Below are 144,179 nucleotides of genomic sequence, written 5' to 3'. Positions count from 1 at the left end.
GCTTGGCTAATGAGCAGGTTGATGGTAGTGATGACCAGGGTGGACTCAAGACCAGAGACCCTTTCTCAACTTTCCTGGGTCCCATGAGGCTCAGTGTTCTAGTAATATCTTAACAGAGAGGTGGGGATCCCTCCCTCTGCAGTCCCCACCCCTCACCTCCACCACATGACTGAGATTGGATTTCCCGTGTAACCTGCTGTCATAATGTCTGTAAATTGCTTTAAAACAATTTAGCACAGACAGTATGCATTAGTTTTATTCTCAACACTAGGGGCAGTTAGCTAGCATTTAAAATATCTGAACCAGAATATAAACTCTACAATAGTTTGTTAGCATTTGAAAGACTCTAATTAGAAACCCACACTCCCATGGTCTTTGTCTCAGAACACTAGAGGCTTGTTAATTGGCAAAATGGATGTTGGAAAGGATTATTCATTGGAGAAGTGAATGGTGAACAGGATGTATGGACCAGCTAGAAATCTGTATTGACACACCTGCCCTTGCACAAACAAGGACTGAGGATCACGTGAACCCAATAGTCTGTACCTATACCCTTCAATATGGCACTGGTCCTGTAATGCTTATTGGAGAGCACGCAGAAGTTTAGCTGACTCCAGCTATACAATACTATCACATCCACCTTTGGTGAAACTTTCTAACAAGATACTTTGAAAGATCTGAAAAATCCCAAATCTGGGATTTCATCCTGCAAAATAATTTCATGACTGTTTTTGTACCTGCTTGGTAATAAATGTATGTGTGGCAGAATCTAGCCTGAAACTCACATTAATTGTAAAAAGAGGGTGTGGTTATGGCTGTCACCTACCTCAACTATTGAAGACTGAGATAGCTACCAATAAGAACCAGCGAGTGTGAATATCCACATTGGCTTAGGTCATTTCACCATGGCTGCCAATCCTCGTGGATGGGTGATGAGTCCAATTTCATTTGATCTTAAAAATTAAAAGAGCATGAGGCCTTGTTCTATAGAGGCAGGGAACAATGCATAACTATTACACACTTATTCCATCAATACTGCCAATGCCAACATTTGGAGGCTCTCTTTTATAACCACTATTAGTGAAAGTCAGTCTTCCTAATTGTTACACCTGGCATGTTAGAACCACACTTTGTTGGAATTGTGTGTCTGTAGTCTCAGCAAAAGAAGCTGAGGTCCCTGCCCAGAAGGGATGGGAGAGAAGTCTCACAAAGCTTCTACTGTGTTTTATTTGGTTTCCATATTTTGCCTTGAAATATTGTCCATTCATTTCTATTCAACCAACAAATAGGAAGCATCTATTATGGGTTAGCCCTCTATTAGACCATGTAAAGATTACCAATATGAATTAAATGTAAATCCTGAAACAACTGATTTTATAATTTGGTGAGAAAGAAAGAAATATGTGCAAACGTCAGTCAATAATGCAAACATTAGTCAATAATACAAACTAGAATATGATGATTTAAAAATAGAGGGATAGAGGCATCTGGGTGACTCAGTCGGTTAAGTGTCAGACTCCTGATTTCAGCTCAGGTCACGATCTCAGAGTCGTGAGATCGAGCCCAGCTCAGCATTGGGCATGGAGCCTGCTTAAGATTCTCTCTCTCCCTGTCCCTCTGTTCCTCCCCTCCCTGTGCTCTCTCGCACTCTTTCTCTCTAATAAAAAAAAAAGAGAGAGAGAGGGATAAATACCAGGCAGGGTGCTCTGACTGCAGGAATAATCAGGCTTCAGAGAAGAGGATGAGGTGAGTCTTAAAGAATGAAAAGGGATTTGATAGGGAATGAGGAAGTTGTTTTGTGTCAGTGGAAAGTCCCAGAGATAGGAAAGTCCTAAATTGTGCAGGGAAGAGTAGGCAGAAGGACAGAGCAGCAGGCAAGACCGAAAAGGAATGTGGAACCAAATCTTCACCATATCTGGTGTGCAGTTTGCACCTGGCACTGAGGCATTCTGCCACGTGGGCTGCTGGGGAATGGGATCCCGCCTCTGCCCGTTCATCAGCCATGCGGCAGCCATCTGCAGGAAGGGGTGTCTTTTCTTTCTTTGATTTTGATTTTGATTATTATCAGTTTTACAGAGCATAAAGTATTTCACCATGCGAGTGGTTAAAACAAAATGGATAATTAGGTATACAAAAGCCCTTGGATGCCTCTGAGCTAAATAAAAGTGCAGTGCACAGAATTTCTGGAGGTCAGTACTGTGATGTGTATCAGAAGTCTTTAAAATGGTTCTTAGGGCTATCTTTTCTAATTTGCACAGAGACCCCCTACTGGTTAGTGGGACCTCTCTCTTGATAGTCTTGAATGTCCCCCCCCCCCCACCCCCAGGAAGTCTGGGCTTTGTTCTTTTTTTTTTTTTTTTTAAGATTTTATTCATTTATTTGACAGAGAGAGCAGCGAGAGAGGGAACACAAGCAAGGGGAGTGGGAGAGGGAGAAGCAGGCTTCCCGCCAAGCAGGGAGCCTGACGTGGGGCTCGATCCCAGGACCCTAGGATCATGATCTGAGCCGAAGGCAGACGCCCAACAGCTGAGCCACCCAGGTGCCCCTACTTCAGTGGTTTTTAGTAAATTCACTATGTTGTACAGCTATCAGCACTTTCTAATTCCAGAACATTTTCATCACCCCAAAAAGAGGCCCTGTACCACTTGGCAATTACTCCCCATTCTCCCCTTCCCCCAGGCTCTGGCAACCACTCATCCACGTCTTGTCTCTATGGATTTACCTCTTCTGGACACTTCACATCAACGGAGCCATACGATATGCAGCCTTCTGGCTCCTTTCACTTAGCACGACCGGTGTTTTCAAGGTTCATCCGTACTGTAGCCTGTGTCAGGACTTCGTTCCTTGGTTCAGCTACAGAGATGGGCTTTACAAAGTGGGTTCTAGACGGACAAGTAAAAGTCTTTCCCTTTGAAGATTTTTCTTAGAGTTAGCATTGGTGTATCTCACCTAGGGAACGTGCAGCTCTCTTCTAGAAGGCAATTTTGTTGTGCACCACCAAATGGACCCGATTTTCTCCCTCTCTATACACACCCTCTTTCCTCTGTTCACCTTCAGAAGTTCCATACTCAGACTCAGCCGGGATGTTAATCACCACCTTGTCCAGTCTTGAGCAAGAATGTAACTCAGAGGTGCAATCAGGCAAGTGGCTGTCTCGTAATTAATTCCTTTGCTGAAATATAAGACGCCACAGAGGAGAAATTCTGTTCGACGTTTCTGCTCTTGGCAACTGAACATAGCCCAAGATTACTAAGCCCACTCTTCTTAGGGACAGTTCACTTGTTCACCGAGCAGCACACCCTGCCATATACCCAGCTCAGCTAAGCCAGATCCATTTAAGCTACAGTGAAATATAATTCACTGTGCCGTTTCAGAGCTCGGCAGGAGGGTTGAGGGGGCGGGTGGGGTGGAGAGGATGGGCTGCCGTTGCTCTTTTGTAGCAGGAAGCTGCTGTGCTTTCCTTGTATTATAAAATAATCTCCCAAACACGAAGGTTCTGTAACCGGGAAAGCAGTGGTCCCATTGGAGCCATGATAGATGTTATTTATTATCCATCACAGTCTAGAAGAGGATGATGACTTTCTTTTTTAAAGTCCAAATCTCTTTTGACAGGTTATGTTGGACCTTCCAAGTGTCTGCATTTTGCCATTTTCTTTTTTTATATTTGTTACTTTCTAAAAATTCCTTTGCTAGCTGATTTTCCAAGTTCTTCCTTGGAATAGATTAAATGCTCAGAAACGAGGAGGGGTTTTTTTTTCCTCATCCAAGTTCATGGATAATTTGGCATGTTTTCTTAGAGAGTTTAGATAGAATTTAATGGTGAGGTTGGAATGTCTGAGATAGGGAAGAAGCAGATGAGCTGATGGTAGTCACTGCTTGAGAGCAGACACAACGATAGGGAGAGTTCTGCATCATCTTTCTCTAACACATGAAGTTCTACTGGTTATTCTTTGATGAACTGGACTAAGAAAAGCATGTCATGTGGCATTATTCGGCTCCAAGAACTCATTGTCAGGAGATCAACAAGGCATGAGCCCTCCAGGCCAGCCACTCTGCCGGCACATGTTTGGCTGACTCTTCAATGTGCCTTTCCTAGTCTCTCTTACCTATCACAGTTGTTAACCACTCAGTTTCTCAGCCTCCTCTGCACCTAGGAAAGGCCATGTGAAATAGTTACACACAGAGGAAGCTTTTGCTTTTCCGATGAGAGGAGTAAATGTTGCCACTGTGACCCGCTTCTCCCTTTCTTCCTCTGAAAGTGGTGTGACGCCTGGAGCTACAGCAGCCTTTTTGGGCAGTCATCTTGCTCTGATAAGGAAAGGTCAAGAGAATCGCTGAGATGTTAGCCCTGATAGCACATCATTGAGCTGATGAATCAACACTGCCTTCTTCTAGCCTTCAAACTGATTAAGAACTCTAAACCCCTATTTGTTGAAGTCCCTTTTAGCATGATTTTCCCTACTGGAATGCACTGCTAATATCAACAATTCATGGAAAGAATGTTATTACATACCTGTCTTCTGCCTTACTAATGCTTAAGAGCAAACATTCCTTTTACCTTAATATTCAGTATTTCCCTTTTTCTCTGTCCTGTGTATTTCAGTATTGTCTAAAGCCTGTGTTTATTATTTTATTTCCTTTCATTTATTTTCACAGAAACTTAACAGAGGTGTAAATTTTAAATTGGGGGAGGGGGAATGGGAAGATTTACAAAATCCATTTTGAAAGACATATATTCATGGGTGAGTTTCATTTTCACAATCTAACATGTGTTGCTCCATTGAGACACACGTGTTTTCTGGGGCAATTGCAACCCACACGCAGTCGAGCTGGTTGGTGTGGGAGAAGGACAAAGGGAAACTGTGACTGTGGGTCTAAGTGCAAAGCTGTCTGACCATAGGTCTATTTGTGCATGAAGACAATTCTTTTAGAAACCCATAACCTTTTGCAACCTCAAATGCCAAAAGCAGAGTGTGAAATAACCAGTGTAGAAAAAAATGGGGCTTTCGATTGATCTTCACTATAGTAATAGGCTTTGAAATTGTGAAGACATTTATATTTTTTAGAAGAAAAAAATCTTGGGGCGCCTGGGTAGAGCTGTCATTAAGCGTCTGCCTTCGGCTCAGGGCGTGATCCCGGCGTTCTGGGATTGAGTCCCACATCGGGCTCCTCCGCTGGGAGCCTGCTTCTTCCTCTCCTACTCCCCTGCTCTGTTGCCTCTCTTGCTGGTTGTCTCTCTGTCACATAAATAAATAAAATCTTTTAAAAAAATAAAGAAGAAGAAGAAGGAAAAAATCTCTACTTTTAATCATTTTCAAATTCATCCCTTGCATGATTGCCTGTGGTCTGTTTAGGAGAGTCCGGGTGGCTCACATATTGTTTTGTCTGTTAAGGATATTGTCCATTGAATCATGGGGTTTCCTGTGTATTAGGACTCTTAGGGAAAATCTTCAGTCTGATCATAGAACCAAGAATATTTAGAGCTAAGCAATGGGTTTGTTTTTATTCTATGAATATTATAGTTGATTTAATTGTCATTGAGCTGCTGATTTTTGTTTTATTGGGTGCTTTTAAAATAAAAGTTAAGGGGTGCCTGGGTGGCTCAGTCAGTGAAGCATCTGCCTCCGGCACAGGTCATGATTCCAGGGTCTTGGGATCCAGCCCCACATGGGGCTCCCTGCTCAGCCATGGGGGGAGGGGGTCTGCTTCTCCCTCTCCCTCTGCCTGCCGTTTCCCCTGCTTGTGTTCCTCTCTCTGTCAAATAAATAAATAAAGTCTTAAAAAAAAAAAAACTAGTTTTCCAAAAAGGTATGCAAATCTCGCAGCTTTAGTTCCTATTAGCAAAGAATGAGCTAATTAGGTCAGATTTTCATGTAACAGCCAAGAATGACTCCGGCCAATAATGTTCCCAATCCCTCCACTGGATGTTTCCCAAACGGACTCAGGATATGCAGCATTAACTAACATTATGTGAATTTCCACATTATTGCTATCACCAACTTTGAGGATTCTCACTATAATCACAGTAAATAGAGATTAACAGGCATTGTAATTAAGAGAACAAACAATTCCCAAAATGTATCATTGCTTCCACCTCACGATTGAAGTCTAGTTTTCACTCGGGTTGAGTCTGAAGTGCGCGTTCCTGATCAGCGCAGAGTTCTCCTCTACCCCGGTCTCCTTCCCCCTGATAACTCCACTGCCTTGACTCTGTAGCTTCCCCAATTGCCCTGCTGCTCAGCCATCAAGCCTGCAGAAGAGGAAAGATCATGAGGAGGGAGGTTGAGGGGCCAGACCACTCATATTTCACTCGCCAAAAGTCGGCCCCGGGAACACACCTAAGTGCCAGGGCAGCTGCGGGAGGCGATGTAGCTCTGTAGCCAGAAAGAAGAGCGAACAGGGTAGATGAAGCCCCAGCCAGTCTCTGCCACAATGAAAATGATGATAAAGTCAAAGGCACGGAGAGTTTTATAACCTGAAGAGGGATGGAAAATTCAATTAACTCTAATCACTTGGTGAGAAGATAGGCTACACCCCAAGGGGGACTGTAGAATTCTATCTACCCAAATCATGCGTTAAAAAGCGAAAGAGGCTATGATAAAAATAAGATAAGGGTGAAATTTGAAAGACACTCTGGGGACACATGGGCACATTCTTTCTCTGGTGACACAGCAAACAGAACCAATCCAACTATAAAAAGCAGCTCAGTGTGTTAACCCGTTGGTCAGGGAGAATTCTCCTGGAAGAAATTCCCAGTTTCATGTATCTTGCTGATAATCAGTACTGTAGTTCCAAAGCACTCCAGCCTGCCCGGGGTGCCTCCCCGCTCCCTTTGGCTGGTGAAAGTGACTTTGCTCCTCTCAAGAAGATGCAGAGAAAGTGCGCCCAAGGTGAAGCCAATCGAACTCACAGTATGATTACTCTTGTGTTAAGTTTAAGGAGTGAGTTTTGTGACCATTGCAATCATCAGTTTGTGTCTGTTATTTAAGGGGTTTGAGATGTTTAAGAGAATCTAACAAATTCGCCTTGTGGTTTTATTTTCAAATGATAAATTGGTACTCGATTTGTGATTTTTGTCCATTTGAAAGTTGGAAAATAACTGAATATGTTTGTGAAAAGTATGTGTTGAAGGGAACCCCAATTTACCACACATATAAATTAGTTTTATAAGATTCATAAAAGTTAATTGGGATGTGGGAAGATTTTACTTGCTAGGTTTGTGTTGCTCTTGGGCATATGAATTAGAAAATCAAATATATTAAGTTTGTAAGGGTAGTCGAAAATATTTCAGGAAACTTAATTACATGGCCAATTGTTTGAGGAAGCTTAATCTTTTTAAATTTATAAGCTCATTGAATACTAATCAACTAAAAAGCAATTGTTTTTCCATAAAAATGTCTATATTTACTAATAGAATAAATTTATAAACTTGTAGATTGTATTTATGGGCTAAGTATGAAGACAAGGTAAACTGAAATGTCCAACTTTAACAGCCTGAATATTAACTAATTACAGTAGATATAAGTAGTTCATTTTGCTCACAAATCTCTCACAAATACTCAACCAATAGGAGTAAGGAAGAGGAGAGATAGAGAGTGGTAGGCATTTGATCAAATGCAGGACCAAAAACACTTAAACAAATTCATTTCTTCCAAAGTGTGGTATGAGGCTAGAAATTAGTCCATGGTATCTTCAGAAAAAAAAAAAAGCCAAAATATAATCTTTACACATCACAGTACTACACCTTGGAAATCAAAAAGTTACATTATATACACATTAAATTTTCACAAAGTCAGCTACATGAGCTTGGTTATGACAAAAGAAGTTAATTTTGTTTCAGTCCCTAAGGTCTCCTAAAGATGACAGGAATTTTCAAGAGCAATGTTGCCTTACAGATTGACTCTAGAGAAGTCAGGCATGATTCTGCCCAAATGACCACCTGACCTGAGCCTCCCTGCTGGCTGGTGCTGCCTTTTGCCCACAAAAGGGAGGTGGTTCAGCTGAGCCTCCCCAGGGAGCACTAGAGAGGCTGAGGTGGGGGAAATAGGGAGGAAGCTGGGAGGGTCTACAGAATTGAAGGCTGAGCTGTGTTGAGGCTCCGGTGGGGAGCCAGTGGGATTGACAGGTAGAATAGGGGCCACTGTAGGAATTCCCACCAGAGCAGGGCAAGAGAGAGCAGGGGCAGGTCCTGGCCCCAAGAAATGGGTCTGACCAGCATTCCAGATGGGCACCAGGGCCATGTGTTGACAAAGTAACTCTGGCAGCAAATAAGAGGACAAGGGAGGGTCTTGTGGCGGTGGCCACAACTGTAATGGAAATATCTGGCCACTTGGTGCTGAGACATAGAGCAGAGCAGAGACTAAATATATCCAACACTCCCAACAGCCAAGGGGCAGGAGAAGGGGTAGGAGAGGCCTGTGGGGGGGGGGGGGAAGGGAGGCTCTTAAAGAACACATGAAATAGACACTTGGTGTCCTGATTCCTTAACATCTGTATAATAATTATCTTACCTGAACCAGGTGAGGCAGGAAGGGAGCTGCATATGTGAAGCTCTGGGTGGGTGGGCATGAGAGCATGGTGTTGTGCAAAGCTGCAGGTGGATGGTGTGGGAAAGAAAGAGGCAAGAAATGGAGCTGCATGAACCGCATCCTGGGTCTCTAACCTCTACCTGACAGTAATGCCCCCTGTGATAACAAAACATGTCTGCAGACATGGCCCAATGCCCCGCCGGGGACCAAAATCACCTGGGTCTAAGAACCATTGCTCTAGGATGTCAGCTCCGCCATGCAAACGAACTTTTTCCTTCTGCATCTCCAGCACCCACAAGTGGCACCGGTAAGAATTTGTTGAATGAATGAATGGCTTGTAGGTAGTATCACAGCAGTGGAAAAGTAGTGACGATATGACAATAAAATTTCAAAACCTTCCTGGATTAAAACAGGTGAAAACTGATTGATAGAAGAAAGAGTCAAAAGAGAGTTATCCAGTAAAGAAAGAAGTAATGGTTATACATAAAATGGGATATTACTCAGCCTTAAAAAAGAAAGCAATCCGGTCATATGTGACAACAGGATGGACCTTGAGGACATATGCTAAGTGAAACGAACCAGTCACAGAAGGACAAATATGCATGATTCCACTTACATGAGATGTCTAACATAGTCATACAGAAGCAGAGAGTAGAATGGTTGTAAGTGTTGGCGGAAGGGGGGGAAGGGGAGTTGCTCTCCAACAGTTGTAATGAAGTTGTAGTTATGCTAGATGAATAAATTCTATAGATCTCTTGTGCAACATAGTGTTTACAGTTAACAATCCTGTGTGGTACACTTCAAAGTTTGTTAGGACGGTTAGGTCTCGGGGCACCTGATTGGCTCAGTCGTTTGCACTTCTGACTCTTGATCCAGGCTCAGGTGTTGATCTCACTGTTGTGAGCTCGAGCCCCCACGCTGGGCTCTGCGCTGGGTATGAAGCCTACTTAAAAAAAAAAAAAGAGGAGGGTAGATCTCATATTAAGTGTTCTTGTCACAATTTAAGAAAGAGAAAGAATGGTTTATACTTAAATTTAAAATTGTTTTTCTAGTTGGCACATTGGTTTATCTCCTCATGTTAATAATGAATATGTGTTTACCATTTTAAGTATATTTCTAATCCATTTAAATACAGGTGTGTTACTTCTCTGGAATTGTTAACATTCCCATCGGAACCCCACTTCTGTTTTAACCAGAGTCCATTATATTACTTAGGTGAGCCAACTACTAAGCATCTAGTGATAGCAACAAGACACAGAAGTCATTGGGGGGAAAAGGAGAGCACAAAGCACTTTTCACCTTTCCCCTCCAAATACCAGGATGCAATAGCAGTATCTCAAAGGAAAATCTGGTTGAGTTTGTGGAGTGGGTATGGTTTGGGCGGATCCTGGGAGGCCAAGCCAAGGCATTGTTTTAAGGTTTGGAGCATGAGAGAGCCCTGAGTCCCATGTTGAGCACAGTAGCATCAGACGATTCTTCAGGCATTGGTGGGCAAGGCAGACAGGGGAGGGGAGAGATGCCTCCAATGGGCTACGATGCCCAGTGAACAAAGGGAGTTGGCCGTTGGAGCTCAGAGCCAAAGGAATGCGGTGTGGAAATGACTGTGAAGTTGTACTTGAGTTGAGGGAGGTTGGAGCTTCTTTACGGCTCATGCCATTGCCTTAGAATTCGCCAAATTTAAGATTGTAATGATGATCATGGGTTTATTTTCCTTTTCAAAAGAACTCTGGGAAAGGGTTACTAAGACAGGGTCACCAAGACCTGGACAAACCAACACTGTCACCGCTTTGGATGGCCTTGGCCACAAGGTCAAATCCAGTGTTATTTGAAAGGTGAAGTGATTATTTTGTCTCAAGGGAAATCAGCTTTACTATAAGATCTAGGATGAAATCATCATTTTAAAAATTATTTTTATTAAGATCTGGAGAATAATTTTTAGCTATTATGAAATTACAACCTCTTAACCTTGCCTTTTTTTTTTTTTTTTAACAACATTATGGCAAGGAAAGGCAGTGAAGCCCCAATATCCTTTTTTTTTATCTCCTCAACAGAAACCTTGGTTTTTCAGCTGGGAATATGGATTCCTAGACAGCACACCTTATTTCCTAGCTTCCCTTGCTAGATGTCACCCTGTTGCTAAGTTCTGACTAAGGATATGGGGACAGAAGTATCATGCGGAGTATCAAGAGTTTGCCCCTTAAAGACACCCAATGTCTACTCTTTGCCCTCTCTTTCCTTTGACCCTTCCTCCATCCTGCTGCTAGGACCCAGATCTGGCCAGCCTGGGCCATGAGGAGGCCAGCCACCCCTAGGAATGGCAGAGCAGGGAGCCAAACGGGCCTGGGGACTTGAGGACTTCACGGAGCTGTCAAACCAGCCCAGCCTGCCTAGCTGACCTTCACATGAGACAGATACAGTCTCATATTTTGTGTGAGTCTTTCTTTGGAGGGTTTTGCGGTCGAAGCTAATCCTCAGCAATATAAAAAATAAAATCCTGTTCTGCTCTCATGTACCTATTAAACATATTTTTCAATTTCTCTCATTCATTTTTTCTTCCCCACAATTTGTCCCACACGTCACTTATAAATGTCCTCTTAAAGAAATTTCCAGCCTTCTCTTCCACCCGTCCCTCTGCTTGGCTTGAATGGCCCCTGCTCTCCTGAAATGTTTATCCCCATCTCTGCCTGTCTCCGTTCCCTGTATCATTCAAGGGCCATCTCAGATATCACCTTTCCCAAGCAGATCTTCCTCCTTCCCTTCAACAGAATGGGATCCCTCTCTCTCTGCTGCATCCAGAGCACTGTGCAGCTCTCTCCCCTGACAATTATACTCTGTGATGCCTTTTCCTTATCGTGTCCTTTTATCCCCATGCTAGACAGCAAGTACTGTGAAAACAGAAGCTGTGTTCATTCATCTGGGTGATCTCTATTGCCCTTAGCATAACTCTTGTATAGGGCAGATGCTTAATAGTTATTTGTGAAATTGAATGTCCAAGGCTTCTTGGCATAGAGAGAAACCAATACGATTCATTGCTGATCCATTTGCTTTAGATTTTATTTTTCAGTCTCTCCTATCTTCTAGTTCTTCTTGAAACAGAGCCCTTTGCAGTGGGGAGAATAATTAGATACAGTCTTGCGTAATTTGTTGTTATCACCTAATAAATTGTAGCCCTCTGGTATCAAGAACCATGTTTTGAATGCATTTTCTATTTCCTTTTTTGTCACCTCCCCCACCCCGCCTAATGGCTCTGAGCTCAGTGTCACACTCACCGAATAATTTAAGATATTTGTTGAATTAATGAATAAATGAAGTCAAGTTACTTCTTCCTTGACGTTGATCACATTTTCTTTTCCCCAACCTCATTTTCTCTTTTCCATTTTCAGGGCCTGCCACTCTCTCTGACATTCCCAGCTTTCTTCTCAGTTGCCCAAGCATTATTCTTCAGGGATCATTCCCAGCTCTTCCCAGAGGTCCCAGACGTCCGCTAACCAGAGAGGAAATAATATAGCCTCTCTCTTTTTTTTTTTTTAACAAATTAGATTGTTTTATTTATTTATTTTTTTAAAGATTTTTTATTTATTTATTCGACAGAGATAGAGACAGCCAGCGAGAGAGGGAACACAAGCAGGGGAAGTGGGAGAGGAAGAAGCAGGCTCATAGCAGAGGAGCCTGATGTGGGGCTCGATCCCAGAACGCCGGGATCACGCCCTGAGCCGAAGGCAGACGCTTAACCGCTGTGCCACCCAGGCGCCCCTAATATAGCCTCTCTTTAGTCTCCATATAATGAAAAGGTGGTGCAGTACCAAAGGGCTCAAAGTGCCAAAATTTTTTAAAGGCCATGATCATAACTTAGACAAGGTTTTGAGATAACTACGTAGATATGTTTAAATAAAAAACTGCAGTCGTCCAACAAGTATGATGCTATGTGGTCAACACTCCAAGATAAATAATGTTTTCACAGCCAATCAAGATCTGTTCTTGTTTGGTTTTGTATGAGTACATCCTACTGCTTTCCAAATTGGAATTAAAGTAGATTAAGATCTGTTCATTTTCTGATTTGAGGCTTACAGGATATCCCCAGGGAACACGGGGTTGGGAATTATGCCCAGGACAGCACCATCAACAGAAAGGTCTATCGCCAATAGAGTCCCTATGGGTACTCACAAGTAGAAGGATTTCTTTCCTAAAGGCCACACTGTTTTCTAACAGCTTTCTGCATCTACTCTCCCTGGGATCTCTCTTGGATGGTGTCCTCTATGATTAACACATACTCAGTGGGTAGGCATCCCCAGAAGTACATAATCTCATTACTTAAACTACTTTGTACAGTTTAAATTTTATAGCCAATACTAGATTTACTTCTTAATCCCATTCTTCCAGATCAACCAAGAGTCCTTTGGCTCATGGATTCTGTCGCGGAAGACATTATGGTCATACTATCTGGGCGTGTGGGTTAAGTCCGCACATTCAAGCCAAACTTCACTCTGTATGATCTTGGGTATTTTAAGTAGTGATCCTTCCCTGGTATCCTGCTCCATAAATTTCCCAAAACTCACTTGCCCCTTTTTTGAACACAGGCTTCTAGTCAGCGGCTCTAATCTATGTTTCCTCTTCTGTTTAGACAGGTCCTAAAGACCATTACCCGAAGTCATTCAACCTGCATCAAATCACAGTGCTGTCAACTCTCCTCATTTCCAAAGGTCTGTTTAGTTTAACAAATGTTTATTGAAAACCTATCTCATGCCAAGCTTTATGCTAGGCTGTGGGGATATAAAGATTAAAGCATGGTTCCTGCTCTGCAGAGGAGGGGCTTATAGTTTCCCCCTTTCCTTTTCATGTATTTTACACTCCTCCAACCATCAGCCCACATGAATAGAATGTTTTCTGGGAATTGCCACATTTTTCAGGGATGGGAGCTATACCTCATGTCCCTAGAAGTCAAGCAGGCAAAGGACATTCAGATGAATGTCCATCAGGGAAGAGAAAATATTTCTGTCATCCCCCCTTTCCTTACTCTGACAATCTTGTGTCAGAAATGGCCTAATTTGACTTTTCCTGTAGACTGCAGGAGAGATTTGGGAGAGAGGGACACTCGTTGCTTTGAAACAAAATGAAACTTGGATCTGGGGTAATTGAACCACTTACTGGTTGACTCCTATTATTGTACCCTAACAGGATGGTCTAGGTTTCTTGCGTGAAAATCTGATAAGTAAAGAAGTTCCACCATCAGGAATGAAGAGTGGTAGAGTAAAGTATACCAGCCATCCCAAGGAAATCTGGGAAGGGAGGATGGCAAGGAAACTATGAAAATACAAATCTATGAAAGGTTGTGTTTCCTTTGCTTTAACTCCTCCCCTCTCCCCTTCCCTGATGGGCTTTGCTCCTTATCTTTGACCTGGAGGAAGTGTCTGTAATGCTTCTCTGGAGAGGGGAAATTCCACCCAGGAGTCTGTGTTACTATTTCTCTAGCCAGGCCATCTCCACATGAGGTCCCCCCTCCCCTGGAGGCTCTCACTAAAGGGGTCATCTTTCTGGTTAATCTTCTGTTATCAGCACCCACTAGGTCATATGTCTTCCTGTTAACTTAAATTTTGGACTTTATTATGCTATAAAAATGTGTCTCTTCTTTCTGATTTTGAGTTACATCACAAAACCTTCTTCTATGAACTTAACCTTGAGTGGCACCATGACTGATCCCTTCTTCCTGGCCTCCCCTGATCAACTACATAAGCATGTGGGTGCGGATGGGAGCATCCAGTACAGCCCCCTCAAATGAAAACTGACAGGAATGGGTGAAAGTCAGGAAAAATTACTCCTGGAGATTTGAAGTTTTGTTACCTCCCGTGTGTGTGTGTGTGTGTGTGTGTGACTCTGTTTCCACTGAGCAGTAAAAAAAAGTCCTTAAAAACCCAAGGTAGATTGTGTACTTGTCTCAGGAACAGTAGGGGCTGAAACAGGGATGGGATTCAGAGCTTCTGTGCTACCTCAAAATCTGTCTAGGCCAAGAGAGGGCTCAAGGTGAAGAGTCACTGGGAGCCTGGAAAGAAGAGATAAGCAGGAGAAATCCTGGGGACTTGTGTCATCAGTAAGAATGGAAGAGCTGAGAACGGACCCTGCCTGGGACTGAGAAGTGGGGGGTTTTTACCTGAAGAAAGGCCCAGCTCCCCAATATTTCTGTGGCTTGGTAGCTGGTCTTTGACATTTCTGTACATTTGTAGATGAAATGAATGAGAGTCCAGGCACTCTAAACAAAGACTTCAAGACTTTGGGGCTTCTTCCTGGGAGTACCACTTTGTTCCATGCCAGAAGTCCAAGATTCAAGTGCTGGCTCCGGCGACCGCTGGCTGTGTGATCATGAATCCATCTCTTATACTCTCTGGGTCCTTGGTTTCTTCATCTGTGAGAGGGACAATGATACTACCTGCCTACCTCTCAGTCAGCAGATACCTGACATGTGTCTTTACACCCCAGGTACCAAGCTAGATGTGGGGAGGCAGTGAGGGAGACAAATATGGTCCCTGCTCTCTTGTAGCTTACGTTCTACTTTGAAATTGGTTGTGAACAAGTAACTATAGGTGTGATGGTGTCACAGTGGAAAAGCACCCAGACTTATGGGCATGTTCACCAGGTACCTAACCTAGACCGGAAGCTCAGGGAAGGCTTCCTTGATCAGGCCACACTTGTGCTGAGTAGAAGTTAGATCAATGATGTGGGAAAGTGAGAGCTGACATGATAAAGGAACAGCAAGAGAAAGACTGAGGAGGGAAGAAGGTAGCATGTTGAACAACAATAACAAAAAAAGGGCAGGGTGACAGGGAGTGCAAAGCCACGTGGGGAAGGTGGAACAGACTGTGCTCAGCCTCACGGGCTGCAGCAGATTAATTCTAAGGGAGACAAAATGAATAATAAAGTGTTAACATCTCTTGGGCCAGATGCCATGGTCATCACTTTCCATGCATCATCCCATTTATTTCTCCCAATTGCCACAAGGTCACATAATTATTAAATAGGGGAGCCAGAACACAAATTCAGGCAGCCTGCCCCAGCCCCCTCATGCTATAAATGTGCTTTATATAAAAATTCTGTGCAGACTCAAAGGCAGCCTGCCACTGTCACATATGGACACTTAAGACCCAGAAGGAATCATTTCTCCCCAAATCTCTTTTGGATATTTCTATTTTTGTAGGAGGTGTTTCCCAAGGCCACAGAGAATGTGAAAAATGAAATCAGCTTCTTTTTAAAGAAACTCATGAGGAACAAATGACTCTTGGTCAGGCTGTTCCTCTCTCTGGTCAACATCCTGGCAGGAAACTTCCAATGCTGCCTGCAGCAAACACAAGAGACTTGAGAAGGAAGGAGTGTTTTCCCTTGCCTGTAATTTGGTTTCCTGTTTTGCTTTCCATAATTTGCATAGATTCTTTTTTAATGCTTTTAGGAAAAGTGTGTTTTTTAAAATCTTTTCCATGAGACAAGATTTATATCGGTGAGTGATTAGCCTCAGGAATCGCACAGGATTGGCTTGAGTCGCCTGGATATAGACTCTGCTGCCTCCTCTCTGGAGTCTGTTCAGTGCCCCTCCTCCCACTCACCTAGAAATATCCACTCCTTCCTTTGTAGTCTCACTCTGGCCCCATGTTCTTCTCGTTGGCAAGCTCCTTTGCTTATATGGCCGTTACTCCGCTAGACCATCAGCTCCTTGGAGGCAGGAACTGTCTGACTCATCGGTCCATCCCCATGCTTACTCACATGGTGCCTGGTACATGCTGGCCATTCAGTTGAGGTTTACAGACTGAATGAGCGAACAATGATATCAGCACCAACTGAGTACCTACTTTGTGATAAGCACTATGTCAGTAGTTTCTATGCATCATCTCATTACATTCTTGGAAGCCTGATAGGCAGTGACTCTCTTATTCCCCATCTTTCAGATAAGGAAACTCGGGCTAGGGGGCTAAGTACATCACACAGGTAGTAAACAACTGAGCCAGGAGTCTGTATCAAGTGTTCTTTCCTGTTTTCCTCTTTGCCTCTTTCCTTAAAGTGGCAGGTAGAAGAAATCTGCAGCTCGGAGGGCTTGTTGATCCTTACAGGTACTGGCCAGTTTTTAAGTGCCGTCTCTTAGTTGGCATGGTAAGGCTTGCTTTGGGGCCGCTCCAGCAGGGTGAGGTTATGGGAAAATAACTGCCCCCGTGTTGTGCATCTTTCCCACCAGCATAGAGTGGGGGGAGGAAGGAAGCCATGGGTTGGCTAGGCTGCAGTTCAAATCCTGGTTTTGTCACGTTCCAGCTATGGGATTCTGACAAGGTGTTCATCAGCTCTGTATCTCTTATAGGGGGACAATCACCCCTACTGCACGGGAGAGAGAAGACTAAGCCAGAAATTTCAAGTACACAGGGAGTACTTTATAAAGGGCGACTGTTTCTCATGTGAAGATGCCCAAGAGGGGCAGCCCTGCCCAACCCCACCCTCTAGCTTTAACAGACACAGGGCAGCAGACAAAGCTCTGTCCCTCTACCAGGAGCACTGTTCCCTTCACCATCCAGATGACACAATCCTCCCCATCACACCTTGCCTTCTCTCCTTTCACCCTGCCGAATGGATTGTTGCTGTTTGTTATTGGTTGTTGGTTGGTTGGCAGGGATTAGGGTCATCTTGAACTCTTGGCATGGCCAAGGATCAACAAACTGGAACCTGTAGGCTAAATTTGTCTCTCCCTGTTTCTATATGGCCCACAAAATAAGTCTGGTTTTTACATTGTTAAATGGTTGAAAAAAAATTTTTTTTAAAGGTTACTATTTCATGACAAATGAAAATCATATAAAATTCAAACTTTGTTGACCATAAATAGTTTTATTGGAGGACAGCCAAAAAAAAAAAAAAAAAAGGAAGACGATCCTGCTCACTCATTTACATATTATCTACAGCTGCTTTCCTGCGACAAGACAGAGCTGAGGAGTCACAACAAAGGCTGTATGGTCTCCACAGCCTAAAATATTTCCCATCTGGCCCTTTACAGGAAAAGTTCGCCAGTCCCTGGTATAAGCAAATAACGGCGGAAGATTCCTCACTCAGAAATACCCAAGCAAACCTCTTCCCCTGCCACTTCCGTTGCCCATCCCCAGATAGTCTCAGGCCAGAAGTTCTATTGGATTCAGAAATGGCAAATATTCCCTGAGAACTTGACAAGTGCACACCATGCTTCACACTTTTATTTTATTTGACTCAATTACACCTTAGCACAGAGGAGGGAGGAAGGAGAAGGTGGAAGTAGATGAGGAGGAGAAAAAAAAGAGCAAGAGAAAAGAAGAAAGGAGGCAGTGAGAAGGATACTCAAAGTCGTAAATAGATTTGTCCCAAACAAACAAATCCATTAAAAGTCAGGAAAAGATTCAATGGAAATGTATATGTTTCCCTGTTTTCTCCACAAATGACACAATCATACCATGTCTGCTTCAAGAAAGCATAACAGTTCTGACAAGATGGCAATGAGAGCTGATGACACTAGTTAGAGAAGATGACTGTTAACCAAGCAACTGTTGTTGACACAATTTAGTATTTACTCAGCTTAGAAACTGACCAGTTGACAGAGATGAGCTCAAAACTCTTGGCAGAATTTGGCGGTAGCAAACAAGCTGAGGAGCCAGAACTATCTAGAAGAAGTCACCGGATCTCTGGAAAAGAAACAGCACTTTTAGCACTGAAATCTTAACATTGGAAGACTGTAATAATTAACACGGAAAGTGCTGGGGAGAAAAAAGACATGGGCATTATTTTTAAAAATTAAAAAGCTAGCACATTCACTTGATTCACATAAGTCTTATTTTATTGATAGAAGGAAAAGCCCTGGTGACAGTAAATACCAGAGAAGACCTGGTTTTATCCTTGGTGCCTGGGGAGCTCAGAGCGAGATTTCTGAGCTCAGGAATAGGGATTGTTAAAATACCAGAATAAGCCTAGCAAAGCATTTCTCCACTTTAACACAAAGACCAGAGATCAAGAGCACAAGTGTTTGCCAAAGTCAAGTCCCACAGGGCTTTGTTTTTTCTGAGTGTGCACTTGATACAGAGGGAGAGATTTAATCTGAACAGGACTCACAGAGGGATGTGAAAAGCTGAAAAATCTCATTTCCTCACCTCCAAGGCATTTAGTAGTAACAAAAGAAGATAAAAAAGAGAAAGCAGAAAAGCAAAAAGCAAAGCGGTATGAGCAAAAAGAATAGGAAAACCCTGGCCATGCTGTCTGGACTCTGGTGCTTTTAAGCATTGGCCTGTGCTCCTGGCTTGCCCAACTCCAGCGGTCCACATTCCCAGTTTGGGGGAGTTAGTGCACAAGTTTGTGCCAAACTGTAAAAGGAACCCCCCTAATTCATTGCCATAAATTAAATAGCAAGAGGGATAAGGGAAAAATTAAGTAATTCCAGCCAGTGTACCTCAAAACAGTCAAGGTCATGAAAAGTAAGACTGGTTTGAGAAACTGTCACAGTCAAGAGGAGCCTAAGAAGATGCAATGACTAAACGTAACAGCACAGAGGATCATAGCGGAAGGAGGGGAATACTGAATGGGAAGTCATCAGAGAGGGAGACAAACCAGGAGAGACTCTTAAGTCTAGGAAACAAACCTAGGGCTGCTGGAGGGGAAGGGGGTGGCGGGATGGGGTAATTGGGTGATGGGCATTAAGGAGGGCACGTGATGTGAGGAGCACTGGGTGTTCCATGGAACTGATGAATTACTGAACTCTACATCTGAAGTTAATGATGTACTATATGTTGGCTAATTGAATTTAAATTTTTAAAAAATGTAATGTGGTACCTGGATGGGATCCTGAAACAGAAAAAGGATATTAGGTAAAAAATATAGAAACTTGAAGAGTATGGACTTGGATTAATAGTAATATGCCAATATTGACTTATTAACTGTGAAAAATACACAATACTTTTGTATCTCCCAAAATTCTCAGTGGTCTCACTACAAGAAGTGCTTAGGGAGTAAACTATCCCCTTGATCCTGCAATGGCCTAAGTCAGTGTTTTCCAAAGGGAAATTCTCTGTGAGATTCAATAGGTGTTATTTAAAAAGAGGGGGAGAGGAATGTGTGGGTGGCTCAGTCAGTTCAGTGTCTGGTTTTGGCTCAGGTCATGATCCCAGGGTCCCAGGATTGAGCCCCACATTGGGCTCCTTGCTCAGTGGGGAGCCTGCTTCTCCCTCTACCTGCCGCTCCCTCTGCTTGTACTCTCTCTCTCTTCTGACAAATACATAAATAAAATCTTAAAAAGAAAGAAAGAAGGAAAAAGAAAGAAGAAAGAAAGAAAGAAAGGAAGGAAGGAAGGAAGGAAGGAAGGAAGGAAGGAAGGAAGGAAGGAAGGAAGGAAGGAAGAAAGAAAGGGCACACATTTAAACAAAAAAGGAGAGGGAGAGAAAAAAAGAGAGGGTGGCCTTTGGTTAAACAAATTTCAGAAAAGCTGGATTATTCACATTTCTCTACTGTGGGACCTTGTAGAGCCTTTCTTTTGCACATGCACAGTGCAACTATCCAGAAAGGAGATGTAGAATGCAGCATTTCCCAAACTCAGTTGACTATGAAACTTTTATTATAGAACACCTCTTGGGATTAGCTTCCTCCTGAAGGTACTTTGGAAAACATTAATTTGTGCAACCTAAAAAGAGGACTGAAATAGCTGACAACAGCTAAAGGAAGGGCCTGATAAAGTCAAGTGAGAAGAAACACAATAGAAGCTATCCAATTAGCCATTGCTGATTTTTAAATGGTTGCTTCAGGGATCTCAAAAGCAAGAAATTCTGCCAAACTAATTGCTGAAAAATTCTCATTTTATGCCCAAGGCCTTAAACAAGAGCTTAATGGACTGTGTATCTTGTTAAAAGTAACTGGATGAGGAAACTATTAACATTAGGCTCAGTTGATTTCCTTTGTTGCTAAACAAAAGGCGTCTGTATCTCAGCCCTTTGAAGAGTTACACAGATTTGCGTGAACAATGAATATGTGGTCGATATTAGTTAATGCAAGATGAATAAATACTCCCTATTCTGGGGAACAAAGACAAATCAGTTTGCAAATAACTGCAGCACCCAAATGTATCTTGGACAGCTGGAAGATTGAAAACTCGTATGTGAAACATTGTACATTTTATCCCTTTAGATGGGCAAGTTTGTCAAGTCCAAACTGCATTCTAATTTAATCAGTTTGGGCTGTTGTATCTCATCAACGGAGATTAAAATAATAACAGGCTCAAACTATTCAGGGTTTTCTTGCAAATTTGTTTCAAAATGTAACAGAGGATAAGGGAGAAGACTTGAATCTTGACAACACAGCTTTGTTATGGCATACATTAGTAGCATTTTTATCAACCTCTGACTGTTTTTAGCACAATCCTTGAGGAATTGGAAAAATCTTGCTTGAGATGCATTTAAAGTAGCAGAAAAAGAATTGTTGAGGAAAGAGAAGACCTGAGACAGCAGAATAGACTAAGGAATCAGACTTGAGTAGAAAGAGCACAGGCTTTTTGAAGGGTTAACAGATGTGGGTTTGAATCCGAGAAAAATCCCTTCAAAGTTGAGTAACCTTGGGCAAGTCACTTTGAGAATCTTAGCTTCCTCATCAGTAAAACATGAACAAGAATATCACCTTTGCAAGGTGGTGTCACAAAAATAGGGCTCACAAACTGTCTTTTGCAGCACTAGACACTTACTATACTCTCAGCAAATGATTATTCTAATAAGAAAGTGCCATCATTAATCTCCAACAGTGAAGAGTTTAGCAAGGATGCAAGCAAATGAGGGAATATCAATGCAAAACCACTGGAAGCCAGGTTTATAGGAGATGGAGGAAGGAAAAAAATGTTAGGCCAACTAAAAGTGAATGCTGTATGGAAAGAACAACTTTATTTGCATCAGCAGAGTTTTTTGGATGGCAGGCAAGACTAATAAACTTCTAGCCTGTTGGCATAACTGAACTCAATCACAGTCATTCTGCTTAAGTCAAGTTCATAAAATGGGCTACCCTGTACTTCTCAGATCAAAGTCTTCTAAAACTAAATGTCCTGAACTCAAACAGGAAAACGATTAGATTCTCAAAAATGATACAATGAAAGTGAAGCAAGGAAATGTTTACCAAAGTACATTCTGACTGTTATTCAGAGGAAAAGAAATTGTGAAATTATATATTTTAGGAACTGTTAGGTTAACGTTAAACCAATTTCTAGGCTTCTTTAAAAAAGTAAGGCATATACATGGATAAAAATTTGGACAGTGGAAAAGAGCACAGAATGCAAAGTAAGATTTCTTCTCACTTCACCTTCTGTTCCCCAATTCTTCACAGAATCAAGAATTGGTACTAGTTTCTTATGTATCTTTCTAGAGCCATTGTATATATTTATAAGCCTCTTTTATTTAAAGATTTACTTGTTTATTTTAGAGAGAGCGAGCAAGACAGAGGGATAGAGGGAGAGGGAGAAGCAGACTCCCCCCTGAGCAGGGAGCCCGACTCAGGGCTCGATCCCAGGATTCTGTGGTCACAACCTGAGCTGAAACCAAGGGTCGAACACTTAACCAACTGCACCACCCAGGCACCCCTATGTCTCTTATTTAATCAAGCTATAGGTAGCTATAGGTAAATAACTTACACGAATGATAGCAAATTACACCCCCTTCTGCATCATCCTTTGTTCACTTAAATACAACTTAGGGGAAATATTAGTTCATTTAGATCAGTAGTGGTCAACCAGGGGTGATATCTGGAGACATTTTGCTCTGGGTGCTCCTGGCAACTAGAGTTCCGGGATGCCGCTGAACATCGTGCGCGCACAGGACAGCCTCCCACAATGATGGGTTATCTAGCCCCAAACAGCAACGGCGCCGCCATTGAGAAATGGGTTTAGATCTCTCTCACTTTTTTAATGGCCACATACTCTTCTACTGTATGGATGAGTCATAATTTAGGTAACCTGTGCAATGTTGGGGGCATTCAGGTTATTTCAAGTCTTCTACTGGGAGAAGAAAGAAAGCTTAAAGGAATAGTCTTGCACAAATGTGGAAGCCTATCTATAAAATAACATTCTATAAATAGAATGGAAGGGTCAAGGTGTGTATTTTTTAAAATATTTTATTCTACTTCTTTAAGTAATGTCTACACCCAATGTGGGGCTTGAAATCCCAACCCCGAGATCAAGAGTTGCTTGCTGCACTGACTGAGCCAGCCAGGTGCCCCTGTGTGTGCATTTTTATCATAAATATTGTCAGTTGTCCTCCAAAGCTGATAACGCAGTTTATGCCGCCATCACCCACACATGCAAATTCCTGTTTCTTCATATCCTATCTAAAGCAGTGTAGTCACGTAATTTTTTATATTTGCCGATCTAATTGGTTAAAATAGTGTGTTTAAATTTGTGCTTACTTATTATAAGTGAAGTTGAGCTTTTTTTCATACATCTAAATTCCATTAATTATTTTTGTAAACTATCTGACTGAAGTTTTACCTAACGCCAAACTTCTTAGAGCCTTTCATATGTTCTTCTATATTATTATGAGTCTTCAAGAGATAACATTCAGCATTTCCCAGTTTCGTATCCTCATTGCTGTATTTCCTTTGTAGATCATTTTCAGTAAATATGGTTTTGTGAAACATTCTTTGAGAATCCGGAAACATGAGACACCAGGATAACATTGACTTGTGGAAGAATTTTGTAAACATTCTGAGGAATGTGTAACAAGACTTATCAATTATTTGATGGCCTTTTTAGCACATAGGCTCATAGTTAGAAGGAAGATCAGTCAAATTTGAGTTCCCTGGACCCTAATCACTTTTCCACCAAGTAGAAAAGTCTTACAGACAGAAACCTAACTGACTGAAACCCACCCAACTCAAACGAAGTTCAGCAAAACAAAACAAGACGCCAAAAACCTCATTTGCTCACATAAATAAACTTGGGGAAGGTCTGCGAGTCAGCTGTGCCTTACGTATAAGTGGTACCAAGAACTCGAACTCTGTGAGGCTCTCCTCTGCTTGTGCTCTCTTGCTCACTCACTTCCCCTGCTTCTCTCTTCAGTCTTGGCCTCTCAGATGGCCGCCTTGCTGCTCCTGCACCTTGTATTTCACTACTTCACCACCGAGACTGAAACCCTTGCTCTTGGTCCCCAGGTTCGAAAGTACGGGGGAGCCCTGGATCCCTGCCCACCCCTGTGCCATGCAGTGGTGCCAGGGCCAGTAACCGTGAGGAGACCAGGCGTCCCCTGGTACCGCATCGTGGCAGTAGGGGAAGGAGCTTTGCCCAGAAAGAGGACAAAGGAAGTTTCTCTTTCACCAATACATGACAAAATGCCCTGCATGTTAACAAAAGAGACTAAAAACATCCTTGGAGAATAAGTGACACTTGGCAAATAAATTTAGAAGAATTTAACATTCGGTGTCCTTGTGCAGTTTATACAGATTTGCCAATGTGAAAAACAGCATCAGACACTGGAAAGGGGCTATTAATTGACAAGATTTGGACAGGTGAAGAGACAAATATCAAAGGGATGGCCAGCAGTGGCCCTGGGGCAGAAGGTAGATTCATAAACCCTGCCAAATATTAAAAAAAAACCCATACTCTTCTTCATATTCAAAAGGCTAGAATGGTAGAATGGTACCCAGCAGGAAAAACTGTAGTATTCAGCACCAGTGCGAATGTATGGAACATTTGCAAATTATATTAGTTTTCTATTTGCTGCTAAAAAACTGGGAAATACTGAATGCTATCTCTGGAGAGTTATAATAGATGAACATATTAAAGGCTCACACAGACTTGCTGGCTTCAACAATGCAAATGTATTACCTTACAGCCCTGAAGCTCAGCCATCCAAAATGGGTCTCCCTGGGCTAAAATCAAGGTGTTGGCTGGGCTGGGTTCCCTTGTAGAAGTTCTAGAGGGAGAATCCCTTTCCCTGCCCTTTCCGGTTTCTAGAGGCTGCCCACGTTCCTTGGCTCTGGTCCCCTTCCTCCATCTACAAAGCCAGTAATGGTAGGCTCTGCCTTTCTCACATCCCATCACACTGACTCACTTCTGTTGTCACATTTCTCTCTCTGACCCTCTCCTCTCGTGCCTCCCTCTTCCACTTTTAAGGACACTTGTGATTACATTGGGTCCACGTGGATAATCCAGAAGAATTTTTCTGTGTTGAGGTTGACAGATTAGCAAACTTAATTCCTTTACTCTACAATCTACTCCCCCTTTGCCAGGTAAAATGCCATGTTCCAGGTTCCCAAGGGTCAGGAAGTGGACATATTTGAGGAGGCATGATTCTGCCTACTGTACAAATTAAGACCTGAAAACAAGGTTTTCTCGTGAGTCGCCAGAAGGACAGTTGGCATTTGAAATACTGAATATCAATGATATTAGGTACTCCAAATGTATAAAGCAATGTCTAAAGTTCAAATATTTCCATTCCACGGACATGGAAAGGTAAGTCTCTCTGTAGGCTAACCCCTAACTTAGAGGCAAGAAATTTCATGAAAAGAATTGGGTGAACATTGTTCAAACTAGCTATTTTTGAATCATTCAGGAAGTTGTTCACATTGCTTAATTTGTATTTTATCCTCCCAGCAATGGTACAAATCATATACAGTATTACCACAAAAAAATCCCATAGAACTGATGTATTCCATATTCACAACATAAAACCAGAGGGCAAAAATTCTTTTTTTTTAAAGATTTTATTTATTTGAGAGAGAGAGAGCATGAGCAGGGGGAGGGGCAAAAGGAGAGAGAGAAGCAGACTCCGCTTTGAGCAGGGGTCCTGATGTGGGGCTCGATGCCAGGATGCTGACATCATGAGCTGAGCCAAAGGCAGTTTCTTAACCAACTGAGCCACCCAGGTGCCCCCAAAGGGCAAAAATTCTTGTAAAGCATATTAAAATTAGTACAAGATTATCCTTTCCTTAACTAACAGGGAAGCTTTCTTCACAGTACTCCTGAGATTATCCCCTCCTTCCTTGAAGGCAATGCTTAGGCTTAAAGCTACCCAAATAGATAGATAATGGTGATAGAGTTTCCTGCGGATATATCATGAAATGAGGGGAAAAGGGTGAATTTTATGTTTTGTGAAATGTGGTATGAATTATATCTCACTAAAAATGTTACTAAAAATAAAGTTCAGAGAATCATACATGGTGGATCTGTCACAATTAAATAAAACAAAGCCCTTCAATAATAGTTTACGATAATTGAATATTTACTAAGGACCAGACTTTTTCTAAGTATTTCGTATGTATTAACTCATTTGATCCTCACAATCACCCTCTAAGGCAACTACTCTTATCTGCACAAATACACTGATTTATCCAAGAACCCCAATAGTGAACCGCAATAGTGAACAGCAGAGCTGGGATCTGAACTCAAGTCATCTAACTCCAGAACTGCTCTTTCTACCCCACACTATTCATTCCCTTAACCACTGCACTATGCCCTACTGCGTCCTCGAATACATGGGAGTCCATTTATCTAGAAACCCAATTTACGTACTACTAGATATTCTAAGCAAAGAACCATGATGGGAAAGTAGCTTAATATTGCACTCTAAATAGTTGTATGTTTTGGCAGAACTAAACAATATAATTAGCCTACTTTCAAAGCCTGGTTTGACAAAATATGAGAGGTTATAAAATAGAACAAGTCATCATAGATTAACACCCCCTCCCACCCAAGTTCAACAGGCATTTGTTATCCTGTTGTATGCTCTAGAATTTTATCAATAAGAAAAAAAATGCAGAGAATTGTTATTATATTATACATCCCACAAACACTTCCTTGAGTAGTATAAACAAAGAAACTTGACATCAAGATGAAATATAAATATCTTCAATATCCACTTTGATATGTAATTGCCATTAGAATTCCTGTGTCATGAAAAAAAAAATGTACCTTTTTCCTTTGTTTCTGTTTCCACTAAGCTAATCTGGTGGGGGAAAATTGAAATATATATGAGAAGTTAGGAAAGATTTCAATGGCATTTATTTTTGTCTCCACAAACAAAAGGCAATATCTATCTGTTAAACAGGACACAAAGGGTAAGGGAGTAACAGTCCATGCTTTGTAGTGAGCTGAAATTTCTTTGCTCTTTTGTTTTAAAATTAGGCTCTTGGGGGTTTTGTTTGACTGACATTCAAAAACAAGTATTTTGTGCCTTATTAACTGCATAATCTTTTCAGAAAACGATGGTTCCACTTACTCTGAAAGTTTCCTGTATACAAGGTCAGAGCCTCATCTGTCTCACTCTATGCCAGGGTTTTTGTAGGATACCAGCCCTGGGAAGTGGGGTAAAACCGGCATCAGAAGAGCCAGGCGAGGGCTCCTGGGTGGCTCAGTCAGTCTGCTTTCGGCTCAGGTCATGATCTCAAGGTCCCGGGATCTAGCTCCCCGTCAGGCTCCCTGCTCAGTGGAGGGCCGGCTTCTCTCCCTCCCTCTGGCCCTCCCTCCTGCTTGTGCTCTCTTGTGCTCTCTCTCTCCCTCCCTCTCTTAAATAAATAAATACAAATCTTAAAAAGAAAAAAAAAGGAGAAGAAAAGGAAGAGCCAGGCAAATTGGCTTGGAGGTGTGCTGGAATTAAAATTCTAACTGCAAACACCAGCAGTTACAGTTTTAGCCCTGAGCAAGGTGTGTGCTCATAAGCTTCCCTCAAAGATGTGAAAAAGAAGAAAATGTGGCAACTAGCTGGTTACTGATCTTTCAGATCGCTCACTTACCATGGCTCACTTACCAGAACGTCAGGCTTTATCTCCACCAAACCGCCTTCCTACGTGTGTTCTACACTCCACCACCCTGCGCCTTGGTCCCAGCTGCCCAGGACCCTGGAGAAAATCTCCCCAACATACACACACATACACATTCTACACTTTTTCTTCTTGAACTCTCCACTGAAGTCATTTCATTTGAGAATATTTTCATTAGCTATCATGCATTCATTCAGTAATTTTATTCAACTAACATCTACTCATTTAGAACCAAAACTATGGGCCAAACACTGCCAAAACAACCCTTAAATGACTATTTATTCGGGGCAATTTTGCAATTATGATAGTGATTGTGTCTATTTATATGGTAACTCTGTCCTGTTGCTTGATGAGGACCTGCCTGTTCTTTGTACCCTTAAGCACTCTGGACTCCAGCATCATTGGCACTTACTGGACTCTGTACTTCCTACTTAGTCTCCCAAGAGACTGCCCAGAGCAGCTATTCACACCATGCCTCGCAGTAAGAGAAAGTGAATGCACTTTACAACACATGTCTGAGCCACACTAATCCAACTGACTTTTGACCCATCCCCCACCCTCCTCACCAAAACAAACGTGGAATAATTATCCCCAAGAAGTAACCACATAACCCAATCAACTTTGGCCAAAACAGGAACCCTGAAGCCCAGAATCTGAGCCCTTTGCCTAAAAGACTCTCATTACCTGTAAGTTGAAACATGTCAGAATACAGAGAACAAGGACACGGGATTTGAATCCCACAGATCAGCTGTGACATCCCCGGGCGAGCCACAGCTTCGTGGACGTTCAGCGTCCTCGTGTGTAAGATGGAAATGTTGGTGCCTGCCTTCCGAGGCTTCTGGGAAGGAGGAAATAGGAACTGTACGAGAGGAGGCTGTGAAAACTGCATGGGCTTGCAAAAAAAAAAAAAAAAAAAAAAAAAAAGCATTGACAAGCCTCTCTTGCCTTTCTCTGGCTCACTTACTGCCTTCCAAAGACCCCCAGTGCCTTCCTAATAAACCCAATTTTGCCTCAATGACTCAGACCTTTAATCTTTGCCTTTTGGCACTAGAATTTCAAATCAAACTTAACAAAAGAAAATCTTCACGGACTTTCTCCGAAATCAGTCATGCCTCAACCCCCTTGTGATCTGGCTTCCGTTCTCAGGAATATAATGAAGCTGTAGCCCTAAAGTTCACCTATGAGTTCAATTTGCCAAGTCTAAGAACTTTTTTCCTTATCAGTCGACTGGTCACTTGATGCTCTTGATCATTTTTTTCCCTCCACTCCTGAGACATAGCAACAGTGTGGTTTTTCTCTCACCTCTTCCCAGCACTCTTTGTCTGCATTTCTCTTTCCTTCTACCTCCTAATGGCTGCCATATCTAACGTCCTGACCTCCATCCTCCTCTTTGGCTCCCTACTCTTGCCTCATGGATCCACCCACCCTCAGGACTTTAGCGACCATTTTCTAAGCAAAGGACCCTCATTTGTAGCTTCAACCCCATCTCTCCTTCAGGCTTGCTGGTTGCTCCCACGTGACAAAAGCTTGACCATGTCATGTCTGCAATAAAATTCATTATTTCTCCCCTAAACTGGTTCTTCTTTCTGCTTTCTCTCTCCCTCACCTGCCGTATGTGGTTAATCACCCAATTCTGGTAGTTCTTCCTTCAAAATACCTTGTCCAAGTCCCAGTCATTTCATGGAGAGTGATGGCAACAGACCTCTTTCCATCTTGCATGCCTAGGGGGCTCTCCTTTTTGACAAAAGGGAGAGTTTTGATTTGTAGTTTAATTACACAAGAGCTTTTAAATATATGAAAATTGTTTCTAGGCAACAAATTTCTGCTAAGCATTTTTTATACATTATCTTAGGAGGAATGTTTGAGTTTATCATTCTCATTTGGCAGTAAAAAGATATAGGAAAAGATTACATAATAGGTGTTTCTCAGATCAACAGACTGGGGACAAGATGATTTCTCCCCAAAATATTAGTGGAATAGGTTTTCCAATTTTGTAAACCTGTGCTCAATTCAAACTGACCCCTGCCTCAAAGTGAGGCTCCACACATCCAGGTCTTAAAGGTGAGGTCTGTTTAACTCTTAAGTGTATAGGGACCCTGTACCTCCCCAACAGTCCATACCCAGCCCCCTACCCTCCCCCACACACCCCTATATTCCTGTCCAGCGAACATGCCAACCCCAGTGAAGCTTTCCTTTTTTTCCTGCCATGCACAAACCGCTGGTCTTCTCTGCTCATTGACAGACCACCTTCCTGGTGTTCTGCCGCCAAACCTCTGCTTTCTGCCCCAGTGAGAAGAAATATGCCTGTAGCTCCTAGTAGAACTTAGGACACCCCCAAAGAGTCCATGAGGTTTTGATACTGTCATTTTGCATCTGTCTTTTGATGCTTGTCCATATTTTAACATTTGCCTCTCTCGATTAGCCCTAAAAGGTAAATCATATGACTTTCAGCCTCTTTTTATTACTAAATACTGTGTCCAATAGATGATGTAATGCCACCTCTATGCCCCCCATCCCTGAATCTCAGGATGCCACCCCATTCTTCATGGGAAGTCCAGGCCCCCCACCACCACCCTGCCTGAATTGAGGTGAGGCTTCTCACAATCATGCTATCTGGTCCTGTGCACCCTGCTTCACTTCTCTTGAAGGGGATGATTTGGCCCCCCAAATCAACTCCAGTACTCTACCATCTGCTGCTCCCTTCTCTCCTTCCAGCTGCTTCCTCTGTTCCCCCCAGAGGGTCTTTCCAAAGCTCAAAGGACAAATTCAGCCCGATGACGTTGACCCTCTCTTTCAGAGTCTCTCATTATAGTCACACTTCACCTAAACTTACACAAAAAATCGTGGCAAAAAATGTCATGGTACTACAATGCATTCATTCTTGGGAGCTGACTCCATTGAATTAACTGAACGTGCCTGTCTCTCTGTGATGTATATTCTTAGACTATTGGTCCCTCATAGTCAACTTTGTGCTAGTCTTGTATTAAAAATTGCAGGCAGAGCTGCCAGAAGACCAACAGCAACATTGAGATGTAATTTACCAGCCAGCAACAAAGGGACTCATAGGGAAGGAAAACGAGAGGCCTATGGATAGACCTGCCCCCACATCAAGAAAAGCCTGAGTCAGAACAGACCATCCCAGGAGTGTTAACTAGGGCATTGACAGGACCAGTCTCCTTCCATGCTAATTCACAGAGATGTTTATGCCCCCGTCACCATTTGAAACATTCATTTATTTCTTTGGGCTTTGAGGTCTACGACCTAGTTTTCAGTTTACCTTTTCCACCTGGCATACAGCCTACACATTCAAAAGGGCAGAGCAATTCCATTTTATTTGAGGCAGAAAGGTCTTTCAGGACCACTCCTCAGAGTCAGCGGAAAGATTTCTTCTCTCTTCCTCTTTCATCTTTTCCCCATCACTCCCCACACAGCCTCTAGCACCCACTCACTGGCATAGAATCCTCCTATCAGCTCTTCATCCTCAAACATTATTAAATGGGGTTTGTACGAAATTAAAAGTGAAATAGCATGAGAGGAAGTACACGTTAAGTCTTACCAGTCATTTGCATTTTGTTGAAACTTAGTTGATTGTATCTCTTTCCTACTTTCCACAGAGCAAGTTTTAAGAAAGGAAATAGAGCAAATGGGCTGTGGACACTGAGGAGGTATAAAGGTCATGGAAAAATGTAGAGTCCAGTTGCCTATATCACAATCTGGCTAAAAGCAGGGTCATGGGTATCTCTCTTTTCAGTTCTATCATATCCCCTCAGTCCCATGTGATATTGAAGAGACAACTCTGCACCTCCATCACTATCTAAGAAATGAGAGGAAGAAAGAATAAATGGATTGCAAGTGGGAAGATAATACATGCCATAGGAGATCAAGCCAATGGTTTGGGGCAAGATGCTATTCCTTGAGTTTGGCCTTATTTTATTATTAGTCAATAACCAATGCCAGTTCGTGTCTTCAACTGATCTTTGTTGGAGTTACAGGAACCAACTGATGCACAACAAAACATAGTGACTTCTGGAGGGAGATGGGGAAGGAGGAAGTAACCCCGTGGCCATCATCTTGGACCTTGAGTTTGTGTTGTGATGGAACCTTAAACCAGGGATCCCTGACATGTGAATAGAGAAACAATCTCATTTCAAGAATGCAAGCAGTTTTCAATTTCATAAGCAAGGAGAGCTAAAGGACCAGTCAGGACCAGCTACATCATTTGTAGAGCCCAGTGCAAAATGAAAATGCAGGACCATTGTTCATAAAGTCGTGAGGATGCCAGCAGAGCATTGAGACAAATACCCCTTCTAAGCATGGGACCCCAAGGAGCTACACAGGTTGCAGGCCCATGAGAGTGGCTATGGGGCCATTTAATCATTCATATGTGGAGCACAGACACTCTTCAAATGTGGACATGACTGAGGCATGACTCCAAGGAGCTGAAGTGCTCTGTTGAAGAATATGACTTTCATGAAGGCAGGAATGTGGGCTGTTTGGTTACCACCATGTCACCAGAGGGCGGAGCAAGTGCTCAATCAATATTTGTTGGCGAGCAAATGAATAAATGAACATGAAATGCTTTGTACGCAACAGACAACTGCATCATTACAGACTTTACTTCTGTTTGCTTCCATGTTTTCTGTGTAGGAAACTGACCTGTAAGTGCAGGTAAACCATTGCCTGTGCTTCTGGAAACATGAATATTCCTTAGGAAACATTCACTCAAGAAAACTTAGGAGTGTTTGAGAGAATCTGAGCACAGATGGTACCTGGAGTTGAGAAGACCGAGCGTAGCCCCAGCTGGGAGCAAGCCCTTCTTGTCGCTAATGAAAGGAGCCCAGAGCCATTCATTCACCTCAACTATTGGACGCATTGGGAGCATGTCTTGGAACATTAGTAATAAGCTATGTGCTTAAGACCAAGGGCACCAAAGTCAGACTAGCTTCATTATTCTCTGCTCCTGGACCTTGAACAAGTTACTTAGCCTTTCCATGCCTCAGTGTGCTCATCTATAAAAGGGAGGGATAACATAGTATCTACCTCACCAGGCTCAAATGAATTATATGTGCCAAGCACTTAGAATAGTGTCTAGAACAGAGTAAATGCTATGCAAGTATTTGTTGCTTCTTATAATGCTCTTTGGAAGACCCCATGGTCTGAGACAACCTTTAAGCACCTTCCCGGACAGTAAACATTGATGATGGGAATAGGAACAGAAGAGGAGGAACAGGCTCAAGGCTACCAACAAGCAAGTATGTGAGCACTTTTGTCCCCTCATCCCTTACCTTAGCAATTGCTGGAAACAACCAGGGAAGAAGAGTTCTTTATGTCATGGGGAGGGGAGAAGGCAGACAATAAGGACGGAAATTCAGGGCACCAGAGCTCTCATGTGATTTGACTTGTAAATTGAGGCTGGAAACAGAGGGGCACGGTGGGAGTCCACATACCTTGATAGTTATGAGCAGGGGTCCTGGGGTTAGACTGTCTGGGTTCAAGTCCTGGCTCACCCATGGGTTCAAAGCTAATTTAGTGGTGCACCTAGAACCCAGCCCTTGGGACACCTGGGTGGCTCAATTGGTTAAGCATCTGCCTTCAGCTCAGGTCATGATCTCAGGGTCCTGGGATTGAATCCCTGCATCAGCCTTCTTACTCAGCAGGGAGCCTGCTTCACCCTCTGCCTATCGCTCCCCCTGCTTGTGCCCCCTCTCTCTCTCTCTCTCTGACAAATAAAGAAATAAAATTAAAAAAAAAAAAAAAAGAACCCAGCCCTGAGTGATAAGCCTTCCTCTACAAGGCGAACGTTGAACTGGAATTGGTATTCTAAGTTTTTCTACGTTCTCACAGAAGACAAATCCTGTGTTTGGGTAACCAAAACGACTACTGACCCAACTGGCCACTATGTGCGAATCGCAAGGCTCAGGCTGGACTCGACTTCCAATTCACCCCCTTTGCCAGGAACCCTTGTCAGGGTTTAAGCTTAACACATATATTCAAAACACAGTTAACCAAATCAGTTACTATTTTAGTGTAAAGAAAACAACAACTTGGAAGAAAATTGTCATTTAACTAAAAAATAACAAAGTCCATGAATTTTACATATATTTTTGCAACTAGTCAAGACCAAGGAGACTGAATCTTGGAGGCTCTGGCCAGTCATACTTTCTTAAGAGAGTTAGGATCCTAGCAGAAAACAAAATATATTATCGTTCTTAGAAGGAAATGTTAAGAAATGCTCTGCCAAACAGAGATTGGAATTGAAAGACAGTGGTCACTCTCACCAATCATATATGAAGTTTAAAAGAATAGTAAAATAACAATTTTCACATGAAATCTTTAAGCAAAAAAAAAAAAACCCATAAAAGTAATTTGAGACAGTTGTACAGTAAATTATCTCTGTGGTTTTAAAATGGAAAAAATAGATATATTAAAATATCTCCTATATGTAATTTAGATACAATTTACAATTTAGATGCAGGTTACAATTAAATCAGTAGTAAGAGATGTGAAATCTTTGCATTTGGAAAGCAGAAATGATTTAAAATTTACACAAGTACCACCAATTGTATATATATTCCTGATACATTCTCCGGGTTCCTGTCAAGAATCTTCCCAAGACAGGGGTTTCTTTCCCTGCAGTATGGATAGGTGAGCGCTGGACTGGGTCAGATACAGGGGTTTAGACTGCATTCAGCCACCAACCAGCTGGACCTGCTGGAATGATCTTCCTCTCATTCTCCTCTGGCAAGCCCCTGCTCATTTTTCGAGACTCAGCCCAAACGCCAGCTCCCCTGGGAAGCCTTCACAGACTCCCCCAGAGAATCTTTGAATTCTCACACATTTTGCTCATACGTCTTCTATAGTTTTTTAGCGGTTTCATAATTTTACTTGTTTCCCTAGCACCTAGTACAATACTTGACTAAATGAATGATTAAATTAATGAACAAGCAGTGTGCCTAGCCAATTCATATAACATCTCTGGTACTGCATTTTCTTTGTCTGTAAAAGGAAGACATCAGGCTATTTCTCAAGGTCCCACCTGGTTCAAATGCTCCTTATAAATACATATTCAGTTACCAATGTTCTGCCCAGCCTTTTCCAGGGGTAGGGCAGACAGAGTTGCCTCTGGGGTTCTGCCCTATCCCCTTTGTACCCTCTCCATTCATCTGATTCCCCCACATATCCTGACTGTGACTTTTCCACAGACCCTTGCACTCAACTACTTGTCAATAGTGTCAAGGTTAAGACATAGAGCCTGGAGACAGACTGAGTTCAAACACTAGCGCTAGCACTAACTAGCTGTGTGACTTTGAGAATGTTAGTCAACCTCTGGATTCCCTAATTTTAAAATAGGGATGATAGTAACAATGATTCTACTTCCTGGTATGTCTAACACAGGCTCTGACCACTCAGAACGGATCCAGTCTTAAACAACCTGCATGGCTATACTGAGCACAGGCTGCCTCCCCCACCCCCGTCGCCTTCCAGTGTTGCAGCCATTGACTGTTATTTTTGAGAAGAGATCACATAAGGGCTTAATAAAAGATGCCCCCTCCCTAGAAACTTTAAATAAGGCCTCGGGAGTGGAACAGTTCAGATAGTTGAAGTCCAGTCCCAAAAAGGCTCACCATAAGACGGGTTTCCAAGCTCAATTGATTTTACTTTGGCAATGAATGACCAAGCTTTGGAACCACTCCTCCTGGTCTGTGAACAGCATAGATGTCTACTTATTATCAGAAAATAATATTACATGGTTTCTCTAGGCTTATAATTCTCCTATCATATGTGTAACTTAAGAAACAGTTATTTTTAATAACAGTATTTAATGTTAGAATAACACTTCATACATTTTCCTGTAAATTACTGCATAAGATTCTCACAAGCCCCAGGTGAGGTGGGTAGGGCAATATTATCTATCCCATTAAAAGAGTAATCACTAATTTGCTGTATCTGGGAGCATCTAACACATATGATTTTGGGCAGTTCTTTGGAAACTTACATAAATACTGATGAACTGGTAGTAGTCTCTGGGAAAGTGAGAGAGTAACTCAGATTTTCTTCATCAATTTCCTGGAATCTAATTGGAAATTGTGGATGATGTAAGAGTCTAAGGATAATAACTTATATAAAATGGATCTATAGCTTAGACATTGCTGCTGTCACAGATAATATATTACTTCACTCACTCCAAGAATATAAGGTAAGTGACTTTTGTATTTACAGAGCCAAGTAGAAATAGAAGCATACCAACCACATAGGTTAGTTACAGAATAACGGAGTAGAATCCCTCTGAACTACAAAGCTATCAGGAGCTCCGTAGACCATCTCTCCCATGTGGAGATGAGCATGGTGTTTGGTCACAAATGACAATCGTATTTGACTTGACAGAATACATGGTGCGGAAAGAATAATCTTCACCCAGCAGTTCACAATTGTAGTCCCAATCCTCTCTCACTGTTCATTAAATTAATACACCCTTGACTTTGAAGAGAATGCTTAACAATAATTAAAGCTGATGCCTTAAAAAATGTATGTTTGTGTTATTGGATATATGGACTAGATATTAATATGTAATAGCTGGATGGTCTGTCTTCAATTCTAGGCAAGTATTTGTTTGCTGGTAATCCTATTTGGTAAGTCCAGAGGAAAGGAAATGTGTCAACTCATCACTAAATGCAATTCCTGGGAAGCTTCCTTATTCCTGAGAGCAAGTGAGGTAAGCAATCTTTGTTTATTGAACAGATTGATGGAGTAACATTTTGGGAAAATTATAGGAGTAAGCAGATGGGAAATGGGCAAAAAGCCACATGGGTAAGAAAAATCATGAGTTTTCACCGCAAAACTATAAAATATGAAGGAAAATTCTTTGGGGAACCCCATGGGTCACTTGATTCAACAACAGTGATTTATTTTCCATTCAGCAAGGGATCTAAACTTTGAGAGTACAGGGTGTTTTATGACATATGGCTCTCAGCACCAGCTGTGACAGAAAAAAAAGAGCTGTTGATAGAATAATTCTGACTAAGATAATGAGATCCTTAGCTGGCTGCATCTAATAGCCTCACAGGAAATTTCAGGATGGAAGTCGGCCAACAAGCCCATCTTCATTTGCCCTGTCCTTTGAGTTGGCACAAACAGTAGACACTTATTTATTTCTCTGAAAAATTAATTCCTTTTTTAAAAAAACGTAATGGAGTCCTTTCACATGATAGTCCAGCCTATATTTCAAACCAGATAAAAGCTTCAAAATAACTTTCTATCTTGCTGGCTTATTCCATCTCATCCTTGGCCTCATTATGTCATCCTGGGTGTTATGTCGTGACTACTGAAGGTGGAGAGACTGGTCATACTAGAGCCATTTGAGATGGGAGTGCAGGAGAGAAATGGCGCACAAGAGCTCCCTCTCCACGTAGAGAAGGGTCTCATACAGCAGGCTAAGGGTAAGCCATACAAGCCACACATGCTTCTAATTAGGAGTGCTATAGATTGAATCTTTGTGCCCCTCCCCGCAATTTCGTATGCTAAAATTCTAACCCCCAACATAATGATATCAGAAGGTGGCGCCTTTGGAAAGTGATTAGGTCATGTGGTCCAGGTCCTCATGAATGGGATTAGTGCCCTTATAAAAGAAGCCAAGAAAGCTCCCTTGCCCCTTCTGCCATATGTGGTTATGGGGTCAGCGGGCACTCAATCTGCTGGCACTCTGATCTTGGACTTCCAGCCTCCAAAACTTTGAGAAGTAAGTGTCTGTTGTTCATACGCCATCCAGTTTATAGTATTTTTGTGATAGCAGCCCAAATGGACAAAGACAAGGAATATGGCATAATCAGATCTGTGCTTCAAAAAAAATCCCTCTGGTGACAATATGGAGGACAGATTGGAAGAGAAAGATGATGGACTTTGTTGTATCACTTGGAAAATTCTGTAGAAGGGCTGAGGGGAGAAATGCTGAGAACCTGAATTAAGACAGAGGCCCTGGGGATAGAGAGAAAAAAACAAATCAGCACACTTAGTCATCAGGTCCTGTTCATTTTCTCTCTGAAATCTCTCCACCAATTTAATCAAATGTCCCAGTAATGTCCTTTATAGCATTTTGTTCTCCTGCAGTAGGAGATGCAGTTCAGGATCACGAATTGTGTTGGGTTGTTATGTCTCTTTAGTCACTTTTAATCTGGAACAGTTCATCAGCTTTTCATTGTCTTTCATGACATTGACATTATTTTAAAAGTACAGGTCAGTTCTTTTATAGACTGCTTCTTAATTTGGGTTTGTCTGATGTTTTCTCATGATTAGATTCAGGTTATGCATTTCCAGCTGGAATACCACATAAGCAATGTCGTGTCCTTCACAGGGTCCCATCTGGAGGCCACATGATGTCTGGCTGCTCCTCACTGCTTATGTTCATCTTGATCACCCGGTCTGGTTTCTCCACTGTGTAGCTACTATTTCCCCCTTTGTGGCCAGTAAGCAATCTGTGGGGAAATACTGCAAGGCCATCTGAATGTTCTGCTCTTCAGGGGCGCCTGGGTGGCTCAGTCATTAAGCGTCTGCCTTCAGCGCAGGGCGTGATCCCGGAGTCCTGGGATCTAGCCCCACATCGGGCTCCCTGTTGGGAGCCTGCTTCTTCCTCCTCCTTCCCCACTCCCCTTGCTTGTGTTCCCTCTCTCGCTGGCTGTCTCTCTCTCTCTGGCTGTCTCTTTCTCTCTGTCAAATAAATAAATAAAATCTTTCAAAAAAAATGTTCTGCCCTTCAGCAAACTTTCTTCCCCAGACTGAACATTCTCTGATGATGCTTGTCCAGATTATAAAGTGGTGATTTTTACAGTACCTCCATTTTTAGCTGGACATATTACTGCCAGAAATAAGGGGCCCTCTATCCCTGTCTAGTTGTAATTTTGTGACTAAATTCTCATTGTAGCATTCTGTGGGATTTCCAAGAAGTGTCCTTAAAAGCACAGGGGTGAGGGGCAGGTGCTCATCTTCACCCCCACTTCCTGCAGCCTCTAGGTTGAAGGTCTGTCTGTCAGTTTAGACCACCTTGGACCCTGCAAATGAAATCCTCAAATAAAGGATACCAGAGCAGAAAGATAGAAACTTGTGTCCCTGTTGACACCATGAAGCTTCTGCACCAGCCTTAGACTGCCTATGTTCAGACTTGCACCTTGTTTAAGTCACTATTTTGGGGGTCTCTGTTATAGATGAACAAAAATTTCTAGCTAGATACATACATAGTAGTTGAATCCTTAAGAAAGTATGGGCAGCTTCCTAAGAAGAACATGATGTAAGAAGAGAGAAGACCCTAGGGGCACCTGGGTGGCTCAGTCGGTTAAGCGTCTGACCCTTGATCTCAGCTCGGTCTTGATCTCAGGGTCCTGAGTTCAGGCCCCACATGGAACCTACTAAAAAAGAAGAAAGGGAAGAAGAGAGAAGACCCTAAGAGATTAGGGCCTTGAGGAATACTGAAAATTACTGGGTAGAAGAGTAGGCATTGTAGAAGTCTATGAAAAATCAAACATCAGGACAGAGGGGTGCCTCCAAAATCAAGGAAAGAAAGAGTTTGCAGGGAGAATGGAATGAACAGTTCAAATATCATAAGAACATCAAATAAAGTAAGAACTGAAGAGCCTCTGATGAACTGACCATAGGAAGTCTTTGGTCACCTACCAAAAATGGAATTTTACTAAAATGGAGGGGGGAAACCTAGACTGTAGGAAGATGAAATATGGACATTATGTTTAGTTGACTCTTCTGTAAAGCTTGCTAGAAAAGAAAAGGAATAGGACCAGGCTGTAACTAACCCTCAAACTAATACCCTGAAGACAAAGGCAAATCGTCTTGATCGCCCTGGTCCCAGCAGTTCATGCACACGTGGCACATAATAAGCAGTAAATAAATATTAGCCAAGTGCAAATTACACAGAAAAAGTCTCTTCCCTCAGAGATCACTGAGAGTAGGATGCATGGTGAAGGGTTTTTTGTTTTTTGGTTTTCTTTAGGATACATATGTTTTCAGGTTTATTATATTAGGCATACAGCTCTATGAGTTTTGACAAACATACACAGTCAGTCATATTAACCACAATAAATTTTAAAAGTTCCCTTGCATCTCCTTTCTCTTCTTGCCAGTTTTTGGCAACCACTAATCTAATTTCTATCTCCTTAAACTGACATTTTCAGAATATCATGTAATGGAATCAAACAGGAGCCTTTTGTGTCTGGATTATTTCAGTTAGTATAATGCTTTTGAGACTCATCTATGTTTTTGCATGTATTAGTAGTTTATTTCCCACATTCTCACCAACACTGGTTATCTCTTATCTTTTTGATGATCTCCAGTCTAACATATCATTGTGGTTTTGATTTACCTTTTCCTGATGAACAGTAATGTAGAGCACCTTTTCATGTACCCACAGGCCATTTGTGTGTCCTCTTTGGAAAATTATCCATCTGGTTCCTCTGCCCATTTTTTAATTGTTTTATATTTTGGTTTGTTGTTGTTTTCTTGTTGTTTATGTTGTTTGTTATTGAGTTGTATGAGTTCTTTATATATATTTGTGATATTAACCCCATATCAGATAAATGATTTGAAAATATTTTTCCCATTCAGTAGGTTGCCTTTTCATTTTGTTAATTATTTCTTTTGCTGTGCAGAAGATTTTTAGTTTGATGTAGTGTCATTTGTTAATTTTTGCTTCTGTTGCTTGTGCAAATTTTGGCGTCCTATCCAAAAAATCATTGCCAAGACCAATGTCAAGGAGCTGTTCCCCTATGTTTTCTTCTAGAAGTTTTATGGTTTCGGGTTTTATGTTTTAGTCTTTAATCCATATTGAGTTAATTTTTGTGAGTTGTGTATGAAAGAAATTTCATTTCTCTGAATATGATTATTCAGTTTTCCCAACACAATTTATTGTAAAGACTATCCTTTTCCCATTGAGTATTTTTTACTCCCTTGTTAAATATTAGTTGACTGAATACGCACAAGTTTATTTCTGGGCTCTCGGTTCTGTTCCATTGATCTATGAGTCTATTCTTCTACCAGTACTCTTTTGATTACTACAGGTTTATAATACACTTTGAAATCAGGAAGTATAATGCCTTCAGCTTTATTTTTCTTTCTCGAGATTGCCTTGGGGTTCAGGGTCTTTTGTGGTTTCATACAAATTTTAGGATTGTTTTTAATATTTCTGTGGAATATGCCATTTGAATTTTGATAAGGATTGCACTGCATCTACAGATGGTTTTGGGTAGTATGGACATTTTAGCAATATTAATTCTTCACACCCATGGACATGAGATAACTTTCCATTTATTTGTGGCTTCTTCCATTTCTTTCATCAAAGTCTTACAGTTTTCAGTATATATATCTTTCACCACTTTGGTTAAATTTATTTCCAAGTGATTCATTGTTTTGATGCAATTGTAAATGGGATTGTTTTATTTCTTTTCAGATATTTCATTGTTAGTATATAGAAGTGCAACTGGTTTTTGTATGTTCATTTTGTATCCTGCAACTTTACTGAATTCATTGATTAGTTATAACAGTTTTTTGGTGGAGTCTTTAGAATTTTCTATATATGAGATATCATCTACAAACAAGACAGTTGTACTTTTTCCTTTCTAATCTGGATGCCTTTTATTTCTTTTTCTTGCCTGATTGCTCTGGTTAATACTATGTTAAATAGGAGTGGTGACAAAAGTGGGCACCCTTTGTCTTGTTGCTGAGCTTAAAGGAAAAGCTTCCAATCTTTCCCTGTTGAGTATCATGTTAACTGTGGGCTTGTCATATATGGCCTTTATTATGTTGAGGTATGTTCCTTCCACACCCAATCTGTTGAGAGTTTTTATTGTGAAAGGATGATGTATTTTGTCAAATGTTTTATCTACAACTGCTGAGATGATCATATTTTTATCTTTCATTCTACTGATGTGGTATATCATATTTATTGGCTTGCATATTTTTGAACCATCCTGGTAGTGTCTGTCCTATCATGCTTCTAGAAAAGTACTTTAATAGGACAAAAACCTACAGTCATGAAAAGGACCTCAGATACAGTTCCTAGCCCTCAGGAGAGGCTATACCTTAGTCGCTTATTATGTACATAACTCCAGTCATCTTTCAGTGGTTTCCAGGAGGAAGAATTTTCAAAGATGGATAAGAAAACTGCCTGCTTTTAAGGAGCTTACAGTCTAGAGAGGAAACAAATTCCTTATCACAATATACAGCATATTATAGGACTTAAAGTTATACATAGGGACAGTGAAGAAAGCAACTGATTCCAGCTTGACATACTACTCATCAGAAGATATAGGGTTTGAGTTGACCCTTGGCAGGTAATTGGAATTTCACCCAGAGAAAGGACATTCTAGACTAAGAAAACAGGAAGCAGAAAAAGTCAAGATTCAGAAGTCATCAAGTACAGGATTTATTCTTGAAACATCTCTGTTTTCATGTGGCAGTAGAATAGGGTTTTAGAGGCAGGGGTGTGAGGCAATAGGGCTGCAGAGTTCGGCGGAGGGGGCTCATTGTGGAAGGCTGAATCAAACGATAAGGAAGATGGACACTTTGTTCTGTATACACCAGGGAGCTATCGCAGGTTCTGAAGAGGCAACTAAATAATAAATCAGTTTTGAGAGGATTTGACCAGAGACCATGTGTTGAGGGAAGAGTTTAGAGACAGGCATTAGTTAGAAGATTTTGCCATGCTGATGGCTGAAGAGTATGAACATCAATATGGGCAGTGGTAGTAGGAAGGGAAAGAAGAGGATGAACACAAGAGCCATTTCACAGGGCGGTGAAGGGAAAGTGTCCTGAAAATATTACTACCATAAGATTGCTGTCTTTGCAAAATATTACCCATAAAGCAGCCTTTGCAGACATAAGCCACAGAGTAATTCCTCCTGCTATTGGTGTGACTTTCCCCAATGCCAATCAGAGTAGCCTTTGCTAACTATGGTCACAACAGTCCATGATCATCAGAAGTCACTATTCCTTAAAATATCCATCTAATAACTACCATTTATTAAGTGCCTACTGTGTGTCAGTCACTGCACTAGTGTTTCATGTATTTTTCCTGCAGATATTTACATCAATCCAATAAGGAATAATTTTCTCATTTGTCAGGTGTGGAAAATGAAGCCCATTGAAGGGAAATAAATTGCCGGGTGTCTCTCAAGACTTCCCAAGTCCAAGGCACTTAGCCTGATGGAGATTAAGATAAAAATAACCCAAATCCTTTGAACCTTTACTAAGACATTTGCCTTTTTCAGAATACTTAAAATTCTACTATCTTTTCCCTTACTTAAAAAATATCCTCCTTCTACCTAATCTCTTGTTTTTTTTAATTAATATACATCCAAATACATTGCAAATACTCCTGAATAAATAATTTCAGCATTAGACCTTTCACTTGATTTCCTTGACTTCATTCCAGTCATATATTAGACGATGCCCCTAAATTGCCTCCACATGCCAAACCTGGATCCTTTGCATCTCAGATTCATTGTTTCAATGATTATTTGTGGTCAGTGGGGGGAGTTGGCTGGTAGACTACAGGTCAGTTTCAAACATACTGCCATTTTTCTCTGCCTCACAGTGTTTGGACAATTATTTGAATCATTTATTATATTTTGCCTTTATTTTATTTAAAGAGTGTAAACTATAAAATAGAAGTGTTACTAATAGGAATAAAAAGCATTGGTCCTGCAAACTTAAGAGAACTGTGACTGTCAGAAAGGAACAAATCTTCAGGTTCCCCAAATGCTTTTTAGACTTCAACTGGTTAATTTTTATTCGGTTGTGATGGAAAAACACAAAAATACAAAATCGAGAATATGAGTAAAATGCTAGAACCACATTATCAAAGATTATATCTAAGAAGTTGTATATATAACTATGAATATAAATTTTATGTCTCTCTATAGATAGAGACACAGATATAGATATAGATACACACGATTTCTATTTATACTCTGGGATAAAATCCTCCCTTCAAACATATAATTCTATTGTTTAGCTTTTACACATTTAATTTTAATTCACATTTCCACAAACTCGTGTGTGAAAAGGAGACTATTTACCTCTCTTTACATTCAAAGCTTTCCAATGCTGTGGTCTTATTTAAATAACCTCTCACTTCTTCCTAACATCTACCTTAATTCTTTTGGTCTAAACAGAAATCTAATGCTGCTGTTTCTCTACATTTTTCTCTCACTTTTCCTCTCTGTTCTGCACTGCAGCCCTTAGCCCTTCAGCTNTTTCCCTCAGCTATCCCTGCTTTCTTCTCTCTTAAAGTGTTGCCTAAGTGTCTAGATTATGTTTCTCCCTCAAGTGATCCTAAATGTTTCCAAGCAAAGAGATTAGGAATATAGTCACACAAAGAAGGAGTGATTTGAAAAATAAATAAATAAATAAATAAATAAATAAATAAATAACAACTCATGTGTTGGCAGGTGTCCCCTGTGTTTCTTAGTATTTTATTACCTGTGGGTTATTTCTTGCTTATACTCTGTAAACCATGAGAACTATTAAAATTCCTTTGCTTGGCACAGTCCTGAGAATCCTGTTATAAGCAGCAAATGTGATATTAACAAACAAAATTTAGGGAATTGTGACTACAGAGGACCTAAATTCCAATCTCATGTGTGCCCTTTGTATAATAATAAACATAGCAAAATCTTGTGAGCAATAGAGAGGAAAACAAATCTAAATTCATGGCAAGTCTGAATTAGAGGCTTTAAAAAGCTGCATTGTTTTACTACTTTTGTATACCAAGAATAATTTGAATGGCTAAGGCTGTGGAGGGTTTTCTAAGTTAGAAGCCCTATTTGCCTACTTCAGTGATAATAACCCTTTGGGTAGTTAATAGGATCTATTTACATATGAATAGCAAATGCACTTATCTCCTTAAAAACATTTCTTCTTTTGAATAGACTAACATCCTAACCACCACAAACACACAATCACAGCTTCATCTAGGGGACTGGTTTGCTCCTTTTTGATAGCATTGACAGTTACTCTTTGCAAGAATGGTTTTGTTAGAGATTTGCATTTTATTTAATCTCCATAATTAGTGTTATATCCCTGACAAAGTTAGAAAGAGTTAGAAAGGGATACACAGATATTACAATTAAAATCATATGTGTGAGGGCGCCTGGGTGGTTCAGTCGGTTAAGCATCTGCCTTCTGGTCAGGTCATGATTTCAGGGTCCTGGGATCAAGCCCCACGTCCGACTCCTTGCTCAGCAGGAAGCCTACTTCTCCCTCTCCCCACTGCTCCTGCTCTCTCTCTGAAATAAATAAAATCTTAAAAAAATACTTTAAAAAAAGCTTAAAAAAAAATAGTATGTGTGATTTCAACTGTGAGGGACCGGTGTAACATTATTTTAGGCTGTGGCAGCCCTCAATCCATCACTCTTAATTTAGCATAAACAATGCAGCAGTAGTTTCGTTATATCATAAAGTGTATGGGCTTTGCAGTTAGAGAGACCAATTGAGATTATACAGAGGAGTTTATATCAAGAATTTGCAGATTTTGAAATAGTTAACTGGTGCCCCCTCCCCCAGAAACTGTTAGGGATAAAGTAAAGGAAAAGCACAGTGCCATGCAAAACCCACAAGATTTAGAGTAAAAAGACTTTAGTGTTTATCTGGTGCACATATGACTTTGGACATGTCCTGTAACCTCTCTGACCCTGTTTCCCAGCTACAAAATGACACTACAGGACTAACCTCAGCACGTTATTTTGAGTATTAAGTTCAATCACATGTGAGAAAAATGTTTTGTGAACCGTTCAATGCTCGATTAAAAATGGAAAAACATTTAATTTGCATTTTATTGTTTTTGAAATAGAACTGTTCCTGTCTTGGCCTGGGAGAAAAATTTCCTCTAACACTTGGCATCTTTTGAAAAGCTAATAATAAACTCTTCCACCAGTAGTTGACTCGTAATTATTTCATACGTTTGTGAAGGGAAGGAAACATGATACAAAGTAGTGATTTTAGACAAACTGTCAAAACATCCTTACAATAGTGACAACTTTTTGGTCAGGAAAGCATTCCCCATGTAGATGCAATGTGGAGTTTTAGAGCGGTTTTTCACTGAAACATCAACAACAGCTCGTAGCTATATTGTTAAAAATGAAATATGCATTATATTTAGTTGAACATGAAGTAAAGTTTTACAAAGATAGTTGAGTAGTAGGATCCAAAGATCCTCGGGTCATGATCCAGGGTCCTGGGATCGAGCCCCACATCGAGCCCCACACCAAGCCCCACACTGAGCCCCAGATCATCATATCATCCAGCTCCCCGCTCAGTGTAGACCCTGCTTCTCTCTCTCTCCCTCCCCCCTGCTTGTGCTTGCGCTCTCTTGCTCTCTCTCTCTCATTAGCAAAAATAAATAAATAAAACCTTTAAAAAAAAGAAGTGAAGGGAATTGTCTTGCTGCCCTCAATATTTTTCATATTTGTACATGAATGAAAATCAAGATAGTGACTATTGACTAATTCCAGGTGATGATAGGTAATACCACCAACAACTGGTTATTGTTAGCAGGACTCTAAGCACTGAATGGAGAAAAATGAGGAAGAGCAAAAGTAAATATGTAATAACAAAATAGAGCTCAGAAATTTAGAAATTTCACTCAGGTGGAAATGCCAATCATTTCCTCCCTGTCAAAATCTCTTCAGAGAGCCGGCTGCCAGCAGACTGTGAGGGCATCCTTTCAGGAATAGGGACCCTGCCCTACTAACTAGCTCTCTGACCAGCTAATTTGACCAGGAGCGGAGACACCAGGCTCAAACTGGGTCAATCACATTCTCAGAGACATGGAGGCAGAATTGGATGTTGTTGGCAATGAAGATGCAAGGTCATGAAAAGTCATTGCCAAAACTGGCAGTATGGCAACCCAAAGTCATCTGCCAGTGTTAGGAGGGAAAAGACACTAAAATCCTTACAGAGAAGCAGAATAACCAGTCGGCAAAGAGGAAAATGGAACAGATGTGAAACAAGGACAAAGAGAGATTAGGAAACCAAGCAGCTAGTTGGAGAAAGGGAGAGAAAGAGACAGAATGACCGAGAATCTGTCTGACCATGCATACTTTCTTCAGCTGGGTTCTGTATAATGTCTTAAAATAAATCTCCTTTCCTTTACTTGTGCTGGCTCCAGTGTGTTTGATTCCTTAGAACTGAGAGATATTTTAGTAAGACAGTCACTGATTGGATTAGAGCCAAAAGTATTAAAGTAAACAAGAAAGACATCTGAACAAATTGCATTTCCAAAACATATACTGAAGCTCACGTGACACTAAAAGTCTTTCATTGCTTATTTAATTTTGCGTAACAGCTTTATTGAGATATAATTGACATACTATAAAACTCACCCTTCTCTAATTGCCCTTTTACTTAAAATTTTTTTCAATTCCATCAAGCTTCCAGGTCTAGTGTCCAAGTCTACAAGTAGCCTTAATAACAAAGACAGAATGGCTAGTACAAGCAAATACACTATGGCAATAGAAAGTGACAGTTGACAGCCTAGCAGCAAAGGAGAAGCAGAAAAACTATAAATAGGAGAACAATAATTCCAAGGGGGAAAAAGAGAGCAATCTGGGGCCATCTAGAGTGTTTTCCTTAGGTTCTTTTAGTTCCGAGGAACAGCTCAAGTTACATCTAATATTAGGGGAAGAAGTTACAAGGAATGAAGAAAACAGGGATCTCAGCCCCACAGGGCCTCGTGGGAACCACTGAAGGCCAGATCACCAAGCCTCTGGAAGAACAGGCGCTGTCACAGAGCCAAACCTCAGGAAAACTGGAACCAGGACACCATCAAGAATCCAAGGTTACCCCAGGACTTCAGCATCAGGAGCTCGCACCTCGTCACCTCGGTGATTAGTTATTTATGTGACTTAGCTGTCCTCTCCGGCAACGGCTGGCCGTGTCTCACCGGCTTCCTCATCCTCTCTTTGGAATGTGTAAACGGCCAGTTCTTGACCTATTCCAACCTGCAGACTCATTTTGTTTGGCCAGCATGGTGCCTCCACATTGCTGTGAATTCCAGTCTTTGGGTGGGACTTGAATTTGGGAGTCTCTGGAATCTTTACTAGGCCCCACTACCTTCGCCACGCCCTCTTCTCTCAGCCACATAGCCTGCCGACTACTGAAAGTACTTGACTTGTGACTCCCGCGCGCTCTCTCTCTCTCTCTCTCTTCTACTGCCCAGCTTCCACGTACCATCGTATCCGGTTCCTCATAACTTTTGCTTTTTCTCCCCCATCGGCTCTCTCTACATATACCCTGTTAGCTCCCACTGCTAACTAGCAATTCCCAGTTCAGATTCCCCAAAGGGAGAATCTGGAGCACATTGCCCATTTTGGGCTCAACTTCTCCTACGGGTTCATATTGTAGAAGTCTGGCCAGCCTGGAGCATGGCCGCTTTAGGGCAGGTGTCCACTCCGTGTCATCAGCTGTGGCTGAGGAGCTCCAAGGCCTGCGCTGAACAGAGCCCAGCTGTCTGGGGCTAATGCCTCAGCCAGGCCTGTGAGCGGTGTAGCCAGTCACCTTGAAAAGGGACTGAGGGAAAAGGTGGCCACTGCACTTGTCCAGTGCAGTGGGTCGTAATGACCCAACTTTGCAAGCTTTAAAAAACCTGAGAGAACCAGGCTCCATCTAGCCTCCCCCAAGTAATAAAAGTCTAGGATGCTAGCATGGAGTCTTTAAGAAAAGGTTAAATTGTGTTTGCTTTCCTCTATTTAAGAATCAGTGATGTGTACAGTATACTTTGGAAGAATTTTCATTGAGAATTATAAAAGAAAAATAATGGAAGGTATTTAATACATACTCAGATATTTGAGAAACTTTGGATATCAAAAAGAAAATCTCATTTTCCTTTGAAATGGGAATTAGTCTTAGAAAGTTTTTAAGAACAGAAGCCCTGAAAGTTTTCTAATCCTGACTCTGATATTTACCAGCTAGCAAATTCTTTAGTAATTCAGTGCCTCAATTTCCTCATCTATAAAATAAGGGTAATAATAATACCAATCTCACAGGGTTGTCAGATTAATGAAACAATTCAAAACAAAACAAAACAAAACAAAAAACAAGCACACACCAAAAAAACCCCACCAAACCTTAGAGCATGTTCTTGGTGCATGAAGAGTACTAAAAAATGTTATTGTTGCTTTTGTTATTGTGTAAATAAGCAGGTTGTACACTAATACATGAGTCAGATTTTTATAATAGTTGATAATGATTGAGATTTTCCTCTTTGTATGTATATATTCTCTTTTCCTTGATACTTTATTCTAGGTCTATCACACAAATTATGTATTGCATTTCCATATGAAACAAACTGCTTTGATCAGATCAAATTGCTGTACCTTATAACAATAGTGTTTTCTTTGGGGGTATCTGAGCTTATTTTAACCCTAGTGCTGGTCTGTCTGTTCATTCACTTCCCTTGATGCCTAGACTGGAAGGCAACCCCTACAAGGCAATCTTCAGAGCAGGCTCCAATGCAGACAGTTGTCAATTTGAAAGTAAACACCTTTGAAAAACAACAAAGGCTATAGCTGATGCCAGAGCATTTATCTAAAGACAGTCTCTTTGGAGTCTCTGGCCAGTGCTAGGATGACTTCCTGCCTGGAAACGAGACAGGAAAGTGCTGGAAGGGGTGCATGCCAAAAGGGCTGGGGCCTGAAAGCAGTAGGGCTCAGTTAGTGAAACCATTAGAGTCAGCTAGGGAGCTTTAGAAAACACATCAGTGCTGTCCCGCCTTAGACCAATTAAATTCTAAACCTCTGAGGGGGGTGGGGAGGAAGAGAGCAAGCAGTTATACTTTTTTAAAGCTCCCCAAATGCTTATAACAGGTAGCCAGGGTTGAGAACCGCACCATTCCAGGGCTTCCTCTAATTTGTTTCTGCCACTGGGCCGGGCCTCCTCGGAAGAGAGGCTTCCGGGGAAGAACGGGAAAGCAGTGGACGTTGCCCATGAGCCTGCTCACCATAGCAGCCTCCTCAGGAGTTGGTCAGGGCTTGCCCTCTGCTCAGCACTTTGCAGAGCCAAGTGGGAAGGGAAAAGAAGATTATGATTCACGTTGCCTGCCCTCACAGAGCTCTCAAAACAGCTGGGGAGTCCATATTAGCACATGAGAAATGGGGGCAGAACCGTGAGGCATTAGGCTACAGCTGAGATTAAAAGGCCATGCTCTGAGAGTTCCACCAAGGGGGAGGCGAAGGTCGACCAGGAGAAGATGGAGCCTTCTAAGGATGTGGAAGAGATGGGCACAAAGGAAGCACGAGGAAGGCAGGTAGGAGAACCAACCACAGAATGAGCAAGAGTCACAGAAAAGGCCTGGGGTGGCACAGTGACAAGACCACTTTAGGGTGCAGGATGTCCCTGGAGAGTAGCAGGAAATCCACTTGGATGATTTAAGTAGAATGGGGCCAAATTATGGAGGGCTGATGTCCTAGCCTGAGTAATGTAAACACCATGCGGTAGGGAGTAGGAAGGCATTGTGGGGTCTTGAGTAATGATAGTATTTTCCAGGAATCTAATAGAGCATTGGAGGAGACCAGAGGCGGCAAGACCGGGTCATACCACAATCCCAATGTGAAAGATAAATAAATAAAGGCCTATGTGGTCACCGTGGAAGCACAAAGAAGAAGAATAAATCCTAGAAATAGGTTTACATTCCTTTTCTGTGTGCTTATTTTGAGTTTGACTTTTATCAGACTATATAATACATGCATATTATAAAATTTGAGAAATCATGGGAGAGTAAAAAGGAGAAAATTCTCATGCATAATCTTTCTAAACACAAGTAACCACTGCTTTGACATTTCTTCTCATTTTTTCATTTATTTTAATGCAGTTGTTATCTCACTGTCTAAGCAAGTTTGTATCCCATCTTTAGTAGCGTAAGAGTGTGAGAATTTCCCCCCATCATTAACAGCTTTGAGCTTTAATTTTGTAGCTGTGTGGCCTTCATTGGTATGGATACACTGTGATTTACTTGTAGGACAACAACTTATGAATTGCTTTCAATTCTTCCCCTGTTAAAGCAGTGCGGGGTAGAAGTACATCTCAGGCATTAATCTTTGTCCATCTCGATGGTACGTCCATAGGATAAATTTCTAGATGTGCCATTACTGAATAAAGAGTTTTCAAAAATTTAACGTTTTTGCTACTTACTGAGAATTTGCTTTCCAAAAGTATTAAACTAATTTGTACTCCTGCCAACAGAGTATAGCAATGCTGGTTTCACTCTAATTATCTTTGCTAATTTGCTAGAATAAAAAATGAAATCAATTTGTATTTTTTTGTTGTTTATGAGGATGAAATTTTTATGTGCTTATTATTAGCCACTTGTACTTCCTCGCTTATAAATGGCCTGATCATTTCCCCCCATCACACAATAGTAAAAAAGGAACAAATTTTAAGACTTAGCAATATACAGAAGATGAAAAAGAGAGAAGATTAAAAGTTGTCATGTTCTTGGCAAAAATGAACATGACAAAGCAAAAAAAGAAACATATAAATGAAACGAAAGGTTAAATAGCAATCTAGAAAAAATACATATGGAAGAAAAGAAGTAGTTTCCATAAAATATGAAGTGTATATACCAATCCATCGGTCAACAACCTAATAGAAAAATGGGCAATTAACATGAACAAATAGTTCTAAGAAAGGAAATACGAGTGAATATTAAACACAAACAACCTCATAATAAAATATGTAAGTTAAATGAAAATGAGATCACGTTTCACTTAACAGATTTACAAAGACCAAAATGTCTAATGATAGACTTTGTCAAAGAGGATGCTGGAAAACAGGCATTCATCCATTGTTGATAGACTGTTAATTTATGTGATCACTTTGGGGGAGAAGTGGGCAATAGATATCAATATGGAAAATTAGACATATTCTTTGACTCAACAATTCCACTTTTAGGAGTTTATCCTACAGATAATTCACAATACGTATGAAATAATATATAACTCAGATAATATATATAATATATAATAATATATAACTCAGATAATCATTGCAAATTTGTTTGTAGGAGCATAATATTGGAAACAACCTAAGGTATATCAATAGGAGGTCATTTCAGTGATGTAGGGTGTCTCTGTACTGTTGAATATTATGCATCCATTAAAAAGAACAGTGTACCCTTGTAGGTACTGATATAGCATTGCTCCAAGATACATTGAGTAAAAAAGGAAGGTGCAAAGACTCTCTGTAAAAGGGGTGGGGTGGGGAACATACATATATATATATATTTGCTTACATGTGCACAGACTTGTTTTGGATTTATACATAAGGCAGTAATAATAGTTGCCTGGGGGAGGGGTGCTGAAGGGGTGGGACAGATGTTTTTACCTCTAGAAAATCTTCTCTCTATCCTCTTGTTCCTTTTGAATTTTGTATCATACTGCTGCAATGGGAAAATGTAACTCTTAAGAATATGATGACGGCTTTCCTACATTGTGTGAACTCAAGGTTCAAAAGGGCAGCTGCTTGGATCCTCTCCCAGTTGCAATTTGGACACAGCTGCATCAGCTAGTGTTCTCCCCTGGACTGTCAGTCCAAGATGACAGGGGCTGTATACATTGACCTCCCTGTTGAATCACCAGCATCTAGCCCTGATGGGAGGTGCTTAACAAATACGTCTCAGATGACTACCAGGATTCTAACTTAATAGAAAAATGGAAGAGCCATAGAGAGAAACAGATTAATGTGAAAGGAAAGACTCAGAGACAAAAGCATGTAGGAGGGAAAAGAAGGTTCTTTGCAAAAATGTTGCAAGGGAATCAGGCTTCAGAAGGACTGGCACAGAGCCAGCCTGCTCCTTCCGCACCAGCACTGGGCGGCTACAGTGGTGTCAAAGCCGGCTGGGAGAAATGCAGCTGGAGAGGCGGGCGGGCAAGTTGCCATGGGCCCCCGACACCACGTAAAGAAATGAGAAGAACGAGAGAAGTTAGAAACGGAGAGCCCAAACATATTGTTCGGACTATTTTGGCTTCAAGAGAGAGATCTAAACCAAAGAGGGAGTTTATTGGCTTGAGTAACTGGAAAGTCCAGAGATTCAACAATATCATCAGGATATTCTCTCTCTTTCTCCACCTCCACACCCACTTTTCTGTGCTGGCTTCATTCTCTTGCAGACTCTTTCCACATGCTGGCTTCTGGCAACTCCAGCTTTTCAATGAACAAACAAGTGATCCCAGCAGTTCCTAATAATTCCAGTAAAAGCCTTAGAACTGATTCTTACTGGACAGCTTATGCCACATGACCATCCCTGAATTAATCACTTTCTGAAACACTAGTAGGCCAGGCAAAGGTCATATGATCATCCCTAGGAGTGGTGGTGGTTAACACCATTCTAACCTTATGACCCAAGAGTAGGGGGGAAGGGGTAGGTACCCAAAGAAACTGGGATGCTGTTTCCAAATACAAAGATGCTGAACAGGTAAAAGCAACACTAGCACCCCACTCGAGGCAAAAACAAAAGATTAAGTGAAGATTGTCCCTTTCTTTAAAAATAAAAATTGGTTGGGATTTTTGGAAAGAGAAAATACTAGACAAGGTGGGGGCAGTCATGGGAGCAAACTCTGGAAGAAGTAGGAAGGAATGGGGTTCAGATGAAAAGACTGGTGGTGGAGAGTAATTGTGGATTCCTAGGGCTAATCCAGCCCCCTTACTCCTCTTATGTGGGCCTCCCCTGCCCACTCCACATACACAAAATTAGGATCCCTTATAGGACCATTCGAATTCGACCTGAACGTATTCGGTAACGGATAGGTCATGATTTTGGAAAGTAGTTTTATCATCATCCTGGTTTGCTTCTTTAAAATGTCTGCTTGTCAGTGAGCTGAAACCCAGTTGTCAGTCTGTCCTCAGGATTAAAAAACCTTCAGGCTACTCCTCTCATCAGATGATCCTTGACGTGTTGGAAGACACAGTCCTGTCCCAGTCTTTCCTCTTTTGGCCAAGCACAACCAGTTCCTTTAATCATGTATCAGGTGACATGGTTTCCAGATTTTTTTATGGCCTAATTGTCTTTCTCTGGATTCATGCTGGTTTATATGTGTCTGTCTTTAAAAGGTGCTTAGATATAAGCCTCCAGATGAGGCCTTACCACTGCTGAGTTCAATGGGACCATTGCCTCCCTTTATCTGGACCCTATATTTTGCTGATGCAATTGAAGATTTCATTGGCTTTTTTTTTTTTTTCAACAACCGTATCACAACTCAGTCATATTGAGCTTGTTACCAACAAAATCCCCAGGTCTCTTTTCTCATGAATGGTTGCCAAGTCAGGCTTTTCGTAATTATGCAAGTGGTACTTTTTTGAGCCAACAGAATGGAACTTCCTAGTTTTTTTCTTTTAAATCTTTCCTCATTTCTTTCAGGCTCCATCCTGTTACTTGTTCTGCCAAAACGTGACCCTTTAGAACTAGGTGGTATAAGGCCTGTAGACCTCGCTACAAAAGAAGGAAACTGTCTGGTATTCCATTTACTCAAGTGTTTTTTGGCTTATGCATGGGCCAGTGCTCATGCCTATTCCTGAATAATCTGGCTTCTGCTCCTTGCTAATGCCTTGGTCATAATAATTGGGCAGCCTTTCTAGCCCATGGCTGTTGTGCACGTGTGCACATGTGTGTATCAGATGATAAGCTTTGACCTGTGGTTTCAGGTCAGTTACTGCCAACCTTTGCCCCCACTCAAGCTTCATGCTTGCCGTTCCAGATGAGCAGACACTGGTGCCAGGAAGCTGTTCCACCCCCCTCCCATGGACAATGAAACGGTATCAGCCAGGATAGCTCCAGAGGCATTTGGAATTGGTCACATTTGAGCTGTGCTTTTCAGCAGAGTTATCAGACCTCTAACTCATCACCATGTAGCCAGATGGTCTGATGAGTCTTTGACCCAAGTCCCAGATTCTAGATGTCCCCCACTCCACCTCCTTACTGGAACTAAAGACCTCTGTATTTCAGCTGTGTCATCTAGGACCTTGACTTCCTTATGACTCCCTCATCTGGTTCACAGAAGACCCTTTTCATGGGGCTATACATCTGCTTCCAGAATTTGGAAGGGCCTCTCTGATCTAAGATTTGTATACCCACTTACTGCCTTAAGATGCTCATCGCTAGAAGCTTCTCCTACACATTGCCCCAGGTCCCTTGGACTAGACCCTTTGCATGTAGACACACTAAAAAGTGAACTGAAATTCACCTTGTCGCTTTGACTCGATGATTTTAACTGCTGACCTCTTCCTGATTGGAGCTAGCTCCTTTGCTTCAGTTCATCGCCACTGCTTTCTTGGCCCCCAGTGCTGCTCTCCTATTAGCTTGAACCTGCTTCTGTACCAAGAGGTCCTAGGTACTTGAGGCTCTGGGATAGCGCCAATCATGATCATTAAAGAAAATGTGCGACTGAGACCTGAGGATGTGGTCAAAAGTGGAGCCTCTTCCCTAACCCAAAGAAGGAAGGCACATTGTGCCAGGGGTAGTTACCAACTGCCCTTGCGTCCTGTCTCTTGTAATACATTCATTGAAGGCACCCTGAAAGAAGGACCAAGGTCTGAGACTCTCACTATAGTGTAGGACGCATACCTCAAATATTTGAAGGGCCTACCTGTTTGGCAGGATTTATTTCTCAGTTTCCCCCACAAAACTCTACAATAGCTCATTGTCAGGTTGTGTCAACAGCAATAAAAAGATAATACATTAGTGCTTCTTGCTCCCATATTCTGTGTCCCTGAAGAAGAAATGCTGGCTTGAAAAGCAACAGTGAATAAAACCATCAGTGATGTTCTCTTCACCTTTCCAACCTTGTTTCATGCGATGCCCTTTTTTAAAAGCAGTACTTTAAAAAGAGGAACCAGATGTTTTCCTAAGGGGAAATTTCTGACACCCTCTCTCCGAAAAATAAGGCACTGGAATTGAAAGACCATACACTCAGGATTTTCCAGGTTGTGATCACAGTAAAATAGTGGGTGACATCACCTATGGGAGAGAAGTTTTCATGAATTGACACAGTAAATTGTGTATGAGAAATAATTACTAAATCTAACAGGAAATTCTATAAGAATTCCTAGATACTGGGGCGCCTTGGTGGCTCAGTTGTTAAGCGTCTGCCTTCGGCTCAGGGTGTAATCCCGGTGTTCTGGGATTGAGCCCCACATCAGGCTCCTCCGCTGGAAGCCTGCTTCTTCCTCTCCCACTCCCCCTGCTTGTGTTCCCTCTCTCGCTGGCTTTCTCTGTCAAATAAATAAATAAAATCTTTAAAAAAAAAAAAAGAATTCCTAGATACTGAAATACTCCTCCTTACCAATCCAAAATTAGTAGATCAGAAAGGGAAAATAATTTTTCTTGTATTTGTTAGCCAATCTAAGATTAAACTGAAAAACCAAGCCTATATGTGTGGGACATTTTTATAGCAAAATAGAAAGTACCTGGAAGGCAATCCAAATAAAATCATCTAAAAAGAAGGGATCCTGACATATATGCCAAGGAACTATTCATGAGAATGTTTAGACCAGATCCAAGAATGTTAATCCACTGGCTCCTATGCTGATTATTTTGGGACAGAACACAGATTTCAAAAAGAAAAAAACATAAGATAGCACTCAAAGACACTGCCAATTCTGAATTTGAAGATGTTAACAAATGTACTCAGCATTTCTTTCATCAAAGAAAGTCAAAATGCAGCTTTGTATTTAATACAGACTGTGTAAAGGGTTTAAGATAATATCATTTATTTCAGAATAAAAAGTATGAAGAACCATAAGGAGTAAGGAATTAGAAGAGGGAAGAAGTGAATGAATTCAAGAGCTCCTATGGGAAAATAAATAAGATTGGCTGTTCCTCTGAGATAGGAGGAAAGGTAGAGACAAAGAAGAAGCAGAGAGAGATGACATAGAGATAGGGAAGACTAAGAGGTTGATGCTCGCCAAAGGCCTGGATGTTTCCAGCAAAGGAGAATGGGTGGGAAGCTATCTTTGGTTCCCTCACTAGATGGTAAGATCTGTCAGGGCAGGGATTGGGTCTTTTTTGTTCCCTACTGTAATACCCATCACCTAGCATCACAGGTGGCATATTGTCGATTCTCAATTTGTATTTGTTGAATAAAATGAATGAAAGAATGTGGAAGTTGGGAACTTAGAAGAACAGGAAATGCTGGGCATAGCTATGTTAGAAATCAGTAAGAAATGAATAATGGGGTTGCAAATTTGAGGTTAGCCGGTATGCAAAGTTCGGAAGCTAGAATGGAAAAGCAAGCACATTGGAATTGATGTGACCGAGAGAATGGGATGCAAAAGGAGTTAGAGGGTTCAGTATGCATGAAAGGGTGACAGAAGACAGGCTGGAAATGGGGTCAAAGATGAAGACCTATTGGAAGCAGCAATTGACTGTCAAGGTCATGTGATTACAAGCACTTCTGAGGGCTTTAGGCAAGGAGCCCCCTTAAAACACTGGTGTAGCACATATTTTTGTCACAGACTAAGTAAGCGTCCAACTCAAATTTTTACTCTCACTTCTGTGACTGTTCAGACATGGACTGTGTCTGATTTGTTTTCTCTTGTCACCAGTATGGTTTTTTTTTAAAATTTTTTAAATTAAATTCAATTTAATTAACATATGATATATTATTAGTTTCAGAGGTAGAATTTAGAGATCCATCAGTTGCATATAAAACCCAGTGCTCATTCCATCAAGCGCCCTCCTTAATGTCCATCACCCAGTTACCCCATGCCCCCACCCACCTCCCCTCTAGCAGCCCTCAGTTTGTTTCCTAGAGTTAAGAGTCTCTTACGGTTTGTCTCCCTCACTGTCTTAATTTTATTTTTCCTTCCCTTTCCCTATGTTCATCAGTTTTGTTTCTTAAATTCCACATATGAGTGAAATCATATGATATTTGTCTTTCTCTGACTTATTTCACTTAGCATAATACACTCTCGTTCCATCCACACGTCATTACAAATGGCAAGATTTCATTCTTTTGGGTGGCCGAGTAATATCCCATTGTATATATATGCCACATCTTCTTTATCCACTCATCTGTCAATGGACATCTGTCACCCAGTATGTTAATCAAATGGATAAAAAAAGGGAGGAAAGAAGAAATTAAAGACATGATTGACATGTGTCATGTCTATTGAATTTATGAGCTATTCTAGTCCTTTCTTGGGTGGCTGGGAGAGCGGAGAGAGCACCCTGAAGGCCTCGGGCACACTGCAAGAGTACAAGGTGGTGGGGAGCTGCCTGCCCACCCCAAATGCCACACTCCACCCTTCTCTCGCATGCGGAGATTTGCACCTGATCATGTGGTCACCAAGTCCCTCTTCTGGCACTTTCTAAAGAAGATGAAGTCTTCAGGGGAAATTGTTGACTGCAGACAGGTGTTGGAGAAATCTCCCTTGTGGGTAAAGAACGTCGGCATCCAGCTGTGCTGTCACTCCCACAGGGGCTCCCACAGCACAGGCCAGGAGCTGACCGCTGCAGGCGCTCTCACCCTGTGCTTTGAGATGTGGACACTGGCACCACACTGGGCCCGCTCAAGCCAGATCATGAAGGTGAAGGAGACTGCAGCCCGCAAGTGCCACCGACCAACCGTCAAGCAGTTTCAGGACTCCAAGATCAAGTTCCTGCTGCCTCCCTGGGTCCTGCATGGCCAGGGCAAGCCAGGCTTCACCACCAAGAGGCCCGACACCTTCTGTTAGATGCATAAGTCTCCAGGTCTGCCCAAATAAACCCCTTTGGAAAACCAGGGTACTCAGAAAAAATAAAATAAAATAAAATAATTTTTTTTAATTATGAAGTATCCTAATTTTTCTCTGTGTATTGATGTATCTAAACATTTGGATATGTGTGTATAATACTCACAAATGCACCATCATAAACATCCACATATTTTCTGCAATATTGGGGTTGACAACAAAGATTGGAAAATCCGTCAGTTAGTTATGTTCTATCTTCTGTGCTGTAGGATGGAGCCAAGATCTGGTAAATACTGAGCTTGGAGACCCAGGAGACAGACTGAAGATTTGGAGCTGCTGAGGACTGAAAAGTAGAACCAAATTCCTGGGTACAGGCATCTTGTCCAGAGGGCAGTTACTGAAAGGAAAGGGCCTAGAATGACACAGTTTGACCAGAATCAAAGACCATGGAACTGGTCAAGTCAAACAGAGGGACAAATAAGCAGACACTACACAGGAAGTCAAAATCCAGAATGACTGTGTGTTTGCTTCTTTGGAAGACCCAAAAATCAAACCCTCTGCTCAGAGCCTTTAGTTTTAAGTTCTCTGTCTTCAATACCAAACATATTTTCTTTATTAGGATTTTCTATTTAAAAGATGAATCTTTTGATTAATTTTCTTATCACCTCTTACTTATACGGGTCTTTCTATTTCATTTGTTTTAAATTTTTGATGACATTATGCAAATACATATATTCATATATTTAGTTTCTCGGGCTGGAAATTCTTCACTTGTGAAAAATCAGTGCAAAGGTACATTAGAAGCTGAATTAAGAGAAAAAGCACTCATTGTTAGATTGGAGTGAGATGGGAGTGGGCTTTGGAAGGAGAAGAGAATGAAAGGAACTTCCTCTCTCCTCCAGACTTCCTACTTAAGTCTTCTAAATGTAGTATTTCAGGAGAATCCATTGTTCACTTTAAAGAAAAAACTCTGTACTTGTTTTCCAATTGGGTCTATAAATCAGTAAAATATTAAGGTGGAAACAAAGAAATACCTCTTGGTGATTGACCATCTACTTTAGTCATCTGTCCTTGAATTTGATTGTGCTGCAGATTTGTACTTCTGAAAATAGAATGTCTCAAGTATTGTTTCTAAATCCTCTTTTGCTTGCTCCCAAATTATTTCTCTTCTATTCAAAACTGAAATGCAGAGATCATTTAAAAGATCTCCTGTGAAGTATGGGACCAGCATTGTATAAAATCTGGACTGGGCACCCTCCTCTTCTTGGTAAAAATAAATTATAATACAACTTTAGTGTATCGGAATCTTTATTTGAAGAAAAACCATCTCAAAATGACAGCATTGTAATAATTATTCAGTTTTCCCCTCATATCCTTGAGATATATTGTTTTAAAGTTTTGATTTTATCACAGGATATAAAACCCCTAGAAACAAATTGAAATTGAACACAGATCACTAACCCTGAGACTTCAGATGTTTTTCTCCCTGAGACTTCAGATTATTTTTCTCCTTTGCTTAGTTATTCAACTATTTTAAAATCTTAGTCTCTTTAATCACTGATAGGAATATTGGCTTGGCACAGTCATTTTAGCTCCAAACTTGTGATGTTTGGTTTTTGTTTTCTTTTTAACTCCGAAGTATGAATTTCGGCAAGGTAACAAGTTCTTCCTTCTAGACCCAAACATTAGATGATGGATTCAAGGTACTACATGTCATCTCTTGTCCACCTTTTTACATCACACAGGCTTCTAATTAGTCATTTTGGATTTGGACCACATTTGCCAGGAAATAACTGTTTAAATATGTCTTCTAACACATTTCTGATGGGATTCCCCTGGCAAAGGTAGATGGGATTTTTAAAATTGGATCCATACTAGAAACAGAATTGTGTTTGGTAATCACTGATGAGTTTCCTGGCTAGCATACACGGAGCTAAAGTGACAACACCATCGAACAGAATGGAGGGCAAAAAATGGGCGGGGTAGGGGGAGGATGGCACCTGCAAAAACAGGCTGCCCACTGACAGCAGGGGTTAGTTTGTGCTTAGTTGCTTTTCCTACTGTTTTCTCCCGCCTTTAATGTTTTGTATCTTCTTGCTGTTTCAGTGCTGGATTCTGCCAAAAATATTAAACACAATTTGACACACTTGAAAGCCACTGAATCCAATATCCACTCGTCTTAAAATAACTCTATTGATAATAGCTCATTTTTACTGAGCTATTACTAAGCGCCATGTGCTAAATACTTTTATATTTATTACTTCATCTAATTCTCACAGAAACTCTAAGGAGGTACTTTTATTACCTTCATTATATAGATGAGGAAACAGGAATTTAGGGACCTTGGTTTATGAATATTCATCTCCTTGTATTAACAATTTTAGACCTTTTACTGGAATAGCTCTGAGAATCCAAATATACACATGTATTTTTTTCACCCACTGAATATTAACACTTACAGGTATAATCAGAATAAAGGACAGCCATAAGACAGGTTCTAATATTTTTCAAGTTTTTTTTTTTTAAAGATTTTATTTATTTATTTATGTGACAGAGACAGCCAGTGAGAGGGGGAACACAGCAGGGGAGTGGGAGAGGAAGAAGCAGGCTCCCAGTGGAGGAGCCCGATGCGGGACTCGATCCCGGAACGCCGGGATCACGCCCTGAGCCGAAGGCAGACGCTTAACGACTGCGCTACCCAGGGGCCCTAATATTTTTCAAGTTTTAAAAGAGTGTCTTCAGTAATTCTGCTTCTATGTATATACTCTAGAGAAATTCTCCCATATATGCAAAAAAGACATGTATAAGAAAGCACATTTATATGGAACTTAAAATAAATAAACTAGATTTCCATGTATCAGCATGGGTAGATCTCGAAACAATGTTAAGCAGGAAAAAAAAAAAGGAGGCTGCTGTAGAATGATACGATTGATACAACATCATTCATGTAAAAATGTTGTTTAGTAAAAACTATGTTTAGACATAAAACAACAGAATATGTTATTTGGGAATATGCACTTAATGTCGTAAAAGAATGTGAACGAGAAGGGTAAAAATTTCAGGATAGAAGTTACCACTGGAGGAGAGAAATGGGACTGGGGTGGGGAGAGGTAGAAAGGAGGTTTCAACTCTATAATGTTTTATTTCTTTTACTTTAAAAAATAATACAAGTAAGAAAAAATGTTAACCTTTGTTCTTTCAGGCGCTCTTCGGGTTTGTTCCCTTTTTCTCTGAAAGTTTTGTATTTTAAGAAAGATAAATGGGTATATTCACCCTGATAAGGGGCAGAAATCACTGTATTCAGCATGATCTCCTTAAATTTAGGGTGAAAATTTTTTGAAACAGATTTAAGTAGATGCCCAATTTATCCATAAAGTAACATAGAATATCTAGCGTTAAGTCTTATAAATTCAGTGCAACCTCCAAAATAAGCTAGTTGTAAAATGTGTTTCTCAGTAATTCCATCACAGTGAATTTCTTTATGTGGTTTTATGTTATCCGCAAACCACAGGGAGCCAGCCTCTCCCTCCCCCGACTCCTGCAATATTACCAAGGCCGGCAGTAAGAATAATTGTCTGGAGACTCTTACAGGCCACATACTTCTGGCCAAAAACTCCTTCTCATGGGTCATCATTATTATCTGGACTGCACATTCTCAAATCTGATTCCCTGACCTGTCCCCCTCCTCTCCCTTTCTTCATGTCCAACAGCACAGGATTTCATTATGAAGGTAAACACCCTGAATGCTATCTAATCAGGCTATGTAGTTTCCTTAGCGAGTGTTCCTCATTGCATTATTTGGTATAAGGTTCTGGGTCATATCTAAAAATATTGCAGCTTGAAAATTAATCTTTTGTTCATCTTCTTTCGTTTGAATCTTTTCACTTTCTAGATAATGAGGTAGTTGAAGAATGCTAAATCCAGCATTACTTAAAATGCTATTCATTTTGCTAATACTATATTTTGAAGTGAGGAAATTATTCGTTGTGTACATTTTTAAATAATCCCTTTCAGTTTTATAACTAACAATCAGTACCAGTTTGTTTGTTGGCATGTGTTCATACACATTTTTTTATACCTGCCTTGTTTCAACAAGGATAAAAGATGAGTTACAGATACATACAACATAGCACCCAAGAAATTAAATCTGAAGTTAGTAAAGAAATGGAAATAGTCACTCTTGACTTAAGTAGGTAAAGTGCATCCTGTTCAGTCTTATCTGCAGGCCAGAAGGAGGCCACATAATACAGTTCTAAACTTCCTCATAGCCAAGAGAAATACTGTCAGTTCCACAATTAGGTATCCAGAAGACAAAACAAATGGGGATAATAAACAAGGGGAAAAGGGAAACACAACTATACCAGGTGCTAAAGTCAAAGAAAAACATTCTCAAGATACAGTCACAGAGAATAAATATAGCAACAGTTTTCATGGTGCTTTCTTATAAATCCCTTAATGTAAGTCCAAAGTATTGCACCAAAGTAATTTCATTAAGGAAATCTGAGAGGAAGGAGTCATGGCATGGGATTGGAGACCGGAAGGGTAGGAAGGGGGTGGGTGAGACACAATCCAAGCGCTAAAGGGTTGCAACTGTTGGTTTTGACATGAGGCTCCTTACCAGGCTAATGATATAATGTGTCTAACCCAGGACCCTTTGAGAGTGAAAGGGGTACCATCAATAATTAAGTCCCCACAACAGGTATAAGCCAAGATTTCTCTGAGCAAACTGGGACATATGGTCATTTTAAGTCCTTGCTCATCACCCACTGACACCCTGCTTCCAGTGCAACCCACCACTGTAGACCTAGTCAGCCAAACTCACCCCATCCAACATGCAGTAAGTCTAACCAGCTCTAGTTTTAGGGGGCTCTGAGGATTTCTAGCCCAGGTGACCAACTCAGGGTAGGCTAAGTCATGAATCAAACAAATAGGGAAGGTAATTAAGAAAGACTGGAATAAGCAATGGGTTATAGTGGCCTGAGGATCCAGTCTCCACTAAGAGAAGGTTAAAGGAGATATCACTTCTGATAATGGGTGGGCAGGACAATGAACCAGACTGTAGGTAACTGGATGGGTCCCATGAAGAGGAATGAGATACCCTCCTTCCTAAAGAGCCCAATGAGAGATCCTGTGGAAGAAAACTTCTAGAATTTGAGATATTACCATAATGGCTGAAGCACTTAAGCTGTAGTTCTTAAAAGTGTAATATGAATTTCCTGGAGAGTTTGTTCAAAACGAGATTCCAGGACCCCAACCTCACAGATGATGATTCTGTAAGTCTGAGATACAACCCAGCAATCTATTTTAACAGATGCTCCAGGTGATGCTGACAATGATGGTTCTAGGCTGTACTTTGAGAAATACCACCCTAAAAGCTGATTCATAGCCCTTTGGGGAGTCTAATCTTCCCACCAGAAAGAGTACCTTGGGCTGGCTTTGGGGAGGATATGGTGCCATGTCCCCCATGGAAGGTCGTGAGCAAGAGATGGAGCAGGGAGAATAGGTGGATCAGAGCAACTCAGCTTTCAGCTGCCTGAAGGATTTTGCCATTGAGGGGCCTAGGTTTCTCAATTCGGAAGAGAAAAGTCCTTTCCTCTCCAGATTCCCTATATGGTCCTAACAATTAAGAGAACCACCCGAGGAGGGATGCAGATGACCCCATTTTTAAGATCCTAGCTGAATCGACTCCCACTCTAGCCATCTTCCCTTTACGTAGTAATAGCAGCTAATATTTATTGATGGTTTACTACATGCCAAGCTTAAGAACTGTAGCTGCTTTCACTCATTTAGTCCTGAGAACAATGCAATGGGTTAGGTACTATTTTTCCTTCTATTTTATGATGGGTTATGTTGAGGAGGGCCACTGTGAAGCCCATCCGTGGTGCAATGTGCCCAGTGTGGTCTATTTCCGTGGCACCCGTTGTGGTCATGCAGAACAAAACCCTCACGCCTTAACCCCTGGGCCCAACACTGTGGGTCACAGGAGCTCAGTAATTTTCCCAGGGTCCCACAGCTAGAACTCAAGCTCTGAAACCTCATACATGAGACAAAGGAGGGACTTATATAAGAAGAAACATCTATGACCATGCCAGGTCGGGAACTGAACCAACTTGAGATCAATATGCTTATTCACACGGGGACAGGTCAAAGTGAGAAGTCAGGAAGTAGCACATTCCAGTGAATCAACTGTGGCAACTGAGAATCTCCCAAGTCTTCCTGGATGAGGTCCCAAGACTGCCTCCCCAAGCCATATTAAATGATGGTGGAGAATAAAGCCCCCAAGCTCCCATTTCTGCTTGCATTTTTTCCCAGTGAAATAACGCTTAGGCCAAGCTTCTTGCCTCCAATGTCCTGTCCTATAACATGTTGTTTCTATGACACTTTTGGCCCTGGTGTTAGGGTGATTTTCTATGTGTCTGTTTCTCTAACAAGTTTACAAGCTTCTTGAAGGCAAGGACAATGCTTTATCACATTTGCCTCTCTCGATGCCCAGGGAAGACCTCTTTGCTGTCTCCCTTATGTGTTAGGCTTTAAGCTACCTGCTTTCAAAATCTAATGGGAAAGATCTACAAATAATAATGAAGCACTTTACATAGAAAATTTTGGAGATAAGCACAGAGAAGATGGGTTTGACCTAGCCTACAAGAATCAGTGAAGGTTGTTAGATTGAGCCAGGCACAGAAGGGGAGAGCACATCCTAGGCAGAGTAGACAGCATGTACAAAGAAAAGTAAATGCTCATGTGTAAGAGAGAGGGAGGAAAGATGAAGGAGGAAAGAAAGGGAGAAAGGAGACAGGATTTGTGGTATTATAAGTAGTTTGACATGGCTGAAAATTTCACTTTGTGACACCAATGGAGTGGACTATGATTGGGGTGGAAAAAGAGTATGAGCTGTAGAGCCAGACTACCTTGCCTGCATGGTCCAAATCCCAGCTCTGCCACTTGCCAGCTATGTAACTTTGGGCAAATTACTTACCCTCTCAAGCCTCAGATCCTAATTTGTTAATGCGATAAAAATAGTACCTATCTTGGGGTGCCTGGGTGGCTCAGTCTGTTAAGCATCTGCCTTTGGCTCAGGTCATGATCCCAGGGTCATGGGATCCAGCCCCACACCTGGCTCCCTGCTTAGCAGGGAGTCTGCTTCTCCCTCTCCCACTCCCCCTGCTTGTGTGCTCTCTCTCTCTCTCTCTTTCTCTCTCTCTCTTTCTCTGTTAAACAAACAAACAAACAAACAAACAATCTTTTAAAAAAAAATAGACCTATCTTTTGGGACTCTTATGATAATTAAATGGCTTAATACTTCTAAAGCACTTAGAACAGCACCTGTCAGGTAACATGTATTCAACAAAGAGTAGCGGCATTGTTCTTTTTCTCTCATTCCTTTCTTTTACTCCATTCCAAGCAAGTCTTACCAATTCTACCTCTAAAACAAATACCAAAACCATCCTCTTCTGACTCCACCTTAGTCCAAACAACTAAGATTTCTTTCCTGGATTCTTGAAGTAGCCTCATGATTGATCTCCCTTCTTCCACTCTTGCTCTGCCACGATGATCCCCAGAGCAACCAGAGTGATCCTTTGCAGAGGTATATCAGCTGTCACTCCACTTAAAAATCCGTTGCGTCTAACCACACATCATATCAACCATTTAGAATTCTCCTTATCAGGATCTCAAAATGTCTTAAATCATCTGGCTTCCTTGTACCTCTCTAACCCCATGTGCTATACTCCCTCTTACTGACAAGGCTTCAGCCTCTAGCTCCCTGGAACTTGGCAAGTTTGTGTTGCAAGGATCTTTGCACCTGCTCTTCCCTCTACCTTCCCCACCTCTTAACTTGTTTGCCTCCTTTTTGTCTTGTAGAACCCAGCTCAAATGTCAGAGGAATAGACTTATTTTCAGATGTTAAACTAAAGTAACAGCCTCCCTGGTTTCTATATGTCATGCAGGTAAATTTATTTCCTTTCCTATATTTCTTTGTTGTTTTTTCTGCCTTTCCCAACTGTGTCACCCCACTCCCCCAGACTGTAAGCTCTATGAGACCAGGTACAAGGGCTATCTTTTTCATTTCTGTATTCCCAGTTTCTGGGGAAACTCCCCACCTTCCCCGCCATACACATACTTGGCACTAAATATTTATTGAATTGATTCTTCTTTTGAAAGTATTATTTATTTATTTGACAGAGATAGAGAGAGAGCACAAACAGGTGGAGTGGGAGAAGCAGGCTCCCTGCTGAGGAAGGAGCTCGATCCCAGGACGCTGGGATCATGACTTGAGCCCAAGGCAGCCGCTTAACCAACTGAGCCACCCAGGTGCCCCAGTTGAATTGATTCTGAATGAATTAGAAGAGAATAGGGAAAGAAAGGAGAATGCTGCCAAAAATCAAGGCACCGGGGGCCAATTATTGTGCTTTTGCAGTAACCTGGTGAGAAATGATGAGGCCCTAGCATTAGTTTTCAACCATGGCTATGCATTGGAATCACCTGGAGAGGTTTTTTTAAAATCCTGATGCTAGAGTGTCATCCTCAGAGATTCTGACTTAATTAGTGGAGGCAGCCTGGGCATCGGGATTTTTTTAAAGCTCCTCGGGGGATTCTGATGTGGAAAGTGGAAATCACTGCCCTAAAGTCAGAAGGGGGATACAGAAGAGAGAGTACAGGGATATTTAACAGAACTTAAGGTTAATTATGAATTGGAAATGACCAGAATCCTAGGTCTCTGGCTTGGGCCTGGGTGAATGAGAGACACAGTTTTGAGGAAAAGAGAAATTCTGTCTTGGACAGGCTGAGTTTGAGGTACCCATGGGGATTCAAGTGGAGATGTTCAATAGATATTTGTGTTTTTTTTGTTTTTTAAACAGATCTATGTTGCCTTAGTGAAGCGTAGGAAATCCCTCTAGTTTTCAAGAAGACAAGCAGGAAAAGGCATCTCTGGAAAAGACAATTGTACAGAGTACAAGACCGTTTCCACTTTGCATAGCCTCTTTCCTCAAAACCTCCTTCCAAGCCAATGCCCCATCTGTTCTGAAATGTTCAACATGTTGATATATTCTTAAGGATTATATTACGTATGAGTACTGTTCCATAAATCCATTTAACTTATACTATTGTACTACTTGTACAAAGTATCTCATTGATTAAATTGCAGGCAGCCTTCAAGTAGGATTTAAAGGAATATATAACAGCTTTAAAACTTCAATAAATGAAAATAAATATGCCCATTATGACTTCCTTTAGTGTTTGTGGTAAAAAAAAAAAAATACTTGGACCAAATGCTTAACTTGTTTAGTTTTCTAATTGGTAAACATTTACTGGGTTACCAAAGATACCAAGTACTGTTTGAAAGACCATGGCTCCTTGGTTTGTTTCTAATTTAAATTAGACAGACATACTAAAACAAGGATTGATAGGATGATATATTTAGTTAAGTAACAGATGGCGAATGGACATTCTGTCCAGCATCCATCACATTCCGTTTCTCAGTATTCCAAGGAAGAGTGACTCTGAATCTTGAAATCAACTATGAAGGAATGGACCAGGTCTGTACTGAATGGTTTATTCAACTAAAAAGAACTGATACTAAACCATACGCAGGTTAAAAAATTCAAAGGGGAGGTATGACTGGTTTAAAGGATAAGGGGATGGAATAGCTAAAGCTGGATTAAAGTAATTCAGAATGTATCAGTAAGTACTTAAGTATGAATTTTGAATACTTCAGCGACTTTGTGAAATTAAGAGATGTGGGGGAAGGGAAGAGGCGAGTGGCAAATATTCTCTGCACCCTCACATAGGGTGTTAAATTGCGGCTAAGTGCTGCTGCTAGCAGCCCCTGCGGAAGAATGAGGTCTTCTAAAACAGTTAAGAACGAAGCGGCGGGAGCACCGCCACTCTCAGGAAGACATTTCCACGCGGACAGGAGCAGAAACTCGCAGCAACATCCCAGCCTTGCTCTCCCTGGGGCTGCCAACCTAACAGGTGAACCGTGAGAACACAAAGAAACGAGTAATAAATGGCGTGCGGAATGCCAAAAGCCAGGGTCCTCAAGTCCAGCGTCTACCACCACGTCGGGAGCAGCTCCAGCCACCCCACCCATCCTCGGAGGCGACACCTGCCCCACAGCCCCGCCCGCTCTGGGCAAAGTGCTGCCTGCCGAGGGGCAGAAAGGGCGACTGACTGGCCCGCATAGGGGACGAGCGGAACGCGGCCCTCCCCGACACCCGGTCGCAAGCGGGACCCGCCAAGACGAGCCAGGCCGAACGTGCGCGAGCGAACGACAGCCTCCCAGAGCCGCCCGCGGCGGGCCCGGTGGGCGTGACGCCATGACGCACGGCACGCGGGCGGCGCGCCGGGGCGGGGCGGGGCGGGGCGGGGTGGGCCGGGGGCGGGAGGAAGGAGTGGGAGGAGGAGGCGGAGACAGCGGGGGCTGAAGGAGGGGGAGAATGGCAGTTGGGGCGCTGGTTCCCGGGAACAGCCGTCAAGACAGAACTGCGGAGGAGGAGTTCGGGAAAGCGGCCGTCGGGACCCCTCCTCTGCGTTCCCCCCGCCCCAGCTGAGAGGCGTCTCGGCGGGTCTGAGGAACCCTCCTCCGTACTTCCTTCGGCTTCTGCCGCCGCCGCCGAGAGATGGGCCTCCTCACCCGCACTCCGGCACCCGCCACCGCTCTGAGGAGTTGAAGGTACGGGCGGAACGGGAGGAGGTTGCTCCTGGGTGCGGGAGGACAGGGGCGGCTCCCGTTTCCACTCGAGGCGCTCCGGCACGGCCGCTGTCCTCGCGCCCCTCCCCGGGACGGAAATGGATTCAGAAATCCCACGGGAAAGGCGCCCCCTCTCGGGCTCGGGGCCGGTCCTGGGGGTCAGGCCTCGGGCTGGTTCCGCGTCCCCTTCCCTGACCCGGCGCTGGCGCCCCCTGGGCCGCGCACGCTGCGGCGGAGCGTGGGATCCGCCCCGAGCTCTGCCCTCACGGCCCGGGTAGTCTGTGGAGTCGGCGGCCGACCCATCAGTGTTGTGACGGGCCGAGGCGGGGCTCCCCTGCAGCCCTTCCCGGCCGCTGAAGCAGCCGACACCGAGGGCGGCCGCCGCGGGGAGGCAGCGGGGGTGGAGCACATTCCTGATGGGTGAAATCGGCTGTAACGGGACCGATTTCCGGGCCTCGTTGCAAATTCAGAGCTGGGGCGAGAGCCCCCAACCCCTGCTGCCGGGGGCTCTGGGGATGGGTTGGCATGCACTCGGGAAGATTCATCTGGGAGAACTGCCATCCCCTTCAAAAGCAGAAATTAAACATACGAAAAATGGTGTTGCCTTGGGTTTAAAGTATTTGTTAAGAGGGGTCTATCCAGGATTGTTTTGCTAAACCTCCAGGGTGTTCCTAGCCTTCACCCAGCAAGAAACGCCACGGTTTTTAATTTCCAGTTTCTCTGTCATCTGGGTTTCCCTCTCTCGTTGTCCCCCCCCCCATTTCCATTAATGGGAAGACGAAAAAGAAGTTTAGGGTTCATTAGCCCCGCGACAAGAGCAATAAATAAAAGAGGGGAGAGAGGGGCTAAGGCTATATATGGGAGAAAGAAAGCTCTTAATTTTTTCCCATTGGTCCTTAAAGGTGGAAATACGCGAACGATACTTTATTCTGGTTAATGTTTATTTACTATTCAAAACGTTGCAGAATGTTCTGTTGGGTTTACGTTGGAAAGGACAGTGTTTCCGTGCTGCTATTTTCAAATCCAGGTGTTGACTAGAAATGCTAGTTTTAAATGTTAGTAAACAGTGGAGGCGTAAAGCAGTCTTTCCCCATGGTTGCCTTAAAATGTTGTGATCTTTTCTTTCCGTTCCACTTTTTTTTTCTTTTTGTTAGGAACATGGCTGTCTTATTCATGTTTTATTATTTTAACCTAGATTCCTTGACTCTTGGTTATACGAAGTATGACGGTATGCCTTATTTTCATTTTCAGTTTTGCCATTAACCATCTTAATAGGCACCTTTTCACGTGTGTTTATAATTCAAGCTATTACCGTATTTGCCTTTCTATGCTTCCTTAACACCCAGCTGTATGAACTGAATTAAAATGTAAATACTTCTCTCTGTGGAGAAAATGGCGATGATCTGTTCTTAACTCTTATTTTCAAATGTTCTTTCCCTGCTATTTGGAATTCCATGGTAAAGATTTGGAATTAAGTCTTGGGACTTAATCAAATTATGCAACAACAACAAAAAGCCCTTTATCTTAATATTCTTTTTATTATATACAATATAACAAGTTTAAATTTCATGCCTCCATGGAAACTATTGTAATGTCACCACAAGGTGTCTTTCTGAGGGGAAAAAAATTACACTTGTCAACTAATGTTGAAGTATTTTTTTCAAAATTGTTGACTTCCGGGAGGATTCCAGTTAGATTAACTTTTAAAACTGCAGCAGGTTTTAGGAGTTGAAACACAACCCAAGTCTCCAGGTAGTAGCTACTTTAAATATTGTTGTTTCATTTGGGGAAGGCCTCAGTTGATCATTAGTTTATATAAAGAACAGCCTGTTTTACTATCTAACCAGTGTTGAAAATTATTTTTAAAATTTTCATGGTGATTTGTAGAATTTGGGGTGCCTTTTTACTTGACTAAATGAAACCATATTTTTTTCTGCCTAATGTATGAAAGATACTAAGATTAGTATTTGTTTTTAAAGATACCTCGGCATGTTAGTGGAAAATAAATGCATTTCATAAATTTGAAGTAGGGAAAATCATAAAGTAATATTTTTGCAGTTGTGAATGTAAGACACTTGGGGCCACCTCTCTTTAATGCGATCAGATTGAAAGATACTATTTGTTCTCATGGGGTTATTAGATAGAATTAAATATAGGTAATTGGAAGCAAACTTTTTTAGCCTTTGAAAGAATCTGTTGTATATTATGGCAGGTTCTGATTTTATCTTAAACACTTAATTTGAGTTTATCACAGAAATTCTTTGGTTTGTAATCATCTCCCACCCTCTCACCTTGGCTTTGCTTTTTTAATCTGAAGGGCACTGAGGATTGAGAAACGTAGCTTTCTGAATTTATCAAGGGAGGAAAAAGGAGGACAAATATTTGTGATAACATGTTAAAGTCCCTAGTCTAGTGCTGGGCACAGAGTAGCTGGGGTTAAATTTTGTTGCATTTACATCTGAATTGTCTCCTTATATTCTCTCTTCAGGTTATAAAGGAAATTTTAGGGAATTGTTACTTGTTTTCCTGATGCTATTAACAAGTGACAATTGATTGTCAAATGCAGACTGGTTTTGCAGTAAGGTTTATGCTTTTTTGTTTGAGGCTCATATGAAAAATAGGCCATTCGGGCTTGAAGACCAAAGAAAAGTTGAATTCGTAAACTTATATTTGATTGCATTGTATTTGGCATGTTAGCACTAGTTTAATGATTGAAAGGACCCGTGATCATATATGAAGTACTTTAGCTTAAAGATTTTGGTTTGACTCCTTTTTAGCGAAATGCTAATCTGATTACTTATGGAGAATAGCTAAATTTTCCTTAGACAATTTTTTTTTTTCCCAATCAGGAGTACTTACTATTTTCTTCAGCTTTTTTTTTTTCCTTTTAATGTCATAATAGTTATTTGTTTGCCGGTAGAAGATGTGTAACATTGAAACAACTATGTATATAACCACACCTGCACAGCTAAAGACAGAGGGATAATATTCCTTTGCTAACCACATCTGTATTTCTGATGGTGGTAGACTTAACCAAGAAAGGCAGTGAAATAATTTTGGGTGTTTGAAATTTGGGTACTTCATTTGTTTCTCAATAGCTTTCATATGTCAGTAATACTTTCTCTATTAAAGTGGGAAAAATTACCACCTTTTGATAAAGTAGTTTTGTTTGTATTGCTTTCTTTGTAGCTGTCAATAAAACCTGAACATTTAGTTTATTGGTAACAGAAAGCAATGCCATTAGCCTTAAAAACATATGTTCTTGCCCTATTGATGTTACCTAGATTTTATTTTAAAAATCATTTGCTAGAGAAATACTACTGGTTAATTTGTTTTAGAAGTCCTATTTGGAATAGTTTTCTTATGTGAAAGTCTCAGTGGGACAAAACTAATGAGTTGTTGTAGCTCTCAAGTAAGTTTGTGCATTGAATTACGAAGCAAAATACAGAAATCACGAAGTTTAAGCCCAAAGAAACTTCAAAGCTCAGTCTTGGGTCCAAAAAACTGGAGTTGGCTGCCTAAAATTATGTACAGTTTACGTTTTCAACCTCTTTCCTTCTTTGGAGACCCCTGAAAGTATAAATAGCCCTGCTGTAATGTGAAGAGCAGGCAGGTTGCCAGTTGAAGAGACAGTCTGGAAGAGGTGAGCCATAAAGAGGGAGCAAACCAGTTAGAGGGAGGGATCAGGAAACTGGGAGAAGCTATTGGGAATGTGATAGTATTATGCTTGCAGATAAACATTATATAGCATGTATCACAAAAATAGACAACCATTAGTGTGAATCTCTATGCTTAATATTTTGCAATTCTAAGTCAAGTATTGACATTTGCTCCCCCAAATGGTAAAGTATTCTAAAAGTAAATTATCCTGGGGCACCTGGGTGGCACAGCGGTTAAGCGTCTGCCTTCGGCTCAGGGCGTGATCCCGGCGTTATGGGATCGAGCCCCACATCAGGCTCCTCTGCTATGAGCCCGCTTCTTCTTCTCCCACTCCCCCTGCTTGTGTTCCCTCTCTCGCTGGCTGTCTCTATCTCTGTCAAATAAATAAATAAAATCTTTTAAAAAAAAAAGTAAATTATCCTTATGCATTATCACAAATGAGGTAATATATGTGAAATGTGCATTGGAAGTGTAGGAGACAATTTAACCTCTAATGGCAGGGACCATTCTCTGTGTTCACTGTTAAGGTCTAGCACTTAGCATAAAGCTTGACAATAATAGATGTTGAATAAATTATGTACTAACTGAATAAAGTATGTATACTGTAAGGTATCTATTTTATAACTTTCTCTACAGCAGGGCTGTCTAATAGAGTCTAATGCGAGTCATAAATGTAATTTAAGATTTTTCTATTAGCTAAATTAAAAGTAAAAAACAGGTGAAACTAATTTTCATAATATATTTTATTTAATGCAGTGTATCCAAAATATTATCATTTCAACATATATTAATGACTTTACATTCTTTTATTCATACTAAGTCTTTGATCCAGTACGTGTTTACACTGAACAGCATAGCTCTAGGGGCATTTTGCATGAAATGTTTGTTCCTTTCCACAGAAATTTTATTAAATTAGATGCATTAGATATTTAACTATAGATTCTTAGGAAACATCAACCTAAAGACCAATTTGAAAAATCACTAATCAGGAGACAGAGTGAGTCTCTTAAATTAATCACGGAGATACAAAGAGTGAAATGAAAAGGTTACAAACCTGGAACTGTGCTAGTCATGCTCAGGTGCATCTGCTTGAATACTCATTACTTTTTCTCAGAACGCTGCGGCAACTTTATTTGGCTGTGGAACTTATCCAAGTGACACTAGTGTTCTAATTTAACCTCTGTATTTTATAAGTGAGAAAACTGTAGTGTAGAGCTACTCAGTTCAATGTATCATTACTTGCCACATGAAGCTATTTAAGTTTAAATTAGTTAACATTTTAAAAAATTTAAATTTCAGTTCCTCAGTTGCACCAGTCACATTTCAAATGCTCTATAGCCATATGTGGCTACTGGCTACCATATTGGACAATGCAGGTCTAGAATATTTCCATCATTTCAGAAAGTGCTGTTGGATAGTGCTGGTCTAAAGATTTATCCACATAGGTAATGTGGTAGAGCCAGAGTTTAGACCACTTTCTCTTATCTTCCCAGACTGAAATTTCATTAATCACCTGGTTTCTGAATGATCACATTAGTCTTTTTGTTTATAAATCTCCATTTGCTTCTCACAGATAAATTTCAAATTTTCATGGCCCTCAAAACCCTCCAGAATCTAACCTTAGTCTCTTCACCATTCTGCAAAAAAACCAACGCTGAAGCCAGTTGATCTGTTTGGTAAATATGTTAACAAAACATCCATAGTTTCACCCCCATGACTTTTCCTAGGCCTTTGTCTCTGCCTGGAATACCCTTTTCCATCTTCTCTGCATATCTAAGGTCCTGCTCTTCTTTCAAGGCCTGACTCCTACCTTATCTCCACAAGTCATTCCAGGTTGGTGATTCTAAATTACTAAAAATTTTTCTGAGATGTTATTAACAGGTTCCAGACATGGATGGGAACATATCTTTTGACGACCACCATTCAACCTACTACATGATGCCAGAAATTTTTGCTAAGGACATTAGTAAAGTGTATTATATTTATGCAGAAAGCCAAAAGATATTCATCCGTAGTAAAAAAATTTTAAGGCTTTTTTTTTAAATGGTATTGCTTGTCATAAGGAGACATCTCTTTGATTTGGCTATGTATAACTGCTTATCAGGTAACCGTTGCCACCCTTGATTTGGACGAAAGAATTGGTCATTGTGCTATACGTAATATATCTTGTGATGATAGGCTTTTCTAAATGGTTGTTTTATTTTCCCCCTTCACCCACTTATCAGTCCCTACCCCTTTCCAAAGGACTTTATTTCACTATTTTAAGAATGCCTATTTAAGAACTGTTGGTTATTCATGTAAACAAAAACTGAAGGATAGATTAGTTCCGGCAGTATTTATGTAGATCAGAGATTTAAAATCTGATGCTGCAGTGGACCTAGTCACCTTTCCAGATTCTTCGTATTATAAGAGCATCTTGTATTGATTTATTCATTGTAACCGATTCCAGTGTGGGAGGTAACAGGACCCTCATATGCAGTAGTCTCATGGGAACTTCTTTCTTTTGTTTTTATGCTTGGACTTGCTATGACAAGTTACTAATGAAAAATATCTCTTCTGTAACAGTCTTGTCTGAGTAGTTCAGAGTGTTTCAGAGATACACTTTAATACAAATCCAATGAAATTGGTGGTAACACATTTTCCCTTATTTTATAGACAAGGAAAAAGTGAAGCACAGTCATTCTGGGAGAGTTGTAAAGCCAAGAGAAGTCTTATATCCTGACTTTCAGTTCAACTTAGTAATTCCAGTTCAGTGACGTATGTGCTTCTGTATTTGGTCTCAGAAGAAGACTATCAGAAAGGCAAAGATTATACTCATTCCACTCGATTTACTAAAACAAAAGAGTATACTGACATTTTAGAGAATTTAGAGATATTTTTTAAAACAAAAATTATCTCAGAAAAAAATTACCTACTTTTAACCCTAGAGTATGCTGTATATTAAAACTATGCATTTGTATATTTGAATCATAGTCTTTTAGAACTAAGGGACCTTTGACATTATCTGGTTCAGTCACTTCAACTTGCAAATAAGGAAATTGAGATTCAAAAAAGTAGATAGATCTGGCTAAGATTTCAGACAAGGTTAGTATTTCCCTTCTGTTAATCTGTAGCAGTGAGTATTTTAACCAGTTCAAAAATTTTTTGACAACTAGATACCTTTTTTAAAACCTATTTTAAAACTTTAGAATGTCTCTAGGCATTCCATCATGCCTGGCATTTTGAATGTTTCTGGTTACTCATGCCCAGGATTTTTTCCTATTTCCCTATTGGTTTGCCCTTCTGAACAAAGAGGGCCTGGAATGAGGCAGCCGAAATGTTTTTAATCTTCTTCTTCTTGGAAAAATGGAATGAATAATGCTTTTGCTTTCTGCAGCAGCTTACTTCTTGTGGTAGATTAAGTAATTAGTATTATTTGTAGTGAGTAATAATTTGTAATTATTCTTACATGTAAAGAACCATGTGGATGACTTAAAACCACAAAGTACCATTCTATTCTACCTCCCAAGCAAGAATAGGTTTCAGTAAGAAATAGGAAGATTGGTAGGAGCAGGAAGGGAAGAATGAAGGGGGGGTAAACAGAAGGGAGAATGAACCATGAGAGACTGTGGACTCTGGGAAACAACTGAGGGCTTCAGAGGGGAGGGTGGTGGGGGATTGGGATAGGCCGGTGATGGGTATTAAGGAGGGCACATATTGCATGGTGCACTGGGTGTTATACGCAAATAATGAATCATGGAACATTGCATCAAAAACTAAGGATATACTAAAAAATTATTATTAAAAAAAGTAGGAAAAAAAAGAATAGGTTTCGATAGGTAAATGTGGCAGGTGTATGTTTGTGAAGCTGTTTAAGAACTATCTCTTTGGAGAGGCTTTGTGAAATATGGGAATAGTGTGCTCTTGAACTTTTAGTTTCTTTTTCTGTGAAATTGTAGAAACTAGAGGACAGAGCTCAAAGTAATATATTTGAATCATTCTTAAAAACTTGCTGGAAACTGATACTTGCCTATGCTAATGATCTGTTTGAATTACCCCCACCTCATCCATTTATAAGTAGTTGAATTGAAATTATTGATCTATTTTGTAATATTAGACCACAGGATGCCTGCGTGGTTCAGTCGGTTAAGTGTCTGCCTTCAGCTCAGGTCATGATCCCAGGGTGCTGGGATCGAATCCCACATTGGGCTCCCTGCATCGGGCTCCTTGCTCAGCAGGGAGCCTGCTTCTCCCTCTGCCTGCTCCACTTGCATGTTGCGTGTGTCCTCTCTCTCTCTTTCTCTCTGACAAAATCTTTAAAAAATATATTAGGAAGACCACTTGAGGTAGGTTTATAGCTGTATAAACATAAGACTAAAAACATTTATGTTTACCTTGGAGAAATTAATGTACTATAATGATGTATTCCAAACTTCCAAATTGCTAACTTTTCTGATTACATTAGAAAAGCCCTTTCGGAGCCAACAATTTGTTTTATTTCTAACCTTAAAGTGTGATAATCTTTCCAACAGTTTTATCCAGTAGGTAGTTTAGTTACATTTGTAACCATCTTCTTAGATATTTATAATAGTTTGGTTAATTAGTTAATATGTACCATACCCTATGCTGCATTCTTTGTATATGTTATTTCACTTAATCCTAATAATAATCTGGTGGGCTGTAGGTATATTACTATTACTCCTATTTTATAGTTGAAGAAACTGTCTTAGTAATTTAACTCAGTGTCACACGGCACAATAAGTGTCAGGAGGCTGAACTTGAACCCAGACTTGTGACTCCAAAGTCCATGCCTTACTTTCTGGATAAAAAGTTGCTGTCATTACCCCACATTTGAATAGTATTTAAAAACCTCTAGGTTAAGATAATTGTGTCTGAAACAACCCCAAAATCTCATGGTGTAGAACAATAAAAGTTTCTCGCACAAAGAACCATGTAGATGACTGAGGTATCCACATTCCTATCGTCTTGTGATTCAGCTGCCCCTATGGCCTGCTTGGAGTCACCACTAGGATTACTACATTCAGCAAGCCAGTGAGGGAAGAGAGAGAGCTCAAAGGATGTGTGAAGGGAAGATTTAGGGACCAGTCCTGGAAGGAGCATACATCATTGCATTGGTCAGGACTAGACACATGTCTGCATTTAGCAGCAAGTGTAATGGAAAATTGTGGTCCTCCTATGCGCTTGGGAGGAAAATGAAACAGGTGAGTATATAACATCATCTCTGCCACAGTTGTGTTTTCCCTGTTATACAGATGGTACAGAGAGGTGGTTACTGAACCAAAGCCACAAAACCACTTGGTAGCAATAAATAGAACCCAGATTTCCTTAGAGCTGCATTATAATATGCTCATGTTTCTGATGAGACATTCAAATAATTGAAATAGATTGTATTTCTAGCACCATTGCTCATTCTTTCATACCGGACAGCAAATATTTTACCTCTGTGTCCACTACATTTTAAATAGAGATATTGTCATCGATTTACTTTATGAGGAATGATAAACTTAAAAACATTTTCCAGTGGTAATTGCCATTTTAAGTGAAGATGACATGATAGCATTAAAATACCTTTTTATACATATTTATAATCAGTTGTCCTTTGAATTTACAATATTGATTAGCCTTTATTTGTATAATTTTATATTTTAAACATGTGATAGATTATTCTGGGCCATATACATACCTCATGTTTATTCTTGCATTATGAACCTGAAACATTTATTTTAGGGATGAGAGTAGTTTTTTAGCCTTCCCCAAAACTTAACTCTTTTCAGAAAGAACTGCCACTTCAAATCTTAGTGGGATACAAGTGTTAGCTCAGTTAACAATTAGTACAGATATGAATATCATACTAATATAAATTATTGAGAGCAGCAAATTTACAGAAACTGATGTTGGAATTTAATTTGCCAGTAGACATTAACATCTCAGTGGTAGCTGTTAACCTCTTGTTACACTTTAGACTCCTTGGAGAATCTCTTGAAAGCTGTGGATTCTGTCCCTAGAATATATAGTTATTCACAATTTAGTATACCATTTTAGAGATTTCATGGATTTCTTCGAAGCCTATCCATGTATTAGCTGTTATTTTTAAGCATTTTTATCCTTCTCCAAAAATTTATTGTTGTGCCTGTTACATTTTTACTTTAATAGATAGTATAAGGAGATGTTTAATAATTCAGAGTTTTTATAAGAGTGTGTCTTAACATTATTTGGGCAGCGAGAATTATGGGCAGAACCTGCACTGCTGCGATAGCTGAATTTGGCAGCTATATTGGGGATAGATTTATTAGAGGAAAACATGGCATTTCCAAATCTGAGGTTGGCAAAACAAATGACATAACTTAAAAAAAAAAAGCTTTAAACATTTAAAAAATCTTTTTGAGTAACAGCAAACTTTGTTATAATGAACTTTAGTGATTTATCTCTGTTTAGAGAAAGCCATATATGAAAATCCAAGAAAATTAAATGCCTCAGACTTCTTTTAATGAGATGGTTCAAATTTACAAAAGCATTGTTTATTTTGGGCCAAAATTAGCTTATGTGTGGACGCATCATTTTTAATACATCACTTCTAGTTGTGGTTTGATCAAAAGATGACTTATGATAATTCTGGTTTTTGGTAGTCAGTTACTACATTAAATTGTACCTAGCCATGTTTAAATTTATAGATTGTTGTTTGCAGCTCTCTGTACAGGAGACAGTATGGAAAGATAGGTACTTCTTTTCTCACTGCCTCAGGAACCTTTATTGAACATTGGAGGAAGGGTAGAACCAAAGATATGAGTCAGGTTTTGAAGATTTCCCCCACTGTTTATTTACCAGTATTGATTCCTGAAATTGTGCACAGTGACCTAAATGAATGTTCTCTATACTAGGTTGTATGGTCAGATAACCAGTGATTCCTTTTTGTATAACTTAAATTGTCAGCTATTTATGGTGTCAGAAAACCATTGTTACAATGAAAAATAGAGTTGCTGTCAGGGTATGGTTTTTTAAAAGAAAGCTTTAAAATGGATTTTGATAAGTATTTATTTAGATTATGGGACAGCCATATATGCCCAAATATAAAATCAAATTTTCCTTCAAAATTATGAAAAAAGGGCATCACTTTATTATAATGTAGGTCCTTGCAAAATCACCCATATTATTGTTTGGGGAAGACATAGTCTGAAATATCTTTGTTCAGAAATATCTTTGTTCAGTTTTTTAGATGCACTGGAATGAAAATTCCACAGAACAGGGGCCTCGCCCATTTCTATTTGGTATTGTATATCTACCACCTAGAAGAATATCTGGCACATGATGGACATTGGACATATTTATTGAAAGACTAAATAACACTTATACAGGTTACTTATAGTAAAAAGGCAAAAAGTTTAACAAATTTAGTTATTCCTAGAAGCCATTACAGTTGCAAGTATTGGGTAATGCGAAACATTTTATTTTACTTTATTTTATTTTTAATGATTTTTTATTATATTATGTTAGTCACTATACAGTACATCCCCGGTTTCCGATGTAAGGCTCGATGATTCATTAGTTGCGTATAACACCCAGTGCACCATGCAATACGTGCCCTCCTTACTACCCATCACCGGTCTTGCAAGAAACTTTTTAAAGATCAGTTTTTAAAAGCTGTACAGTAACTTTATATTTTAAGGATAATGTATACTTAATGTTGGGCTTAGATTTCCTATGACAGCATCGTATACAGATTCAAGAATACTGTATCTCAGGGGCGCCTGGGTGGCATAGCGGTTAAGTGTCTGCCTTCGGCTCGGGGCGTGATCCCGGCGTTATGGGATCGAGCCCCACATCAGGCTCCTCTGCTGTGAGCCTGCTTCTTCCTCTCCCACTCCCCCTGCTTGTGTTCCCTCTCTCGCTGGCTGTCTCTATCTCTGTCAAATAAATAAATAAAATCTTTAAAAAAAAAAAATACTGTATCTCAGAACCTAGTTGACGATATCCTTTGGAAAACTGCCAGATGTTTTAAAAAAAAAAATTTATACAGCTTTCCTCTTGAGGAAAAGACCATGGAGCACAAGGCAGCTGGAAATCAAGCAGAAAGTCAGAGTCTTACTGGTTTGAGGTGTCAAGAAATGAAGTTTGGGAGGGCCAGAATTGCTGGAAATTGACAAATTCCAGAGAGGAGGGACTTATAGTAGGATAGCCTTAAAATCTATGAATAAACTCCCCCCACCCCGACCTAGGTGACCCCTGAATTGTGCATGGAAGATACCACTGAACTCAATGGAAAACAACAGCTGTAAAACTGAAAATGCTGACTAGAAATATTGCAGCTAAGGTAGAGAGGTAGACAGAATTTGGTTTTTTATTCCCACCAAATTAAAGGGCCTTGGTAAACATGTGTTCTTCAAGACCCATTCTAAAAAAATATAAACCAAGCCTCCACAAATCCAAACGGCCAGGTATAATACACATCCTCACTCTTCAGGAGAAGATAAGAGACTCTTAAAGTTTCTACAATGTATCATCCACAATATCCAGTTTATAATAGGCAATTACTAGAATCAGGAAAATATGACTTAATGTCAATACCATCTCACCCAAATGGTAGCAGACGCTAATGTTAGCAGAATTAGTAGACTTTAAAGCAACTGTAATATTTTCAATGACTTAAAGGGAGAAGCATGATAATGACTGAACAGATCGGTAATCTCATTGGAGAAGTGGAAATTATATAAAAGGAATAGACATTCTAGAATTAAAAAGTCCAATATCTGAAATGAAAATTTCACTGAATGGATTTAACAGCAGATTGGGGATGACAGATGTAGAATTGGTGAATTTAAAGATCAATAAAAATTTGTCAATCTAAAGAATGGAGAAGAAGCATTACAAAAAATGAACAGAGCCTTGGTGGCCAATGGGACAGTATTAAACTGTCTAACATACGAATGGCAGAAGGAGAGGTGAAACAGGATAAAAAAATATTTGAAGAAGTAATTGCCAGAAAATTCACTTATTCAATTTAAAATCAATTTCAAATCCAAGAAGTTAAGTGAAACCCAAGCAGGATAAATACAAGGAAAACCACGTCTAGGCACATCTTAAACTGCTGAACATCAAAGGTAGAAAGAAAATATGGAATGCAGCCAAAGGGGGGGGAAAGACACATTATATACAGAGGAATTAAAATATCAGTTAAGGATGACTTATCAGGAATGATGGAGGTTAGAAGACAATGGAATGACCTGTTTAAACTTCTAAAAGGATAAAGCTGTCAACCTGGAATTCTGAATTGAGCCAAAATAAAACATGAAGGTTAAATAAGGACATTTTTCAGATAAACAAGTTGAGAGAATTCGTTGCAAGGAAACCTGCATACCAAGAAATGCTATAGGATACTCTTCAGACCGAAAGGAAATGACCTCAGGTGGACTTGGATCCTCGAGAAGGAATGAATACCAAAAATTGTAGTTGATAAACAGATTTCATCCTCTGAAAAGATTCTTTAAGCATATAAAACAATGAAAGAATTTACAGAAGAGTTTGGTAGATATGACTAAATAAAAGTTTTAAACCTCTTCAAAGTGTTACAGAATTAAAGGGCAAATGTTAGGAAGTAAATATTGAACGTTTAAAATCAAAGAAGAACATTAATGTTCCAGTGTAAAAATGGACAAAAAAATCATTGTGCATGAACAGATAAATCATTGAAGAAATAAAGACAATGTGAACAAATGTTGGATTTGTTTAGTAATGAAATAAATGGAAATTGAAGTACTTACTATTTTTTGTCACTCTGAAAAAGCTATTGAAATAACATAGGATGTTGGTAAGAATTAGGGAAATAAGCACCTTTCTGACTGGTGGGAGTACAAATTGGAATAAAACAGTTTGGTAGTTTATTTGAAGAGCTTATTTTAGAAGTCCATACCACCTAAATAGCAAGAATTCACACTAAGATGTAGCTTATTAAGTAGGTGGGAGTTGTGGATGAAAAAGAGATCATTGCTCAACAACTGGTGTTGAGGTAACTGGCTAGCCATTTAGAAAACATCAAGTTTTGATCTCACTTATTCCTAACATTAAAATGAATTGAAATGGATGGAAGTGTTAAGCAAAAAGATAAACTGTAGAAGTACCAGAAGGAAACGAGAGCATTTTAAAATCATACTCTTAGAGTAAGCAAGACTCTTCCAAGACAGGAATAGAACCCTAAAGTCGTAAAGAGAAAGATTTGTGAATTTGAACTCATTAAGAAAATTTGAAATACCTACATTGGAGAATTGCCATAAAATCAAGTACAGTTTTTAAAAAAATATTTTGACACATAAAAGCAAGTGTTCTTTATACATAAGTTTTACACATCAGTGAGGAAAAGTCCCAACAGTGGGATATGAGCATGTGGTTAGGCCATAGAAAGTGAAGTATAAATGACTTGTAAACACCTGAGAAATACTAAAAATATCTTTCCCACCAAAGCAAATGTCCTTCTTTGTCTCCCAGTTTCACATACAATACCAAATATATAGCCATTGAAATGAATAAGTTTTTTATTCCTTATCTTCTCCCAACTTCGCAACATGTGTATATCGCTGAAGTTTAATAGCCTGTTATGCTTTTTAATACAGAATACAACATCTAAAATAGAAAGTCTTGTTTATCTTCTTTCTTGAGTCTTTCACTTGAATATAAGATAGCTCAGGCTTCACTAGTAACCAAATTAGTGAGCTATAGAAACTCTGGTCGGGATCTCTGTGCCTATTTCCTCCTCACTTAAAAACAAGAAAATGACTTTATACTTAGGTGTTCTCTTCAACAGTGCTAATAAATGTTGTTCCATGCTACGTTCGTTACATGCAAGTTTTTAGAGGTGCAGAACATCTGGGTGTCAGACATCTAAAAAAGAAATTCGAAGTTGTAGGTACTTTTTGCTCTTCTACTTAGTATTTAGACCATCCATACAAAATTTTTGGATTTTCTCTATATTTTAACCTTTCCGAGAAGTAACAGAAGAAACTTAATTTTAGCTGAATAACAGAGGCAAAAACTGATCAAGAGTATAAAGGAATTTTCTCTTGGAGAGTGATTTATTGTCTGTAAACTTTTTTGCCCAGCCTTCTACATTTCTAGAATACCTTCTGATTAGTTTTAAATCACTTAGCATGTGGGTGGCTATTCGGTGCTATTGAAGTGTTTATGATTAGGAGATGCTCATTAGGAGAAACCTTAAATCGATAATTCTTGAATTGACATAGTGTCAAGATACTTAACATGTTTTATTTCTCCTGTAGCACTCCTGGGATAAAGGTTCTTAACTTTTCATAATGTAAAAAGCTGGATATAGTAAGATTATATCCCTTAATAAGGATCGTACAGTGATAGTAAACCAGAAGTAAAGATATGGATAGAATCCTCAGTTCCTCATTTCCACTTACATGTTTTCGGCATCATAATTTATTTAGCCAGAGTTTATTAGGCATTTGCTATAAGTTACACATTGTGTTAGGCTCTAGGGATACAAAGCTTGTGTTACATTTCATTTCAGCTAACATTTAGTATAATATATGCCAGATTTTGCTAGGTACTTTTAGCACATGTCAGCTTCACTTTATTCTCCTAACATCTATTTGAAGTGAGTGGTATCATCCATATATTGTAGTGGAGATCACAGACTCAGTATTATACTTTAAACAGGAATTTTATAACTAAAAGTAGCTAAACCAGGTCTTGACTCCCAAATTCTCTTATACATCCAGCACTGGATTTTTTTTTTTTTTAATGTGCCCCTCCAGATCCACTCTTCACCCATCTCTGCCTTGCTTTGTGTCCCAGAGGGGAGTTGACTTCTAAGAACTGCCTCATTTGGGCTCCTTTGTTGGACTTAACCAGTTTGAGGTATTGGCAGGATATTGAAGAGCCACAGAGAGAAGCTGGATATTGTTTCTCCAACTTCTATTGCACAATTCCTCTTCAGTAATTGTTTCCTCCTGCCCCTTCATTCCAGAGGGTGGCAGTGGGTTCCTGAGTACTTTGCCATCTCTGTTTGGTTCCTTTAACCCTGCCCACACTTTTTTCAATGTGCCCTCAGTTACGTCTTTGAGAGTACTTTGTTTTTTGCCAGGACCCTGACTGATACATACAGCTTTTCTTAAACAGTGGGCTACTATTTGTATGTATTTGAGCCTTCTGACTGTTCTTGTCTATCCTGTTTATAAATTGAGTGTTTAAAATCTGGTACATATTTTCATTTAAAACAGTATTGTAATTATTGATTAGATGCTTCAACTGGAATGCTCAATTTCTGTAATCTTTACAAAGTATAAAAAATAGTGTGGCGTCAAATTAGATGTATTTTATGAGTCAGTACAAAGTTCTTAGCACTTTTACTAAATCTTAATTCTACAAAGCTTTGACACATGTTGGTAGAAATACCTTTGTTTTTAGCCATTCCTATTTCATAATCCCTCACATATTCTCAAGAGATAGAAAAAAGTAGGGGCACCTGGGTGGCTCAGTCAGTTAAGCAAGAGTCTGACAATTGTGGCTCAGGTCATGATCTCAGGGTTGTGAGACTGAGTCCCATGTTGGGTTCTGCACTGGGAGTGAAGGCTGCTTTAAGATTATCTCTCTCCTCTCCCTCTCCTCCTCTCCCCTGCCAAAAAAAGTAGAAAAAAGTAAGAATCAAGAGACCTTAACTTTAAAGGGATATGAACCCTGAACTAGAAAAGGTTAGATGAGCAGGTGTGGGTCTCTGTCCTTCTCAGTACCAGTCTTTGGTGCTGTTCTTTAGTTGAAGTTCATTAAAGGTCAAAAGTGGGTCTCCTTTGCCAGCAATAAAACTAATTCTCCAACCACTTTTTTTAAAAGATTTTTTTATTTGTGAGAGAGAGCAGGAGCACAAGCAAGGGGAACAGCAGACAGAGGGAGAAGCAGGCTCCCTGCTGAGCAAGGAGCCCAGTGCGAAACTCAATCCCAGGACCCTGGGATCATGACCTGAGCAAAGGCAGACACTTAACCGACTGACACACCTAGGCGCTCCCTCTCCAGCCGTTTTCTTTAGGGGCATGAGTGTGTAGCAACAATTGGTAGTCTTGGTTACTTGTTGGGAGTTATGCTATACTGAGAATGAGGGAGAGGAGAGACCTTTCTCACAGTTTAATAGATGACTAGAATTCCTTGTGACATTGGTGTTGACAGTGATTATGATTGTAGATACTTAGTTGAAAATACATACTTTAGGGTATACTTGTGTTTTATTATTCTTTTCTGTTTCAGTAACTAAACTCGGCTAGTACGTCAATGTAAAGAGCTCCCAAGATTGGGGATTATTAGGAGTTGGGGATATTTCAGATTATGTTATTAGTACATTTACTGCCTTTCATCATCTGTTCATGCTCTGAAGTGGTATGAACTATTCTGTTATACCATGTAAATATCTATGTTTTTATATATAATCTGTTCTGTATTTAATACAGTAGATGTGATATTTCTCTTTGTAGACCTAGTATGAACTAATTGGACTTAAAAAAAAATAGTACACATTATGTGCCTAGGAAGTACGACAGTGAAATAACAAGACTGATATTTTCTTGTGGTTATGGAATAGTATCACTTCAGTGACATTGTGTCATTTTAGGAAATACTCATTGGTATTTGTTCGTGATGTTTATGTTCACGACACCATCTTGGTTCTGTTGTATTAAAGAAATCACAAATACTCACGTTCTACCTTAAAAACCTTATTAAAGATAGGAAAAAAAGTGAACAAAATTAAGTTTCATCTGAATTATAAAAGTGGAGTACAGTTTGGTTAGGAGGAGAAAAAGGGAGTGGCATTTCAGACAGGAGGAATGGTTTGAGTGAAACATGGAGTTGAAGGATAATTAAGACCAGCCCCAGATGATGTGTAAGATGTAATTGTCTTTTATTTTCTGAGATAATTTTTGATATCCTGATAGTGACTAGAGAAGTTGTTTCATGAAGGCAGCTGCAGGCAGATAATGGTACCGAGGCCGAGGTATCAGAACACCGGAATTTCCCATAACCCTTAAACCTAATCATTTACTTACGTTGCAATATTTACTCTCTCTGAACTTCAGTTTTCCTATCAAATAAGATTAATAAAACCTTTTTTTATCGAGCAATGAGGCTTAAGACACAGATAAAAAGGACTTTTGAACTCTATAATGGTATTATTATATGCAACATATTTTCCCTTCTTTTTCCAACCTACAACCCAGCCATTTGTTTTAAAACTGAAATAATATTTTTGTCTTAATGGTGTGTGCATTTCAGAGGCAGAACATAATACAGATTGGGGCGCCTGGGTGGCTCAGTCGTTAAGGGTCTGCCTTTGGCTCAGGGCGTGATCCCGGAATCCTGGGATGGAGCCCCACATCAGGCTCCATGCTCCGCTGGGAAGCCTTACTTCTTCCTCTTCCACTCCCCCTGCTTGTGTTCCCTCTCTCACTGGCTGTCTCTCTCTGTCAAATAAATAAAATCTTAAAAAAAAAAAAAAAAAAGAACATAATACAGATTCATATAGTTGATAGTTTACTTCAAAAAAAAGTTGAGTTCAAAAGAACAGTACTATATTAAATGATGCAAATAATAGGTTTTTATTTTTCACTGGAGAATGAAGTCAACTTTTTCTAAAAATAAGTTTCTGAATCACTGAAAGTTTTTTTAATTTCACACACACATTTTGTCATCTGTTCAAATTGGCAGAATTTCTGTAGTACTTTTTTTTTTTTCTTAGTGGTTTAGGGTGTAGTCTTAGCAATCCCAAGTTAGCCAAAGTTCCTTTGATTGAGGCATTCCCAATACTCTTTAGTTACGTGCTTGTAGACACTTCCGTGGATTATTTCTGCAGAAAGATAGTCATTAAATTATGTGGATTTTTAAATAAGTCTCTCTCATCATCTCTCTGCCATGGGTTAAGGGGTACCTCACCGTAACCCATTTGGCTGACAATTACTAATAAACTGAGTTGTTGTTTGTTTGTGTTGTTGTTTTTTAAGATTATTTATTTACGTATTTATTTGACAGAGCACAAGCAGGGGGAGCTGCAGAGGGAGAGGGGAAAAGCAGGCTCCCCGCTGAGCAGGGATACAGCCTCACCCTGGGATCATGTTCTGAACTGAAGGCAGACGCTTAACCGCTTAACCGACTGAGCCACCCAGGCACCCCCTGAATTGTTGTTTTTAATGGAACTTTTATTTTTTGTACCTAAAGTAATGAAAAACAAGGACCTTGTTTCAGAGGCAAGGCCTATGGAGTTTTGTTTCAAGTCTCCTTAGTATTAGTGGTTCTTAATCAGAGTGTGCCACTAAATTACTGACCTAAATATAAAATGCACCAACTCTCACCCCATCCTTATTATAATTGGTTAGCTTTAGGGCAAAATATATTGTTTGTTATTGCTTGTGGAGTTCAATTAGTTTTTTTTTTTTTTTTTTTTTAACTCTAAGTAGTGGATGCTCTGATATAGTTTTAAACTCTGCAGAAGGCAGAAAGTCATACTAGATTGTACTCCCCAAGGTAACAATTGTCAATGGTTTCTTAATATTTTTCCAAAAATTGTTGTGTGTATATGTAAGCTGGGTGGGTATGGTTTTTCCACAAATGTGCTCATATTATACACACTATTTTGCAGTTATTCACTTAGCATTATAGAGAGAGTGCTTTCCATATCATTGCACATAAATTGTGGCTGGTTCATTTATTTTTACCAGTCGCCTGTTAGACACGTAAGTTCTTTTCAGGTTGTTTTGGTCCTGTTTTGATTGCTTCTATCAACTAGGCTAAAGGGAATTTTCCTTGCACATTATCTTTGCACACCTGTGTCCTTATATTTTCTTTTTTTTAATTTAATTTTATTTTAATGTTTTTTTATTATGTTAGTCACCATACAGTACATCCCCGGTTTCCGATGTAAAGTTCGATGATTCATTAGTTGCATATAACACCCAGTGCACCATGCAATACGTGCCCTCCTTACTACCCATCACCAGTCTATCCCATTCCCCACCCCCCTCCCCTCTGAGGGCCTCAGTTTGTTTCTCATAGTCCATAGTCTCTCATGCTTCATTCCCCCTTCTGATTACCCCCCCTTTCTTTATCCCTTTCTTCCCCTACCAATCTTCCTAGTTCTTATGTTCCATAGATGAGAGAAATCATATGATAATTGTCTTTCTCTGCTTGACTTATTTCACTTAGCATTATCCCCTCCAGTGCCGTCCATGTTGCAGCAAATGTTGAGAACTCGTTTTTTCTGATAGCTGAGTAATATTCCATTGTATATATGGACCACAACTTCTTAATCCAGTCATCTGTTGAAGGGCATCTCGGTTCCTTCCACGATTTGACTATTGTGGACAATGCTGCTATGAACATTGGGGTGCATATGGCCCTTCTCTGCGTCTGTATCTTTGGGGTAAATACCCAGTAGTGCAATGGCTGGGTCATAGGGTAGCTCAATTTTTAACTTTTTAAGGGACCTCCACACTGTTTTCCAGAGTGGCTGTACCAACTTGCATTATCTTTGCACACCTGTGTCCTTATATTTTCTGAAGAATAAGTTTTACATGTAGGATTGCTGGTCAAAAAAAACTTCCATTTTGACATTTAATAGATAAGGCCAAATTGGTTCCTCTGAATTGTGCTGATTTGCACTCCTCCCAACAGTATGTGAGATGTTTCTTTCAGTACACGCTCACCAACTCTTTACAACCTTTGTCAATCTAATGTGCACAGAGAGGGTATCTAGTGTTTAAATTTTTGTTTTAGTTGTGGTTGTTAAAAACTATATCCTATCTTTCTGATTTTTATAATTTTTTCTTCAGACATCCTCCGTGTATCCTTGCTATCAGGTTGTACATCTTTTTCTTATTAACGTGTAAAAGTTATTTGTATAGTAGGGAAACTTGTTCATTGTTATACACGTTTTCCTGATTTATCATTGTCTTTCTACATTATAATATTTTTTACCTTACAGAAATATTAAAGTTTTAGTATTCAGATTTATTTTTCCTTTGAGGCGTACTTGTGTATTTTCACAGTGTTTTAGAAGGATTTCCTAAATAGGGTGCATACATGTTCCAATTTGCCTGTTATCCTACTTTAAATATTAAGAGTACTTCTAAGGGCACCTGGGTGGCTCAGTTGAGCATCTGAACTCTTGATTTTGGCTCATATTATGATCTCAGGGTCATGGGATCAAGCCCCATGTCCAGCTCTGCGCTCAGCAGAGTCTGCTTGAGATTCTCTCTCTCACCCCAACTCCTATACGTTATCTCTCTCAAATTAATAAATCTTTAAAAAAAAACTTCTATTAATTTATACAAGGTTCTCTTTTGGAGAAAAAAATTATATGGCTATCAGGTTTCTTAAAGTGTATATTTTGAAAAATTTCCCAGGTGATACTGATAAGTACCATTGGTTTACTATTTTAAGTGACAGATTCTTATGGTAAGTCCCCCAAGATGGATTCCCTCTGTAGTTCTCTTCTATGATAAATATATTTCACTGTGGAGTACAGAAGCCATTTTGAGATGCAAGTTAAAATAAAAACATGGAAGAAAATCTGCAGAAAATTTTAGTAAAACCTACCATTACACCCTGTATTTTCCTCAGAATTAGCAGAGAATGCTGCAAATAATGGGAAAATATAAACTGATGGACAAGAATAATATTTGCCTGAGTGAAATGTTTTTCTAGATTTTGTGTTGGGAAATCAATATGACTTTCTCAGGGATATGTGTAGATACCAGCTCAGGAAGCTTTTTTTTTTTTTTTTTTTTTACTTTGTGATACAACAATCATTCAGTAAAGTATATTGAACATGAGTTTGTAGGTCAGTGATTTATCACAAAGTGAAAATACTTTGAGACTACCACATATGTCAAAGTTCCTTTTGTGCCTCCCCACAAAAGGTAGCTATACTCCTGACTTCTGTCATCATAGATTAGTTCTGCCTGGTTTTAAACTTTATTTAAATAGAATTATACATACAGTATGCCGTCTTTTGTGTGAGATTCATTCTTGTTTTGTGTGAAGCAGTATTTTGTTGATATTCATTAATTTCTAGTATACTAAAATGGGAATATATACAGTTCTCTTGGAAGAAGTGTGGGTTGCATCTAGTATTTTGGCTTGTTATAACTAATGTTGCTATTAATATTGTTATGTATCTCTTGATGCATGTGGGCATTCACTTCTCTTGTGCAGTTACTTTTAGTAGTGTGATTGGGTAATAGAGTATCTGTATGTTCAAATTTGGTAGATACCATTAAACAGTTTTCCAAAGTAGTTGTGCCATTTTACACTCCCACCAGCAATCCACATCTTTGCTAATACTTGGAAATGTCAGTCTGAATTTTAGCCACCCTTCTGGGTGTGTATCTCAATGTGGCTTTAATCTGTATCTCCCTGATGACAAATGTTGTTGAGCACTTTTTCGTATCCTTTTGTTAAGTGCCTGTTAAATCCCTTGCCCATTTTTCTTTTTGATTGTCTATCTTGATTTGTAAGTGTTCTTTCCATATTCTGGGTGCTTGGTCCTTTAGTAGTTATATGTGGCAGCTGTCTTGTCCCACTCACTTAATACTGCCTCTTGAGTTTATTATATTCCAATTTGTCAGTCTTGTCTTTTCTGGTTAGTACTTTTGTATGTTTAAGAAATCTTTTCACAGAAATATTCTCTATGTTAACTTTTAGAAGCTTTATGATTTTACTTTTCATACTTAGATCTGTGAACCAACTGGAATTGATTTTTATGCATGAGGTGAGCTATAGGTTAAGTTCCTTTTCTCAAATGGTAACCAGTAAGACAGTATTATGTTGTTTTGTCTGTTTTGCTTTTGAAAAGGCCATTGTCACCTTTGACCTAAATGAAGTATCCACATATATGTGGGACTTCTTTTCTGGACTGTATTCTGCTCCATTGGTCTTTATATCCAGCCTTGTGATGTACCACAATGTTGTCTTAATTCCTGTATCTTTATAAGTCATTACATCTGGCAGGGTAAGAGCACACACACACTTTGCTCTTCTTCAAGATTGTATAGGCTATACTTAGTAACCCTTTGTATTTGCATGTATATTTTATTGTCAACTAAAAAAAAAAAAAAAAACTCTGAGACGCAGTGGGGACTCATTGAGGTCTCAGTGAAAATGATCAAAAATTTTTATAAGATTTTGATAATGTTAAGGTCAGCTCAAATCTAGAGTTTTTTTTTATTAAGATTAAAGAATCTACTTGTTTTAGTGCTTACTGTATATTACTACATTCTCGTGTAGACTACTCAGTAAATTTGGGTCTTATAAAAAAAAACAAACACTAATGATTAAAGAACATACTGGTTTGAAGTTTCATAGTAAGGTTGTAAGTTTATTTAAAAAACAAGCAGACTAAGAATACAATAAAATTATTTTGGTGTTGTGTTTTGTTTTTCAGACCATCTATGATAACAGTCTTCTGTAAGTCAAGCTTTTTCAAGAATTCGCTGAAGGAACGAAGTAGGATTTTTCTTACATCATGACTTAATCTGAATGCAAGAACAAGAAATAGGTTTTATCTCTAAATATAATGAAGGGCTGTGTGTAAACACAGACCCTGACTCAATTCTAATGAGCATTTTAGACATGAGTTTACATCGGCAGATGGGTTCAGATCGTGATCTTCAGTCTTCTGCTTCATCTGTGAGCTTGCCTTCAGTGAAAAAGGCACCCAAAAAAAGAAGGATTTCAATAGGCTCTCTGTTTCGAAGGAAAAAGGATAACAAACGTAAATCCAGGGAGCTAAATGGCGGGGTGGATGGAATTGCGAGCATTGAAAGTATACATTCTGAAATGTGTACTGATAAGAACTCCATTTTCTCTACAAATACCTCCTCTGACAATGGATTAACTTCTATCAGCAAACAAATTGGAGACTTTATAGAGTGCCCTTTGTGCCTTTTGCGGCATTCTAAAGACAGATTTCCTGAGATAATGACTTGTCATCATAGATCTTGTGTGGATTGCTTACGACAATATCTAAGGATAGAAATTTCTGAAAGTAGAGTTAATATCAGTTGCCCAGAATGTACTGAACGGTTTAATCCCCATGATATTCGCTTGATATTAAGTGATGATGTGTTGATGGAAAAATATGAAGAATTTATGCTTAGACGGTGGCTTGTTGCAGATCCTGATTGTAGGTGGTGTCCAGCTCCAGACTGTGGGTAAGATTTTGTTTGGTTTTTCTTAATATTTTTTTCTGTGGATAAAATAAGAATTAGCTATTACTCAAAAGAAAAATCTTAGCATGTCAGGTGATTCATTATTCAATAGACAAACATACATTAAATGCATACCATGTGCCAGGCACAATGTTAGATGCTAATGGCAGGAATATTATCTTACTCATTTTTATATTGTGTTTCATCACATACTTATTTGAGCATTATCGCAAGAAAGGGGTAAGATGGTAGAGTACAGGATCTAGTTGTGAGCAAAGTTGATTATCCCCTTCATTTGGAAAATTGTTATTTTATTGTAGCAGATGAAATGATCAGGGGTTTTTTGGTTTTGGTTGTGGGAGGGTTTGGTTGTATAAACTCAGATGACCCTTTGAAAAGACAGCTTAATGTGTGCCACAGTGTCATGTGTTCATGTTGGTATGACATAAGTATTGCTAGTCTAAAGATTTAAAGTAATTTTGCTTATATATTTGATTGTTATGTTAACAGCATCTTCTGTTTAAAGAGCATTTACTATGTAGGGTTGTCATAACTAGGAATAAACAGTCATGCTTTTCAAGAATAACAAAAGCTGTAATGTAAACACTGGATCTTATTTAATACCCATTAGTAAGCTAGAGATTACATATAAGTAAAAGTTGGGGAAAACCCAGAACTTTCAAGATTATCTGGGTATAATCAGAAACAAGGGTGGAATGTGAGTTTAGTTTCTCAGATGAAGTTTCAGGATTCATCGTCTGGATCAAATTTATTATTAAAAGCTTGTTGAGTAGCAACTTTTCAGATTGCATCTAGCCTATATTCTGTAATTTTAAATGAGAAAATTAATGTTTCCAGCCTTTGCAAATCCCAGCCAGTTTTCCCAGGTATAACTAGCACTTAACTGTTCACCAAGGATTTCAGTGGAAATAAAGCATTAAAAATATTACCTGATTATTTACCATTTTATGAATTCATTAGTTGTGTGAAGAACTTAGAAATATTATTCATGATCACATTTGAACTGTGCTCTCCTCTAATGCAGGGAGCTTGTACTAAAACATAAATAATAAAATAATATGCTAAAGATACTTTCTAAACTGGGCCAAGGTTGGCTGTGCTTCCAGGTGTATGACAGAAGCAAACTCTGGGATCCATGAAGAGTTAAACTCTCAAGAAAAAGATTGGAAGAAATAGGGATAATGAACAATACCTTTAACTTGAGCAGGAGACAGTATCCTGTCAGAAGAACAGCTTGGATACAGTTTTATCACTCTTGGTCCCATGGACCCCTGCACAACATTTTTACTGGTGCAGGTGTGCACATTCATTAGATTTCAAGTTGGACAGCAAATTTAAGGTTAAAAACACTTTTTGCAAATCATTATAGCAAATACTCCTTTAGCAAGAGTTCAGATAGTGAGGAATATGCCTATATGTTGTGTTTTGTCTGGAGAAAGAGTGTGATTTTCTAACTATCTTTCATGGAACCCCAGGGTGAAAAGTGCTTCACAAGTTCTTCAAGCATTTAATAGTTTTAAAAGAAAAAGTTTGAAAATGATGGCATGAATTAAAAGGCTTAAGTGTCAGAAGCTATGGCCCCGAGAGATGGAGACAGTAAATCCTGGGCACACATTTTCTGGTCACTAAATAGGTATATTCTCTTGAGTTGTGTTGATTGATCATGTGGTCCTAATGGATTTCAACTGTATCAACCTAATAGAACATAATAGATACAGCTGACACAGATTCTTGTTTATATAAGAATTTGATTTTAGGGGAAACAGGCTAAACCAACTGGGAAAGGATTGATTTATCAACATACAGAATTGTGAAAAGTAGCTATTTGAGGGGAAAAAATTAGATTGTCACCACACATAACACACCAAAACAAAATCAAAACTGATTTTAAAGGAAAGTTTTATAAATAAAAGGGAAAATTTTAAACTAAAAGAAAATACAGGTGTAAGATTAGCTCACATGCTGCCGTATTATTATTAAAATTGAATACACATTTACCCTGTAACTCAGAAGATCCACTCTTAGTGAAATACCTTGAAGAAACTCTTGTGTGCCAGGGAACATCTAGTTAGGAGACATGTTTAAGAGTGTTCATAATAGGAGCACCTGGGGGGCACATCCAACTCTTGGTTTCAGCTCAGGTAGTGATCTCAGGGTCCTGAGATCAAAGCCCGCCTCCACTCTGCACTTGTCAGGGAGTCTGCTTGAGATTCTCCCTCTCCCTCAGCCCCTGCTGCTCGTGCACTCTCTATCACTAAAATAGATCTTTAAAAAAGAGAATGCTCATAATAGCAAACAAGAAAAAAGTGTTCATTAATAGTAAAATGGATGAATATATTTAGTTTCATGGTTACCTATTGAAAGGAAGTTGTGAACTTGAAGGGGCAATCAAGGGGCTTCTAAAGCCGCTGATAAATGAGGTAAAACCGTAGGTTCTGACTTGCCAGAGATAGTTCAGTTTATGCTTCTGCTGTAATTTTTAATTGCATTGCCCTTCTCAAGTGTTCCAGATTAGGTTGTTAATTATATGATCATCCTGCTGATACCGTTCTTAGTTTCTTTGGTAGATAGATCCTTTTTGTATGGGTGACATTTTTCAGTAAAACTTTAAAATGTTTCATAAACTCATACTTTGGCTTATTTTTGCCCATTTTCTTATCATTGAGGCTTCATTGTCAAAGAGTAAAATGGCTTAAATCTATCTATGGTAGATAGATCCTTTTTGTATGGGTGACATTTTTCAGTAAAATTTTAAAATGTTTCATAAACTCATACTTTGGCTTATTTTTGCCCATTTTCTTGTCATTGAGGCTTCATTGTCAAAGAGTAAAATGGCTTAGGGGCACCTGGGTGGCTCATTCGATTAAGTGTCTAACTTAATTGTGGCTAAGGTCATGATCTCAGGGTTGTGGGATCAAGCCCTGCATTGGGCTCAGGTGGAATCTGCTTGTCCCTCTCCCTCTGCTCCTCCCCCAGTTGTCTCCCTCTGTCTCTCTTTCTCTCAAATAAATAAATAAAATCTTAAAAAAAAAAAAAAAGTAAAATGACTTAATATTCTAAATATTTTGGAGAAGATAACTTAAATGTTAAGTATAAAATATAAAATAATAGAAACACCTCTAATAGATTCTGTTATTATGAAAACAACCACTTGATTGTTACATAAGTTTAACAAAGAGTTAGCCTTGATTAATTTGACTATAAATTAACTCTTGGTTTGGTGGTTGTCAATAGTCTTACCCACAAAGGACAAAGAAAGCATGTCAACATTACTTTTATTGATGTATTGCCATTTATATTTGATTTATGTTGTTTTTCTAGATTGAGCATATTTTATATACTTGATTACATTGTAGGCTTTATGGTTGCGTTATGTAGATAAAGTGTCATCCAGTAACAAAGTTTATATGTGTACTTCGAAAACATGGAATACTACGTAAGCCTTCATTAAAGGTTTCATTTTTACTTAGCATGAGCATATAGACCTGATTTTAAATCTCTGTCCTATCATGTTATGAGGATTGGAGTAGATCTTTAATTTTATTAGTAGCATAATTCCTAGCATACAGCAGGTTTTTTGTAGCTCTTATTTATCATTCCTTGTGTCCATTCTTAAGTTTTGCCTTAATTTTTAAAAACCAGACAGTCACTCAAGTATTTAATGCACCTGTGTGCCAGGTACTTAGAAATTTAGTAATGAACAAAAGACAAAAATCTCTGCTTACTAAAATCTTCAGATCCACAGAAGGTCATATTTTATTTAGAATCCATTTATTATTTAAATCTTTCATAAGGAACACTGATAAATATCTGATTGTTTGACAGTGAGTAATAGAAATACTTAGCCAGCTAGGACCATTGGCATGTATGTAGTATTTAACCCCTTTCGTTGTACAACACACTTGAAAGGCTTTTTTCTAGAAATGCTATATGTGAAACTATGAATTTTTTCTTTTGCATTTGATATTTATCAATATGACCATTTTCTATGGCTGACATTAATTTTACTTAAACATGTAGTTTAACACACTTCAAGAAATATTGCCCTTAGCTTAGAGTAGAAAGAAAAGCTGACCTGGTTTCTATTTGAGATCTCTCAGGGCTTCTGACCTCATATTCTTTCTACTCTTCTGAGGGCCAGGACAAATCAAGCTTGTTTTAAAAGACAGTATTTTGGAAAAGTCCTCTTGAGAAAGAGCCAAACCTGTGTGCTGTGATTTAACCAGAGTGAAGTTAGCTAGGCTGCTTCTGTAACATGCAGTCTACACAGGTTCAGAGAAGAATCTGTCCATGACTAGGGAGAAGTGTTGGGGTGAGGTGAGGGGCACATAGGAAGGAATGCATAGAACCTTCTTGAGTAAAAATACCTGATTACCTTCTGCCCAGGAAGCCTAGTTTATACATTGTAGGCAGATAGCAAAAAGTTGGCATTTTAGTTTTTGTCATCACATATTTCAATTGGCCACCCTTCTACCAGCACACATTATCCCTGTTATCTCATGTGAGTGCTTCTCACTTTGCTGGGAAGCTTTGAATATACAAGAACATTTATTATACAAGAATATAGTTAATGATTTAATAATGTCTGTGAGCCTCTCAAGGGCAAAAAGAAAAAAGTATTTGATTTTTCTTTTAATTGCTGGTTAACCCATGCTCAATAAAGAGTTGTTGAATGAATCAATCTGACTATATGCCACTAACAAATCATGTATCTTAGGAATGGGCAATAAGCCATTTTATTTTACTTTTCTTTCAGTAAGCCATTTTAAAGCAATGTGTTTGACTGTAATCAGGTTTGTGTAGTGTCAAACTGGCTGACATTTAAATGATTTTAATAATTCTGGTGGAGGATACTGTTCATAATGGATTAAAAAAATGGGGCCATCGGCTTAGCCACTAAACAATATATATTTTTAAATTCTCTTTAATCTCCATATAGCTTTTATTTTCATCCTACAAAGAAGGGTTTTAGCCATAACTTGACCATCTTTTGACATGCTGGAAATGCTTTTGTAGGCTGACCTTTTAGCAATTTTGTACAGAGAACAGATCCAACTTGTGATTTTCTCCAGAGGAAACAAGTACATGTGACTTAGAAAACAGCAGGTTTTGTGTATAGGGAACCATAATGAGTAAACTGTGTTTCAGTGGAAGTTGTAATTCATACCTAGTGACAAATTGTATCTTTTAGAATAGACATTCATAAAAGTATTCTAAGAGTTTGAGCTTAGAGTTTGAAAATTACTTGAGCTGAGAGTTTCCTCTTTTTAGCTTATTCTTCCTAACCATAAAATTGATCCAGATACATTTTAATGCTATGTAATTCAGTATATACTGCTGCTACACCAGACATTGTTAATTAATACTAAGATTTTTGGTGGTTTTAAGGGAATCGATAAAAATAACATTCCCTCAAACCCTCCATCAGAACCAGGTTGATAGGAGACATGACTGCTCTCTCTTAATTTAGTCTACTAAAGAATGTGGCTTTAGATATGCAGCCAGAGTGGCTTGCTGACACTGCCCCTAAATTAGACTGACTTCTCCAAATAGTCTGGGCAGTAGGGCTCCCCTGTAGCATGTAGTGGAAAGCACAACAGAAGGCATCCTCTAGAGGAAGCAGCTCCTAAAAGGGAGATGAGCCTCACATTATCTAGACCTTCTCCCAAACATTTTAAGCAAGTCACTCCTTCTCTATTGAATAATAGTAACTTCTAGCAAGTAGAAGCATGAGCCTATTGATTTTGATACAAAACTTGACTTCCCCCCTGACTGGATCAAATAGTTTTTATGATTATATTTTCTTTGTTCTATAAAGGTTGTTAATGTTAAAGCTTTACTTTGGGGGGAGGGAGGTATGTTGACTCCTGGGTAATCTTTCTTCATTCTTTTTTCTCATTTTTTAATTAAAATTTTTCTTGGGGACTGGTGTGTTTTTCTTAGGATTAGATTTCATGTTAGGTATAGTTTGTTCTTTTTACTTGTTCCTTCATAAGGAATTCGCTGTAGAAACAATGTAGTACCCTAGCTGGTATCCCTACTTCCTCTGTTACCAATAGTATAATTGGTAGAACTCGAGTACTATGAAGCTCTTCCCAGGAAATAGACGTCATGGTGAAATAAATTCTGGAAATAGTGCATACTATATACTGACCACTGGTATGTTAAAAATTCTTTTAGCAAATCCTGTAATTAAAAAAGAAAAAAAATGAAAAAGTACTTTCATTTTGCTTAGCATTTTCCTAATTTGACCATTTGAGTACTTTTTAGTATAGACCTCCTGTTGCCAATCCAATGAGCAGAAAATGTTTCTGGAAAGACTGCCGTATTTCAGTCCCTATTCATCTTTCCCACTTTCTTCCTGTCCCTCCACTCCTGCTAAATAGGAAGGTTTAAACATTTTTAAGTAGATAGAAATGGAAGGATAGAGATGGAAAGTAAGACTTGAGGTAAATTTGGATTGTAGAAGGAAATGGAGCCATCTTTTAAACCAAGATTTGGATACTATTCAAGCCAAAGATGTTAGGTTAACTAATATTAGTCATCCCTGATATTCTGCTGAGGGTGTTTATTTCCCACCTAACACTTAATGCACCAGAACAGAGACAGTCCTGAAATTTTTCTTTAAAGGAAGCATTTTAGGGGCACCTGGGTGGCTCAGTCGTTAAGCGTCTGCCTTTGGCTCAGGGCGTGATCCCGGCGTTCTGGGATGGAGCCCCGCATCAGGCTCCTCCGCTGGGAGCCTGCTTCTTCCTCTCCCACTCCCCCTGCTTGTGTTCCCTCTCTCGCTGGCTGTAGCTGTCTCTGTCAAATAAATAAATAAAATCTTTAAAAAAAATAAAGGAAGCATTTTATATTTAATTTAGTTTTACCATTTGCTTCCATTGTAATTTGACAGCTGCTTTCCAACGTGTGAAGTTTGACTTCCACACAATGAAAAGTATCTTCAGTAGGCTTAACATTCTCTTTTCCAAATATGTAAATGCTAGTTACATTTAATTCTTACTGTATTATAGAATATGCCTAACAAAGTTATTATTGGGATTGAATGTTTATGAACATTAACATAGTAAGCATTCAACAACTGTTAGCATGAGAAAAAACTGATAGACGAACTACCTTAACTTTTAATCATCAAAATATACATTCATGAAAATGGGATTATTAAAGATAAACCTGTTTTTCTTTGTAACTTGTACAGATTGAATGGGACTTGAGTGTTTAATTCTGGGGTAGGATCTCTCCGCTTTTCCTTTAAAAAAGAAATACTGGAAAGTAGCATAAAACAAGTTCGAGGTACTTTTATCTCTAATATTTGAGTACATATGTTGGTGTCCCATGAACAAATTCTCTTTCCCCTTCCCCCTTCTTTCCCCTGCCTCTTTCTCTCCCTTTTTCTCTCTCTCCACAACACACAGAAACACATGAAGAGAGTTTTATTTAAATATCACAACTTTTTTTTTATTATTATATCCTAATTTCTGAGATGCATCAAACCTACGTTTATTTTCAACAAATGCCAAATAACCAGACGTTAAATTCCTCCAGGGCCAAAGTCAAATATCACTAATTAAGGTGTGATGAACTTATGGGATACAAAAGTAAATGTAAAATTTTATTAAAAAATAATCAGATGTTAAATACTTGACATCATCATGCAGGATTGCTAGTCTACATGTCACTGTTTAGTTTGCTCCAGATAATTATACTGTGTATTTTGAAAATCCAAATAGGTATTCCCTATTTATAAGCAGTTATTCTCAACAAGCTTACGTCTCTAGACTCAGAACTGTAAGGAATTTTTATCTTAAAGCAATTTATGAAGCTGTTTTAAAGTTTAATTATTGAGAATAAAATGTGTTTTGAGACCTCAGTTTTCTCGCCATACCCTTTCATGTTTTCATGGATACTGTACCAGATGTAGAAATTCTCTTGTCATGAAATTTTAAAATAGCAAAGTTGACATTCTGCTTTTTCATTCTTGTCAAGATGTGAAGAATTCCCTAATAGGACTTTTTCTTAAAAGACTCATAGCTTAAGTCATTAATTAAAAATTAAGTCAGTTCTTAAGTTTTGTTTAGTGATATGGTATACTGAGCAACCTATAAAGATTAGAATTATGATATAACCTAATTTCTATTAATCGAACTAGTATATTTTTATAAATATTTATTTACTCAGAAAGGCTGTATTCTTCAAAAATTATAGCACTCTCAATGTTCATATTAACTGTAAATCTGTATCCCTGTTTAATGATTTGAAAGTTAAGTTTGCATCTAAATTTGGCTTTCACAGTTCTCACTAATTATTGCATTTTATTCTTCCAACACAATGTGCATTTATACTTCAGTTATCAGTAAAACTTCACCATTTGGAACAATAAGATTTTTGTTCTATATCTAGAATGCCTACCAGTGTTTATTTTTTTAAAGAATTATTTCAGAGAGCAAGAGAGCGCAGGGGGGAGGGGCAAGGGGAGAGGGAAAGGGTCTCAGGCAGACTCCACACTGAGCCCAGAGCCCAACAAGCCCAACGCAGGGCTCGATCTCAGGACCCTGAGATCATGACCCGAGCCAAAACCAAGAGTCAGACACTTAACCAACTGCTCCATCCAGGCGCCTTCCATACATTATTTATATTGATATAGAAAGCACAGTAACTTGTGTGATCACATGGTCATTTATCAGTCACAGATGCGGAGGTACTAGAACTGTCATTGAAATGGTGAGCTGTTTGTTTGGCATTCTAAAGATCAGGGCTAAAGCTGAAGCTGATTTTGGCTGAATACTGAGGCTGAGCCAAAACTTCATTGACTCCCGGTTTTATGTTTTGGGAAAACTTAGTTGTAGGGAGATTATGCAATTTACGTGAAACTATACAGATAATAAGTGGTGGAAGTGGAATTTTGACCAGGTAGCCTAAACTTCTCTTCTGCCTTTATAAATTCTGACTGACCTTAAAAAACAGTTGGTCTTCGCATCGTTGTCCCCTGCACCCACACAGATTTCCCCATGTCCCTCTTCTTCCCTCCTTCCTTCAAGAAAAGCTAGGATAGAAAAGAGTTTTAAAAGAGAATATCATTTCCTTTTCAGTTAAAATTACTATTTTAAAGACTGTTTAAGGATTATAATTTGATAGAAAATAAAGTGTAGAGTCTTTGAGGACTTTTTTCTTTTTATTGATAACTGCAGTGAATAACCCCTCAGGGAAATTAAACTTGGCTAAATTACCCCATGTTGATACATAAATTGCCTTTAATTTAATCATGCTTGAACACATTTATGATAGTGATGGTAACTGGAGAATTGGTCTATCAAAAATAAAATGGAATTTAAGATGTAAAATTTAAGTTTAAAAGGTAAGATACTAAGGGAGCAACAGGTCCAAAAGTGGAGGAACTTCCTGACTCTTAAAATTTTATAATTTTACAGATTATCTTGAAATTCAATAAAAATATCAGTTACAGTTGCTATTTAAATTTTATTGCCAATAACAAGAGGAACCCCGAAAACTCCCCTAAATTTCCAGGCAAAAGGAAGTGTTTGATACTTACAAAAGCTTCTTATACACATAAGTAAGACTTATTTGTGTCTCTTTCAAAGAGAACCAGAACCCCCTAGACATTTTTTATTGTAAGTTTTATTGAGATAATTGTAGATTCATGTGTAGTTATAAGAAATAATAAAGAGAAATCCTGATCCTTCAGTTTGCCCCAGTGGTACCGTTTTGCAGTACTAGAAGACATCACAACCAGGATATTGGCGTTGATATAATCTACCAATCTTATTTAAATTTCCCCAGTTTTACTTGTATTGTGTATGTATGTATATTTAGTTATATACCATTTTATCACAATACATTAGTGTATTCACCACCACGGGGTACTGAACCATTCCATCACAACAAAGATGCTTCCTATTGTTCTTTTATAAATCCATCCACCTCTCTCACACTCTGTCGCGTTCCCAATCCCATCCCTAATCCCTGGCCATCTCTAATCTGTTTCCATTTCTAAAATTTTGTCATTTCAAAAATGTTCTATAAATGGGATCGTACAGTATATAACTTTGAAATTGACTTTTTTCACTGAGCATAATTCCTCAGAGATTTATCAGAGTTAAGTGTATCAGTAGTTTTCTTTTTGTTGTTGAGTAGTATTCCATATAGATGTACCATAGTTTAACCATTCACCTAGTGAAGAATAACATCTAGACTATTTCTAGTTTTTGGCTGTTACAAATAAAGCTGCTGTAAGCACTTGTATATGTGTTTGCACATAAGTTTTCATTGCTCTGGAATAAATGTCCAAGTGTGCCCAGAATTTATTTTAAGTAAGAAATTATTGAAGTGCCAAAATATTAACTCAGAGAATAGGTATTAGGGCTAGTCATGAATCTACTGTTCTTAGTCTTTTAATCTGAAGTGGAAAAAACAGTTTTCTAATTGAGAAGATCAAGTTCGTGTACTTTTTAGAAGGAGATTGGCACCAAGGAGCACTTTTACTATGCATCTTAGAAACATTAACATGAGAATTTATGCATAAATACAAGATAATCACAAAACTTATGAATTATCACAGTTTGCCATTAACTGATAGGTGCAGCTGATTCACAGTCATATTTTAGGTACTAAATTAATTTAATTTTAAAAGTAACAAGTAATTATAAAAATCAGAAATGTATGAATATATAAAGAAGAGAATTAGAACTCTAGTACCTGCAAAAATACTGTTAAGATTTTTGGTGTATTTCCTTCTAGTTTTTTCTGTGTGCATATAATACTAATTTAATATTTTACAAAAGTGGGATTAGATTAACTATACAGTTTGGCATCTTAGTTAAAAATTGAAAATTAAAAGTTAAAAATTGAACTTTAAAAATGTTTTTAACCACTTAAATGTCTTCATTTGTGAATTGTTCATTTTTTCCCCCATTTTTATATTGATGAGATAGTGTTAGGGTTTATGACTTACTTGCTCGTGTATAAATAGAAAACTTTTTCAGGAATAGCATTTAAGTTGGGTAATTGTTTTACTTAATATCTCTTCTTTTATGTCCCATTTTAAATAATTTTTCTTATTCTTCAAAGATATGCTGTGATAGCATTTGGATGTGCTAGCTGTCCAAAATTAACTTGTGGGCGAGAAGGCTGTGGAACAGAGTTTTGCTACCACTGTAAACAGATTTGGCACCCCAATCAGACCTGTGATGCTGCTCGACAAGAGAGAGCCCAGAGTTTACGTCTGAGAACTATACGTTCTTCATCCATTAGTTATAGTCAGGAGTCTGGAGCAGCAGGTATTTATGTCTAACTTTTTCTAATAAAATATTTGACACAAACAGAGCACTATAGCTATCTTAATAAAAAAAAATGCAGTATTCAAATAGTTCCTGTTACTACCTTTCCTCCCTTCAGTTTTCAGAAGTGTTTTATGTGTTGTTAGTATTTCTGTCCCAGAAGCACTCATTCTTTACTGTGGAAGAAAATGGTACTGAAGTTGGAAAGATTTTATTGAAAAAAAAGAAAAAAAGAAGTGCCATGGTTATTTATATAACTGATAACTGAGGATGGTGTGAAACTGTTGTTCATAAAGGTATATTATAGCAAAGCTTAGCAAAGACTTTTAAAAATCCTCTTTTATTTACAGATGTCTCATCTAATTCCAGGATCAAGGATTCATAATCATACCTTAGTGGGACACTAAGAATTTTGTGTCTTTGGCTAGGAAGTTTTAAATTACCTGGGGATCCGTATATGAACAATGTATGCATCTCCTAAATCTCAAAAATTAAAAAAAAAAAATGTGAACCTCTTAATCTTCTTTGAATAAAAATCGAAAAAAATTAATATTTCCCATTTCTAGAATTTCATTTATTGGGATTTCAGTCATTTTTAGAAAAATACTCTTCTCACTGATTGTAAAATGGAAAAACTTGGAAAATACAGAAACTTGTCAAGAAAATAATTTACATTCCTACTAGCAGTGTATTGATATAGTCATGTACTTTATGTTAAAGTCAAATTTAAATAAACTTTAAATTCAACATTTAATACTTCATACACTGTACACAGATTTTCATGCTTATTTGCTCATTGACTTGTTTCTGTTTCCTTTCCTGAAGATTTGGGGTGGAACTTAAAGGTATTAATAATAATTTGTAGGTATGGTTCCAGAAGTAATTCAGAGAAGACCTGATATTACCCTCTGTGGTCAGCTCTAGCCATGGAATGGTCCACTTGGAAATGATATCCCTCTTCTCTAAGTGTGGGCATGGGTATTGATTGATTGGTTACAGGACGTACCTATTGAGTAAGAGCCTGGACTCTGGAATCAGTCTGTCTGGATTTGAATTCTAGCTTTTCCACTAATTCTGTGTGACCCTGAGCAAGTTATCTCGTCTGTAAAACGAAGATCCTAATAATACTTATGTCTGTAAGGTTGAAACATTTCCTGACACATAGTAAGCGCTCTGGCTATTTGAGGTAGAGAAACCAGTCACTTGCTAGAGATTTGCGTTTTTTATTAATTTAAAAAAAACATCATGATTTAGTCATCCAAATGAATGTTGATCTTTCTCACTGTATTCACTGTGGGAGATTTTATGTTTATTTCAGCAGCACTACCCTGGAATGCTTTATTGGTTATAATCTTTAGATCCCAATACAGCCACTTAAATTATCTTCTTAATGTCAATTTGATTTCTGGAAGTGACCAGAAGTTCTTTTGGAGCTAAGTCTAACAACTAGAATATCACACCAAGTTGAGTCACTGGTTTGGGGTGGATCCAAAGTAAGATGTGACTATATGATCATGAGAGTGATTTTTTTTTTTATATTAAGTAGCTTTGAAAGTAATTATGAAAGAAAAACTTCCCAAATGATTTGAGCCGAATAGTAGCATTGTTAGAATAAATATAGCCTCCCAAGGTGATTATTTTTAAAACTTCGTTTGGAATTTTTCCATGTTCAAAAATCTTAAAATTCTGGAAATTTAAAGAACATGCATTTTTACCCCCAGTGCTCTAAAAATCAAAACTCTCAGGACAAATGTTTATGTGATAGTTTCTTTTGATGAATCTATAAAAAACTTGAACTTGGCTACTCATTCACTTGGGGGGAAAAAAGAGGAAAGGGAACTACCATCTAAAATGGTTTTATTAATTACTGTTATTCCAGATATCCTGGTATTTTTTTTATCTCCTGTTATCATGATACATTGAAAAAGTGGCTGTGCTTTTAATAATTGCTTGACATAATGATAATACTTAATTGGCTCTTTCTGATCAGTCAGCTGAAGACAAATAAGTGTGCTTAATCATCTGGTACATTAAATAATTTATATTATAAAATTATCTTTAAACTGTAACAGTATTACATCTACATCAGACACTTTCTTATAGCTACTAGGAAGTTTAATGCACTTGGAGTTAACATTTTAAATGAACTACATATTTTTCATTTTTGTTACTATATTTTCCCCCTTTATTAAAAATATATTTAATTGGCTTTTGACTCCCATCTCTGTCTCCTACTACTACCACCCCAAGAGATAACCACTATTAACATTTTGTTGTAAGTCCTTACGGGTAATATGGTGGGGATGGGAAAGTTTTTAAACAAATTTTGAGAACCGTATATTGTTTTGTAACCTGTTGTTGTTTTTTTTCCCTTAACATGACAATAACCCATATTTTAACAGTAAATAGAAATATAATGATCAAAAAAAAAAAAAGCTTTGCCAAATGCACCTTAAATCAAAATGGGAAACTTTTTTTAATATAAAATGGCTGTGGATTAATTGATTTTCGGGGAAGGGATCATCAATTGACCATCTAATCAGTAAAACAACTCTATTTAGGATTTTTGCATTTGAGGGCCCCTGGGTGGCTCATTCGTTAAGCATCTGCCTTCAGCTCAGGTCATGGTCCCAGGGTCCTGGGATCAAGCCCCGCATTGGGCTCCCTGCTTGGCGGGAAGCCTGCTTCTCCCTCTCCCGCTCCTCCTGCTTGTGTTCCCTCTCTCACTGTCTCTCTCTGTAAAATAAATAAAATCTTAAAAAAAAAAAAAAAAGGATTTTTGCATTTGAGAATATTTTGAGAGAGATAATGTGCACAGTAAATTTCTCATTTAAGATACAAAGACAAAACAGCCTTTTGTAGATAAATAAGTACACAGAGTGGAAATATGCAGGTACAGATCTATAAAGAGACATCAAAAATACATTGCTTATGGTATTCTCCAACATGTAATCTTAGCATATTAAAAGGCTGTTTTTTGTTTTAGAACCGCAAGAATGAGTGGAGAGGTCACCTTTCATTTTGTTCTGAAGACTGCATGTATCAGAGCCAAAGTCGAATCTCTCTACTCCCACTGCTAATTGAGAGATTTACTACTTGAGTATACTCTAGAATGAGGAAGTTTATCAAGATAGTATTAGCATTTCTTTAATTTGATGTACTAGACATTATATCTGCTGTAAAAGCCAGCTTTTTTTTAATTCATGCTCCAGTGTTAAAAAATTTTTAATGCAGACTTTGTTTTTTGGATCATTTAAATCATGACTTATGAATATTTTTAATTTTTATATTCTAGTATTTATCATTTATCTTGGTCTGGCTGCATAGAGTTATCAGTTTGCTCAAAATTGTTTGAAATTGTTAAAATACTAGTTGTGAGCATTGACCAGTTCTTAAGTTAAAAAACAGCTTTGGCCCTAAAAGAGGCACTAAGGAAACCTGAATTCACTGATAAAGCACAGGTAAAATTTCTTAGAAAGGAAAATATAATGTAGTTTAATGCTTATCATGTAAGAAAATGGAACAAGTACTTGAATTCAGCAGCTAGTACTACACCTATCTTTTCTTAACTGAGTGTAATTGGAAAATATAGCTGGCTACTAATAATAGTAAAATAGTTACTGGTTGCTATTAAATAGATGCCAAGGTTCAAAGTAGTTGTATAATTTGGGATAGCTTTTATTCTATGTCAGTGATTCTGAAAGTTATGTACCATTTGATTTTAACTTGGCACTTTTGTGCATTGTAACCATATTATTATACAAGAAGGGTACAGCAACAGCATTTGAATAAATGATTTTTAAAAAGACAAAGATAACTATTCTCTAGTATAAAGAATATTTACATTATAATAAAGCAGAGATGGTTAGAAAAGTTCTAGAATATCAAGGGCCACCAGAAAAGACAGTTATGGGGTTGGAACAAAGACAAACTTTATGTAGTTTGCAGTTTGCCTAGGGCTGTCCTTGATTCTCCTTTCTCTTTTTATTATTTTGTTACTCTTTGGTCTCATTGTTCTACTGTGTTTGAAAATGTTTACAATTTGAAAATTTAACGTAAAAAATGTTCCTTTTCTCAGAAAGGAAGAAAAATACTTTCTAAAAAAGTTGTATAGATGTTCTCCGTAGCATTTCTTTGGAAAAAATACTTTATGTACTAAAAATTCCTGGCTAAAGCTATAGTTCAGAAACTATATACGTTAAGATTTTTTGGCATTGCTGTAATTGATTATCTACTAGAAATTGTTATTTTTAGACCAGTTTTATGTAATAAACAGGTCTCTCTATTTTCCTAATAGCTGATGATATAAAGCCATGTCCACGATGTGCTGCTTATATAATAAAGATGAATGATGGGAGCTGTAATCACATGACATGTGCTGTCTGTGGTTGTGAGTTTTGTTGGTTATGTATGAAAGAAATCTCAGATTTACATTATCTAAGGTAAGTTTATAGAAGGAGCTATTTAGTCTATGCCATACCATCCTGAATGTGCCCAATCTTGTCTGATACTGGAAGCTAAGCAGGGCTGGGCCTGTTTAGTACTTGGAGGATTGGGGGGAGGGAGAAAGAGCTATTTATATCTAAATATTTTATATTGTAAGATAATTGGAGACCGTATTAAGGATTTTTAAACTTGGTGCTTATAAGATACTGAGAGGGATGTGTTTTATTCTAGTTACATACATCAGGTAGTGTGATACATAAATTCGTGATGTATCTTTGGAAAAAAAATTTTTAAACAAGAATAAAATGTGTGTTTTAAAAAATTTTAAAAGGAACCAAATTATTGTGCTAGTCATTTGGGCTTAATTAGTCAAAAATAGGAAGCATAGATTTCTTCTTTTTTTGTTTGTTTTGTTAAACTAGAAGCCAGAATTTTATACCCCCTTGTAATTATGCTAGGTCATAAATATTTCCATTTAATTTTCTTAAATATAAACTCCCTCATTTAGTCCACAGACTGAGTTTAATATAATCAGATAATTGTATGCCTAAAAATAAGCATGTTTTGCATTAATTTCCTCTTCAAAAACTAACCTAACATTTTCAGGATAATGAAGGACTAGGGATAAATATTTAACCTGAATTCTAGTTATCAGTTTCCTTTTAAAATAACTGATGGTGGTTCTTACATTGATTTTTTTTGGCTTTTATCATTAAAAGCCAAATTCAGAATTCAAAGAAAAAAAAAACACCTCATTTCTGAATATGAGAATTCTTTTAGAGTCATTTAATGTCATTAATGACTTCAGTGTATTACAGTCATTTGTTGATGTTATGCTTTGTAACAGTTACAGTTATAATTTTTTCCATTAGTCCATCAGGATGTACTTTTTGGGGGAAGAAACCCTGGAGCCGAAAAAAGAAGATACTGTGGCAGCTGGGAACACTTGTTGGTGCTCCCGTTGGAATTGCTTTAATAGCTGGCATTGCTATTCCTGCAATGATTATTGGCATTCCTGTATATGTGGGCCGTAAGGTAAAATGCTTAATTCCTTATTAGTTCATTATCTTATTCTAAACCTTCAGGTTTAAGACTCATGATTTTCATTTTTTTAAAATTTGTTTTAAAAGAGCATTTTTAGTATCTTCAGTATAAAACTATTTTATTTTTTCATAAGATAAATTTTCAGTGTTGGGCAAACTTGTATGTATGCATAAAAAGTAGACTTGCTTTAAAATTACCTGAATCTGAAAACTTTAGTACATTTTCTTTCTAACTTGAAGTATAAAGTATTGAAGGATACACCTGGTATTTTTCTCATGGTATATCCTTGTAAAGTTAGGTCTAAAAAAAGCTCATAGCTAAATAACACATGCCCTCAAGGCAAAGAATAATTAGCTAGTTCCTGAATTATTTTGAACTTTCGTTCAAAGGTTTTATTTTCCTAGATTACTGCTATTAGTAAATAGGCTGTTCTGTAGATTTTAACAGTCTTGTGTAAGTCCAAACACCAATAATTACCACTGGCCTATGAGTGATGAATTATACTTCATTAGCTAAGCAATAATTCTTTTTTGAAAGGTTAAAGGGATAATTCATGAAGTGGCTAAGAGGTCTGCTGCTGTCTACATTAATGGAATCTCAGAATTGAGAAGTAACTTCAAAAATTATTTAAGGGGCACCTGGGTGGCTCAGTTGGTTGGGCATCCAACTCTTGGTTTTGGCTCAGGTCATGATCTCATGCGTCCTCAGATCAAGCCCAGCAGCAGGCTCTGTGCTCTGTGGGAAGTCTGCTTGATTCCCTCCCTCTACCCCTCCTCCCAACTCACGTCACACACTCTCTCATTTTCTCTAAAATAAACCTTAAAAAAAAAAAATTATCTAATCGTAACCCTGAACTCAAGCAGAATAAAGTACAGGAATTAAAAGAAATAACATTTGATGAACCCTTACTGTGTGGTAGGTGTTTTACGCACTTTGACTCATTTTAACCTCATAGAAATTTATGTGTTAGAATGTTGAGGTTTGGGAAAGTTTATGTAATTTATTTTCAGTTATACAGAAAGAAACAGAGTTAGGATTTAAAACACATTCTTTATGTGAGATCCCTGATCATTTCTCTAGCCATTTGGGCACTTTAGTGATGGGGACATCACGAACTCCTGAAGCAGCCCATTCTGTTGCCACCTGTCTATAATTGTTAGGTTGAGTCAGAGTCTGTTTCCCTTTAATTGTTTCATTAAGTTCTGGTTATAATTTTTGGGACTAAACTCAAGAGGAGGCTGATCCTCTTCCATATAACAGCCCCATTTTTTAATATTCAACATCTATTACTTTTATAATCAGAAAAATAACAGTACATACTATTTTTTAAAAATTAGCTTTAGGATCAAGGATAAACATGGATACTTTTGACCTAAATGTTTATTTGAGAAGGTTTTAATTAACTAAATTTGTTTAAGGTCCCAAACATGGTAGCTGATTATATAATCTTTCATGTAGTTATCCAAAGCAAGGCTTTGCTAAAAATAAAATAGATACTTAGAAGTAGAAGGGAAGGAGAGACTGTTGTACTGCACACACCTACAAATAATTTATAGAGGAGAGATTATTTACCTCATTGTTCATGTCTTAGGTGCAATTACAAGTTTCCTTTTTTCAAACATACACCCAAAGGCTTACAAGTTGATGAATTAGTTTTCCATTGGAACAGTGTTCTCTGTGGTGTTTAAGGATACAAAGCAGCCCAGGAAAACCCGTTAAGTTGATGAAGTACCTAAAAGCTTAGTCTTTATTTACAATAACAAATAGAAATGTGGCACAAAGCAGTAGAACAGAAAAAATTAAGTTGGACCAGAAATAGAATGATATGATCACTGTAATTGAACATTGGTGCTTAAGGATACAAAACTTTCTGGAAGATTCGTGTCTACTCTGTCAGTTTTTTAGCTTTGGCTTTTCTCTGCTTCATTGCTACATTTTTCAGGAATGGTAGTGGGGAGAGGAGCGAGAATTAGCTGCGGTACTGAGGGATAATGAAGGATGCCTTGCTCCGGAGAGTCTGCCAGCTCTGCCTGCATGGACTATCTAGGGAAGCATAGAGGCCCGTTCCCTAGGAGTGAACAGTCAGTGCTGGCAGGATTCTGACTAGGAAATACGAATGCTTCTTGTCCCATGCATGCTTCGCCCACCTCCCCACCCCAGCTTTCTCACTTTCATATATCCCATAAGAGTCATTGTACTTTATAGCCTTCAAGATAACCACATAATAATAATTCTGTTAAACCTCACCTGTAACATTGTTCAAAAGTCAAGTATTTTATTTTAGAGACTAACTGTACACTTTTAAAAAAATCTTAGTTGTTTATTTATTTGTCAGCACAAGCAGGGAGAGCTGCAGGCGGAGCAGGCAGAGGGAGAAGCAGGCTCCCCGCTGAGCAAGGAGCCAGATGTGGGGCTCTATCCCAGCACCCTGGGATCATGACCTACGCTGAAGGCAGACGCTTCACCAACTGAGCCACCCAGGTGTCCCACCTGTATGCTTTTGAGGGCTGTTTCGAATATGTCTTGAAACAGAAGGGACGTGTACTTTATTAGCGTTAGCACTTGCAAACCATGAGACCAAAGATACTGGGCTGTCTTGAAGTTGATACATCTCACAAGCCACTTTCAGTGTGGTATTAAATTCTGTTTATTAACACCTATTCTGTACAAAGATGCTAAGTAGATCTAACTCATGTCCTCTGGCAGCATTCTTCTTTTTTCCTCTTTCCACTTTTTACTTTGAGCTATAAATGAGACCCCAGGATTCTAAGTCATTTGATAATATTTTCCTTTATAAAAAAGGATCCAAGAAAAAAAAATTGACTTATTTAGTGATGTTTGCCTATTAGTACTGCTTGTTAAGGTCAATTAAAAAAAAAAAAATGTGGCTTCTAGTCTCCCCTAGAAGAGCCAACTTTTATCATTTAGGGATACTTATTTATTTATTTTAAAGATTTTATTTATTTATTTGAGAGAGAGAGAGATGGAGAGTACAAGCGGGGAGGAGAGGGAGCACAAGAGGGGAGGAGAGGGAGAAGCAGGCTCCCCCCTGAGCAAGGAGCCCAAAGTGGGGCTCAAACCCAGGACCCTGGGACCATGACCTGAGCCAAAGGCAGATGCTTAACCAGCTGAGCCACCCAGGTGCTCCTAGGGATGCTTATTTAGAAAAGTGGGATGCTAAATTTCTTAGAAGTAATCCTATTAGTCAAACATCCAATCCATGTCTATGTTGAAAATAATATTCTTAATTCCTTTTTCTTTGCTCAAAACATGATTTTACTATTCTTGAATAAGAGTATACATTTGCTCAAGACTGTTTAAAAGTAAACACAAAGTAAAATCTATTAAATTACTGTCTTATTTAAGCAAATTATTAATAAGGAGTAGATCATGTGTAAGAATATGGTTTAAGAACAAAACGGTCATCTTGAATTAGGACACTTAAGTGAATGAAATTATAAAAGAAATCACTAAATTACTAGCAAAAGTAGGACTATTTCATTTAAATTAAATATGTAATGTGTTTTTCTTTAAACCCGCACCCATTTTTATTTTTAATTCAAGATTCACAATCGATATGAAGGCAAAGACGTTTCAAAGCACAAACGGAATTTGGCTATAACAGGTGGTGTAACATTGTCTGTAATAGTATCTCCAGTTGTAGCTGCAGTAACTGTAGGTAAGAAAATGCTTTAAAAATTGATTACCTCAAATTTTATAAAATTTAAGTTTTGTGGAAGGACTTTTTAAGACAAAGCATTATATTGTGGAAGATAAGAGAGTTACTTTTTTATTTATTTAAGGACAATTTAAGCTGAGCCTATAGAAAGCCTTTCATTGAGTAACTGTATTGGTTAAAAGTATTATAGACTCAAGAGCCTAGAGTTAGGATAATTGGTAAATTCTTATAGGCTGATACCCACCCTCACTCCATATGGTTTAGAGCCTTGACACTTAAAAACAAAAAGGCTTGCTTTTTTTTTTTTCTCCTCATGTGTGTCACCTGAAAGTTTGGAAGTTTTAAATTTGTGTCCCTTAACAGTTAGGTAAATCTACTTTGGGCAAGGGTTGAAGAACAACAGCACTTTTCTCCCGTACACTTTCTCTTGAAAAGGCTTTCTAAGAACTCATGTTTCTGTGATTTATTTTTTAACTTATAATTAATAATTTAATTCCTCTTTAGGTATTGGTGTTCCTATTATGTTAGCCTATGTCTATGGCGTTGTTCCAATTTCTCTCTGTCGAAGTGGAGGTTGTGGAGTCTCAGCAGGCAATGGAAAAGGAGTCAGGATTGAATTTGATGATGAAAATGATATAAATGTTGGTGGAACTAACACAGCTGTAGGTAAGTCTTTTAAGCAAAGGAAGAAGATGTACTTATTAATAGTTTGTTAGGGAAATAGATAACATGCAAATTAGAATTTCCATTGCCCTCCTTCACTAGGCCTAATAGCATTCATCCTGATGTACATCAGTGAAATGAATTACCTGGGAAAGGTGAATGGATGAAAGAGGGTGAAAGAGTTCTGGGTACCTAACCTACACTAGAAATGTAATGTCTTAGAAATTCCAGACTTTGAATCTTAAATTTTGCCTGAAACAATACAAATTGGTAAGAACAGGGTATTCATAAAAGAAGAAATACAGATGGCCAGTGAATAGAGAATATCTTTAACCCAATGTTATTCAAAGAAATATGAATTAGAACAATACCTGGAGAATGAAAAGGCCCTCATAGAAATTTTTATAGAAATTTGTTTTCAGGAAATAATTAGGCAGATGTGCAGAGATAATGTCCACTTTCTTACCTCCCATTCTCTCTTGAACCCACTCTAATCAGATTTGGTCCCTGCCACACCAGAGTTTTATCTCCACCACTCCACCAAAGCAGAGTCACAAGTGACCTCCGTGTTACCAGATATAATGGTCAGCTCTTGGTTTTCATCTTAATATAACAATTCATCTGACATGGTGGACCATGCTCTCCTCCTTGAAACATTTTCTTTTCTTTTCTTCTGAGAAACCATTTCTCATATCGTATCTCCTAGCCATTCCTTCTCAGTCTTCATCTACACTCATTCCCTGGGGCATCTCACCTATTAAATATGTCGACTGACCACTCGTAAATTTGAATCTAGGCTAGAACTCTCCTCTGAACTTCACATTTGTACAGCTAACTCTCCTCGTTAATCTACACTTCAATGTCTAACAAGAATTTCAAGGTTAACTTGTTTGTAACCAAACTCTTTACACTCTAAAACCTGTTCTCTCCAGTCATCATTCGCACCTCATCAAGTAGCCTCTCCATTCTTGCTGTTTGTTGGACCAGAAACCTCCTTTTCCCTTCTTACCCTACATCTGATCTGACAGCTAATTTTGGTACTTCCTTCAATATTTAGCCATAATCCAACCATTTCTCACCTTCTCTACTGCTATTCCATTAGTCCAAGCTACTGTCCTTTTTCTTGGACTATTGTAATAGCCCCTTTAGCTGATCTGTCACCTTCTCATCTGCTCACTATTCCACAGTGTAGCTGTAGTGATACTTCTGAAACATAAGTCAGATCATGTCTTTCTTATGCTCAGAACTCTCCTAGTGCTTCCAGCTGTACTGAAGGAAAAACCCACCATCCTTATCATGGCCTATATGGCCTGACATGATCTGTCCTTGGCTTCATCTTTGAACTCATCTCTTGTTACTCTCCTATTTAATACCAACCCTCCTTGATGTTTTTGAGGATGCCAAGTACACCTCCACCTCTAGGCTTTTAAATTTGCAGTTTCCTCTGCCTGGAATAGTCGTCCCCTGGATAATTTTATGTAATATAGTGGTATCAGATCTTGTAATAGCTTGTAGACAATTAGATCTGTAGAACATACCTAGAAATCAACTTTTGGCCCACTTTATTGACCTGGAGAATAATAAGCACTTTAAATAAAAAACCCTTATGGAAAATTTACATATTTTCCTCTGGAGTCAACTAAATCTTTCAACTGTCAGATTTTTTATAGAATTCCTAAGTCTTCTGGATTTTTAAAAGAAGTGGTGACTTTTTTTTTTTGACGATTTCAAGCCAATTTACTTTAGATTGAAGGTAAAAGTTTGATTCCTTAAAAGCACTTATCACATTATGTAATAACTTGGTTTTTTGTTTACTTGGTATCTTAGGGGTGAGGGCTATAACTCTCTTCTTTGTCATTATATTTTTAAAACTTGGAACATAGGGATGCCTGGGTGGCTCAGCCAGTTAAGCATCTGCCTTTGGCTCAGGTCATGATCCCAGGGTCCTGGGATCAAGCCCCGCATCGGGCTCCTTGCTCAGTGGGGAGCTACTTCTCCCTCTGCCTGCTGCTCCCCCTGCTTATGCTGTCTCTCTCTGACATATCTTATAAAAGAAAAGAAAAGAAAAAAACCTGGAACATAGTAGGTGATTGATTTCACCAATAAAAGACTTTTGTTTCCATTACCATACAAAAATGTTAATATCTTTAATCTTAACAAAAGGAGGAAACCACTTTCCTCCTCCCATTTCTTCTCAGTTCTCATTTCTTTTTTTCTTTCTTAATATGAGTGTAGTTGACACAAACGTTATGTTAATTTCAAATCTTCAACGTTGTGATTCAACAAGTTTCTACATTATGATATGTTCACCACAAGTGTAGCCACCATCTCTCACCATACAATGCTATTACAGTAAAAGCGTGGTGACTGTTTAATACTGAGAGCCAGTCCCTAATCCAGTTTTACAAGTTAGAGATAGTTCCCTTTCCTCTTATCCCATCGTTATGTTTTCCTGACTCCAGATGTCTTTTCTATTCCTGTGCATGTTGTATAGTAAAATGTCCTATCTGAAATCATGGAGGAATTTAAGAAGAGGGAATTTAATAATCACACTTACTTAATTTCTTTGAAATATTTGCATTTAGACACGACTTCAGTAGCAGAAGCCAGACACAACCCTAGCATAGGGGAGGGAAGTGTTGGTGGTCTGACTGGCAGTTTGAGTGCAAGTGGAAGCCACATGGATCGAATAGGAGCCATTCGAGACAACCTGAGTGAGACAGCTAGTACCATGGCCCTAGCTGGAGCCAGTATAACGGGGAGTCTGTCAGGAAGCGCCATGGTGAACTGTTTTAACAGGTAAGAAAAATGTGCTCTGTTTTCTTTTTGCCTTCTGTTAACTACAAATTGTTAGATGAGAGTTTTGAAGATTATGTAATCATTATGATTATGTATAATTCTGTGTCAGGGCTGAAAACAGTAATATTAATGAAATTTAGTGGTATACAGTAAAAGTTTTACTTGTTTGAATTTTCTGTCCTAATATTTTATACACATGGTGTGGTAAAAACCAAATCTAAGGCATAGCATTCTGCTAATTTCTTCACTGCATTTGTCAGATTTGATGTTATGAATCAGTGCTGGGGCTGCTTTCGTGGACACAGTAAAGGCGGTACTTAAGCCTAGACCTTACCTCTGGAGCTGGCAACAGCTAGATGCTCGAAAAGGAGACACTGGCTGAGGTCTGGGGGAGCAGCTGGAGTCAGGATGTGTGGGAGTGTGAGAGTTGAGGCCAGGGTAGTCTAGTCCTCCGGAATTCTTCTGTGTGTTACTGCTTATTTAGTTCTCACCAAGTCTCTTACCAACAGCCATACAGATAAGTAGGAGAAATTAAAGCATATTTGTCTTCCTTTTTTTCTTATCTAATTCACTATTCTTTACTTCTGTTTATTAGCTTTGTTGTTTTTTTTTAAACGTAGGAGAGTATGCATAAACTAAAAGATAGGGGCGCCTGGGTGGCACAGCAGTTAAGCGGCTGCCTTCAGCTCAGGGCGTGATCCCGGCGTTATGGGATCAAGCCCCACATCAGGCTCCTCCGCTATGAGCCTGCTTCTTCCTCTCCCACTCCCCCTGCTTGTGTTCCCTCTCTCACTGGCTGTCTCTATCTCTGTCAAATAAATAAATAAACTAAAAGATAAATTGGTCATATTTATTTTATTTTTAGGTAATTTGCTTTTTATTTTTTAATTTTTTTAGGTAGTTTACTTTTATGCTTTTAAACACATTCTTTTAAGGTATAGTAGTGTTTATTATGTCTTTTTTAAAGAATCGGGTATTAAATTTAGAGAATCATTTTTAATATATAGAGGCTCAGGATGTTTTAATCCACTGATCTGTCCTGTAGCCTGGTTTTTAATGTATTCAGATTTTGTTTCACACTCAGACATGGTAAGCATATTTAATTAAAATCCTTTATGTCCTTTTTGTGTTACTCTGTTACTACCTTACTTGGCAGACAGCTGATTTTTCTTATTTTATTTGGATGGCTGGTACTGTTCAGTGTGCTGCAGTAGAATTTGAATAATCAAATAAAAGGAAACTTAAAAAAAATGCTGATAGTTGTTTCTATAATAGTTTCTTGTTACTAGGGGTCTCAGCTGAATTATTTGAAGATACATATTATAGTAGTCTGGTGTTATATGTAATTTCAGTTTGTATCTGCTCCCTGCTCTTTAAGGTTGGAAGTACAAGCAGATGTACAGAAAGAACGGTACAGTCTAAGTGGAGAATCTGGCACAGTGAGCTTGGGAACAGTTAGTGATAATGCCAGCACCAAAGCAATGGCAGGATCTATTCTGAACTCGTACATCCCGTTGGACAAGTAAGGAAAGAACTGTTAAACAGTTAAAGTATTTTTTAAATTATTTTGTTTTTTATTTTTTTAAAGATTTTATTTATTTATTTTAGAGAGCACAAGCAAGGAGAGGGGCAGAGGGAGAGGGAGAGAGAGAATCCCAAGCTGACTCCGCACTGAGCGCAGAGCCCAGTGCAGGACTTGATCCCAGGACCCTGAGATCGTGACCCGAGCCAAAATCAAGAGTCGGACACTTAACCGACTGAGCCACCCAGGCGCCCCTTAAAATTAATTATAAAAGAATTATTCCTGTCATTAGGTAAAATTATCATAAATAATGGTTACCAGCTATTAGGTTCTCCAGGAAAAGAAAATGATGAAATGTCCAGAGTAAGCAAATCCGTAGAGACAGAAAGCAGATTAGCGGTTACCAGGGATTGGGGGCAGGAAAGGATGGCAACAGGCTGCTAGTGGATACAGGGTTTCTTTTAGGAATGATGAAAATGTTCTGAATTTAGTTGGTGGTGATAGTTGCACAACTCCGTAAATATACTATATAAGAACCATTGAATTGTGCACTTTAAACAGGTGAACTTTGTGATATGTAAATTATATCTCAATAAAGCTGTTCTGAAAAAAAAATGGAGAAGGTAACATAGTACCTGGAACAGCATAAGCAATAAATGTAGCTACTTCTATTTTTTTTAATTGAAACATTATTATAAATACAGTCTCGGAGCGCTTGGGTGGTCTCAGTCAGTTAAGCGTCTGCCTTTGGCTCAGGTCATGATCCCGGGTCCTGGGATTGAGTCCTTCAGGCTCCCTGCTCAGCGGGAGCCTGCTTTTCCCTCTCACTCTGCTGCTCCCCCTGCTTGTGCTCTGTCAAATAAATAAAGTGTTTTAAAATAATAAAAATAAATACAGTCCTCTTATTTCAAGTAATATTTTAATAGAACATATCCTTCATTAATTTGTTCTGAGAGCTTTTATGTAGTCTTTGAATTTTTCACACAGATCCCTCTCCCTTTGTTGTTACCTCAATAAAAATAAAAGGAAGGTACAAATGTATTTATATCTGTTACTCTTATGTTCTAGAGAAGGCAACAGTATGGAGGTGCAAGTAGATATTGAATCAAAGCCATCCAAATTCAGGCACAACAGTGGAAGCAGTAGCGTGGAGGATGGCAGTGCCACCCGAAGTCATCCTGGTGGTTCATCCAGTGGCTTGCCCGAAGGTAAATCTGGTGCCACCAAGTGGTCCAAAGAAGCAACAGCAGGAAAGAAAGCAAAAAGCGGTAAATTGAGGAAAAAGAGTAACATGAAGATAAATGAGACCAGAGAGGACATGGATGCACAGTTGTTAGAACAACAAAGCACGAACTCAAGTGAATTTGAGGCTCCATCCCTCAGTGACAGTATGCCATCTGTAGCAGATTCCCACTCTAGTCATTTTTCTGAATTTAGTTGTTCTGACTTAGAAAGCATGAAAACTTCTTGTAGTCATGGTTCCAATGATTATCATGCCCGCTTTGCTACTGTTAACATTCTTCCTGAGGTAGAAAACGATCGTCTGGAAAATTCCCCACATCAGTGTAGCATTTCTGTGCTTACCAAAACTGCTTCATGTTCAGAAGTTCCACAGTTGAATCATATTGCTGAAGAACATGGTAACAGTGGAATAAAACCCAATGTTGATTTATATTTTGGTGATGCACTAAAAGAAACAAATAACAACCACTCACATCAGACAATGGAATTAAAAGTTGCAATTCAGACTGAAATTTAGGCCTATAAATGCTGCAAATTAATTACCACTGAACAACCTTGTTTGGAGCTGGTTGAACTACATGTGACTACTTTAAGTTTCAAGTTACCAGCAAATGCCGGGTTACATAATCTAATGCAGATACATTTTCTATGTTCAGCAAAGCATTGTGTTTCATGTGGATCTTAATTACCAAACTATGAAATGAAGGCTTTAAAAGTGCATTATTGTAAGGACAATAATTCATAAGAGAAGTATGTTTTGTGTGTTTGCCACAAAACGTTGCTTGAAGCACATACTTGTGTATTTAGTTAGAAATTTGGCTTAATTTATAATCAATATAAAATACTAATGCAGTTAGAAACATTGTTATGAAGAAAACCTGAGGCTTAGGGATAAGTGGTTAGTGACATTTTATTGAAACCACTAAGGGATACTGTTTAAAGAACATTGCAGGTTACTCTCAGTATATGATACTCTTTGTAACATTTCTATTCATAACTGGGCATAAATTTCATTTTTTTCTTCGTATGCAATGTGGATATATAAAGCTTAATGCAGCCCATTTGCTACCATTTGGATACTTAGACACTTTGAGCAAGATTGTGGCAGTTTTTGCACAACTTTGAAATAGAAATACCTGGTACTCTATATATCTTGTATATTGTTGATGCCATCTTAGAAACAAAATGTAAAGGTAGGTAATTAAGTATACTGACAGCACCAAATAATGATACATAAAACTATAAAATAAAATTCCATTAGTTTGTAAGTATTAATAAAAAAGTCACCTTCCACCAAGGGGAAGTTTGCACCCCATTGATTCTTGGTGCCTTTGGAATAGACTGGATTTTAAGGGCCTAGTTGTTTGAGGATTTTGCTGTATTGTTTTCCATTATGTCCTCTCTAGCCACCTTGGATTATGTAGACAAATACAAGATAGATAAATATGAGTAATAATAACAATGCTGAAAAAGTATTAGCCTACCAAAGACACACTCAGGCTTTAGTGAATACATAACCTCAGTTTTAACACATGCGTATCTTCTCCAATCATGAAATCAAAGCACGGTGCAGAGTTTGTACCAAGTACTAAGGAGGGGTCCATGTATGGCTGGCTTTATTTTATTTTACTTTTGTTTATGGAAGGTGTTCAGCTGACATAAACAGAAGTTGGCCAAAATACTGCCTGTACTGTTACTTTCCTGTATAATTCACTTAAATAAAACAGGTTAACCTCAAAGATAGCAGTTGAAATGTTCCATCTTATGTGTTTCTGTTAAGTATTACCATTATGGTGCTACTGAGCGTTTTCTTTTATTAAAAAGAAAAATGCCATGGGCTGCAGTCTTCTTCCACCACTTTTTCTCACTAGGTCCATTAATATGCTTATAACACTAGTGCCAGTTATTTGATAATGCTTATTATGGTATTTGTATATTTGTTTGCATTCCAGTTTTGTTCAATAGTGAGTGTGTAAACTGCATACATTAAATAAATGTAAATACTAATGTATTGCTGCTTTATGGTTTGTGTACAGGTATTTTTATAAGAATATGAATACTCATTTGCCACATGGCAGTTACTTATAAGTATTGCAAGTCATTGAGATGATTCTGTATACTGGTGGCACCCCAAAAGGAAGCATTTGCTGAACCTCTCAACAAACAGTGTTGACACACAAGGAATCCTTTCTTCATTTCTAATAACTGCCTTTCTTCCAGAAATAAGTTGCTTTAGTCTCAACATATTTTATTTTTAAAAGTGAATTGGTTGGAAAGTAAATAGATCTATCATTAAATTGTGAAGAGATAAGTATTATAAATCCTCATCTTAACAGAAAAATAAAAAGATCTTAAAATACTATTCTAAGAGATTCTACTCTGGTAACATTAGATCATGAAACTAGAGCTGTTTAAATTTAAGCTAGTAATTGTAATTAAATGCTTTCTATCCTTATAGCCTCTATAAAATGCATTGGTGATTTTTCTGATTTCCTGTTACATAGTTAATTCTTAATGAAAATAATATGTATGAATATGTTGACTACCTCTTGACCTTTCTGTAAAAGGCCATAGATCAAGAGTCGGACACTTAACCGACTGAGCCACCCAGGCGCCCCTTAAAATTAATTATAAAAGAATTATTCCTGTCATTAGGTAAAATTATCATAAATAATGGTTACCAGCTATTAGGTTCTCCAGGAAAAGAAAATGATGAAGGGGCAGAGGGAGAGGGAGAGAGAGAATCCCAAGCTGACTCCGCACTGAGCGCAGAGCCCAGTGCAGGACTTCCAGGAAAAGAAAATGATGAAATGTCCAGAGTAAGCAAATCCGTAGAGACAGAAAGCAGATTAGCGGTTACCAGGGATTGGGGGCAGGAAAGGATGGCAACAGGCTGCTAGTGGATACAGGGTTTCTTTTAGGAATGATGAAAATGTTCTGAATTTAGTTGGTGGTGATAGTTGCACAACTCCGTAAATATACTATATAAGAACCATTGAATTGTGCACTTTAAACAGGTGAACTTTGTGATATGTAAATTATATCTCAATAAAGCTGTTCTGAAAAAAAAATGGAGAAGGTAACATAGTACCTGGAACAGCATAAGCAATAAATGTAGCTACTTCTATTTTTTTTAATTGAAACATTATTATAAATACAGTCTCGGAGCGCTTGGGTGGTCTCAGTCAGTTAAGCGTCTGCCTTTGGCTCAGGTCATGATCCCGGGTCCTGGGATTGAGTCCTTCAGGCTCCCTGCTCAGCGGGAGCCTGCTTTTCCCTCTCACTCTGCTGCTCCCCCTGCTTGTGCTCTGTCAAATAAATAAAGTGTTTTAAAATAATAAAAATAAATACAGTCCTCTTATTTCAAGTAATATTTTAATAGAACATATCCTTCATTAATTTGTTCTGAGAGCTTTTATGTAGTCTTTGAATTTTTCACACAGATCCCTCTCCCTTTGTTGTTACCTCAATAAAAATAAAAGGAAGGTACAAATGTATTTATATCTGTTACTCTTATGTTCTAGAGAAGGCAACAGTATGGAGGTGCAAGTAGATATTGAATCAAAGCCATCCAAATTCAGGCACAACAGTGGAAGCAGTAGCGTGGAGGATGGCAGTGCCACCCGAAGTCATCCTGGTGGTTCATCCAGTGGCTTGCCCGAAGGTAAATCTGGTGCCACCAAGTGGTCCAAAGAAGCAACAGCAGGAAAGAAAGCAAAAAGCGGTAAATTGAGGAAAAAGAGTAACATGAAGATAAATGAGACCAGAGAGGACATGGATGCACAGTTGTTAGAACAACAAAGCACGAACTCAAGTGAATTTGAGGCTCCATCCCTCAGTGACAGTATGCCATCTGTAGCAGATTCCCACTCTAGTCATTTTTCTGAATTTAGTTGTTCTGACTTAGAAAGCATGAAAACTTCTTGTAGTCATGGTTCCAATGATTATCATGCCCGCTTTGCTACTGTTAACATTCTTCCTGAGGTAGAAAACGATCGTCTGGAAAATTCCCCACATCAGTGTAGCATTTCTGTGCTTACCAAAACTGCTTCATGTTCAGAAGTTCCACAGTTGAATCATATTGCTGAAGAACATGGTAACAGTGGAATAAAACCCAATGTTGATTTATATTTTGGTGATGCACTAAAAGAAACAAATAACAACCACTCACATCAGACAATGGAATTAAAAGTTGCAATTCAGACTGAAATTTAGGCCTATAAATGCTGCAAATTAATTACCACTGAACAACCTTGTTTGGAGCTGGTTGAACTACATGTGACTACTTTAAGTTTCAAGTTACCAGCAAATGCCGGGTTACATAATCTAATGCAGATACATTTTCTATGTTCAGCAAAGCATTGTGTTTCATGTGGATCTTAATTACCAAACTATGAAATGAAGGCTTTAAAAGTGCATTATTGTAAGGACAATAATTCATAAGAGAAGTATGTTTTGTGTGTTTGCCACAAAACGTTGCTTGAAGCACATACTTGTGTATTTAGTTAGAAATTTGGCTTAATTTATAATCAATATAAAATACTAATGCAGTTAGAAACATTGTTATGAAGAAAACCTGAGGCTTAGGGATAAGTGGTTAGTGACATTTTATTGAAACCACTAAGGGATACTGTTTAAAGAACATTGCAGGTTACTCTCAGTATATGATACTCTTTGTAACATTTCTATTCATAACTGGGCATAAATTTCATTTTTTTCTTCGTATGCAATGTGGATATATAAAGCTTAATGCAGCCCATTTGCTACCATTTGGATACTTAGACACTTTGAGCAAGATTGTGGCAGTTTTTGCACAACTTTGAAATAGAAATACCTGGTACTCTATATATCTTGTATATTGTTGATGCCATCTTAGAAACAAAATGTAAAGGTAGGTAATTAAGTATACTGACAGCACCAAATAATGATACATAAAACTATAAAATAAAATTCCATTAGTTTGTAAGTATTAATAAAAAAGTCACCTTCCACCAAGGGGAAGTTTGCACCCCATTGATTCTTGGTGCCTTTGGAATAGACTGGATTTTAAGGGCCTAGTTGTTTGAGGATTTTGCTGTATTGTTTTCCATTATGTCCTCTCTAGCCACCTTGGATTATGTAGACAAATACAAGATAGATAAATATGAGTAATAATAACAATGCTGAAAAAGTATTAGCCTACCAAAGACACACTCAGGCTTTAGTGAATACATAACCTCAGTTTTAACACATGCGTATCTTCTCCAATCATGAAATCAAAGCACGGTGCAGAGTTTGTACCAAGTACTAAGGAGGGGTCCATGTATGGCTGGCTTTATTTTATTTTACTTTTGTTTATGGAAGGTGTTCAGCTGACATAAACAGAAGTTGGCCAAAATACTGCCTGTACTGTTACTTTCCTGTATAATTCACTTAAATAAAACAGGTTAACCTCAAAGATAGCAGTTGAAATGTTCCATCTTATGTGTTTCTGTTAAGTATTACCATTATGGTGCTACTGAGCGTTTTCTTTTATTAAAAAGAAAAATGCCATGGGCTGCAGTCTTCTTCCACCACTTTTTCTCACTAGGTCCATTAATATGCTTATAACACTAGTGCCAGTTATTTGATAATGCTTATTATGGTATTTGTATATTTGTTTGCATTCCAGTTTTGTTCAATAGTGAGTGTGTAAACTGCATACATTAAATAAATGTAAATACTAATGTATTGCTGCTTTATGGTTTGTGTACAGGTATTTTTATAAGAATATGAATACTCATTTGCCACATGGCAGTTACTTATAAGTATTGCAAGTCATTGAGATGATTCTGTATACTGGTGGCACCCCAAAAGGAAGCATTTGCTGAACCTCTCAACAAACAGTGTTGACACACAAGGAATCCTTTCTTCATTTCTAATAACTGCCTTTCTTCCAGAAATAAGTTGCTTTAGTCTCAACATATTTTATTTTTAAAAGTGAATTGGTTGGAAAGTAAATAGATCTATCATTAAATTGTGAAGAGATAAGTATTATAAATCCTCATCTTAACAGAAAAATAAAAAGATCTTAAAATACTATTCTAAGAGATTCTACTCTGGTAACATTAGATCATGAAACTAGAGCTGTTTAAATTTAAGCTAGTAATTGTAATTAAATGCTTTCTATCCTTATAGCCTCTATAAAATGCATTGGTGATTTTTCTGATTTCCTGTTACATAGTTAATTCTTAATGAAAATAATATGTATGAATATGTTGACTACCTCTTGACCTTTCTGTAAAAGGCCATAGATTAAATGGAAAGCTAAAGGATTTTTGGAGGAATACAGCAAAAGTAGGTCAGTGTAGAAGGTCAATGCGTTCAGATTACCCCATTCCTCTTCTGGTTGTACTCTCAACCAGTACCGCCCCGGTCTCACTTGAAAAAATGATCTAAACCTTTCAGCTGGCTTCAGAAGTTCTTCATCTCCCAGGAGTCATTCAAACTTGAATTAATTTAGGACCAAGCCAGATTCTCCTGGAGCTCAACTCTAGGACCAGCCTAGAACAGGAGAATACTCCAGGGTTCAAGACAGGCCTTAACTCACCAAAGTCTTTGAGAGACCCTTTGTACTTTGCTTTCTTTAAGGTCTGGGAGTTGGGGGGGGGGGATCATATAGTAGTGAGAGAGAATACAAAGATTAAAATGGTATACCCTGCTGTTCATTATGTGGACCGCCAATTTAACTGGATTCTCTTGAATTCAAGTACAAATTCATATCTTTAGAGCACTGAATTAGTTAGCTTTTATGTTAAATTCACACAATCCATCACTCTTTTCTTCACCAAAAATTGGGTTGATTTATAAATATGTAAGACTTTCCGTAGCATATTGTCTAAATACAACTTTGATCACCAAAGGATAAATAAAACACATACTGAAAACCATCATAGCTATTTGTTCCTACATGAGCAAAATACCTAAACTCCTGTTCCTCTGATCATTTTGCCTTTCTAATCAGTCATCAGGATTCTCAGGGCTATGTTCTATGTGGTTCCTTTTTATGGGCTTGTTTCATTTCTTTCCCTTACTAAAGTATGAGATACAATTGCTAAAAGCCAGTATTTATATGCTGGTAGGCTTTGAATGTTCAAAATAGTATTTTAAACTTGGGGAGAGTTACAGTGTTTTGGTAGCCGTTATTTAATAGGTGAATAGTGAAATGGAGTTTGTGGTTTTTAAATTTAGATCAAATTTCATCACTATACTTCATATACCAGTCAGCATTTTTGTGATTTCTGCCAATTTATTTACTCATTCAACCAGGTAACAAGTAGATTTGGAGATACACAGCATTGTATCAAATAAACAGATACCCTGGCTTCAATGGGCTGATGTTGTAGTTCGGGGAGAGAGACATAAAAAACACACATAGCTTAAAATGATGTCACATAATGGGTGCCAAGGAAAATACAGGATGTGGAAAAAAGTGACTAGAGTTTTGGGTAGTGCTGTTTTATATAGAACAAACCGGAAAGATCTCTCCTAGATGACATTAGTGCAAAAATCTAAAAGAAGCGAGGGAGGAACTGGGTAGACCCTACAAATGGATGAGCATTCCAGAAAGAGATCTTCTCCCAGGTGAGTTAACAGACTAGACATCAGTCTTGGAATTTGATAACTAGTAAGACAAATCTGCTACCTTGTTTTTCTTGGAGAATGTCTTGACTCTTCTTGATACTTTGCATTTTCATAACCATTTTGGAATAACCTTGTTGAATTCTACCAGTTGGTGTTGGGATTGTATTGAGTCTATAATTATCCCTGTAGAGAGATCTTCCGTGTCTTTTGTTCATTTTATTCCCAGGTACTTGATACCTTTTGGATGCCATTTTCTGTTTGTTACTAATAGTATATAGAAATACAACTGATGTTCATATAATGATTCATGTCTTGGGAAGATTATTGCTCTTTCAATTTCAATAGTTTAGCTTCTCTGAGATTTCTGTGTACACAATCATCATCTGTGAATAATTTATATTTAACCCTTTTACAGTGCTTTGATGTGTCAATCACTTTCTATGTGCTTTTAAAATATTAACTTATTTACTCTTCAGAACAACTCTGTGAAGGAAGTATTCATTATCCCATTTTACAGATGAGGAAACAGAGGCAAAGAGTTAAGTACATTGTCCAGAGTTGCATGTCCGGTAAGTGGCAAAGCTAGGATTTAAAGTGTTTTGTTTCTTCTTCTTCAATCTTTTCATCATGTATTTCTTTTTCTAGCCCATTTGCACTAGCTGGGACTTCAAGTGTAAAGTGCTAAATGGCAGTGGCTGTGGGGGCATTGTTTACTTGTTAATCTTAAAGGGATTTCAGTGTTTGAACCGTTAAGTGTGATATTTGTGCAGATATATTTGTAGATGCCCTTTATCAAATTTATTAAATTGTCTTCTAACTCTTCATTTGCCAAGAGTTTTTACCTTGGGAAATACGTTGTATTTTATTGGCTGTTATTGGGGACGTACGTCTGTCATATACTTATGATTTATTCCTTTCATGTAATTATGTAATACAGATGTGATTTATTCCTTTAACCACAGTTAATATGGTTATAGTTAACATATCAATTTGATTTTTCAAATATTAAACCAACCTCCTGGGATAAACTTCAGTATCAGAACGCATAAGATTGGAATTACGTCTTTTATGAATGGTTGTTAGAAATTGCTGTTAAGGCTGTGTAGGCCTTCTGAATTGTTTGTTTTTTAATATTATAGAAAGCCAGGTTTTCAGAGTTGAGAAGCATTCATCTTCATGGATATAGTATGAGCAATAAGGAATGGCAGCCCCTCTCCTCTGTAAGAGTTTACTAATCCTAGAATGTGTAAATTTCCCTAGCTCTGTGGTGACAACATCGTTTTGCTCATATTGTTTTTCTCTCCAGTGTTTTGCCTGATAATTGGAACACCTATTTCTACTACCTTTTTTTTTTTTAAATCCAGCATAGAGGAAGTTAAACTTAGATGCTACACACCGTGTGCACCAGGTGCCTCCAAATTTGGAATTCAGGATACTGGGAAAACAGAAATCTTACCAAGAAAGAAACTGTAGGCTCTTAAGGGCAGGGACCTTGTCTTTTTTCTGTAAGTATGTACTAATAAGTATATACGAAGAGGAGATTGAGGATGTGCTTGCTGTGATGAGACTGAATAAGCAACAGGAATGGGAATGTTTGTGGACTTAGGCCTCAGAGTTGGTGACCAGTGTCTTCATTACACTGTGCACTAAAATAAGCTGTTTGAAACAAGACAGTGACTGAAAAAGCAGTCACCTTTAATAAGGTTTAATGCCACGTATATTAGGTCATAAATATTGTAGAATGGAGCCACTGGCACATCATTTTTCAGGGCTGATTTAGCCAAAGCATTTTAATTTTGGTTTTTGGGGGCTTTTTGTTGTATGTTCATTTAAAGGAAATGTGATACTTTCAGCTAGTAAAAAAATTTTCTGCTTTAGAGAGATAACATGCAAACTGATGTTTTAGAGACAGTTACTATTGAGAGTTCATAAATAGAATGTACACAAAAGAATTTACTTTCCCTTTCCCCCTTTTTTCCTTTCTTTCCCTCTTTTCTTTGCTCCATCTTTTCTAGCCCCTCCTTCCCACATTACCTTCCCCCATAACTGATGCAAATGAGTATGTACGTATATCATAGTTTTCTCCATGTTACTTAGTCACGCAAAATGCATGTACACATTGATCATTTCCTCAATTTTCTCAATATCTTACAGAAATTAATCCAAGTGATAGAGCTCCAGCTCATTCTTTTTAATGGCTGCATATGATGGGCATTCTCTTGGTGACACTTTCGGATTTTTCCCCTGCTACAAAACAGTGCAGGAAGCATCCTCGTATATAAATCCCATTTCCTGGTAGTTTTAATTATGGGAAATAGTTTCATGGATATCAAATGGCTAGGTCGCAAAGTATATGTAGTTTTATTAATAAGATTACCAGATTGCCTTTTGAAAAAGGCTGTCAAAATTTACAGTTCCACTAATAATACATGAGTCCCCTTTCCCTTGCATTCAACGAAGAGTAAATATTAGAGCTTTATAGTTTTTACAAGACCGGTATAAAGTAATAGGTATTACCTGATTTTATGTTTATGTATCCCTGGCCACTAGTGAATTTGTACATCTTTTTTGTGTGGTTTTCTTTTTTATAGGAGGAGGGGAATTGGTGGTATTTGATTTACTGTTTTCTACACTGAGTGTTACATCTTTTGCTTACTTTGCAGGGAGAGAGTCTCTTTGTTCAGTTTGAAAGAGATCTTTATTGTAGCTCTTATGTATTATAGGTTTTTTAAAACGATTTATTTATCTTAGAGGGAAGGGGGAGAGAATCTCAAGCAGACTCCACGCTGAGCTCAGAGCCCAACACGGGGGTAAGCCTCACAACCCTGAGATCACTACCTGAGCCAAAACCAGGAGCCGGATGCTTAACCAACTGTGCCACCTAGGCGCCCCATATTATAGCTATTAAAATAGCTATGCATTATATATATGATAGCTATTATCGTTTTTTGTTATATATTTTTGTTCAAATCTATTTGACCATTGACTTTATTAACTTTGCCGTGGATTTTATTCTAAAGTTTATTTGAAATATTTTTAGACTATAAAGAAAAGTTGCAAAGATAGTTCAGAAGCTTCCCATATACACTTTACACACACACACACACACACGCACATACACACACACATACACACAGCTGTATTGTCAAATGTATCTAATTTTATATTTCAGAACTTCTAGTCATAGTTAAGGTTTCTTTTGCTCCTAAATTATACTTATAGTAGCCTAAGTTTTTTGTGAGATTTTTATTTAATTTTTTACATTTGCTTTACTCTGTCTTGAATTTGTTTAGTATAATGTAGAGGTCCAATCTTACTTCTTCCAGATGATAAGCTGTTTGTGATGACGCGTTATTTTTAAAATAATCTATCCTTTCCCACTGATCTGAATGCTGCCTTTATACGGAAATTTCTAGATTTCTATCAGCCCACTAGGATTTTGATTGTGATTCCATTGAATCTATAGTAGATCAACTTGGGGGAAATTGGCATTTTAACAATAATGAGCCTTCTGATCCATGAACATGGTGTATCTATCCATTTATTGGGTTTTTTAATTTCTTTCATCAGTGCTTTGTAGTTTTCAGTGTACAGATATTTTTAAAATCTCAATTTCTGATTGTTACTATTTTATAGAAATACAGTTCATTTTTGTAGGTTGATCTTGAATCCTAGAAACTTGTAAGTCATTTATAACTCTAATAGCTTTTTAATAGATCCATAAGATTTTTCTACATAGAAAATCATGTTTCTGCAAATAGTTTTATTTCCTTCTTTACAATCTGGATGGCTTTAGGAACTTTGGCGGGGGGTGTCTTATTATACTGGCTTCAGTCTCCAATACAGTATTAAATAGAGATGGTTAAAGAGACAGCCTTACCTTGTTTCCAGTCATAGTGTGTAAGTATTTAGTCTTTCATCCTCAGCTTTTATTCCTTCTGCCAAATTCTTGACAAGCTTAAAGGGGTTGCCATTTTAGATTGATTGGAGGACCCCAGAGTTTGCCTGTAAGGTATTACTTGAGTTGGGTGGTTTTTTTTTTTTTTCTTTTCATTCAGTTTTTAAAATTGAGATACAGTTCACATATTGTAAAATTCACTGTTTTTAAAGGATAAAATTCAGGGTGCCTGGGTGGCTCAGTCAGTTGAGCGTCTGCCTTTAGCTCGGGTCATGAAGGTCCTGGGATCAAGTCCCATATCAGGCTCCCAGCTCAGCAGGGAGTCTACTTCTCCCTCTGCCCTTCCTCCTGTTGTGATCTCTCTCTTTCTCTCCCTCTCAAATAAATCTTTAAAAAAAAGTATAAAATTCAGTAATTGCTAGTATATTTACAAGGTTATGCAACCATACCATTACCTAATACTAGAACATTTTCATCGCCCCAAAAAGAAACCCTGTATCCATTATCATTCAATTCCCATTCTCCCATCTTCTCAACCCCTGGCAACCACTAAAGCTATTTTCTGTCTGAATAGATTTGTCCATTCTGGACATTTCATATAAAAGGAACCATGTAATATGTGGCTTTTTGTGTCTGGCTTCTTTCACTTAACAGAGTTTTCAAGGTTCATCTATGGAGTAGTGTGTATCAATATTTCATGCTTTTTATGGTTCAGTAATATTCTGTTATATGGATATACCATTTTTGTTTATTCACCAGTTGATGGACATTGGGGTTGCTCCCACATTTTTGGCTATCATAAATGATGCTGCTATCAACATTTGTGAACAGTGTTTTGTATGAACGTATGTTTTCATTTTTATTGGGTATAATACTAGGAGTGGAATTGCTGAGTCATATGGTAACACTGTTTAACTTCTTGGAGAACTGCCAAACTGTTTTCCAAAGCAGCCACATCAATTTACAGTCCCATCAGCAATATGTATTGTTTCTAATTCCTACACATCCTTGTCGACATTTGTTTTTGTCTGGTTTTGTTTTTTTTATTATAACCATTCTAGTTATATCTTTGCCTTTGTTTCAGCACGCATGTGAATTAGGATTAAAATTGTGTTTTTTTGAAGTTCTCCCAACCCACTGCTTAATTATAGTAAATACTTGGTCCTATTTTCTGGTGGGAAACACATAAAAGAGGTCAAATGGTAGCCAGTGAGATTCAATTTTTAGCAATTTTTGGATTTGACGGGTCCCTATTGAAACCCTAAGGAAAAATAGATAAGTCGGGTTGGTTGGTAAAGTTCCTGTCTGGTTTCTACCTGCTACATGGTGAAGCTTGCAGTGGCAGAGTTATTACTAAGTTTCTAATGCATTGTGATACTGGCAATTCCATAGTAAAGTGATTTAATTTTACTGAGCTCTTCCTTCTCATCCACTGAAGTCTGTTTAAAAATGTGGCTTAGATTTTACCTCTTCCTGAAAACATTCTTGATTTATTCTACTTGGTCCTTTTAGTAACTTTGACAAACATTTCACTGATCCTTTTTTTCTCTACTAGAGTCTCCCTTGCTCTTTTTTTTTTTTTTTTAAGATTTATATATTTATTTTAGAGAGAGTGAGCACGAGGAGAAGGGGGAGGAGGAAAGGAATATCTCAAGCAGACTCCACACTAAGTGCGGAGCCCAACATGCGGCACGATCTCACAACCCTGAGATTATGACTTGAGCTGAAACCAAGGGTTGGATGCCCAGCCTACTTGAGTGCCACCCAGGCACCCCTCTACTAGAGTCTCTTGAACTTGGTTTTATTTTCTTTTTAAGTTAGTCATAAGCTCATTAAAAGCGGGAACTATCCATTTTATCTATTCCCCATATTTTATGCAGAGGGTGATGAATCGTTTAGTTCACTTACAGGGCTTACACAACTCAGATACTAGTTACTGCACACTCACCTTCTGGGCCACTGGGTCACATATTCCAACTTGCCTAAGAATTAGGAGAGAGATTTTAAAAGTTAGATTCCCAACCCCTTAGACTCAGGATTCCCAAGTGATTCTGATGCATATATTCTAAGAAGTGTTTGAGAAATATTTATTTGATTTTTTAAAAAGATTTTATTTGAGAGAGAGAGAATGAGCAGGGTTGAGGGGCAGAGAGAGAAGCAGGTTCTGTGTGGAGCAAGGAGCCCAATACGGCACTTGATCCTAGGGCTCTGGGATCATGACCTGAGCTGAAGACAGGTGCTTAACCGACTGAGTCATCCAGACGTCCCTGTGTTCCGGGTTTTAAAAATACAATAACAAGACAGATATAGCCCTCACCCCAAGAAACCAAGTAAATAAAAAATCAAGTCATTACAGACTGTGATAAGTGCTTTTAAAGAATCAAACTTTTACCTTCAATATAAAATAAATTGGCTTGAAATCCTCAAAAAAAAAAAAAAAAAACGGTCACCACTTCCCGGGGTCATAAAGGGAGTTTTCAACAAAATGCATTTCAGAAGTGGAAATGAAAGCTTTCCTGACAAACATCAAATTCTCAATATATCCATCCTGTTGCAGTGTCAGCTTACAGAGTGCTGTGCATTCTGAGATCTTGCTCACGAAGGAGGCACTCTCTGAAATTGCCTAGATACATCATCGATCATTCTGAGCAATTCAGAACTAAGCCAATTTAGATTCAGTCTTGCAGCTGCCGTTAAGATTTTGCTGCTTCACCTTTCAAATTTCATTTTCTTTGCCCACAATCTCAGCAAAAGTTTAAAAATAGTACAGTCACAGTTTATCAGCATTCCTGACTCATAGTATTCTATTGTGTTCTTAATTTGGGCTTCAATATAAATAAAGGGAGTAGAATTAGATGAGATGATCTCTAAAAAAATCTCTTTGGGCTACAGTGTAACCGAATTCTATGACTAAGAAAAGGCTTCTGGATTTGACCAAGGTTGTTGAGAGTAGTTTGAATATGATGGGAAATAGAGGCTGAATTTCTTTCAGAAAAGATAATTTGAGAGGTGGGAAAAATAGAAAAAGTTACTTTTGAAAACCTGATGTAGGAAAGGATGGAAACTTGGAGATTGAAAGGGACTTGAAGTGGGGAAGAGTTGAGTTAGGTTTGTATGATGAGAGGAAGGCACTAATTGAAAGGGACATGTGCAAAAGATGGTGGTATCGTTGGAGGAAAGCCCTTGAAGAGGGGATGGGATGAGGGAACAGCCCTAGTAAGGAGGGGGAAATTAATTTCTAAAAGAAGAGGAGCAGGGAAAATGTGGTAAGTCAGAAGGAAGGGGAGCTTATTGGAGCACTCATAGGAGATGGCCTGTTGGTTCAGTTAAGGTCAGGAGCTGAGGGTGGTCACAGCCAGTGGTACCACCATGGCAGTGAACTGTGGGATGATGTGACAGCTGCAGAGACTGGACAATAACTGATGGGCCATAGTTAGGAGATGCTCTATACACAGGGAGTTTTTGTAGTGTCCATGAACCAGAAATACTGTATATAGCTTAGAAGGCATTTTCATATGTTGTATCACAACAAACATGATGTCAGCCTAGATGATATTTACTAATCATTTAAAAATATGCAAACTTAAGCCCAGCGATTGTAAATTTCCTCAGGTGTTCTACATCTAGTAAATATTGTCATGTATAGTTCTCATTTAAAAGGCTTTGGGTTTTTCCCCCTTTTTCTGTTTTAATATTTTGTCTTTCATTCTTCTGTCTAGAAATTCTGCTTATTAGGTCCCTAAGGCATGAGGTTAAACTTTGATGATTAATCACCCTCGCTCTGTATAGAATTACTTTCTTTGAGACTTTGCTACTTCTGGATGCATGATTTACCCATTACACTTGTATAACAAGTGCTCATTCTATTGAAATATTTTATTTTTAAGATTTTTTAATTTATTCATTTGACAGATATAGATACAGCCAGAGAGAGAGGGAACACAAGGGGGAGTGGGAGAGGAAGAAGCAGGCTCCCAGTGGAGGAGCCTGATGTGGGGCTCGATCCCAGAACACCAGGATCATGCCCTGAGCTGAAGGCAGACGCTTAACGACTGAGCCACCCAGGCGCCCCTATTGAAAATTTTAATATATGTACCCAAAAATATAAGTTAGTAATGCTTTTTTTTTTTTTCAAGATTATTTGAGAGAGAGACAGATCACAAGCTGGGGGAGGGGCAAAGGAAGAGGGACAAGCCGACTCCCCGCTGAGTGGGGAGCCCGACTCAAGGCTCCATCCCAAGACCTTGGGATCATTGCCTGAGCCCAAGTCAAGACGCTTAACCAACCAGCCACCCAGGCACCCCAGTAATGCTTATTCTTTCATTGAGGAGGTATTAAATCTCCATTGTGCCAGTCATCTTCCTGAGCAACATGGGGAACAGAACTAAACCAGACATTTTCTGTCACAGACAAGTCAACTCAAAACACCAAAACAGTGGGGGCATATGGGTGACTCAGTCGGTTGAGTGTCCAGCCCTTGATTTCAGCTCAGGTCATAATCTCGGGGTCATGGGATTGAGTCCATGTCAGGCTCCACACTTGGCATGGAGTCTGCTGGTCCCTCTCCCTCTGCTCCTCCCCCTACACTCTCTTTCTCTCTCTCAAATAAATAATCTTAAAACAAGCACACAACCACCGAAACAGTGGTTAGAGCTGTGGCAGAGCTGTGCACTATGAGAAAACAAAGATCACTTAACTCAGCCAACGTGGGTGAGGAAGAGCCTCTAGGAGGTGACATTTGAACTGGTTATTTTTTTAATGATTTTATTTATTTACTTGAGAGAGAGCATGAGCGGGGGGGGGGGCGGACAGAGAGAGGGAGAAGCAGACTCCCCGCTGAGCAGGAAGCCCACTGTGGGACTCAATCCCAAGACCCACAGTCACGACCTGAGCTGAAGGCAGATGTTTAACCTACTGAGCCACCTAGGTGTCTCTGAACTGGATTTTAAAGGATGACTAGGAATAGCCTTGTGGTTTTTGGAGGTAAGAGGAAGGAGAGGAGAGCATTTGGAGCAGGGAAACGTGGGGTGCATAAGCAAGTCAGTGACTGGTGAATACGCCCTCTCTGGGTAACAAAACAGTTTGCCCGAATGAAATATTGGATGTGGACATTGAAAGAGCAAGAAAAGCCTAGGAGGAAGCTGAAGTTTCTGGCTTAGATCAGAGCTTAAACCCTGGTACCTTTCACAGAGATCCCAAGTAAGTGAAGCCTGAGTTTGAGGGAACGAAGAGTTCAGTTTGGGGCATTACTACATTTGAAGTGCCGACGAGACATTCATGGGGAGACGAACAAGTTGAAGTTGGTTTTATAGATTGGGAGCTCAGGAAAGATTTAAGGGCTTAAAGCAGAAGAGATACAGAAACACTGTGAGAAACTAAGTCTTTGGATATAATTTTAAACAATCTGAAATCTCAGTGGCTTAACAAAAAAGGATTATTTCTTATTCATGCTATCTGTTCAATGCAGATTGGCAGGAATTTGCCTCAGACCAACACTCCAAGAATCGGGTTAATGGAGTCTTCCTGTAACCCACGAACTGGAACGTGAGGCCTTCTCAGTCACTGTAGCAAGATGAAAAGCCCACGTAGGGCCTGTGCCAGCTCTTGGACACCAGGGCCCAGGAGGGACACCTCTCTTCTACCTCTGCTCTGTTGGTAGAATTAGTCACATGGCCCTAACCAATCAGAAAAAGACTAAAGCTCCTGTCTTGCGTATGACGAGAAGGGGAAGAAAACCAGGTATTGGTTAAGAGTGGCAATGCCTGACTCACAAAGGAACTACTTGTGTAACTAAAACTCTGATATTTCTACCATTTTATATGCAGCATACAGCTGTTTGATCCAACTGTCGTTCCTTCAGGCTTATCACACAGACTTATGCTCCTCTGGTATTAAGAGTACATGCAGTTCCCTAAACATGCCCAGTTAGTTCATGCTTTCGTTCAGCATGCATCTCGATGCCTCTGTGTCCCCCGTGTCCTCTGCCTGGCACATCCTTTTCTCGTCCTCATGACAAACTCAAGCTGCAACATGACCTCCTTGAAACTTATCTTAACCTCACAGGCAGTACTGGGCATATCTCTTGGTCTGCATAATCAACTCTAACACCTCTATTAGTGTAACAGGGTTGGTAATTTACATATTCATTGCCTCTACTAAGCTGTAATACTTACAGGCCAGGCACCTTACTAATTATTCCATTATATTTAATACTTTCCATTACACAACAAAGGTTCAAAGACAGATTGCCCAGGTTTGAATCTTGGATCAGCCACATGTAATATTTGTAATCCTTGTTAATATACAAGGATTTAAGTTTTTCTCTATATCTTTTCTGTGCCATGAATTCCTCATCTATAACAGAATTATAAGGATTAAATTAGCGTGTGATAAATTGTGCACAGTCAAAACTACCTACAGTTGTTTTAATTGAAATGTATTTGACATATTATATAAATTTAAGGTGTTCATATTGGTTTGGTACACATGTGTTGTAATATGATTACCATTGTAGTGCTAGGTAGCACCTTCATCACCTCACATAATTATTTTTTTGTGGTAGGAGTAATTAAGATCAGTCTCTTTGCAAGTTTGATGTTTATAATACGATATTGTTATCTATAATCATTATGCTGTGCTCTTACATCTCTAGGACCTAGCTTATCTACTAGTTGCTAGTTTGTACACTTAAACGTTTCTCCTATTCCCCCAACCTCCAGTGCCCTGGATATTATTTTACTATTTTTAGGAGTTGGGCTTTAAGATTCTACATATAAGTAATATTATACAGTATTTGTTTCTCTCTGACTTATGTCACTTAGCTGTCCTCAAGGTCCATCCATGTCACAAATGGCAGATTTCCTTCTTACGACTGAATAATATTGCAGTGTGTGTGTGTGTGTAATCTTCATTCATCAGTTGTTGGGCATACTTGTTTCCATATCTCGGCTATTGTGAATGCTGCAGTAAACAGGGGATCACATATATCTCTTCAACATCCTGTTTTCTTTTCCTTTGGGTATATACCCACAAGTAGAATTGCTGGATCATATGGTAGTTCTGTTTTTAGTTTTTTGAGGAGCTTCCATACTGTTTTCCATAGTGGCTGCACCAATTTACATTCCCACCAGTGTACTAGGGTTCCCTTTCTCCACATCCTCACCAATGCTTATTTCTTGTCTTCTTGATGATAGCTATTCTCGTAGGTGTGAGGGGGATAGCTCATTGTGGTTTTGATTTGCATTTCCCTGATGATTAGTGATGTGGAGCATCTTTTCATATACCTGTTGGCCATTTTGAGGTTGTCTTTGGGAAAATGTCTAGTTCCTCTGCCCCTTTTTTAACTGGATTGGTTTTCGTTACTGTTTATATATATAAATTTATTTAACAGATTTTAATTCACTTTATTTTTCTTGTATAAAACTATATACTGGCAACAGCTGGAGCCTGGGTCCTTTGCATGGGAACTCTGATGTGGGTCGTTACAAGATGGTTAGTGAATTCCGGTTTTGTTGTTGTTGTTGTTTTTTAAGATTTTATTTATTTGAGATATATAGAGAGTGAGCGAGCGTGCACATGAGCAGGGGGAGGGGCCGAGGAAGTGGGACAAGCAGACTCCCCATGAGCAGGGAGCCCGACACGGGGCTCAATCGCAGGACCCTGAGATCATGACCTGAGCCAAAGGCAGATGCTTAACTGAGCCACCCAGGTGCCCCGGTCAGTGAATTCCTGATAGGGAGACTTAGTGAACAGTCTCTTTCCAGAGGTCAGAGGTGAGATAGCTGTAGATCTTGGAAATGGCATCAAAAGTGGCCTTGGCAAAGTTGCCTAGGGTGGCAGTGCAGCCCCTGGCTGAGATAGAGCAGCCATCAATATGGGCCATATCAGTAGCTTCTTGGGCATAGGGGCTGAGACAGTGCCAATGCTCTGGGGGCAGGGATGAGGTGCACCAGCACAGAGCCATGGCGGCCTGTCACCTTGCGTGACATGGTGTGGGGCTTGTGGATCGTATACCGTCAGTAGCCTTGCCACACAGGGATGATGGAAAGCTTGGCCAGGATAATGGCCCCATGGATGGCTGTCGCTACCTTCAGCACTTAACACCCAGAACGATGTGTCCATTGTAATCTCCAATGGCAACAAATACCTTGAACCTGGTCTGCTGGCCAGCACAGGTTTGCTTTTGAACAGGCATAATCTTCAAAACCTCATCCTTGAGGGATGCCCCCAGGAAGAAGTCAATGATCTCAGATTCTGTGATGGGCAGGAAGAAGAGATAGATCTCCTCCAGGGACTTGATCTTCATGTCCTTAACCAGGCAGCCCAGCTTGGTGACAGGGATCCAGTTCTTGGCCTTGTCTCCACAAGCTCCTTGGCCTTGGCCCCAGCCTCACCATGGCCGCAACCCCCACCCTGCATGCCGCTGCCAAGCCTCTGCAGAAGCCACCACAGCCTCACATTCCAGGGCCCCAAGTCCTCCAGACCTTCCCACTGCACCAGTGCCATCCGCCATTTGGAGTTTTCTCAGAGAACTATTTACATATTTTGGATATTAATCTTTTATCCAGTATATACTTTGCAGATATTTTCTCCCATTCTGTACATTACCTTTCCATTTTGTTGATCGTTTCTCTTGCTGCGCAAAAGTTGCTTTTCGTTTTGATGTAGTCCTGCTCGTTAATTTTTGCTTTTGTTTGTGCTTTTGGTGTCATAGGCAAAAAAATCATTGCCAAGACCAATATCAAGGAACTTCTTTCCTGGTTTCTTCTAGGAGTTTTATGGTGTCAAGTCTTAGGTTTAATTAAGTCTTTGATCTGTTTCAAGTTAATTTTTGTGGGTGGTATAAGATTAAGGGCCCAGGCACCTGGGTGGCTCAGTCAGTTAAGCATCTGCCTTTGGCTCAGGTCATGATCCCAGGGCCCTGGGATTGAGCCCCATGTTGGTCGCTCAGTGGGGAGTCTGCTTGTCCCTCTCCCTCTGCCCCTCCCCCCAGCTCATGCTCTATCAAATAAAATCTCAAAAAAAAAAAAATCAGGGGTCCAGTTTCACTTTTCTGTGTTTATCCAGTTTTCCCAACACAATTTGTTGAAATAGTATCCTTTCCCCACTGGGTGTTCTTGGCTGCCTTGTTGAATATTAGTTGACTATATATGTAGTGGTTTAATTTGGGGCTCTCTGTTCTGTTCCACTTGTCTGTGTATTTTGTTTTTATGCCAGTACCATGTGGTTTTAATTACTAAAGCTTCATAGGTTAGTTTGAAATCGAGAAGTGTGATAACTCCAGCTTTGTTCTTTGTTCTAATTGCTTTGACTATTTGGGGTCTTTTCCAGTTCCACGCAAGTTTTAGGATTTTTTTTTTTCTATGTGAAAAATACCATTGGAACTTTGATAGGGATTGTAATGAATCTATAGACGGTTTAGGGTAATAGGGACTTTTTAACAAATTTAATTCTTCCAATCCACAAGCATGGACTCTCCTTGCATTTGCTTGTGTCCTCTTTGATTGCTTTCAATGAAGTCTTATAGTTTTGGCTATACAGATCTTTCACGTCCTTGGTCAAATTTAGTTTATTTTGTTTTTGATGCTACTGTGAATGGATGGGATAGTTTTCCAGATGTTTCACTGTTCTAGAAATGCAACTGATTTCTTTATGTTGATTTTATATCCAGCAACTTTATTGGCTTTGATTAGTTCCAACGGTTTTTTAAATGAATCTTTGGGATTTTCTCTATATAAAATATCATCTGCAACAAAAATTTTACTTCTTCCGGGGCACATGGGTGGCTCATTCGGTTAAGCGTCTGCCTTCAGCTCAGTCATGATCCCAGAGTCCCAGGATCGAGCCCCACGTTGGGCTCCCTGCTCAGTGGGGAGTCTGCTTGTCTCTTTGTCCCTCACCCCACTTGTGCTCACTTGCTCTCTCTCTCAAATAAAATCTTTAAACAAATTTTACTTCTTCCCGTCCAGTTTGGATGCCTTTTATTTCTGTATCCTGCCTAACTGTCCAACACTTACATTAAGAGCAGTGAGAGTGGGCATCCTTGTCTTGTTCCTAATCTTAAAGGAAAAGCTTTTGATTCTTCACTGTTGAGTATGTTATATTTATATTCATCTGAGTTATGGGTCTTTAGTTTTCTTGTAGATCCTTTATCTGGCTTTGATATCAGGGTAATGCTGGCCTCATAGAATCAGCCTGGAAGTGAGTGTTCCCTCCTCAGTTTTTTGGAAGGGTTTGAGGATTGTCAACTCATCTTCAAATGTTTGGTAGAATCTGCCAGTGAGGTCATCTGGTCCTGGAGTTTTCTGTGTTAGGATGTTTTTGATTACTCATTCAGTCTCTTATTGGTCTGTTCAGATTTTGTTTCTTCCTGATTCAGTCTTAGTGAGTTCTGTGTTTCTAGGAATTCATTGATTCCTTCAAATGTATCTAATTTGTTGGCATATAACTATTCATGGTAGGCTCTTATGATCCTTATCTGTAATGTCTCCTCTTTGATTTCTGATTTTGAGTCTTGGTCTAGTGCAGTCTTGTCAATTTCATTTATCTTTTTGAAAAAAGTTTAGTCTTGTTGATCTTTTCTATTTTTTTTTCTGGTATTTCATTTGTTTCTGCTCTGATCCTTATTTCCTTCCTTCTGCTAACTTTGAGCTTAGTTTGTTCTTTTTTAGTTAAGTGTAAAGTCAGACTGAGATCTGACTTCTTAATATATGCGTTTATCACTATAAACTTACCTCTCAGAACTGCTTTTGCATGGGTTTGATGTGTTTCCATTTTCATTTGATAAATGTTATTTCCCTTTTGATTTCTTCTTTGACCTATTGATTGTTCAGAAGTGTTGTTTCAATTTCTACATATTTATAAATTTTCCAGCTTTCCTCTTGTTGATTTGTAGTTTTATACCATGTGGTCAGAAAAGATGGTTGGTATGATTTCAGTCTTAAATTTGCTAAGACTTGTTTTGTGTCCCATCCTATAATCTATTCTGGAGAACATTCCTTGTGTAGTTGGGAATAATATATTGTTGAGATTGGATGGAATGTTCTTTATGTCAGGTCCATTTGGTCCAAAGTATGGTTCAATTCCAACGTTTCCTTATTTTGTCTGGATGACTTATCTATTGCTCTAAGTATTAAAGCCGTCTGCCATTATTCTATGATCTATTTCTCCGTTCAGGTTTGTTAGTATTTGCTTCATCTGCTTAGGTGCTCCAATGTTGAATGCGTACATATTTATGATTGTTATATCTTCTTGTTGTACTGACATTCACTACATTATATCTGAAGGTCAGTTCAGATACAATGACCTCTATCATTATAAAATGACCTTTGTCTCTTGTTACCATTTTTGGCTTAAAGTTTGTTTTGTCTAATGTTAAGTATGGCTATCCCTGCTCTTCTGGTTTTCATTTGCATGTAATTTCTTCTTCCAGCCCTTTACTCTGAGCCTCTGTGTGTTCTTAAAGCTGAAGTGAGTCTCTTGAGTGAAATATATAGTTGGGTCTTACTTTTTTTTTTTTAAAGCAGCCACTCTGCCTTTTGATTGGTGAATTCAATTTACATTTAGAGTAATTATTGATATGTAGGGATATACAAGTGCCCTCTTAGTGATTGCTTTCTGGTTGTTCTGTATTTCTGTTGTTCCTTTTTCCAGCCCCCCGCCCTTTTCCTTGTTCCTGTTTAATCTTTGTGATTTTCCATGCTGGGTATACCCCATGTATGTTTCCCTTTTTTAATCTTTTGTGAATCTAGATTTTTGCTTTGTGGTTAACATGAGGCTTGCATAAAACATTTCATACATGCTGATTAACAGCTGATCTTCATTTGCCTATAAAGGCTCTACTCTTTTACTCCTATATTTTTATCACAATTCATCTTTTTATATTGTGTACTGTTAGCAAATTATCTTAGCAAGTTATTTTTAACACTCTTCCTTTAACCTTTATACTACATAGTTAAGTGGCTAATATACTATCCTATTATAGAATTAGTTTTCTAAATTTAAGTATTTTTCATGTCACTGATTAGCATGTTTTTATTTTAGCTCGAAGAACTCCTTGCAGCATTTCTTGCAAGGCAGACCTAGTGGTGATAAATTCCCACAGCTTCTTTATTTCTCCTTCATTGCTGAAGGGTAACTGGCTGGCAGTTTTTATTTTTTGACACTTGGAATATATCATTTCACTCTCTCCAGGCCTATAGCAGAGAAATCTGATAGCCTAATGGGGGTTCTTTTGTAAGTTATACTTTCTACCCCTTTGTGCCTTTAGGATTTCTGAATTTTGGTAGTTTCCTTGTAACGTGTCTGGAAGAAGGTGTTGCCACATTGAGATAATAGGGTTATCTATGAACTTTGTGAATTTGGATGTCCAAGTCTTTCAGTTATTTTTAAAATAAACTTTCTGCCCCCTTCTCCCTCTTGTCTTCTGGATTGTGGATTATTTCAAAATTCCTATCCTCTAAGTCATTTATTCTGTCTTCCATCTGCTCTGTCCCACTACAGAGGCTATTGTAGTCTTCATCTCACTCACTGAATTCAACTCCAAAATTTGGTTCTTTTATGTTTTTTATCTCTCTGGTAAATTATTCTTTTGTTTGGGATGCCTGGGTGGCTTAGTCGGTTGAGCATCTGACTGACTCTTGGTCTCAACTCAGGTTATGATCTCAGAGTCCTGAGATCAAGCTCTGCTTCAGGCTCCACCGTCAGTGAGGAGTTTTCTTCCCCTTACCCTCTGCTTCCCCACCCCTGCTCATGCACGCTCTCTAAAATATATCTTTTTTTTTAAAGTTATTTTATGTATTTTCCTTCCTAATATCATTGTATTGAGTTTTCTTGTAGCTAGTTGTATTCTTCAAAACAGTTATTCTGAATTCTTTATCAGCTAGATCGCAATATTCTGTTGTCTTTGAGCTCAATTGTTGAATTATTGAGATCTTTTGGGGGTGAAATAATTTTGATTTTCATGTTTGTGTTTTTGCATTGCTGTTTTCACATTTTAAGTAGCAGACATCTCCTGAGCCTTCACCTGTTGCCTTCCGATGGAGTGTTGCTTCATCAGGTTGCTCCGCTCTTCTTGCTCCCTCTAGTGGCAGAATTCTTAAAACTTCTCCATCTTTCCTTACAACTCACCAGGCTGGCTGCTGGAAACCCATTTCCCAGGTGGTGCCATAGCTCCACAGCTCCAGTTGGTGATTGCTCCCTTGCCCACAGACCCAGGTCCACTTTTCTGAGAACACACTGACCACTGGACCTGTTCTCGCTGCCCCATCAGGAGCATGTGCAGGGATCTAGCCACATAGTGGGAGCTGGTGTGACTTTAGCACTTGGGGCTTTGGGGGTGCCTGTGGACCCAGTGGGGCAATCTGGTGGGGAGATCCTTGAGTGGGAGACTCCCAGGAGTATACAGGCAGGCAGACTTCCTGCT

At 38.9% G+C, this 144,179-nt stretch overlaps 2 protein-coding genes and 1 pseudogene across 19 annotated transcripts in view; 2 read left to right on the top strand and 1 right to left on the bottom strand.

Annotated features, from left to right (window-relative positions):
* Positions 1-58,154, top strand: part of LOC103661504 (60S ribosomal protein L18a-like) — a 144,138-nt gene extending 85,984 nt beyond the window's left edge. For 10 of the 18 annotated variants that reach the window (XR_568115.2, XR_005833634.1, XR_005833633.1 and 7 more), the window contains 4 exons: positions 10,793-10,958; positions 13,150-13,228; positions 35,884-35,997; positions 37,633-37,911. Coding sequence is in view for 1 of the 18 variants with exons in the window: in XM_008689207.2 (XP_008687429.1) it covers positions 49,541-49,581; positions 57,746-58,001 (297 nt within the window). In the remaining 17 variants the exon portion in view is untranslated. The other 8 variants (XR_568123.2, XR_568117.2, XR_568119.2 and 5 more) reach the window with 8 other exon arrangements.
* A 10,220-nt stretch (positions 58,155-68,374) lies between these two features.
* RNF19A (ring finger protein 19A, RBR E3 ubiquitin protein ligase) lies at positions 68,375-121,267 on the top strand. The gene is made up of 10 exons (XM_040625725.1): positions 68,375-68,670; positions 91,778-92,546; positions 103,653-103,861; positions 108,159-108,303; positions 109,180-109,342; positions 112,916-113,030; positions 113,535-113,696; positions 116,279-116,492; positions 117,871-118,014; positions 119,083-121,267. The coding sequence occupies exons 2-10, from the start codon at positions 91,873-91,875 to the stop codon at positions 119,771-119,773; spliced, it is 2,517 nt and encodes an 838-aa protein (XP_040481659.1). The 5' UTR covers positions 68,375-68,670; positions 91,778-91,872; the 3' UTR covers positions 119,774-121,267.
* A 16,694-nt stretch (positions 121,268-137,961) lies between these two features.
* On the bottom strand, positions 137,962-139,638 carry LOC103661639 (annotated as a pseudogene).
* Positions 139,639-144,179: the final 4,541 nt, after the last annotated feature.

The sequence above is a fragment of the Ursus maritimus genome, unplaced genomic scaffold, assembly GCF_017311325.1.
Source record: "Ursus maritimus isolate PB19 unplaced genomic scaffold, ASM1731132v1 scaffold_9, whole genome shotgun sequence".
Taxonomy (NCBI): Eukaryota; Metazoa; Chordata; class Mammalia; order Carnivora; family Ursidae; genus Ursus; species Ursus maritimus.
The sequence above is the reverse complement of the archived record's forward strand: the minus strand, read 5'-3'. Positions and strand labels throughout refer to the sequence as shown.

Coding starts and splice junctions, on each gene's coding strand:
- RNF19A (XM_040625725.1), top strand. CDS start 91,873: ATGCAAGAACAAGAAATAGGTTTTATCTCTAAATATAATGAAGGGCTG. Junction 92,547..103,652: donor TGTCCAGCTCCAGACTGTGG/GTAAGATTTTGT, acceptor TATTCTTCAAAG/ATATGCTGTGATAGCATTTG. Junction 113,697..116,278: donor TGGAACTAACACAGCTGTAG/GTAAGTCTTTTA, acceptor ATTTGCATTTAG/ACACGACTTCAGTAGCAGAA.